Genomic DNA, 134,840 nt, shown 5'->3' with positions numbered 1-134,840 from the left:
CCCAGCTTCAACCCGAGCAGAGGTGAAACCAACCAGAATAAAAAGGAGCGCACCTGTGTGGCCGTGCGAGGCCTTCGAACGGGCAAAGAAAAACAGCGGGAAGGAAATGAAATAAATGAACCTTTATGTAATAATAATCATCCTAATATGCAATTAAGTGGTTTAAATCCACTTTCATGGACTATAATTGGAGTTCAGAATTGATAAATGATAAATGAGTCCTTCACCATGCACTTCTTTAGTCAGCTCTCCCACTCAGACACCAAAGACGGTTTTATTTGCAGTTTCCTGATGAAAAGCAAAAATTATGAATTCCTCTTGAAGGGAAAACATCTGCTACTACAGTACAGAACAAAAACCAGGTCACACTTTTCTTACATAATGGCCGCTTCTTCTGACAAAGCCCTTACAGCCACACACACACACACACACACACACACACATATTATGACCCCTGTGAGCCCTCCCAACCCCTCATGCCCCCCGCCAGCCCTTGCCCTCTGACCTTAGGCTGTATACAGGTGGAAGCTGGGCATGCGGCTGTGGTGACGGGGGGATATTATTCGTTCTAACTAGTTCCGTGGCCTGGAAAAGCCACACTTTGTCCTCAGGTCTTTCAGCTTTGAAAGATGAGTAAAGACAGCTTTGCTGTGCCAAAATATGATTTCATTTAAAATTTGAATGAATAAAATCCAAGACCTTTACTGGCCCCGTGTTACACACAAGGCTATGGATGGTCTCAGTAAATTCACACACCACTGCTTTTTTTTTTTCGTGGTGTAAAACACAGGTTTTTACTCTCTTAAACTAGTCTATGTCTCAGTGAAGTTAGCAAGTATCTAACTGCATTGTAGGGGGGTAGAGGTGAAAGAAAGCAGGGACAAAGACACTGCAGAACTAGTTCAGTGTATTATCTGCTCTGAAAACCACAGTGTTTGTTGTTGCAGCTGCATCTGTTTTTTTACCACAACAACTCTGGTGCAAAAACTGTCCCTCACATTCCTGAATGTGCAGCATCAAACGACTGTTTTGTTGCATAAAGAAGCAAACTTCATAAGTAAAGGAGCAAAATAGAATTTTTTTTGTTGTCACAAACAAATAATTGATATTTTATCCCTGTCTTTTTTTGTTACGTTACCACAATCTCTCCCCCTCCAACCCAGACGCTTGCTAGCACAGATATTGTGACTAAGTTGTTTCATAAAATCATTTTTTAAAAACTTTTATCTGTTGATTTGTTAGAAAATTCTTTGGCCACTTCAGTTATGCTTTTAAAGGAAATTTCTCTTTCAGATGTTTATCAGTTATGCTGTGCTTGGTAATACAAATTTGCAATGAAGCAATAAATCTTGCTAATTTCTTAACAGCAAGAAAAGTATAACAACATGTTGACAACATTTGTATTTTGGGCTCAACTGTTCCTTTAAGAACAGAAGGAGGCACTGAGGTGAGAGACGGAGGAGGAAAAAAGAGGGAGGCAGGGCAGGAGGGTGGAGGATGGATAGAGGGAGGGATGGAGGGCAGTCACCTGTGGTGTGGGAATGGAGCAGTGCTCTCCACAGGGGTTGGTGGTCTCCTGCCCCCCACCACCACCACCACCCACTCCACTTACCTCATCCCCCTTTTCACCTCCTCCTCTCTTTTGGATACAGCTGCAGGAGGGGAGGGGAAGGGAGGGGAGGGGAGGTGTACGGGGCAAAGTGGAAGGGTGCACAGTGAGGGTGGCAGGAAAGTGACAAGAGACAGAAAAGACAGATCAGACTGGGTGGATGGATCAGAGGTGAAGCAGGTGGGCACACTGCTTCACCTCTGCCTGGACTGTGTGTATGTGCTCAGTGTCGTCTCATTGTCTCCTGACACATGGAGACATGTTTTTGCTGCACAGAAAAATCAAGCAGTTACACACACAGTTAATAATGTTTGTGCTTGTAAAACATCTCCAAAGACATATTCAAATCAGAAAGTGTGATTTATTTTAGGTTGAAAACAAATCAGTGTGTTTAAAGCTGTACAGCAGAACATGTATTTGCTCATGTGTTAGTGAGTAAATATGTTTTCTGTCACTGAGAATTTGCAGCAAATCTAATCTATAGAAATGTTTGTGACAACACACCAAACTATACATGATGACGTACTTACCAGTGTGTGTGTGTGTGTGTGTGTGTGTGTGTGTGTGTGTGTGTTGCCCTCTGTCCCCTAGGCAGCTGCTTCCAGATGACCCCCAGCAGCGAGCTGTCACTGGACATCTACATCACACACACACACACACACACAAGTTTGTGTGCCTGTGCGTGTACATACGAGTGTGGTGGCCTCTTTTCTGCTTGGTTGGGACTCTGTCACAAGTATTTGAAGCGTCTCGCAGCCACACACACTGACGACCACCGACACTAACCACAGGAGATGGACAGACAGATGTAAGTGTGTAAGTGTGTGCGATTTGCTGATGTTAACGCTGAGAGAAACAGTCGTGTTACTACAGCGCAGATGAAATCACGGCCCATGACCTGTTATCAGCAGACACATGCACGCACACACACACAAATGTAATAACATAATTAAATACATATATTTTTCTTTTATATTTTCATCATATATTATATTTGCATCAGCTGATCAAACCTCAAGCACCCAAACTTGGCTTGATCAGATTCAGCTCTTGTTCCAGTCTCTGTTCTCTTTAGGAACCACTGCAGACTCAATCTGAGCTACTGCCTGTGTCCAGAGGTGCAAAAACGCCAGATGTTTACCTGTTAACATGGTTTATTCCATCTTGTGCTGGTTAAGGTGTAACACAGCAGACAGACAGGAAAAACACACATTTTAACTTTTAAGTGGTCATATGAGAGTTGGATAAACTATGATCTCTAGTTAAAGTAATTAGTCATTATAAGACAAACAACCAAAACAACTGAAAAAGAGATTCACTCTTTATATAATTTACTAGAAGTCACATAAAATAGTAATATCACTGGCACTGCTCACTAATCATGTATTTGTTTGACACTCATTCTAATCAACTAATCCTGGTTACAAGTGAGAAAGAGGAAGTGGCTTGTGAACAATGTGGATTATAATTTTCATGTATGAGGTTGAGAAGTCTATGATGTAGCCTGTTAACCTGACAGGTAAACACACTACATTTGCCACAATTGGAGCCATATGATGTTTTTAGTCTCTTGTGTTGTTCAGCCATTAAATTTCAGACTGCTGCAATTTCAACATGATACAAAAGAGGTTTTGGTGGATAAGGAAATAAACAATTACAGTGGTCAAAAGTCAAGTAGACAAGTCAATATCTCCCTCTGCTTGTCATTTATTAAGAGTGAATATGTTATTATTGATTGTGAATGACTGTATTTGTCAGTGTGTTGATTTGTTTAAATGATATATCTTTGTCACTGCTTCTTCAGTCATGGTTGATAATGAACCAAGTTCTTCTTCTTCTGCTCTTCTATTGTATTATTACTTTACTTTAGGAAAACAGAATGAACTCTTATAATTTATTTATCCATCCGTTTTTTATTACAGTAAATGAGAGGATGAGAAAGAAGTCAGCAGTGACAAAAACAAAAAAAAAGACAGACAGACAAAAAGGACAGACAGGAAGTGAGAACGTTTCTTCCCTGACTCGTTCTGCCGTGCTCACAAGCTGCATGTCTGACAGAGTTTTCCGGCAATCTCCTCTAATCTGTTGAAACAATGTGCTGAGGTGTGTGTGTGTGTGTGTGTGTGTGTGTGTGTGTGTGTGTGTGTGTCTGAGAGAGTCTGTGTGAGTAGGGTAAAGTAGGGTAGGGTCCCACACCACCATGATTGGGGTCAAAGGTCGTCAGGGAACCAGGGAGCTGTCATGCTCCATTACACTGTGCTCTGGGACAGAACTAAAACCTGAGTGAGGCACACTGAAAACTTTTTTTAGTCCACTTAGCAGCCCCATTTTACACTCATCTGGACACTTACAGGTTCTGCATGACCACACATGCGCAGACATACACACACATGCACAGTACTGTATATGCAGGGTTCATTAAGCTGTATAGAGTATGTTCTATCGCGCCAAACAAACAAGAGCATGTCGGGCGTACACAGTCAGACACAGACACACAGCATCTCTTATGACTCTTTCATCTTTCCAAGGATGAAAACTCCTCTTTTTGTCTGGACCGTGACAGCATTGCCAGCCCTATAAAGAGAAATGTCTGTCGCTGATTGGATGACTGACTGATGAAGTTACACCATTGGTCAGCTGAATGCCGTGTGACTGAGTGATAAGGTTACAGCACTTGTTGACCAGCTGTGTGTTGGAGTTTTCCCATTAGTCGTTGCTCTTTCAAAATTATTCGGCGCAAACGAGCAGTCGCTAGATGGACCATCTTTTCAGCAGAAGCTAGAGGCAGTTCATGCTTTTCACATTGATCCAGACATATGTTGACTAAAGACTCATTCTTACAATATCTGGTAAAACTGCACCAATCTCATCCACACTCTACCTGCCATTTTTCTGTCTCTATTTTTCATGATCATGGAAAATGACATCTCCATTGCTAATACTGCCAACTATACTCTGAGGGTATAGTCAGAGATAGCAGACCTAAACCAGGTTGGTAAGCAGGCTACATGTCACCCTACTCTGTTGGATATGCCTCATATAAAAAAAAAATCATAACTTAAGGTTTGCTTTGTGCAACAGGCCCCGTCACCAGTTTAACGGATGTTCTCGCTGATGAAACTGATCATTCTGACAACAGCTGCTGGTTTCAGTTGAACATTGTTGCTATAGCAACCACTACTGACACAGGTCTATAGCAGTTACGGTTGAGCTGCACAATAACGCACCTCATCTTCATCATCCTGCGTCATTGCTGCATTATTACCTATAACTGTCTTTACCAGCTATCACTGACGCAGCTGCATAGTGGCTGTTTCGGTGAGATAAAAATCTATCCACTTTTTTTTTTTTTCCACCGAAGGAATCGACTGCACTGCAGATGAAGTCTGAATCCACCAACCAAGAATTTCTGACTTCCTGTCTGCAACATCCAGCCTTGAACCACTGGACGTGGAAAATGACCACTGAAGAATGTTGATTTGAAAAGGTTGTAATGGGTTTGTCCTTTCTATTCTGAGGCAACTTTCCACCATCTACGCACAGACTGTTTCCTTGACAGAAGGTGCTCTCAGCTGTCCGCAGCCTATTCATCACTCCAACAGGCCGGCTGACTTAATGTCTGCCACCTCTGCAGAGAGACACGCATGTGATGATGGAGCACACAGTTGGCCGGGGGAGCAGGTGTGTGCGAGTGTATGTGGACAGAGACAGAGAGAGGTAGTCTTTTATCTTTCATCCCGTCTGGTTGAGTCAAGATATGATCGATTGTTTGGATGATTGAAATTACTATTAGTGGGAACTAGGAGTGGTGGATTTTGCAGGTATGACTGGTAAGACTGCTTCTCCTCACTGCTTCACCAAATTTTGATGAGATAAACTTGCCCTGCCCTGAACTTCCCCATCACAACCAAACAAACTAATAATCTAGCTTTTCAAATTAAGGGTCTGATTGAGAAGTATAAGCTTCCACAGGGGTCGAGCGAGGGGGCCACAGTGCAGTGCATCCCGATTAATGATTTTGTTCTTGATAAACAAGGTGGCGTGGAGTTCTGGATAGCGAAAGTCGTTCAAAACATTGCATCAAGGAAGCTTCACATCTGGATCTGTCCACAGCCAGCAGCAAAATAGCTTATCTTAGCATAAAGCAGAGTTCACTAACAGGCAGGCTGCAGTCCAGATCCAGACCCAGATGCCCTCCTATCTGGAGCCAGACCTATAACCTATAAATTGTTGAGAATTATAAAATTTTGACAGAGCGTTTCTATCCTTTTCTAGCCTTTACGGTAAATGTCACGTGATGCTACTTGGCCAATCCTTGTGAGTTGAGTCAATGAGTGAGACACACACACACACACACACACACACACACACACACACACACAGGAGAGAGACAAGACAATTAACAACAACAGGGGAATAAGTGGCTAAAGTGGGCTATTAAAAGAGAAAGAAAAAGAAAAGGAGGAGTTAAAATTGTTCAACTGTAAAGATGTGTTGGGGCTGTTTAGTATAAAAATGAATGAAAAATTATGGAAAATGGAAAATGAAGCTACACTTTTTAGGATTTTATTTCAAAATGCACGTTTACAAGCTCTATGTTCTGTACTTATTACAACCCCTATTTTCTTTGAAATGAGAAAAGACCAGATAAGGTCCAAGCAAAGATCCAGACATTTGCTTGAGGAAATTTTGTCCAACTAGACCTCTCTGAATTTTAATCGAGTACCTCTGGCATAAAGACCGGAAACAGCTAGCCTTGCTCTGTGTGACAAAAACTTTCCACCAGCACATGTAAACCTCCCTGATGAACACCTCACATCCTGTTACCATTTCTTGGCTCTGTGCAGTCACCAGGTAACAAATCTACTACGCTACTCATACTGACCTAAAATTGGCCTCTGAAGACCTAAACCTGCCTTCAGGACTTCAGATTTTACTTTTCCTTATAGACTTAAACCCATCTCAGCATCATCTAATGGCCTTGAATTTTTAGTTCGTAATGCGGTGTGATTCTATCTGTGCATAATTGCAGCCAAAATTACAGTGAGTCTCTTTCCACCTCTGTGACACTTCCACCACTTCACTTGCAACATTCACATACCTTCATACTCTTGAACTACATTGCCCTGTTGAGCAACTTCAGCTCGCCGATAAGAGGACACAAAGGTGAGCTGTGAGAGCTGCTGGCGCTGAGATGTTGGGATTTGCAGCAGGTCTGTGTGAACTGGGTGGTGATGGTGTAAGCTGCTCCTAAGCAAGCAGCTCATGTTTAGTCCCAGTCTAGTGGAAAAAAACCTGCCTAACCTGTCCCACACTCTCCCTCTCCTATGTCGATGTGTGTGTGTGTGTGTGTGTGTGTGTGTGTGTGTGTGTGTGTGGGCTACTTACCTCACTGGGTGCTGTAGGAAAAACATCCGAACATTCATCAAAACAGCAAAACACAGATGAAGATAAGACCGTTCTGTTTTTGTATGACAAGTCTGTTTTTGAGCGTGTCCCCCTCAGAGTTCAGAGACAGAGGGTTTCCGTGTTTGGGTGTGTGTGTGTGTGTGTGTGTGTGTGTGTGTGTGTGTGTGTGTGTGTGTGTGTGTGTGTGTGTGTGTGTGTGTGTGTGTGTGTTACAGAGAGAGAGAGAGGGAAACTCTGTGTCTGGGAAAGACACAGGATAGGACACAGAGACAAAGAGCAGGCTACAACTAGTTTTAAGGCCACATGCTGCCACCAAGTTAAATATGTGTCTCTGATTGGAGCTCTCCTGTAGCCCAGATAAGAAAAGCCTCAGCCGTGTTGTGTGTACGTGGTTTTCAAGCTGCAGCTTTCAAGGCATCTAATTTTCCCCTGAAGTCCGATAATGCACTTTAAAGACGGGTGCAGCCTGAGCTGCTTTCTGCAAAGTGTAGGTGGACAAAGCAACATCACAACAGGGACCAATATGAGGCAAGAAGTCATTAAAACTAAATGTCAACATAAGACTTTTTCAAAATGAGCATTTTTTGATCTGCCACCTCAGAGATTAAAAATACTGTACATGCTTCATGTCCCAATGAAAACCTTTGCAGCAGAACAACAACATCAAAACCACTTATGCCTTTGCTACTTATTTGCACAACCACAACAGGCTGCTGGCCAGGGAACATTCACGTGTTTAAACAAACAACCAATACTTTTTCTTCCTGGTGAGAACAGCCTGAAATAAACTGTGCATCTACACAATGTGCAACTTCTTGTTTAGCCAGTTGTTGTCTGGATTTAAACAAAGGGATGTATGTGATCCAGTGCAAATATATGCTTGATAAACTGACAGAAAGGATGATGGGTAATTTTACTTTACACTCTGTGACTGAGAACTGAAAGGGGTTATCAAGTAGAGCCGTAATAAATCTCAGAAATAATAGTTTTTTTGTAAAAGGAAAAATAAGGATCATGACAGTTGTCTGATTTTTAAACTGTTTTTTTAACTTGCGCCCAGAAGTGAGTGATTTATACCCTCTAATTAATAATCAATACCCAGACATGGACAGAATGTGAACTGTTATCTTGTACAATATATTTAGAGGAAGTCACAGTCTTGTCTTAAAAAAAGTATAATTCCGCTCTGTATTTCACACAGACACATATGCACCGACCTGACAACAGCCAGTCACGTAATGATTATAAACAATAACCTAATGAATTCACCATTTCCCAGCATGTTATGGCCTTAACACTCACAGAACTGCAGCTTCTCAACAATCAAGTGAATCTACAGCACTTTCATATGTTTGCAGCACATTTCCAGCTAAGGAGAAATATTTAGTGAAGTGTGAGTGGGATTTTAAATATCCACTTGAAGCCTTCTGTTCTTTTGATTTAAGAAAGCTAAACTTAAAAGTGAGAGTGTTAAAATGTTTGATGAGGGATGGGCCCGCGACTTTAAAGTGTCTAAAGTTGTTTTTTTTTTTTTTAAGTCTTTCATCTCTCCCTCCCGGAGACATTTTAATATGTTACACATTAACTGTACAGATGGTGTCGGAGGCGACAGACCAACGTGTGCGAGGCAGAGGCGTGTAATTGTGCCGTCGCTCGGCTCGGCGGTTTGTTTTCGAAGCTGCGAGATGATTGGAGCAGATAAGACGAACCTCTAAATATAAAGTTGTGGAATCATTAAAACCATGTAAATATTCCCCTCCAATCCCTTTACACTAATCCTCACCATGGCCAATGAAACTATTCATTAGAAAATCATCAGCTTTGCAACATTCCAGGATTTTTGACTTTATGCATGTGTGAGTGTGTGTTATGTAGCGTTGCTGCAATTGTGCATCCATTTCTGTGTGTGCACGCGTGCATCGCCTTGATGTGAACTGCTTATTTATGCAAATTACTGTCATTTTTATTTAGGTATAACTGACAACATTAGGTCTAATCCTGAGTAGAAAATATCAGACATTGTTCCAGGTTTATGTTGCAGATTGGTAAGATGTGAACGGGAGTCGTTACCTGACGAAGCCCTCACATTTTCACTTTTATAGCCCAGCTTCAAGGTCAAGAAACTATTACATTTTAAAAATCCAACAATCAGATTTTCTATATACCTGATTGAGGTTTGGGTATGAGGTCTCCAGTTGTATCAAGGTTAGGGTTTCTAATTAACTTTGAGGCGAAAGATACAAAAGCTTTGTGTTGGGCAGTTTGTCTGCGAGGTACATCTCAACTACACAGGTGATGTAAGAACCAACACACAGCATGTGCACTGCATGCTGGGTAATTGAAGGCAACTGGCTTGAAATGAAATATGAAACAACTAATGAATATTTTTATCATTGAATTTTTTATCTTTTTATTTTTTCTCTTTGTCAGAACATGAGTTCAAAACCTATAATTTACTACAATGCAAGACAAAGACAATCAGCAAATTCTCAACTTCCAGAGATAAAATTGTGATAAAATGTGGACTTAAACAGGAAGTAAGTTTAATTTGAAGGGGTCTTTACATTGAAGTACCACTGATTTTGAGGCAGAACATTTTGAAGAGGAAACGTTTTACAGATTGAATTTTTTTCATGAGGACAGTTTAAAGCAGAGCAGAGTTGACTGTTGTGTGGTGTGGTGCAGCAACAAACACAAACACAGAAACACACCTTCCTGCCACCAAGATGGAGGAGAGGCCTCCATTTCAGGGCCCGCGGTGGGTATCGGTGAACCTTCCCCCAGGTGTGTGTGTGTGTGTGTGTGTGTGTGTGTGTGTGTGTGTGTGTGTGTGAGTGTGTGAGAGAGAGAGAGAGAGAGAGAGAGAGAGCTGAGGCTCCGTCCTTGGCAGCCGGTTTGAGGAAAGATTATCTTGACAAATTGGATAAACATCTTGTGTGTGACAGGATGCTGATGGAGGGTCTGTCTGCCCACACACACACACACACACACACACAGTTACACACACCTGGGGTAGTCGGTCTGTTTAGCCACAGACCGTGTGTGTATTTGCGTGTATGTGTGTGTGAGCCCAGCCTAAAGGCAGGTAACAACAGGTCTCCCTCCTCAAACAGAGCATGCAGGTTCTCAGGTGTGTCTACCGGCTCTGCTTCAAATACTCCACCTCTTTACTCTGTGCATGTTTGCACGCGTGTGTGTGTGTGTGTGTATGTGTGTGTGTGCGCAGAATGGTACTCAACAGAGAGTTTGAAGTGACCTCATTGTTGTTTTCATCATCTTACGTAAGTTTACTGTAATTTTCATGACATGTCCACAGTGCGTTGAGTGTGTTGGAGTAAAATCGCAACATAGCATCGTGTGGATTTGAAAGATTTTTGTCTCCAGTGTAATATTGTGTGTCTGAAGGTTTATTTCTAGTTTTCAAACTGTGGACGTTATGTTCATGCATCCTAACCAGTAAATAACCAGGACGCATCAACAGATTCTTAACTATAAGCCTGAGTTACACACTGGGACATGGAGTGTGAAGGATGGGTGAATAATAAAATGCTATTGAGCTGCATTATGGGAAATGTAGGACCCAGTCAGGACATCTCAGCCTTTGCTGGAGTAGCCCTTTAGGTTCAGTGCTACATTGCAGTTTTCCATTTTTATTGTGTAGCACAGTGCAGGTAAGAAGGGTAAACACCAAGGTTACAGCCTTCAGCCGTGATTTAATGTTCGTTTTTATATTACTAACTGTTGCTCTGATCAACCACTGAGGGAGGGTTGAATGATCTTAGTCTGGTAAAGTCTTTTAAGGCCTCAAAGCCTAAAGTTAAGACTTGTTTTATGATTGTACCCGTGACTCTTATTATAATAGTTATAAAGTTTATTTTTAAAAGGATTGTTGTTGACTCTCTTCTTTCCTTTAGTGATTCTTGGTGGTTTATTTCTGGACTGAAGGCAAGTAAGTCAAACCAGTGAGACTTGTCCCTTAAAAGTTAAATCCCTTAAAATCCCACCTACACACACACACATGCACATACAGTATGTAACCACAGACACTGGAGTCATGGAGAGGTTAATATATCCACTCCCACCCTCTTTTAGTCCTACTTTGATGGGTCCATCTCTTTTTAAATCCAGGATTTGGCGATTCGTTATCGCCGTCCCTCTCTTCTTCTATCTTTGCCTGGTTCTATTTCCTCTCTGCTCCACAGGGGGTTTTCAGCTCTCACATTTGGAGGATTTTCAGGGCCACTTTTGTCTTAATTACACCAACAGCCTGGCTCTGAGCTGCACCAGAAGAACAGAGAGATGACTGTGCTACACAGAGGGACACTGAAAACACTTCTGTGCATATGTGTGTGTTGTTTGTGTGTGTGTGTGTGTGTGTGTGTGCGTGTGCATGTGTGTGTGTGTGTGGATGGGTGGCACAGAGAGGTCACAGGCTTTACTGGTAGCATAGCAGTGTCATCTCTGATGCCTACACACTCAGCCAACACTCTTATCTAGAGTGACATGAAATAAGTGAAAGCCAACATTATGATAATAAGTATTAAAATACCACAAATCACAACATGAGCAGTGAAAGCAGCAGGATGGTGGTTTTAACTGGGCCACACTGTGAAATAATCATCTGCAACATTTTCTTTTTATAAATAAACATCACTTTTTCTTGATCATGAAAGCTTTTACGTTTTAACAATCGATTCTTAACGTAGCGCTTCAAATTAGCTTTATTGGCATAAAACACAACAGTGTTTGTCACCGACAGAAAACACAACAATACACAAGGAGTATCAGTAGCAACTGTTGGGACTTCATTTAACAAATATCTGCGCACCAATGAAAATTAAATCAATAGCAACAAACAGCAGTGATTTAAACCTGGTGTTTGTTGTTAAGAGACAACCATTAGCAGCTGCTTGGCACACACACTCTTTGAGACACAAACACACACACACACACTCTTTGAGACACAAACACACACACACTCTTTGAGACACAAACACACACACACACTCTTTGACACACTCTGAAGTAACATTAGGAGAAGCTGGTGAACCAGTCTGTGCTCTGTTTCCTTCCACTCTACCACCTGGTCAAAGTTACGATTTGAAAGTGAAGCAACAGCAACAGTCGATTTGGCTGAGAGGCTACATGCTAATGAAGTCGAGTCCAGTAACAAACAACGAGCCAAGGACGAAATAAACCAGATAACATTGTACAACAGTAATTTGTTTATGAGTCAGTGTGCACCTGTGTGGTTTTGGACAGAGAAGCATCACTTCAGCGGAAGGAGGCAGCCTCCTCCTGGCCTTCAGCTCAGGTGGTGGTGCACTGTCTGTGATTTTCTTTTCTTGGAGGATGAGGAGGAGCAGGAGGCTGAAAACAGTTCGACCTTCAGTGAAAGTGTGAGTGTGAGGAGTGTGGGTCACCTGTCACACTGCAGCAGGCAGCCTGTGAGGAAGAAGACCGGTATCTACTTCTTACAATTTGTGGATGGCAGTCAGTTGCTCTGTCTGAGGCTACGTCCACACTAATAGGTTTGAGTTTGGAAACACGTCCCTGTTTTTACTCTTAAGTATTTTGGAAACTCTGCTGGCCCCGTTTTAGTTTGAAAGCTCCAGGGTGGAGTTGTCCTTCCCCTTCTCTCTGTCCCATTTCCCGTCTCTCTCCATTTGTCCTATCAAATAACAAAGGGATAAAATGGCAAAAAAAAAAAAGAACAAAAAACTTTGCATCTGCAGCTCCAGGTTTGTCTTTTATCAGCAGCAGCAACAGCAGTTTGTTGGATTAGACACATTAAGAACTGGGAAGTTAGCATTAATCGTAACAGTCAGCGTGACTCAAAAGACAAAGAACGCCCTATACATGCACTCGATCTTTATCAGCACAACCTGCAAATAAGATGTGACGTTGCTGTTATGATGAGGCTTTTAATTTGGTAAACCAGGGTGTGTGTAGGAACAGGTCTTGCCTGTTAGCCACTCATGCAACACAGCAGAGAGAAGCCAGGAGGAGCAACTGTGACAATCCCACACAGATGCATTGTTTAATTTTGTTTTTTTTTGGATTGTGCAACAAACTGGAGACATAAACCAAAACCAAACTGCCTCCATTAAAAGAATAAACAGCCACAAGGAAGGATGTTGTTTTGCATGCATGATACAAATCCAAACCAGGGACAAACACAGGAACAAAGGAAGATCAACAGTAGACTAATATTTCACCATATAACAACACATTCTGATTGGATGGTTCTTTTTTGGGGGATTTTGCAAATGAATATTAAAATATTCCTTGAATATTTAGCATTAATTAGATGGAGGTTAAGTTGTTTGGATCGCACTGGGTTGTGTGTTAATGTGAGTGCAACTTGGGGAAGTTACAGAGTGGTGGTGACAGAATTCAGCTTCACTAAAATACAGAGCCCGCTGTTCTGGATTTGGAAAGCAATGGTGAATGTAGACCCTCAACACACATATTTAGAAGTAATGTCTCACACACACACACACACACACACACACACTTACTCTCACTGTTTCACTCACACACACACACTTACACACTCTAAATACAACCACTGTTGTCAAAACCTACTCAATACAATGTTGCCAGTCTCTGCTTTGCTAAAAATACTCCAAGCAAACAACTTAGACTGTCTGGTGTTTGTGTGTGTGTGTGTGTGTGTGTGTGTGTGTGAAAGAGGCCACTAATCAACTAACAAAGAGCTTGTGGAAGAGAGAGGAGAGGAGAAAAGGGAGCAGAGAAGAGATAAATGGTGACAAAGCGCTGCACAGAGAGGTCAAAGAGAGACAAAGAAGGTAAATGAATAGATAACAGTTTGGAGCTGCAGAGAGCAGAGTCATTCTGTACCGAAGCACAACTTTTTCGCTGCATTTGAATGGGAACAGTCTGTGGTTGTATTAAACAAGTAGCGATAAATCAATGTGTGGATGGATGATTTCCTGGTGGGTATCATGCAGCGCAGTCGTTTGTTCAAATGATTTTGCTTCCTGGCCAGAACGCAACTAATAACTTTAATTGTATTTTATCTCATCTGAGTGAGGTCCTCCATTTTCTTTTGTTTTCTTTTGTTTATCAAGTCAAGAATAATGAAATTGAAAGATTTAGTTGAATTGAAAACCGTGTTTGTTATGTTTAGAGCTCAAGTCAGATTATTGCCTGAAAACCTGCAGCTATTGTTTGTGTTAATATCAGGTAATGATGGAAGGAGGTTTGATTTTAAAACTCAGTAAGAATGTATTGTATGACCCTTTTGATACCAAACCGATCATCTTTGAGTGAGATCTGCCGATGCACAGCTGATGCCATCACTTTTTTGTGGTTTGTTATAGCAGCTGGTTTAGCGGTCGGGACCTCCAACAGGCGGAAGCGTAAGCTGATAAAAAGACCACAAAAAGACGTCCTTATTGAGTCAACAGGCTTCAACTTTGTTCAACAGAGCGGCACAAAAAACTCCCAAGGAGCAAATCTTTCATCCGACAAGAGAACGTAATTATCACACTACTGCACAATTCAAATAAGACTCACACATTTTAAACTGCACAACTTACAACTACATCAATTACATCATCCTATGAAATCTGCCCAGCAACTGAATGGTTAATGTACTGATCGTGTACACAGGTAAAAGTGTGCTGTTTGATAGATTGCCCTGCTCCAGTGGGGAGACCTGTGGTCACACTACCCCCCCTGCCCCCCTCTACATCTCCCACCACCTCTGAGAGTGAGAGAGGAGACCAGCAGAAACCTGCACAAACTGCAAAATGATAACAATGATATCATTTGTAAAAGTTCCACAGAGCCCACATGTTGTTCTGTCGTGGTGGCCTGTCCCTGTTGCAGGTTGGCACAGTGAACAAGGTGGGCGGTGGGACCACACTACAGGGCGCACAGTGCGTCTCTCAGCTGCAGACACCAGGGTATGAACCACAGGCGATTGGTGACTAGAAGCATTAATACCGATCAACATATTTTTAATGAAAATCGGTCGATCGATCAGGGCATCCCTAGTGTACTGTTGTGTCTCCTGGTCCTACTCTTTGATTCTGACAGACTGAGACCAAAACCAGATGTTCTCCATTCATGAAACTTTTTCTGGCCTCAGTCCAGGGATAACAACAATATGACCCCAGATGTGTACAACACCAACAGCTGTATTTCAGATTGACATTAGGTACATTGGGTACTGAGCCACCGAGCCACTGAGCCCATCTTGCGCCTGACGCTGGCCGATGACATGGTTGTGTAGGTTGACTTCAGCAGGACCGTGGTGCTGGCTCTGTTTTTCCCCTGTGGTACTGCAGGGCTAATTTACAGCTTACACACAGGAAATGACCTTAATCCCCTGAGCTTCCCTTAATCTGCAAACTCTTTCTGTTCTTCATGCTCCAAAAGATCGAACAACACACACATCCTCATACACACACACACACAGACACACACACACCTACACACACAGTCCTGAGCTGCTCAGTGGTCAATGGTAAAGGAGATCCCGTTCAAGGTGATTACGCCTCATCTTCAGGACAAAGAAATAATCCAAAACACTTTGACTTTAACCCCACTGGGACTGTAATATCTCAGTGGCTGCTGCTGTTTACCCACAGAGCTTAAAGTGAAGCAGGAGGACATTAAATATGTATCTTCACATCACTCTGAGGGGGCATCTCCAGAAAGCTCTGCAGGTTCAGCTCCCGTCTGCGTCTGAGCGACAGCGGTTTTGTATTTGTGTTGTTTTCTGAGAGCAGAGACGTCTCTGTGTTTATCAGGCTGCACTGGAGCCATCTGTGTAAAATAATGTTTGACTTGTAGCTGCATCTCTGTGAATCCAACCCGTGAGTCCGTGCCAGCTGATTTTTCGGACGTGGGCCGTCTCACCTTGGTGATGATATGGAGGATGATGTCCCGGGGGGGGGCAACATCACTTAGCTCTGAGCGCTGCCAAGGTACTCGGTGTCCTCCTGTGAAATGCCTTTTTCGACCCGTTTCTAAGTGGTTAATGTGGTCTTTGTTGCCAGGGCAACACAGCACCCACCAAAATGATGTTTTAGATTTTTGGCAGCGTCTAACATCCATTTTGACAAAATTAAAGCATAAACACCCTCACAAATATTTGCAGTGAAGCAGATTGATTTTTCGCATGTCCCCCCACCCCACCTCATCCACACCCCCACAGAGACATGAAAACCATAACACACACACACCTCACTAGTCTGTGTGGTCATGTGATACCAGCACTCGTCTCGGGTATTATGGACATTACAGCATTTTCACACATCAGCTAATATTTTTTATATTTTTTTAATGGACAAATGTGCTTTTAAATTACAATGAATTCCTCTCGTCTGGCACAATATAAAGACACATTTGTGAAAACCTGCTTTTTTTTGTGTAACACCACTCAAGCACTTGGCCGTGCTCCCAGCATCCTGTGGGCTGTCCTGTGATGGAGGGTTAGACAGGCAGAGACTGTATGATTTGAAAACTAGACACCAGTGGAGAGACGGGTGCCACTCAGCCATAATCATTTTATCTTCTTCTTTTTATCTTTATATCTCGTTATGATTTCACCACAGAGAGGCCAAAGAGATTTCACTTCTTCTTAGGAGGTTTGGACTAAACATGTGTGTACGTATATAATTTCTCACTTATAGTTTTAGATTTGCTGGAGCAGGATCTTTCAGTCAGATGTTTCAGATTGAAAAGATAAAATCAATTTGATGAATTTTCACTAAGAATACATCAACCAGTGTTCCTCCAGATTTGACTCAACAACTCAGAAGTTATCATTGGTTTAGGTGCTGCAATGACACTGATCGACACAGTTTATTCTATGAGGATCTGGTCACAGAAGAGCATAAATGAGCTGCATTAATGCACCAGATTTCCTCAAAGTTAGTGACTAAAATAGAATGAAAAGAGTTGAACTACTACAAAGTGTCCAAATGGCGTTTGCACATGGATGTGATGACAAAAAGGGAAAATGCAAAGCCTTACATACTGTATGTCTCTGCATCTGAGGGGGAAATAGATGGTGACTGTGACAAAGGGCATCAGAGGAAAAGGCCAGAGGCTGGAGATGGAGGGAGACGGGAGGAGAGACAGACAGAAAGACAGACATGTCTGTGAGTTCTTTCCTGTTGTGACGAGGAGAAAAGAGTCTTGTCTGCTGTTGTCTCTCACACTGAGCCTGTATTGTGTTTTGTGCGTGTGGTAATCAATGCCATCAACTCCAGTCACTGCCTGCACTTCATCAGGACTCGGTGCTATTGCTCATTCAGCAAAGGAGTGAGGATGAAATGACATGACACAGTTTGATATGACATGATGTGGAACTGCATTAGTTTACGTTTCATTATAAAAAGAAGATATGAGCAGAAATGACATGAGGTTATTCAGAGGGGATGGAACAAATGATAAAATACAGTAATGAAAATGGGATGAAGCAGCAGGAGATGGAAGGAGATTAAGGGACGAGAGGATATCAGATTAGGGGAGGAGGGAAAACAAGATACAACACATAAACAATATGTCAGCTATACCTGCGTCAGCTTCCCGGTGTAACAGACACCAGCATTTACAACACACACCTTTCACTTTGGTCACAATACGTCTATGTTTAAGGGGGCTGGGAGGAACCGTCGTTCTATTAGGGATCAACAGATTATCAGATCCAATATCAAGCATTTTTCTAATTATGAGATTTTTTTAAAATATATATCAAATAAATTAATAAAATAAATAGTTGAAGGTAAGGACATGAAGTTGTAATAAACATCACAGCTCTCTATGGTGAACTTACAAAAAAAGTTCATTTGTTGGTCTGAGACACAAGAGCAAGCGAAAGAGAGAGAGAGAGAGAGACAGAGGGAGCGAGAGAGAGAAGCCATTGCTAACTGCTAAGCTAAAGTAACTAGCAGACCTGAATAGCATGTAAACAACTGCTGAATTAGCGAGAAAGACGCTAAAAGGAGCAGAGAACTACGAGTGCTTGAGCAAAACCAGTGTACATTTAAACGTGCAGCAGATAGTTCGCTGCCAAATCAAAATGACCTGGCTTAGACAGAGCGACAAACACTAGCAGTTACTCCAGGAACTGGCAACGAGACACTGCACTCAAAGTAAAATGACTTGTGTCAAAATGTTCTCAGATAAAGGTACAAAGTCAGCGAATATACTAATATACTCTGAGCAAACGTGTTACTGCGTTACAGTTTAAAAGGGGGAAGAGGAAAAACATGTTATGTGGAAATAATAAATGATAAAATGATTATTATTAAAAAAGCATCTTCAGGCTACCAGGCATATGTGTTGGTTCATATGAATTGGTATTTAAATACATATATTTCCAGGTGAGAACAGGCACTTTGCAGTCTCTGATAATTACAACTGATAATTACTAATATACACTCAGTTGGCAATTTATTTGCTTATCGGTTCCAAATATTGGTTATCGGTCTCCTTGTTAACTAATAATCGTGTCAAAATCAGCCCTGAAAAATGTATTTCTTAATTAATTTTTTAATTTCTCAAACACACACACGATCACACACACAAACGGTGTCAACCCAGTGATACTTAAAAATATAAGGAAATTACACTGGAAATCCAATAAAAAATAATGCACAGTGCCTCAAATGTAGACAGTGAAGTGACGATATGTGGACCAAATAAAAGTTTATGCTGAAAAACGGGTGTGTGTGTGTGTGTGTGTGTGTGTGTGTGTGTGTGTGTGTCATCATTGTCTACAGACACAGTTATGCCGTTTGGAGAGCTGGAGGCTGAGTGTGTGGCACCAATTCACTCTCTGTCTGTTGAGGCTATTCAGCTTTTTTCAAAGGAGAAGCTGATGACTTACACACACTCTCACACATTCATCAGCCAAGTGAGGAGGCACATTTGTCTGAGCCTGAGGAGGCTGTAGTGGAGATCTGCTCAGTGTTGTATTTATTAAGTGTGTACGTTAAATCATTGTAGTGAAAAAGTCAAGGCATTGTTTCCCATATTTAACATTACCATGAGACATCATGAGGTGCTGGCACTCCCCAGTATCTGCTAGTTTCAAAGCCTTGAGGCCAAATATCAGCTCTACACATGCTCTGCATTTACAAACACAGCCTTTCCCTGTGCTCTGCTGACCTGAACCACAGAGGTTAACCTGGTTGTGTTGTATTGTTAGGTGACCTCTAACGACCGTAGCAGTTATGACGGGAGCACAGGAGGAAGTCAGGTGACGTAGGATAAAGAGGAACAAAGTTGATGTTCAGAAGAGGAGGTTGTGTCGAGAAAACACAGCAGACCACTGTGGCCACCATGTTTGTTTCAACCTTTAACCGTGAGTTTATTATTGTAACCATGACGACAAAGTTTCTCTGACCTTATTTTAAACCAAACCACCACATTTTCCCAAACCTGGCCAAACCATGACTGTTCCACAATCTGTGTTTACAATTGTTACTATGACAATGAAGGCCCGACACACACCAATGAGTCGTACCTGAGGGGAGGGACAAATCGTCTATAAGGTCGTTTAGGTTGGACAGACCTGTGTTTTATCTTATAGTGAGATCAATGTACAAAACGCAGGGATCTGAAGGGGCAGAGAATCCCTTCATGAAGACCTCAGACCCCCTGAAAACAAACGCAAACGTCAGACTGAAGGTTTGTGCCGCATAAACGTTGTAATGTTAAATCATCACAGAAAATGTAAAAGGCAGAGAATAGGCAGCTGATTCAAACTATAACAAATATGCTAATTAATACATTTAATTTTATTTACACACACACATATATATATATATATACATATATATATACATATATATATATATATATATATATATATATATATATATATATATATACATATACATATATATATATATATATATATATATATATATATATATATATATATATATATATATATATATATATATATATATATATATATATATATACATATACATATACATATACATATATATATATATATATATATAGGAACATATGAAGAGATGAATTATAAAGACAGCCGAGTTTGGTGCAGACGGGTTTAGTGTCTCACTGTGTCTTCAGAGAAGAGACTGTTTCTGTCTGTTACTCTAACCTGAACGTCTGCCTGCTCGTCTTCCTCCTCCCAATCTAACAGATAATTAGCAGAAGTCTCCTCCAAGGGTGAAATCAAATTTCAAATTTTATGCTTTAGCAGCAAGACAGAGAGAGACACAGAGAGAGAAACAGACAGAGAGCAGTGAGGAGCGAGAAAGACAGCTGCCTTCTCACTGACCCTATAGCTGAACTGCAATGATGTGAAACCATTTTTCTCCCACTTTCTCATTCTACTCTGTGAGAGAGAGAGAGAGAGAGAGAGAGAGAGAGAGAGAGAGAGAGAGAGAGAGAGAGAGAATTCCAGAGGGCTTAAGGGCATTTCACAAAAGGGTAGGTTTTCAATTACAATTTGTGTGCATGCTTGCGTGTGTGTGTGTGTGTGTGTGTGTGTGTGCTCTGACACACCTACACCTCTCAGCCACTAGCTACCAGGGAACAGTAACACACACTTTTTATGATGCCATAACTGACAGGATAATACACCACTGTTTGTTTTTTCTTTCTCTGAGAAGTGAGGAGTCTGAGACATCAGAGTGATCACATTAAATACAGGAGATCAGCAGGAAGCTGGCAGCCTCTCCTGTCCTCTACACTGTTTTACATTCGGTGTCACCAGGTCAGACATGGTGGAAAAACAACAGCACTGTTTTGTTAAATGCCTAAAATAATCTGCATTTACCTGGCGAGGATCTCACGTGTCACTGTGTGTAATGACGGTTGTCTCTCAAGCGAAGGGAGAAGTCGTGTCACGTTGTCATTAGTTAGTCAGGGATGTGAGCTGGATGATACTGAACTGTTCGACTTCGACCTGTCAGCAGCTGCTACGTGAAGCATTTTTGTAACGGTCACTTAAAACTGTTTCAAACGACTGTTAAGTAGTTTTTTTTAACTGTGTCATACTGACGGCAGCAGCTCAGAGCAGAGAGCACTGAACTGATTTTGATTTTGGAGGATTTGTTTTTTTTAATGGCACAAAAACAGGAAGAATTTGCTGTTTTCCAGTTACAACCTAAATCTAATCTAAAAGGTTAATCAACCTGTCAGCTGATGGAGGCAGAGAAACCTTAAGCAGAGGTCTTCATGGGTCCATGCAGTACTGATGAACCAAGACCTGACCTGGGCCTCGGGTTGGGGTTGGGTCAAATCCTGCTCAGTCTAATTGGGTCAGGTTGGGTGTTGTTTTACTGCCGGGACTGTGGATCAATACATCTAATACCTGGGTGGAGCTGAGCATACAAGGTATCAGGTGCGTTTTGAGGCAAGAAGAAAATGACAGCTGTGACCTTCACATATAACTGGACCTTTATTCTGAAGAGGGAAGTGAAGCAGAGCTTAGTTTAGGAAAATCAGGAACCTACAAGATTCATGCTATGACATATGAATCACATTTTTTTTTAGGTTAGAAAATGAAGCCACACAATGTTTGGTTGTTGGCGCAGTTTTAGTGTTTGCTTGTTTTTGATTTATTTTATCATTGCATCACTTCTTTTAAAGTAGTGTTCTACATGTTTTGATTTAATGCAATCTTGGTATGATCTAATTCAATATTTTTATTTATTCAAACTTGTTTTGAAATACTATTGTAATGTCATGTCATTGTTCTATTTCAATGTATTTCCATGCCTCTGTAAAGCACTGTGAATTGCCTTGTGTCTGAATGGTGCTATGTAAATAAACAGGCCTTGCTTTACATTAATGATATGAAGTTGCCTTTGAAGTGAATTATTCAGATTTGTATGTGACTTTTACATTAATTCTCAGGGTATTATTATCATTATTATTATTATTATTATTATTATATTGCAGATCTTTTCCAGTGTTGCTGCTTGTCAGCTGACTGAATTAACTGATAGACCATCATGCTGCTGCCAGTCTCTGTTCTCCCTCCCTGTTTGGGTCAGGTCTAACCCTCCTTGGGTCTGGTTGACTTGGGTCTGGCTGTTCTCGGGCCCCCCCTCTGATCTGGTCTATATGAGAAACTTCATTTATGCATGTCAGGATCAGGTTGGTTTTCCACAAGTGAAGACACCGCTAAGACAAACCTTTTGTGCAAGCAGGTTATAAAGACCTCTTAAAACTCACTGGGCCACCAGGGACCCGTTCACGAACATGCAACGTTTTTATTAATTGTAAACTTCAGTCAATACTGACAAACAGCACCTGGTTAGCTCAGTTAGAGTCTCCACAATTCAACCATTCACTTCATTTTGCAGCAACAATGAACACATGACTGTAATTCATTCATAATTACCAGCATCTTAAACCAGCAAAACCAGCAAAAACAAGCAAAACTAGCAACACCAGCAAAAACCAGCAAAACCAGCAAAACCAGCAAAACCAGCAAAAACCAGCAAAACCAGCAAAAACCAGCAAAAACCAGCAAAACCAGCAAAAACAGCAACACCAGCAAAAACCAGCAAAACCAGCAAAAGCAACAAAACCAGCAAAACAGCAAAAACCAGCAAAACCTAGCAAAACCAGCAAAACCAGCAAAACCAGCAAAAACAAGCAAAACCAGCAAAAACTAGCAAAACCAGCAAAACCAGCAAAAACTAGCAAAACCAGCAAAAACTAGCAAAACCAGCAAAACCAGCCAAACCAGCATAAACAGCAAAACAAGCAAAAACAGCAAAACCAGCAAAACCAGCAAAAACAGCAAAAACAGCAAAACAAGCAAAAACCAGCAAAACCAGCAAAGCACTCCTTACCTTTCACTGCAGTTGTCTGTCTGTCGCTGGGTTGCTGCTCCACTGCTCACAAAGTGTTTCTCATGAACTAATCCAAGTTATGAAGATTTCTTGTGAAGTTCACTGACTGTTCGCGTCACTTCCCTCCATGTTTCAGACGTTTCCTCTCCTCCCCGCCGCCTGGCAGAGGGTGCGCTTGTTCTCCTGACTGACCGGCTACAGAATGAAGGTCCCGCCGCAAAGATCCGCTCAGGTTTCTGTCCTGGAGGCCTGGGTGAGGACAGCGAGCGCACCTAAGCTAAAACCCAAAGACGTAGTTCTGTCAATCAGGGAATGCGCTGTTATTGGTTATTGCCTGTGTCAATCATATCACCTGGAAGACAGTCATGTGAAAAGGTTTTTTGGGCATCGAGATGTTTCGGTATGTTTTCTGTTTTTTCACATTAAATTTTTCATTTGCAGACCTGTTAGGGATGTTCAAGGACACCAGTGAACTAAAACGTTCAAAGCACCTATGAGGCTGGGCCCAGAGGCCTGACATTTTACACAGTTTTTGATTAGGTGTAGAGGGGGGGTGAACATTTTCATAGTTCTTGCATGAAGTACATTCTAGGTTTTGTTATTAAATAGGACCCTATTTTAGGCGAGAAAAAAAAAAAAAAAAAAATCATCATGTATGAACTGACTTTTTGTGCAATGCTAAACAAACAAATAAAACAAAACAAAACAAAAAAAACTACCTTTCAAATGATCCCTCATTGATGCGTTTTGGCCTCACAGTTTAACTGCTAAAAGGTATTTCATTTGAATATGCAAATATATACAAATTGCATTCACAAAAGGGTGGAGCTTAATGTTAAGCAGCATCTAGCTGTCATGTGAGACAGGTCAGCTTTAAGACTAGTGGCTGCAGAAATTATTTGCAGCCACTACTTTATTTTAAAGTATTTCATCATACTCTGTCCACCCCGTTTGTATCGGTGCAGGGAGGTGAACTGAAGCACTGCAAATTACATCCAACAGCTTCAACAAAAACTGATTACAGCCTTCATGAAAGGAGGACTTCTTGCAGGACTGAATTACTTTTAGCGAGGATCTACCTAATAACCTGCCACATATGTTCCCTTTTTTACACATCACTGATATTGTCGTCAGAATTTTCTATTAGATTGTAAAATGTTTGATATTACTATAGTTTGGGATTAATATCCCATCAATGATCAAATTGTAGCCCACTGAATAAAACAGATCAGCTGGAGATGTCCAAAAACCAGTGTTGTGCAAAAATTAGGAGGGTGAGCATATTGAGATCAACAGGTGGTGGCACTACTTCATCAGCTGGGTGCTATTAAACCTGTGATGATGCAATTAAAAGAGCATCAGCCAAACCTCAAACAAATGTGGAAAACATGATGGGAAAACGGTGAGGATCTCTACAGTCTCCTCATGGCTCCACGCAGATCTGATGGTTTTATCTGCTCCTGACCATCATGGTTTATTCATTAAGCTCAGTTGCACTTTGTTTTTATCACTAAACCTCAGTCAAATATAAAAAACATTTTGCAGTATTTCCACTTTTTCGTGTGGAGTCGCATTATAAATTGTGGCTAATCTTGCGCTGGTGTGAAAGAGGCCAAACGTATTGTTCGATTTTCAGGGCTGACTGTGTCAAGTTCCAATACTTTAATAAAATCCAATACTGTGAGACAAAATTAGTATTAAAATGCTACAAACCTGTTGTGATAGTAAATGTTAGTGTGAGCTTTAGTGTGAAATATGTCGTTAACTTAGCACTGATCTAAATGAAATTCAGCTGCTGTTTTACATTTTTATTGGGATAATTGCAGGTTCGTCAAAATCGCCCATCAAAAGCAGTAGATGGGATCCAGAGTAAGCGTTTGTGTTTTTCCATCAGGAACAATGATTTTGCTCATGTTTGCTACAGCTTGACCTCCCTCTGTGTCACAGTCACACACACACACACGCACACAGGGGATGGTTCCTGAATGGGGTTGGAGGTTAGCAGTCGGTTACACGTGACAAGTCATGGTTATTTCCAGCAACACAAAGGGTGCTCTGGATGCCAGCAAACACACAGCATGTCACCAAACCTCAGATCATCCCATCAGTCCACTGGTCCACAGACTGAAGTGAAGACAATGAAATGCAGGAAAGCTCAGATTTCTGTCCTCTTCCGTCCTCTCATTAAGACACAACAAGCATCACATGCAGACAAAAACAAAAACTGTTCAGATTTCCTTGTTTTTTAAACATTATACAAACCAGGATAGAGAAACACACATAAATGGTTGGATTTCTGCTGGAGAAACCACCATGTACGGCCTGCATTACATTTAGCCAGGCTTCTGTTGGTGCAGTGGCATGAGAGATAAAATCATTAGTTGAATTAGCTGAATCCAAACTAGAAAGATTCAAACTAAAACTAAACCTGAAGCTGATGTGTGTAAAAAGTGGTTTTTGACAGTGGCTGAAGCTGGTGTAAAGTGGCTTATCCACTGATCACAGGACAAAAAGAAACTGAGCACCAAACTGCTCCCAGTGGTCAGACCTGCACCCTGCACTGTGCTCACTGTGCTAAAAGAGAGTTTGTGTAAATGAGAGGTGATGGAAAAAAAGCTGTTTATGAATGCAGCCGTTCAGCTGTGTTTATAGACACTACAGATGCTTCCCTGTCACTTACCTGTTGCCCATGAAACAGTCAACAGATCTACTGCATATACAGCATGTATAATAGTTAACGAGGCTACGCTGAGCATAACACCTGTTGAACTAATATAACAACTGTCCAGAATCCACTGAACTGACACAGTGTTGGAGTTGTTGTCATTTAGTCCAGTTTTACATAAGAGTGAAGTCCTTCTGTTTTTCTTCTTCTGCTTCTTTATTTCTGGCAGACGCTGCATCATTGGTTACAGTTCTATACCATGTGTCTGAAGTCTCTTTAACTCCCAAACCTTCCTTATTATATTGATACTGTTCATGTCCAGTAAAGTACTCTGAGGCTTTTATACTGTACGTGTTCAGACAAGTGTTGTATACCAAACTGTTGCCTTAGTGGCTCCATCCATCTGCATGTCTGCCATCTTTAATGGTTATCAGGCTGCTCTCTGCGTCTGTATACAAACATTATACTGTACATACATCAGTAGAGTTAGAGGTTCAATCTTCATCAGTCAGAAACACACATATTTTAATTAGAAACAATATTTATTTAAAATCTATTGTTTACTTTTTTCTTTACTACAATGAGGATTTTAAGTCTAGGACTGGGAAATTCATGCTGCATTGCTTGCATGAACAGTGTCACATACAATAAATCAGTGATTGATTGATTGATTGATTGATTAATTAGCAGCAGCCCCAGCAGCAGGTGTCGGCCAACAAAGACCTCTAAAGGACTTCTGAAGGTCAATGTGAGCGAAACCTTTTTTTTTTTTTGTAATAATTTGAGTGTAATCATTCATGTGTTAGCACTCTGTTAACAATAGTTATTATTACTACACATAGATATGGCATTGTATGTGCAACAACTGTCCAGATTTTTTCCCTACCTTTAATTCACCTGTGCAGATTGTTAATGTCATGTCTCACCAGGGTGTGAATGTGTTTATCTGATGAGATCCATGTAATTCTTCCTTCTTATTGTACAGTCATGCACCATCACAGCATTAACAGTCTGTTTTTTTTTATCAGTACCCCACAATGAAAATAAAGCCATTGTCACTGTGTGTGTCTCTTCACTTCACCATGTTTACTGATGAATCTGTCATCCATCACTATCAATTCATCTCCGCCCTGCAAACAGAGATATCAGTGATGGATCACTCTGATCTGTATCAATAGACAGGACCTAATCAATAAGGTTAAACATACTAATGTGGGTCTAGAGTGTGGGCAAACAAGAGTGTGTGTGTAGATGGGTGGAGGAAGAAGTTGGGCAGGGGGGTGTTGGTCTGATGTAACAGAGTCAGTTTCATCACCCGAGGCATCGAAGAGGAGGAGGAGGAGGAGGAGGAGGAGGAAGTCGAGAAGAGACAGAAGGGAAGGGAAGCGACATGAAGAGTCTAAAATGACACACACACACACTAGGTGTCAGCTTTATCAGTAGCCTGTAAGGCTGTGAGTTATGACCACAACTATGCGATCATTTACACTCACTGCTGCTGATAGCCAGAGGCTATCGTTCTGTGTGTGTGTGTGTGTGTGTGTGCTGAGATTACACACTTGCTTGAGTGTACTGGTGTGTGTGAATCACCTCGCTGAAGATGAACAGAAACAGAAACTTTCATTCAATGTTTTCACATTCCACACATACAGAAGTAAAGACACATGACTGCAGATGTTCAGTCTTTATTAAATGTGTGTGAAATAACAAGATGCTTTATTTGTTTCAGCTTTAAAAAGAAACAAAACATGCTTCAGCTCTTCAGACAGACACATGGGAACCTTATGTGAGAAATGTTAATGTAGCGTTTGACTTTTTAACATAATTTAATTCATGTTGAAATATTTGTGCACATTGGATGTAAATACTCCAAATATGCTCAAATATTAATATCACAGTATCTCAAACTGTAACCCTCTCATGACCTATGATAACTAAGCTTTGCATTCTTCAGATGAAATGGGTTTGGAAAGGATTTTGAAAGTAAAAGTATAAAATAATTTTTTGCTTTTAATCCTTCAACTTAACTGAAAATGTAAAAATGAATACAGTTGAAGATGTTTGTGTTTTACTCAAAAGCAGAGCTGTGCTAGTTTCTCATTTAATGCTAATAAACAGCATCAAATCCTGATTCTCTGTAAATGTAGCTGAGTGTGAAATTTGTGACAAAATGAAAACTGAGCATCATTAAAAAAAAAAAAATTACATTTAAGAGACAAAGTGTAATATTTGATTTCCCTAAACTTCTATTAAAATTCTCTAAAAACTGGAGCTAACGTTAGCATTCTTCTAACCATGGGTAAAGAGACTATAGTGCCAGTGTGTTTAGACTTTTATTTTTGTAACAGTTTTAGTCTATGATGACCCCTCAAACAGGTACGTGGATAAAGTTACACATAAAAAATAAAGAGAAGGGAAGAAAATAAACTGGGTGGACACCAGCACAGCAGATTCCTTTTATGTTTATGATTCATCAAGAAAATAAGCACTGTGGAAAACATAGATATGCACACAAGAGACAGAGTCAAAATCTATTATATATAAACAATATAAATGTGAATAAACAGCATATATTGAAATTAAAGCGTATGAAGTGTAGCAGAGGAAGCCCCCAAAACAACAGGTATGAATGACAGCAGGTTTTCATCTGTGTTATTTCTCTGCCTTGAATTTTCCTCCAGGAACCTCAGAGCGCAGAGTGTGTGTCCTGTCCAGCTGGAACCTTCTTTTCAGTGCAGGTCAGGTCGTTCCAGTTCACATCAGTTCAGCTTGATTCACTTTGATTCAGTTTGCTTCACCTGGAAATGGCTCACACTACTGACAGCAAGCTCCCATTTACTGCCCTGTGTGTGTGTGTGTGTGTGTGTGTGTGTGTGTGTGTGTGAAATGTCAGCATCTTCTCCATCTCTTGTACTCCTTCTGGTTTGATGTTGTACCGTCAGCATAACCTGTAGAGACACAGAGACAGAAGCAGGGTTATTGTATGTGAAGAGGAGACAGAGGGACCATCGAGACTCAGGTGTGTGTTCGTGTGTTAGCTCTTCCTTCCTCTCGTGTGATCAGACTGCTGTAATTTGAAAACCACACACCTCCAGGACGTCTGCTTTTGAGGAATAAAAGGAAGACAGAGGTTTTTCTTTAGTGTCTCTGTAAAACAAACATGAATTTATAAAAATATGAAACGTTTTTTTCAGTAGCTTGTGGTCATATTTCGCTCACAGCAAACTAATGAGCGCTTAATTCAGCCAATGACAGAAAAATACAGACAGGTGGAGGTGCAGCAGACGGTTGAGGTGTCTTCAGTTGTGTCAAACCCACACACACTCACTGACACACACACACACACACACACACACACACACACACACACACACAAAATTCAATCATCTCTCTGCTGCTGCCTGAGGGAAACACGCTGTGGAAACCTCACTATGCTGGAAAATCATCTTTTCCATGTTATTTTACACAGCAGCACCTACAGTACACACACACACACACACACACACAGTCTGACTGCATTTACACAAGGAACCAAAAGATCTGATTTTGGAACTCTTCATGGTGCAGATCTCACGCCGTCACGCCTGTCCCCAGCAGACGAGTCGGTGACTGATGTGATTTTTATACGACCGTGAACAAAATGACGTCTGTGCCTCAAAGAGCTAATTTGATCTAGTGACAGTAGAGGGTTTGGTCTGTGTCACCTGATCTGACTGCCAACAGTGGCCTTCAAAAGAGTATGACTGACTCCTAATGCAGGCTTTAATACCCACATCTGAATCTTTCGGCACTTACCTCTGTGTTATAATGAGTGTTACATCGGGTGGAATGATACACAAGCACAGTCAGACCACATGAATCAAATCACGGTGTAAAAAGATGGAGGTGAGTAGACAGGAGGTAGGAAAAAAAAGGATGTTAACTCAGACTTAATTAATGTGGGCCATGATTAGATTGTATCCTAATGAGCATTAACCCGCTTGTTTACTGTATGTGAGGTTTCAAAGCAACAGGAGACAAATCAAGCTGCTGTTCGTAAGGTTATTAAAACACACAAAGAGCAGACGTCCCGTACATGATGACTGTTTCCACCTACACAGGCTGTTTAATCAAAGAGGAAACACACTGAAGCACATATTGAACAGCGAGTAAACACTGTCTCCTAGAAATGACGTTCATACAACTACTACACCTGTTTCTCAGTTACGTTGTGGTGGCTGGATTATGTTCAGAGGCAACGTTTTTCTTCATATGAATGAAGCTCTACATTTATTCGGAGGATGGGCGGAGGGCGTACAAAGCACGTGACAGTCACATCAGGGACTGGGTTCATATCCACAGTCAGGTCAGGCAAAGATGATGGTTTTGCTAAAATGTAAATAAATATGTTGTGTCTGGGGTCACTTTAAACTTTTCCTGTAGTAAACCAGACCAGGATTTTTCCCTCACCTTAACCTGAAGGGCTGTGAGAGTCTAAACAGAACCATGAAACTGTCTCTACTTCTCACTCGATTTATTACCTCAGTAAAAAGTAAAAGTTTATGGTCTCAATAGCTACTTTCAAGTCTTCTTCAATACAATATGATGTTCATTTTTTAAATTATGGCCCCATTTACAGGGAAATACACGATAAAGCTGAGTATACATTAGGGCGTGGCTACCATGTGATTGAGACTGTACCACACACAGCGACCTGCCTGACAATCGAGCAGAGCACAGAGCAGGTCAGATCCACCCCTCACTGCTCCTCAGCTCCGCCTTCTTGTCCAAATATGGTTTCTCCTGGTTTCAAAAGCAAGAGATGGCGACGGCCAAAATTACAAACTGACCGTACATCAAAGTGAATCAGTTGGTCAGTCTTCAAAAACTGTTATTGGTACAAAGGGAGTTCAGTGGAACAGGAAACAGGACTGAGGAGATCTGAACCAGCAGTGAGTGGAGATCTGCTAATGTTACAACCATTTCACAGTGATTCAAAGAGTCAAAGAGGAGAAGAGAAAAAACGTGTTGAGCATCTCGTCAAATCGCCCCGGCTCAAACGGCCTCTCTCCAGAGTGTGTTTAGGAAATTAAAGGCCAGGGATTTTTTCATAATTGTCTGTTTTATCATTTTATTACAACTAGCTTTCCTCTGATGGGCTCCCTTCATGATTTATCAAATACAATTACTGCGTGACTTATTTCAGGAGCCTCTCCATGGCTGAGGACCATTAACGTGTGTGTGTGTGTGTGTGTGTGTGTGTGTGTGTGTCAGCTCTGGTGTATTTAAATAGCATTAAGTAATTGGAAAAACAGGAAAAGAGGCTGGAAAAGCTGAATTGTCTTTGCGGATTTATACCCCCTCCCCCCGATTTAGTCTTTCTCTTTTTCTCTGTTGCCTGTCAGTGAATATTCCAGGAGCCTCAATATTGATGTTGAAATAAGAGCAAATTGTGTTTTAACTGATACGGAGAAAGCAGTTTGGACTAATTTCATTTTTCCTGCTGCTGAGATTTTTCTCGGGAAAGCAGAGAGAGAGGATTTAGAGAGATAGAGAAAAGGAAAGAAACAGAGGCAAAGAGGTTAAATCCATACCTTCCTCACCCTGTTAATGAAGTGTAGGTGGCGTCCCGGTCAGTGCCGCTAATTGAACAGTGGAGATTACAGCAGTCGCTGCTCCTCTGTGAAAAGAAGGCCGTGTTCATTAGTCGCTGCCATTTAATATTCATTCTGAGAAATGTGTAGATAGTAATCTATGCAAAGAGCCGCTGGGATGATTGTACTGTGGTAGCAATAACTCAAACAATCATCATTTGAAGTATATTGCGTCTGTTGGGCTCAGTTCTACTCATCATCTCTTCACTTTCCCGCTGAATGACGATGAGTTGATCATGAATTTATCCTATAGTTTTACTGATAGTGAGATTGGTGTGTTTATTCTTTTATTCTAAGTTAATTTATTCTCAATATTTTAAACACCTAGACCACTTCTGCTGAACCAAAACATAGTCCTCAGTCATGTATGAAAGGGACTTCAGATCAAATTCATATCACACTTTAATCTGTAGCGATCATGCACCTTAAAAAAAAAAAAAGAAAAAAAGAATAAGGCATTTATGAACAGGCCCTGTAAAAGGGCATTTCAATATTATTATATGAATTATTTTACATAGACATTATTGTTAAGTATCTGTTTTGTGAATATTTTAATGCACTTACTGGCAGAAACGATCAGATCAGAGACTAATGGTGCCTTTACACAAGACCAGCAAGTCACATTGTGTGAGATGGTTTTCATAAAATCTTGGCTGTGTTATATTAATTTTGAGGCATGTCAATGAACGACATGAACGCCTTGTGAACTGTGGCTCTATGTTAGAACAGAAACAAGTGCAAAGCAAGGACATGAAATTAACATTTTTCAAAACATGAAAGTCCTGAGAACAAGATTTGGCCAACGTGCTGACACTTGTGCGCAAGAAAATAAATCTCATAAGAGAAGGAGGAAGCGGTGAAGGTGTTGAGGTCAGGGAAAAGGGCACAGCGAGATCGTACAGTGTTCAAGGCGCTTTAAACATTTGGTGCATTCATCCAGGGAGCAGAACCCATGAAGAACTGTGTGTCAACGTCTTGTCAAACTGTTTATATTGTAGAATAAAAAATGACTGTGTCTATTTACTGCACACTGACTCAGTGATGAGTTAACACACACACACACACACACATATATATATATATGTGTGTGTAAAGAGAGAGAGAGAGAGAGAGGGGTTTTTGGTTCTTAAAACCACCAATATATCTTCCTATGGATCAAAACTGCAAATAAAACACTGGAAAAGTATAAAATATGGGACCTTTAAACTAATAAACTGATATATATGAATCATAAGGAACAGACGGGTGAGGAATTAAAGGAAAATACAACATTAAGTGTCTTAGTAGAGGGTTCAGCCACCATAAGCCACCAGAACAGCTTTCTTTCAACATATATTCCCTCATCTGGCGTTTTGATGATGGTGGTGGAGAGCGCTGTCTAACACGTCGCCCACCAAACCCTTCAGTGATGCCCTGGCACTGTGGGTGGGGGCATTAACATCCTGTTAATTTTTCAGCTTTTTCCTTTAATTTGCCCTCCGTCTGTATGTTTCTGTCTAAGTACTGTGCAGATTTCTTTGCTGCCTCTGGCATTTCATGACATTTTCATGAATTTAATTTACCCTCACACCATGTGATGTTTGTGTCTGCTGCCCTATTCTTCTTCTTCTTTTTTTAAAATTCTGGGTGGTTTGTGGTGAAGCGCAGGCTTGTAATAATAGCAACATGTTGAATCCTTTCCTGCGCTGCCAGACATACGAAGAAGAAGTCGAAGCAGGCACATCAACATCTTCTCTCCAAATAAACTCCATCCATCAACCTTAACTGCATCTTCCCCGTGTTGGTTCATCATATTTTCTGACTCAGCTGAGCTTTTTTTTAATGCCTGAGGTTTAGAAATTATAAATTTAAAATGTGCTGGAGAACAGGTGGATCGGCCCCTGGATGGGACGGGGAACAAGCAGCCGTGATGGTGACCCATTCATCTGGTTTCCTGACGCTGCAGCAGAGCTCGGTAGAGACCCAGCATGTCTTTATCAAGACAAAAACAAAACTCCTCTCTGCTTCTGTCACTTTTCTAACCCCAGCGAACCCCCTCCTCGCCCCTCCTACCCTCCCCCCTTCAGTTGCCTGTCCAGCTCAGTGGGACACTCTCTCTCCCCCTGTCCCTCACTGTCTCTCTACCTCTCTCGCCCCCTCCCTTGGGGCAGAAGTAAACCACGCCTTGAGGCCCTGCTCCCATTGTGTGTCCTCTGCTACTTCTGTTTGGGGCCTTTGTGTGCCGCTAATCAGCCGTGGGGCCGTGCTCAGCCCCGAGTGTGTGTGTCTGTGTGTGCGTGCGTGAGTGTGTGTGTGTGTCTATGTCCCTTGCCCTCATTACGTAGCCACACTGGGAGGCCAGCATGGGAAGTTTCTGCTGCACTATACACCTCCCTCCATCCCTCCATCCCCCTTCTCTCTTTCCCTCCCTCTAGCTGTCCATCACTCCCTTCCTCCCCACTCTCATCTCACCATCCCAGAACTGAAAGCTACACGGGCCATTATTTTTAAATTACCCCGAACATCCTTCCTCCACAGTAAGGTTTTTATAGTCTGTGATATTTGCTCAAATTATTACCAGTATTATTTTAGTGTTGGTTTGGTCGCTGGCTTCAACCGCTGTAATTTTTAAAAGTCTAATTTTAAAAGTCTCCAAAAGAGAATTTAGCAAGAACACTGAAAGCTGGGCTCCTCCAGCCCGACACACAATAAGAAGGTAGTGACCTTACAGGATTTCTGCTTATTGGAATTCTCAAAAGTAAAAGTTCTCACGGCCTTGGCTGCCGATGTGCACTTGGCTCGCACAGAAATCTGTTCACCTTGTTTTCACTTCTTCCTTCTTTGTGATTGAGGAGCAGTTGTTATCATCCACCTTCAGCTGTTTAAAGTAAAGTAATCAAATTATTTCTCTACATAATAGTGACTTTTATGTCCTGGATTCAGCAAGTACAAGTTTACAGCTGAATCATTTTTGCCTACACATAAGAAAAAAAACAGTTGCAGCCAGTTACAGAGGACTATCCTACACCGTGAGGACACACATAGCAACTGAGCACACTAACTGCGGTCGAAGGTCATCAAATCTGGCTGAAAGCCTTTGAAAACCTTGAGTAAGTGGACCTTTGAGTGACTAAGATCAATCTTATAGTGTTTTAAATATCATGACCCATTTAAAAGTCAATTTAGCATTCACCTAAATCAATATGAATCACTGCTGTGAACAAAAATTGTCATTTGAATTTTTATATTTATTGCTAAGACAAGACAATATGAATAGTATTTACAAAGTTTCAATTATTTACTACAGCCAACAACTAAAGTAATCACAGGGAATGAAATAAGTGGGGAATTTGAGGGCAAGAATGAGCCATTGAAATGGATGATTAATAATTTGAGCATCTTCATCCTCTGTGTGGAGAGTTTGAGCTTCAGAGCATGACGGGACACGTCCGACATGGTGAGAAATTATTTGTCTCTCATGCCATCAAGCTTTCACATGCTTAGGATGAGTCAAATGATGGTGAGTTTTAGTCACAGATGTTAATGTTGTTAGGCTGTCACTGATGTACTTTGTTTTAACTGAGCTTGTGTGGAAGATTTGAACTTGTTTTACATATTTTTATTGTATGTTTTATGTGTTTTGTTGTGTTTTTATTGTGTTTTTCTGTCTTGGGATCAATAAAGTTGAGTTGAAAACGTTTCCTCCTTGACCTTTACCAGGAACAGGATCAACAGAAAGCTGAAGGAAACGTCATGACTGAACAGGACACACTGTTTGATTGGCAGGTGACGTACAGTGAAGAAACTCAACAGTCTCAGCATCATCATGGAGAACTGAGAGATCATCTCTTCAATAATCAGTTTCACTGTTACCTCCATACATGAAGAAGCTGGAGGCACTAAACTGTCTGTTGCTCTTTATTGCTCCCCTCTGTCACCCGCTGCGTGCCCCCTCACCCTCCTGCTCCCTCCAACTCCTCCTCCACTTCACCTCCTTCTCATCTGTCCATCCCTTCTTTTCACTCCCTCTCTCCCCCAACTCTCCCCTCCTCCTTCTCACATCCATGATGTATCACCTGTCCGTGTGTGTGTGTGTGTGTGTGTGTGTGTGTGTGTGTGTGTGTGTGTGTGTGTGTCTCATGCCCGATGGGGTTTTAGCCACTGGAGCTCTTTGACTTGAGGACAAGCGTTGTCTGTTCATCGCTCATCTGAACACACACACACACACACACACACACACACACACACACTCTCTCTCTCTCTCTCTCTCTCTCTCTCCTCAGTCAACAGCTACACCACTATCTCAAATTTCACTGTGGGACCGAGAACATCTCTCTCTCTCTCTCTCTCTCTCTCTCCTTCCTCTCTTCCTTCACAGATCATTTCTTCCTTCACCTGAATTATCACAGTCTACCTGTCCTCTCTTGGCTCCAGGTCACCAGGTATGGTCAACTTAGTATGGTCAACTACATTTTCACCTCCCGTCTACACTACAGAGTTTTCAAGCCCCTAAAACAGAACATTTTGGAAACGCTATCGGCCCCAGTTTGGTTTGAAAACTCAGGGGTTGCGTTGTGTCGTCTATACGGGCAAAAACAGAGGACGTGGTCACACCTGATGGCTCCCTGATTGGGTCTTATCAGCCTCGACCTCCAGTGGTGAAAGCAACATGGATAATGAATTACCCCCAAGGGACGTGGTCATGGGTTTTCTTTACGGCCAAAAGCAAATGTAGAGTACAATGACCATTTTCACAACAGCGAGTTTCCCAGGGGACCAAGAACCTTTTGAGGAACTCAGGAATTTCACCTGTGTCTCAACACAGAGGAACCAGAGGAACGAGAAACTAAATTCAGTTCCTCTACTGAAGTTCAAGGCTGCTCTGGGTGTAGTGAGGAACCATCATGACTTACCATCGTTCTCTGATCAAACACTGACTTCACAAGTTTCTAAAAAACTTTCCTAGTTTAGTTCTTCAGTGAATCTCTCAATGATCTCACCGGTGTCTCTTAAGAATTAAAGACCTGGTCCACTGTACAGCGGCCAGACGTCACCATAAGTTTTCCAGATAAAGCTAGATAGTGTAGCAAAGCAAACAAAGCCAATATGACCTTAAAATATCAATTAAATCTCTTGAGTTTGGTGAAGAGGGAAATATGGGAACTGTGTGTGTGTGTGTGTGTGTGTGTGTGTGAGAGAGAGAGAGAGAGAGAGAGAGAGAGAGAGAGAGAAATAGATGATAATTAGTGGTGACTCAGGGCTTCCCTGACCATAATCCCCTGAACAATCTACACTCATACAGGTGTTCACTAAATCCAATTACCAAAAGAAAGGAAGAGAAAGTAGAGCACTAAATTATTATTTTAGGTATGAAACTGTTCCTTTTTTGGTTGGTAAATAATACAATTGTCCAATTGTGGATAGAAAGTGTTGTGAAAATTGTATTTTTCATTAACACAGGAAAGTAGTGAAGAAAGAAAAATGTTAGCAGGACATCTGCACTTCAGTCAGACCTGGAATTGATAGTGTCTTTCACATTAACACGTGCTTTAGAGATGTTTTGTAGAATAAGGTCAACAGCTCTACCAACATGTAGTGTATGCATAAGAATAAATGATAATGAGGTGGACTTACTGCTCTCATATGACAGCGTCTCCATGTTTACAGGCCACACACAAAAACAAGACATTATATTTCAAAAGCTGTGTATTCATGTCTGGAGAGCTTGTGCTCTTAGAAATGGTAATTGAGCTTTGGTTGGGTGCATGGCTAATTACCCCTGTAAGACTGTCTCTGCTATGTCTTTTGTATTCCTACATGTATCAGTTTCAATATGTAAGTCCAGATATTGTGTACAGTAGATCCAGTTTGTGTCACTGTGGTATTGTGCAGACCTCATCCTCTGATCCCCTGTATGGTTAGCAGACCACAGAGCTCTGAAGGGGCTTTCGCAGCTTATTCAAATCAGAGCACTATTCCATGGGAGCTTGTGTTAGTTTAGCTTATAGTGGCTTGTAACTGAAGATCAAGTCTGAAATTAGACAAGAGAAGAATCAAAAGCTCTTGTTTAAATGGGATGATTCTCTGCTAAAACGTAGTAGATAAATGGCCTCACAATTCTGGTTCTGGTGCTAGAAATTATGATCCATGATCCCCAGACGATGAGTCATGATGATTTTGTGGACCATCAGACCTCCAGAGCCACCACCACAGCAGAGTTTTACCTTAGTTCCAACATTCACGCTCCCCAGAGGACAAACACTTCCTGTTTCCAGCTCTCCTTTTTTTTGTACATAAGATATCTAATATCCTAATTGACAGGTTTTCATTAAATTTGTTTAGCATCCAAGTGGCGCACATACGTCCTTAAATGCTTTGCATGTGCTGGAGAACATGAAAACAAAAAGGGAAAATGTCTGTCGCTGCTTTCTTGTGCTTGTATTTCAGACGGACATTCAGACAGCAGAAAAACAAGAAAGTAATGTACAGATGTTTTTCTTTTTGGGTGCCAAAGAGGAAAAACTGCAGATTTTAATGATCCTGTTGCCTTTTTCTGTAGGGCAACAGCAGTAAGGCCAACACTTTGGTGTCGGACCACCAGAGGGGCCTTAAAGGCTTTCAGCCATGTTGGATTCTAAACATTTAAAAGTTGTGTTTGAATGTTTGATGTGTCCATTTTGATGTGACACCAGATGTCACATTTCAAACTAAAAAAAAGTTATGTTTCCTTCTTGGAGTTCTGTTTTTCAGAGTGATTCTTGCACATTTTGGTTGTGACCTGCAGCCAGTATATATTTCATGGCACCCTCCGAAACGCCCTGTACAATTTTCATGCATCCATCAAGTTGTTCAAACGTATACTTGGATAATTCAAAAAATTGCTGGACTTGTTGCTGCAAAGTGACATCATGGCGAGCACTGTTAAAACCTTCTGATCCATACTGTCAAATCACGCTTGGTGTCAGTGTTTTATATTAGATCAAAGGGTGGGGTCATAAAAAATATTCTGGCTTCTTGTAGTTTTATAATTTTAAATGATATTGATCGGCTTTGTTTGTGAAATTCTGGCATTACATGCCACCATGCTGCTGAAATACTTCCTGAATATTACACACAGCTCAAAAGTTAAGAGACTTTTGGAGAAGATGAAGGAGCAGGAGGAAGGTGAAGGAGACACACTGAAGTTAGTAGAAAGAGGAAAGAAGAAGAAGACTCGAGACTCTTGCTTCATTCCCTCCAAACTTGTAATGGAGGTTTGATTAGCAAGCATGTAATGTACTTTACCCCCACGGCTGGAGACAGAAGGGAGGAAGAGGAGGAGGGTGAACAGAGGCGAGAGATGGAGGGAGAGGTATAGCAGGAAGGAGGAGGAGTGTATATAGGCTGCCCTCTCAGCAGGTCTCCTCACCCCCCCCCCCCCCTCCCCGGACTCTAAAAACTTAACATCACCTCCTCTGCCTACATACACACACATACAAACGCCATCTCCTCACCACTGCCACTACCTCCCCCTCTGAAGCTGAACCATGCTGTGTATGTGGTGGGTGTGGGTGGGGTAGATGGGATGGGGTTGGAGGTCAAAAGCAGGAAGAGATTTAGTTTTCCTTTTTTTTTGTTTGCTTGCCCCTGTTAACAAGCTGCATGCAGGAAGTTGTTTGTGCACAGACACAATGCAAGTTTATTTGAATCCAGCAGGGAAAAGTCGGCCGTGTTATTTCTGGGCTGGTTTAAAGAAAATGTTGAGGTAGCAACCATCAGTGTGTTTCTTTCATTAGCTAAAAAGTCATTCGAGAGGAAAAGGGCCTTTTATCTCAGTCATAGAAATGTACATATCATAACTTCCACCTGTTTCAACAAACATTTGCTCCTGAGAATTAGCTTGAAATGTTTTTCTGCCTTTTCACCAATTTTTAAAACCAGCAATTGTCATAAGTTTCAAACACTAAAAATCTACTTCTCCTGTAAAATCCCAGTTAGTTTATTAAGAGGAAAATCAAATTTGTGATCATTTTTGTGTGCAAAGCCTTTTACAACATGAGACTTTGAATTATGGAGGCAAGACACAATCAAAATTAAAGTTTTCCTGCATAAGTTTGACTCCAAGACACTGTCACTAGTGGTTTAAGCTTTTAATTTGAAGGACTCTCCGAAAACAAAACAAAACCTTTTTTTAAAGCTTATTTAATACATGAACAATACAATTAAACATGGAGTTTCCTTCGCCCTTCTGTGCCTCCCACCATGCCAGATCAGCATTTCTCTCCCCCCCCTCTGCCTCGCTGTGCTGTCAGCTCAGGGTGTGAGCAGAACAACGTTAATGTGTGGAGACACCTGACAAGCCCGCTGGCCTTTAGGGCACAGCCTAATCACTCTGGACCCAAACCCATCGGGAATTAAACCTGCAAAACCAAACAGTCACTGTGGGAGCTGGCTGGCATCTGCTGCAGCCATTCGAGAGGCTGCTGAGGCAGAGAACGCAACAGACGGCATGTCAGTAAAAAAGTGCGTTTTGTTTTTTTTTCTAAAGAGAACTAAATCCAAGCCCCAGATATATTCATACACAAACCTGTAGTGCCATCAGTTGCCTAGGAGACTTTATTATAAGCATGCCGCCATTGCAGTTTAAAGAATAATTGTTTGAAAGTTTTACTGAAGCAAAATGCACATGAAGAGATTCTATTTCTTCTCCTGTAGCCGTCTCTGCAGGACAGAACTATGACAGTGAATCTGACAGCATTAAGGTCTCAGGGTTGAATCCTGCACGCATGCACAGACATAGTCAGATGCCATTGTATTAAAAAAAAATGTCCAGAAAATTATAATTCTGCATGAGCAGGCAGAGTCTGATAAATGCTGGCATTTTAACAACATAAAGGAGGTTTGACAGAGAGAGGCCAAGAGTCAGTCTGAAGATGTCCCTGTCATGTGTTTGAACTAACATTAAAGCTCTTTTCCACCATTCAGAGTACAGTAGTGCGTTAACTTTAAAATTAATGGGGATTTTCCAGTGTTTAAAGTACAGTAGCTTGTTAACTCCGGTATCTGTTAAGCCACGCAGGGCCCCTCTCCACTCCCTCTCTCTCTCCAGATGCCCTCATTAATTTTAGATTGGCTCTAAATGAGTCTCCTTCATCGTGGCCGAGGTTTTCTAAATTAGATTCATTTATATTTAAATTGTGAAACAGGCATGGTTAATGAGAGAATCGTTATTTTTGGGGTTATTTCAGATGGGCTGATAGAAGGGCAGCTCAGTGCTGTGTGAACTGAAGCCACCAGAGGCGGCACACACATGATGTGAGGTGCACAGTATTTGGGCTTTTCTCTTTTTCTCTCTAACATTATAAATCGCCTTTTGACAGCATTTCAAAATAAAGGCTTTCTCAATGGTGACAGGAGAACAAATAAAAGACTAATTAATTTTTTAAACCTTTTGGATACACACATCTCAAATCTTTTCTGTGTGAAACAAACATAAAATTGAGTAAAAGGGAATTTCTTAAGGATTTAAATGTTGTTTCTTGAAAGATAAATTCAAAACTGGTTAGAAGATTTTTTTTATGTTTTCTGCATCATTTATTAGAAGGGAGAATATGTAAAAGTGGACTAAACATGACATATCCTTGTTTGTTCTCTTTGTTGGTGCCTAATTTAACACTCTTAAAACTAACGTGTCACTTTCAACACATCTGCGTAGTTTTCAGCACCACATGTGCCAAAAACGAATTACAAGACACACATGTTGACTTAACAGGTGCCTCCATCGACACGACACCCCGACAAAGCAGCAGGACGCCTCTCAACCTAAACTGCTAAAATTGAAGTGTTCAAAATGTCACATCTGAGGAAACAGAACGTGAGGCTGAACAACAGAGCTTCGCCCCGTTCCCCCTCAACCTATCCATCCCTCTCATAAAAACACAAATCACACAGCGCTTTACAGGCTCCTTACACGGCGTCTTACAGCTCACAGCGTCCTATAGCAACCCCCAGCTTCTCCCCGCCAGGAATTTGACTGTTAGGAATCTAAGTGCCAGGCGTTTAAAACCTGAGGAATGCTATTGTTCTGGTCACAGCTGCACTAGCACTGGCCTGGCTACTGCTGCCACTGTGTGTGTGTATGTGTGTGGAAGAAGAGGGGAGGAGGAGGGGGGGGGGGGGGGGGGGGGGGGGGGGGGGTGGAGGAGTCGAAGGTGTGAAAAAGGCAACTTTACGCGTTTCCAGTGCTCTGTGGTCTCATGACAAAGCAGCACATAGCTGACAGCAAGTTGACACATTCCTCGGCCCTGGGCGGCTGCAAAGCTCTCTCCACCTCCCACTCTCTCTCTCTCTCTCTCTCTTCCTCTATCACCCTCCAGCATCATATGTCCCACTTCATGTCTATCGCTCTCTTTTTTTTCCATCAGATAAATGTATACAACATACATGCTCAGCGTCACAAAACACACCTAGGTATGTCTGCAGAGATGAAGAGGAGGATTAAACTCACTGAAAGTTCAGCTGCTGTATGTACGTTCATAGTGAATGTGGATGACAAAACATGTCAGTATCAACAACAGATCATTTTGTTTTTTCATGTTATTTTTACATAATTTAAGTTTTTGAACATACGACGTGGTTGAAATCCTCACAAAAAGCCAGTAAGTGATTGATGACGTACAATTTTATTTTTCTTTTTTTTATCAAACCTCATTTAACTGCTTTAGTTGTTTGTTTTTATATCATTATTTTCTTATGAAGCCTATTGAAATGTACTGTAAATGAAGTTTTACTTGACTGCTGTTGCTTTACATTATTTAGTTTAAGGCTTTTATTCATTATCTCTGCACAATATACGGATGATATTTTTATGTTTATGGTTTTAACTTGAGGAAAAAAACCTCATTGTCCTGTATTATGACAACTTCTGACTGGAGCCATAGTTTCATCACCTTTTGATGAACCATGACACCCATGACCCTGTACAGGAGAGTACTCTCTGTTGTCTGACTCCCAGCTGGTTTTTACCATATAAATCAGTTTCCGATATGATACGTGCATCAGGAGAAGAAGCTGAAGCAACAGTAGTGAGGTGGCAGCCCCTCTCTCTCTCTCTCTCTCTCTCTCTCTCTCTCTCTCTCTTTCTTTCTAGTAATTACCATCCAGCTGCTTGGAGGAACAATGCTTGGCTCTCTTCCAGACGGCTGACTTCATACACTCTGTGCCACGCTCAATTTGGAGCGCAGCGGAAGCTGGGCATGACTGGCACCCTCCAGGGCATTGCTGTGTCTCTCTATGGGACTCACTGTGTATTTGTGTGTGTGTGTCTTCCCCCAAACCTACCGGTCCCCATTTGCCATCCGGTTCATGCAATGTCCTGGTCTCTTGACTGCGGCCTCACTCTCCTGTTACATCACTGAAAAAAGAAAACAAAAAGAAATGAAGAAGCTTCAAACTTCAACTCCCAACAGTGCTGTGTTGTGGGTTTTTACTCAGGGAAGCCTCATTCACCAATGAAATAGTGCCTTTAATTTTTCTCATCTGTTTGCAGTATTGAGGTGAAGATCTGAGTGGAAGCAGCACGTGCAGCCGTGGAGGACTGCCACATATAGAAGCCCTGACATCTGTGACGGCCGATCAGCACTTTATGTCACAAACACAGAAATAACCACAACATTATCTATTCAATGTATTTTTAGTCCAACTGGTTCGGCTGAATTCATAGGGAGCAGATTAATAAAACACTCAGCCTTGGTGAAAAGCAGCTGAGGCTAAAAGGTCATAGTTCACAGTGAATCCTTGCACACCCACAATAACCCAATGCTGCCAGATGCAAAAATGTGTTACCAGGCAACAAGTAGCTACATTTCAATGCAATTAAGTTTAGTTGCAGAAAGTTTGAGCTTCCTCTGTGCTGTTGTGTTAAACTGATGTGAGGTTTGGCTAAAGCTAATGCAGCAGCAAATGTACCAGCAGCCATCTGAATATGAAGAACTCCCTCATTATACGGGTCAAAGGAAGCTATTGTTGCCCCCCACCATCCTCCAACACACACACACACACACACACACACACACACACACACACACAGGATTTAGAGGAGGGATGAGGGTAGAACTCAGATAAAATCCATCCCCCTAAACACAAATAGTGGATGTATGCATCCAAAGTTCCCAGCAGTCATTGTAGACTACTGTACACACACACACACACACACACACACACACACACGAAAACATACAAAAACATGCATAGAAAACAAACACACATAGTCCCCCCCTCCCCTTCACTCAGTCCAAACTTAGCTGAATAGGGTGCAGTACGACCCAGCTCTTCCTTCTCCAGCACAATGAGGACCTGTTTGGGTACAGTATGCCCAGTTACCCCGATCTCACTGCCCAAAAAAAGCAACACAAACAAACACACACGCACACACACACACACACACACACACACACACACACACAACCAGCCATAGTCTGGTCCCTTGCCGTTTTGAACAGAAGGGCATTTAAAGAGCAGAAAAAAACACCAACAGTTGATAATTGTTGTGTAACACTTTGACGAGGAGATAGCAGCAGTAGACTGGTCTTCTTTCAGATCGTCACACCATCCAGCTGACATGGTGCGATCTGACTCCGATTTATGACAAGACACTGTGAATCTATGACAGAAAGCTGTTTAGACAACTTTCCTCTTTCCCCAGATTTCCATTGCAGGCCATCTCCTTTAATTCTTCCTTTTTGTTTTAGAAATGAAGGCTCTGACCACTTTAACACATTTTCATTTTAAAACTAAAATGATCTCCATTCAGACGAGTGTTTTAGCTGAAAACGCATAACACATCACAATTCACTCACGCTGGGCAAGCACGTGCAGGAGTAAACAGGAAGCAGATCGTCTACTCGGCAGCTGGTTGCTTAGTTCAAGAAAATACCATGAACGAGGAACAACAGTGGGAAAAAATAAGACCAGAGATTTCTTCACTTGGACCAACGATGAGGTGGAACTGTTACTGAGCAGAACAGTAACATATGAGTATAAGGTGATCATGGTGACGGAAAAGGGTGTGACGAATCAAGGAATGATACATAGCAACTTAAGTGATGTGATATATTGTTGGTTTAATACAGGACACAAAGTACACCTTTCTGCATTTGAACTGAAAGCTGGAAATTAATGCAAACTGAATTTCCATGTAGTTAATGGACACAGTGAGGTGATATCACTTGACTACATAATGTATAGGGTACAGTTACATCATAATACTACCACAAATAATAATAATAAACTTTATTATATGACCCTTATTTATTCACAGGCTGCAGCTCAAAGTGCTTTGACAAAAATAAAAGAGAAGGGGAGTTAAAACAGGGAAATCATTAAAAAAGAGGGTTAACATTTAAGAAAAAAAAAGTGTAAATACATAAATAAATAAATAAATAATGGCGGGACATAAAACGACAGACAATCAGTGATGTAAGAGGGCGCCAAACCATTAAGAGCTTTGTAAACAAGTAAAATCAATTCTTTTGGAATTGAGGCTGATTCATTTAAGTTTCAAATCAGAGTCTAAAATTACACTCAGACTTGTTACCTCCTTTTTATTCTGCTGGTTTAGTTTTCCAAGCCTCGTAGAAAGTGTAGCTCTTTTGGTTTTGGGGCCAATCAAAAAAAAAAAAAAAAAATTATTGTTGCCAGTGTTTTGTTGTTGCATCTCTCAGTACACTGTCGTCATTCTGACCTTAAGATAACACCCTATGTTACGTCATCAAAGCACATTGTCATGACGATATTAACGTCTGCCTCAGTACAGTCACAGTGTATTCATATGAACTCCACCACAAATACAATGACAGTAATGTCATTCCCCATTTGCAAGGCATGTGGCCGAGGCTGGTGCAGCGTGGCAGAGGGCCAGGCCAAAGCAAACAGAGGTGTGTTTCTGATTTGACTGTTCACTCGCACACAGAGCAGCGTCGAACCAACGGTCGTACTTTTTAACACTGTGGGAACTGGCTGAATGTCTTTATGACTTATTCCAAAGTTTGTGTCAGTTTTGCTTTTTTTCCCCCAAAACAGTACTGAATGCTTGGTTTTGAAATAGGACGTGAAAGTTGGTTTTATTTTTCTTAACAATATTTCTCTTTAAAGTTTCGTTTCCAGATGCATTTTACAGTTGGGTTAATTTTTTTTTCTTTAAACATATTTTACAGTTGGAATTAAGTTTCCAAAAAAGTGCTTTTACCTTCCTAAAACATACCTCCCTATAGAGCTGGTATATCTTTTTTGTATTTTACAGTTGGGTTTACTTTCCAGTGTAATTTACAGTTGTTTTAGTTTAGTTAAAGTACTTTATAGCTCATTTATCTCTCCTAAAAAACACTTTACTTTACTGATTTGGTTTCAATGGTTTTACTTTCTAAAATGAGGCATATGTATAAACCAAATAATCCGGGTTTAATCCAGTTTGAATCAGCATCAGGGGAGATTTATGCACATACAGTACATATGGTGGCTACAGGGGTAGAAATATACTGCTTGAGTGATACTGTTATAGATCTGAGTGGATGTGAATGTGTAACTGAGCACGTGTATGTACAGCAGAAGTGAGGAAGCTGTTCTACATATATGTATGTATATATAGTACATATGTATTACATCACACACACACACAGAAATTAACACATGCACTTATGTGCAAAACTGAGAGAGAGCTTGTGTTAACATGGATGTGTGTGTGTGTGTTAATAGCAGAGGGCCCCCAGGCAGGGCCCCCCACCGTGTCCAGGGGGATTGTGGGTAGTTGGGAGAGGGTTTGGATTCTGGCTTTGTTTGTCTCTGTGTGCTGACATCACTGTGCTGATGGCACCAAATCCCCCATTCTACTGCACACAGCACTTTCTATACAAAACACCAACACACATATGCACAACCTAACACACACACACACACATAGTGCAAGTTATGCCAACTTGGCCAAAAAAAAAAAAAGCTTTCTCTTTTTTTAGCTCACATGCAGACATCCAAGTTTGCATGTAGGCACACACACCTAACAAGGGATGATGTGCGATCATCGTATTTGTGGCCATATTCGACCTCCTGCAGCAACTTCATCTGTCAAATGCGCTTTTTCAAATACACATTTGACATTGTCTTCCACCTGCCGATAAAGTTTTATGACCCGATGACGCCTTCTCATATCAACAGCCACAACTAGGAGCTCAATTAATCACTAAATTACATTTTGATGATGGTTCAGAGATTAGTTGAGCTTTTTTAGGTAACTCCCAAAGACCCGTCTGCTGTTCGTTTATGTTTAGGCATGATATATAGTATAACTGATTCTTCTAAAGTACATTTAGAACATCATACAAGCATGGTCACATCTACACAGAGAACAGTTCAGGCTCTTTAGTCACATGATTATTTTACATGTATTTGTACATATTGAGTATTTCACTACTGCCTCTTCCGAGCTGCAGTTTTTCCATACGTCAGCCATTAAACTTATTGTTGTCCCACACACTTATTAAGTCTATTTGCTAATAAGCTCAGCTATCTGACTCTGTCTTTACATAACCTGGTTAAACATTAACCAGGAGCCTTTCTCTTCCCTCCAGTGCAGTCTTTGGTATGTATGGAGTTCAGAGAAGGGGTGGGAGGAGTCGGGTAATCGGGTTGACGGCACTTCCCCTCAAGCCTAGAGGAAACGGGCGGTCATTATTTCTCATCACTGAATTGTTTGTTGGTTGCATTTGTTTGTTATGTTATCTGGGTCATCCTTTTTTTTTTTTTTTTTACTGATGAACCTTTGCACTGTTAGTCTTACAGCAATGGTGCTTACAGGGAAAGTTTTCAGAGGAGGTAAATATGACACTCAACAGCATGAAGGGGCCAAGCTGTACAAATAAGCATTAGCTCTATGATGACGTGGGGTTATGATATCCCAGGGACTCCTGTGTGGGGATAGGGATTCAGTGTCTTGCTCAAAGACACTTCAGTGGGGCAGTTGCTTGCTGACACAGTCTCAACCTCTGTTCTCTGTCTGAACTGCAGTCGCTAAAACCACTCAGCCTCCCTGATGCCCTGGTGTGGTTCTGTAGTCTGTAGGACATACAGTGACTTAATATGGTCATACAGACACATACCTGCACACAGAAATCCCCAGAGACACGCACACAAAGAAGGTACTGAGGTACACAAAGGACATGGGCGACACACACACACACACACACACACACACAACCCACTGCTCCTAAGGACCCAGGAAAGCTGATGGGATGGACCCAGCACTCAGAGCCACTCAAAGCCAATCAAAGCTGATGATAGCTCAGACATTTACACCATCCATCCGCTGCATCTCTGCCTCTCTCACTCTCACACTCACACAAACATTTTAAAATATGTCCTCAGGTGATCGCCGCCGGTATCGTTACCATACCACTCACACAAGGAGGGAAAGAAAAAAAAAGAGAGGGAATGGATGGAGACATAAAGGGGAGGGGTGGTAAAAATGGAGAGGATGTGAACACTGAGCCCAGTAAAGATTTGAACGTGGTACTAGTGGGGGCCCATATCTGAAACATTGATGAGGAAAGGGAATAATTCACAGTAAATCAGTGAAACAATCATTTATGAGCTGTTTAAATTGAATTCAGAATTAAAAGGTCACATCGGAGCTGTACATGTGCAGCTCTTCCTTCTGATTTGCAGGAAGCCAATTTAATAATCCAGTCAGTCAAACACAAATTATTCCCAATAAGGTAAAAAATATTTTTAAAAATGTTTTCACTTGTTATTTGACAGAAACTTATTCCCCTGCATACTGCAGACAGTACAGATGACGACCTGTTCCTTAAGCTTCACCGCTAAGTGGAAGTAAAGCAGCGAATTGGCAGTTGTCTCTCATTTTTAAAGACGTATATTATCAGTGTTTCATATAAACAGATACATCCACTACATTTGTTGTATGTGGCTGCCCATACAAAGTTCTGTAAGTATTGTATCTACACTAAAATAAGATACATTTCTGTATTATTATAATTTCAGGTTAACAACTTTGATGTGCAGTGACTCCTGCGCCCAAAAAAAAAAAAAAAACAGACTCATCAATGTCTTCCAACAGTAAACTCTTTACTATAGTTCTGTGGGTTCAGTTGACACTTTATTTAAATTACTCTCAGGCACAAAAAGGCAAGTTTAGTGAAATGAATGACAGTAAACACAAGTGTCATTAATCAACTTGACTCAAATTACCTCTAAGTAGCTGTTTTGTGCCGCCTGATAATTTCACTCTCTTGTTCTTAAGGAAAACGTGTTTTTTTAATATCTGTTAATAACGCCTGTGGATTCAAGGTCTTTGCTCACAGGTTAGAGAAGATTAGTGAGTCAGATGAACAAATAAGATCATAGTGTTGTAAGTTTTTGAAGAAGTCAGGCATGTTTTCAGTTTATCTGAGTCAAACTGAACCATGAGCTCTCTTCTGAGTTCTTTCAAAAAGTAATTATTGTCGTGTTTGAGCAACAAAACAGTTAATTGGTTAATATAGAGAAGACTTATCAGGCTAAAAACTGTTTCCTAGAATCTACTGCATAGTTAGTTATTGGAAATAGACAGATTGGAAATGACCTTAATGATGATTCATGGGATTTTTAACAATGCTAATATTACTAACATATTACAATTACTGAATATTGACGAAATGTGAGAACATCCAGAATGAGATCCATAGGAAAAGAAAAAAAAAGTAAAGAAAAATAAAGAAGAATCTGATGCAAAATGGTTGACAAATGCACAATCCTATTACAGACTCATCATAATCATCACTTGACAGTTATTGTTATTATAAAAACAGTTATTACTATATTATTAGATAGTTCCAGGTGGTTATAATAAAGTGAAAATTACTTTTATTAGCACCTGCTTTTCCTCAAAGTGCATAATCTACTATCTCAGGGAGTGACTTACTACATTTCCCAGAATGCATCTCAATAAACTGCAGACAATAAGCCATAAATGTTTGATTTTAGCAGCTAAAAAAAGCAACAGTAATAGACCATAAATGATAACATGACAACACGTTTTTCCAAAAACAGTGAGGAACAGATTATTGTTTCTGAGGTGTAAGAAAGCTGTAGCAGTGAGCTAACATACACACACACACACACACACACACACGCACGCACACACACACAGTACACAATTGCTTCCATGCTCACTGATACTCAGACCCATTTTCCCAACGGTTGAAAAGTTTTTAATAAACTTTTAATGACCACTCCAAGTACACGCCCTGTCCTCTGAGTACTGCCTCTCAAATGCTTTACTCTCTCTCTCTCTCACTGTTACTCTGTCTCTCAGACACACACACACACACACACACACACACACACACACACACACACACTCACACACACACACGCACACACAGAGGGTCCTGTCAGGGCTAACTAAGCGGAGTGGCGGGTAGGGCAGCGTTTGGATTGGCTGGACAGGGGTTGCCGGGGGTTACGGTGGATTTGGTGGACCACCTGCTGAGACTCAGCCGCCAACTGACTGAAAACATTTACATCAGAAACCACCCAGGATAGAGACAGAGAGAGAGAGAGTGAGAGAGAGAAACTATGACAGAGAGGAAGTGAAGAAAAGAAAGAAAGTTTGAACTAATTATTGAAAATCTGCTCAGAATCATCGCTGCGGTAAACTGCTCAGATATCAGACCTGATTTCCTCTTCCTGTTGCTTAGGAACCTCGGCAGCACTGATGCAGCCTTAGTGGCCTTTAAACACAAATAATTCATGTTCATCAGTGGTGCGAGATGAGTAGAAACTTCTTTAGGGCTCAGTTGCCTCCAGAACCGCACAGAAAACGCCTCAAATCTTTTAAGTTTAGCTCTTTTGCAGGACAGAGGAAGGATGCAGTAGCCTGTTGTTTCACAGACTTCAGTCCAGTTTTACAGTTGTGCTCTACAACGTGTTGGGATGAGTGGGCTGCACCTGCAGTGGCAGTGTGGTGGCAGTGGAGGACTTCTGTGTTTGCTCGTGGTGCAGCAGTTGTCTGGGACTGATGAGCTGAAACTACTTCCCAAAGCCAGGAGTGTTGTTGAAGGTGTCCGTGTGAGTCTACACACAGCCCGAGCTGTTTATGTGCACAGAGAGTGTTTGGCCCACAGTCAAGGCAACAACAAAGTTTCATTGACAACAACACAAAAGCTTTGGTGACCGTTGGACCTTGGCTGGGCCAGAATTAATGTTTTTGTTTTTTGGGGTGTCTGTGCAGCGCTGGTCCTGGACCAGCTTCTGTGTCGTTCACTTCCGGAAAACATAACTGTACTCGCCGGTTTGAACTGTCAGCTCATAGCCAGAGGGATCCGGGTTCACTCTCCAGCTGACGCATTTACTCACGTATTTTTATTTTATGTAACGTTACTCTCGTATACTTGTACACCACTTCATTTCAGAGGCAAAAATAAAACTTTTACCACACAACATCTATGTGACAGCTCCTAAGCAGTCGCTAGTTATTTCCCATTATAGGTTTGATATGATCAGCTTGTCTGATAAAACTACCCAATAGACTGGATACTCCGAAACAGCATGAATATGAGCATAAAGGCAGCAGCCACTGAGGTTTCAGTTTGCTGATCATCACACTGAAAGGATGGAAATGAACACCAGAGTAACTGAGCTGAAAAAAATCCAATTATAACAAAGAGTAAATCCAAGTCAGATATCGCTCATAATCAGCTTAATTTCAATCCCAGAAATTGAAAAAAGTTCTGGTACCACAACTGTTTTAGATGCAGGGCTTTGCAGTGGCCCTTGCCCCTCCAAAAAACATCCATTCCCCCTCCTCATCCCCTCATGTATAAGGGCCCTGGCCCATATGGGGGTCCCCTCAACACCCCTACTCTCTCGAAGGCCTGTGTGTGTGTGTGTGTGTGTGTGTGTGTGTGTGTGTGTGTGTGTGTGTGTGTTTGGGGGGGGGGGGGTTATTCTGACCCGCAAACTGACCTCCTCAAACTTCAAACTGAATACTTCTGGCAGTTACCACGACGACAGAGCTCTCCAAGCCTTATCCTACTTACTGAGACGAGACGAGGAGCGAGGAGGAGGAGGGTGAAGAGGAGGAGGAGAGGAGGAACGAGAAAGTAAAGAAGAGAGGGAGCGAGAACGGTGTGGACAGAGAGAGAGAGAAAGAGAGACTGGTAGAGAGACAGAGAGAGAGAGAGAGAGAGGAGGGGGGGCAGAGGGAGGGCAGCCAGGCAGAAAGCGAGAGTTGCTGCTGTTGCATCTCTGTGTTTTTCATGAGTAGACAGTTTACTGGGAGATTATTCACAGTCTGGTATTTAGCCTTATTAGGCCGCTGCTCCCAATACAGACTTCCCCTCCCATCATCCACGGCCACACTGAGGCTTTTTGTGCTCATTTGTTTGTTTGTAGATGATATATTTCACAGTTTCCCTCAACATCGTACAGTATACATTAAACTTTTATTCAATACACATTGTGTCCTGTCTGCTGCTGGCTTAAAAAAAATAAGAGTGGGACAAAGTGGGAAAAGTTATTCTGGGGGAATCCAGGCATCCAGAAGTAAAAGCCCTGTTCATTTTCTGCAGAGACAATGTTAAGTGACAGGCGCTTGGAGCACATCCAAAGTTTGGATGGACGTAAAACTCTTCTGTTGTATAATCACTAGAAAAGTGTGTGTGAGCTGTGTTAGAAAATATCTGATAAAGGGATAACCCTTTGTACATGTGTATAAAAACATAAGGGTGGAAGTCATCCATGACTGTAACTACCCAAGATGCACCTCAGTGGGTTAAAATAACTACTTGGTTAATGTGGGGGAAACATTGTGGTTTGGGTCTTTTTTTAACCCGGGGGGGTTGGGGTGGTTTTGTACTCCTGGTTAAAACAATAACTGCTTGGTTGAGGTTGGGGAGAGATCGTGCTTGTGGTTAAAAGATCTCAACTTTCACTGTGAGTGTTGATGAGGAAGGTGAACAACCAATCCTGTCACCTATACACTCACACTCATAGTGGTGGTTCAGAGACAACGCTGATCTCACTAAATGAAGCACTAGATTTATTAATGACAACAGATTCTCCAGGCGGTGGTTGGCATGGATGGCAAGTCACATGTAACACCAGATTCCTGGGTTCACGTCCAGAGTCCCATCTGTGGTTAGATGGTTTTGGTCACATGTAAATTGTGTTGTTTTGTGTCACTGTCAACTTTTTCTGCATTAAGACCGCAGTCTTCCACTAATCTTAACCAAGTGCCTAAAAATAACCAGGAAAAAGATGTAGTCATTACAAGTGGATGTTGTGCTGCAAGAAAACAAATGTTTGATATATTTTTGCCAAACTTGCCAAACACTTCCTCACTAACAAAGACAATAATTCAGTTGCACTTAAAGCACATTTGCTGTTGTAAATCAGCTGTATATAAAGTGAATTTCTAGCAGACAAGGTTACAACATCACACTGATTCCCTTTTTCTCCTGCTTGAAAAGAGTCACAATTGTTACATCTGCTCAAGGTCTTTGTCATTTCACCACAAACATCTGTTGTTATTGGTCGTTTTCCTGAAATGACTGATTCTCTCATTTCGGAAGAATCTGGAGAACTGTATGCTGCGGTTTATGATTGTAATGACAATTTTATTTTGGATTTGCTACAGCTGTGATTGACACCTTTGACCTTTGTCTTTTTCTCCATAGCAACCATGTCCCAGTCAGTGCAGCCCATACTGCAGTATTTATCCACCACACTAAACCGACAGACCAACAATTTATCAGAAACACAAAACACAAATATTTACAGCCGATGACCAGAGCATAAACCTGTTGCAACGCTGTTATCTAGAGGACACTTTGAGGAAACTTTGAATTGAGAGTTTGCAGAAAAGGTTTACTACACATGATGAGTTGGAGCTTTGTGTTACAATTTTCCTTGAGTGCACATTTTGCCATTTATGGCAAGGCTGCACTTTTTCACAAGCTGTAAACTACTTAGTACATGACATTTTATGGTTAACAGCTTCCTTCAAGTGCCATAGAAACCTCCTTCCTTGCTGCTAAATATCCTGTAGGCCTGTTAGAAAACGTGGCCCGGGGGTCATTACTGCTCACAGAGATTCACACACAGCAAGAGTCCTGTCTCCAAGACCGAGTGAGACATGAACAGTGACAGAAACAAAGACGGACAGAGTTAAAGACAGGGTCTGCCATCATTGTGTGTGTTTATGCAGTTGTGAATATTTGACAGCGTCGACTTGAGAAGAGCAATTAAGAGATAGAAGGTGACTCAGGATCAATAGTCTCCATGTTTGTGTCCCCGGGCTAACTGTCACTCACCAGCCCTGAAGACTGAAGCGACTGATCAATCTCCGCTTTAATCTGTGTTCAACAGCTTCACCTGGCCTGTTCCCAAGGCCACGCCCCCTACGTACGCAGAGAGAGCGGAAACTAGCAGTACTGGGACAGTTGGCAGCAGTTAAAGTTGCCAAACGTCCCGCTTGTCCCAGCACCGCCACACATAGACACATAATGCAGCATGTCCTGTCCTTTTATGCAGTGACCTACACAGGCCTGGACTGTCCCAACATTCATCTCCTGTCAAATAATGTCCTGGTTTTATAGTTCTGGCCTATATTTGCATTTTGTCCTATTTTGCAGTGTCCTGATGTGTCTTAACTACATCCATCTGTCCTTTCTTCATCTTTCACCTTCTGTTCTGTCCTTTTCTGAAATGTCCCATCTCATCCTGCTTGTTCTTTTCCTGTCCTTCCCAATCCAGTCCTGTCTTGTCCTGTCCTTTTCCGCCCTGTCCTATCATAACCAGCCCTCCCATGCCCTAAAGTGTCACTCTGTCTCTTTTCTTGCAATGTCCACCTAAGTAAAGTTTTATCTCATCCTGTTCTGTCCTTCATTTTCTGTCTTGTCCAATTCTACCGTCTTTATCTGTCACAAAGTCCTGCCATGTCTTGTCCTCACATGTCATGTCCTATTCTGTAAAGTCAAGTTCTGACTTGTCCAGCTTGTATTCTTTGTGCCATGTCTTTTCCTGTTGAGTCCAGTTCACATCTCTCTTGTCCTGTCCCTCTCGTGTTCTGTCTTGTCTGATCTTGATCCATCCTGTACTGTCTTTATGTGTCAGATACTGTCCTGCCATGTCTTGTCCTGCTCTTGTCCTGTCCTTTCATGTCCTGTAATCTCATGATCTTACTCGTCCTATTCTGTAAAGTCATGTCCTGACGTGTCCAGCTTGTACTCTTTGTGCCACGTCCTTTCATGTCGAGGCCAGACCACTTCTCAGTTATCCTGTGATGATCATTAATGCATTAATAGTCCTGTGCTGTATTTGTGCACTGACGATGTACAAACCAACTCAATTTCAACAGAATAAAAATTGTGCTTTCAAAATGAAGGATGTTAATAGAATCTTTTATAAATATTCACCTCCATTAATAATAAACAGAGACCCAAAAAGGCTGCTCCTGGGTGGGCTAAAAACCTCCAAATCAAATTTCCTAATGTCTTGTTTCCAAACGTACCTTCTTATCACCTCATTCAAATACATCAAAAGTTAGCATGTGCAGTTTTTATTATGTGGAGCTCCGCATTTTTCAACAGCACGTCCTCATAAAAAGACATTTTGAACATAATTTCCTGCGTTGAATTTGCTGAATGAAATCCTTTATGAGAGTAGGAATCATTGACCTCCTGTTCTTGTTCTTGCATATTTTTGCTGCTGCATTCAGTCCAGTTTCTTATATTTTGATGTTTCTTTTTATGTCCATTTCATTCTATTCACACAAATTTTGTCACATTTCATCCGGTTTTGTTTTAACCTATTTTTTCCCTCTCATATTCTCCTTTCCTTGGCATCATTTTTTGCTCAGTTCTGAACTATTCGAATGTATTTTTTCTGCTGTGCTTTGAGCTGTCATATTCTCCACTGTGGTACGTTGATATTTTGTTAAACATACAATTTAATTCTGCTGTTGTGCTGGTAGCCTCCCAAAGCCTCTGTATAGGTTATAAATGTACAAGTCTTCAGCTGTTTTAACAACCTGGGTCTTATTAAGTAGCTTCGTTATGATATAGTTTGCCTAATTTCTCATTTATTTGGTTCACAAACATGGGGACTAATACCTGTTTAAATCCAAATATCATTCCTACTACACTGTGTATCATGACGACTTAATCTGTTGTAAGCTTTTGTATGGAAATTCTTGTATTGATTGTCCTGACATCAAAAATGAACACAGTAATCGAGTGTGCGTCCTGCGGGGTCGCAGTGGGATAGAGATGATGTTCACATTAAAGCGGCGGCGGTGAACATAAACTGCAGGCTGTCCAGGCTAACAGGCCTAAACCCTCCCTCAGGGCTGCGTCGCATGCTTGAGCTGCGTCAGTCGGTAAATCGGTAAGTGATCCTGGCTGTCATTTAATCAATATGAACAGGCAGCAGCTGTCACACATCATCGTCTCCCCTGGGGGTCATTGTCAAGACGCAACATAAAAACATATGTAGGCGTGTGTGTGTGTGTGTGTGTGTGTGTGTGTGTGTGTGTGTGTGTGTGTGTGTGTGTGTGTGTATGTGTGTGTGTGTCTGTCTTCTTGCATGTTTTATTTCATCCACTTTTAATAGGCCTTTATTGTTACAACCAGGCTATTGAAGGGCACTCTCTGTCTACTTATAGTGTTATGGTCAAACTGAATGGGGGTATTAGTTGTGTGAATTAATTCATGATGTATTAAAAGAAGCACTTTTTTCATTTGGTGCTAAAATGATTTGTAGATTAATTGTTAATGATTTAAGTCTCCTATCAGGTAAAAAAGCAAAACATTTCCTCTTTTATATCATTTTACACTGAATATACTTGAGGTTTCTTGTACTCTTTGGAAATTGTGATGTTAATTTTACGGTTTTCTGACATTTCACAAACTAAACAATAAATTAAAAGACGACATTAATCAACAGTGAAAATAAAAGAGCAGACCCATTTCCCCTGCTGTTAAAGGTAAGACTAAAGCTTTAAGATAAATTAGACCCTTGAGTCTTGACAGTTGACTTAAATAGAGTTGTGCACAATTGTTTAACCTTGAGAACAGTATAGGATTCAATAGAATATAGAATTCACTCATGGCAGTGAAACTTGTGAATAAAAATATTGGAATTTTTTTATCCCAAAGAAAAAATGATTGAAAAGCATCTGTTTATTTTGCGTTTTTTGCATTGACTCTGGCAGACAACAGAGCCAATGACAGGACGGGTCTCAGGATGTTACAGCACTGCGGGGGCTATTCCTCTCCTCTTTCCTCCCGTCCTCTCCTTTCCTTACTTTCCTCTCCTCTCCTAACGTGAGACAGTGAAATCTCATCCAGCCACTCTGCCTGCCCTTATAGCCAGCAGGGAGGGACATGTCATTTCACTTGTGTGCATGGGTGTATGTGTGTGTGTGTGTGTGTGTGTGTGCGTGTCCCTTACTGCGCAACACACAATGACGAGAGCAGAGGGGGGAGGAGGCAGGTGGGGAGCGGGGGGTGACAGGGCTCTGATCTCTCAGATAGGGAGATAGCCACCTGATTCAAATGGCTCGCTTGTTCCCGGCAGTCACTTGATCGGCGTGTGAACTGACTCCTCTCTTATTTACAATCAAATGCTGCTGCACTGACCTGCCCAACCCAGCCCAGGCCAGACCTGTCTCCTTCTCCTCTCCCCCTCTTGCTGGCCTATATTTTATATTGCCATGTCCCTCTCTCTCTCCCTCCCTCCCTCCCTCCCTCCCTCCCTCACTCTCATACACACACACACACACCCACACAGGCATAGTCAGAAATGCTGTGATGGAAACTTCCAGAGATGAAGCTTGGTATGATCACGCAATCTCTTGAAATCCAAGACTGAAGCGGTGATAAAATAGATTTTTTTTTTCAAGGTGTAAAATCCCTGTTTTAATTCTCTTTATCAACATTTGATATCACATGATAATAATTCAGTCTATAGACACTTTATCACAGCTGTGGGGTAGGTCTTCCCTCGGGAATATCCTCTGTTATAAGGGAAGTGATGCTTTATGATTCACACTGTAGTAAAAGAAGCTTGTTCAGCGTAAACTGAGGAAAAAGTGAGAAGTTAAAATGACAACAAGAGAAATTAAACTATATTTTAAAAAGGGATCTGAGAGGTTCTATATGAAGAGCTACAGTGTAGAGCTAAATATCAGTAATCTGTGTGTGCACAGTTACACTCAGGTACATCACCACTGGTTTGCAGAGAAAGACGACTTTGACATGTGATTTACGTGAGATTGAAGACAAAGTTAAAACATTTTCTCATTATTAAAAGATTGTTTTTGAAGATTATGATAAACTATATATGTGTTTTGTTTGAGTCTTAATTTTGGCAGGTTTTATCTGAGGGGATTCGGACCAAGAAACAAGGTTCTCTCTTAAGTTAATGTAAGAAGTTTTGTTCATGTCTGACATGTTTCACCACTGCAGCGGTGGTGTCTTATAAATACATGTAGGACGGACGCTTATGTGCATGAAAACTGAATACCGATAACCCTTTCAAATTACAGTCTGAGGGTTTCAGTGATTCTAAAACTTTTCATAATGGGCAGATACAGTATTCTTACTTGTGTCTAGAACTGATTTACAGTAATAGTTTTTTAGATTTAACATTATAGAAAATTTGCTCCTATTTAATGTACTGCATGTTTCCTCATAGGAACCTTCAAGACTCTTTGTAATCTAATCTAATCTGATCTGATCTAAAAGGTGCTTTAATGGTTTATGTCAACTCTCAAGATGATAATAAAGCTTTTGCAAAGAATGTGCTGCTCTGATTAAACTGCAGACAGGATTTACAACCTTAACGGTCGACTTTAAAGGGGGAAAGAAGAAGAGGAGAAAAAATGTTTAACCGTCAAAAATTTAAAAATTAAAAGGTTGTTACTTTTAAAAAAAAAAGTTTCTGGGGGAAAATTACAAATGCCCATTTAAAATTCTTCCAAATGTGTCTTGGTCTGAGTCAGGGAGAAACAACTTGCATCTGCCTGCCTGCCTGTCTGTCTGTCTGTAACTGTCCTGTCTGATTATCTCTCCCAGTTGGCCCCGAGGGGACACCCACACTGAAAGAGGCCACTCTTCCATTCAACAACAGCTTCTGTCAGAGAGACTGGAGAGGGAGAGGGAGAGGGAGACCTCAGAGTCACCAGCTCCAGAATAGCCTGATAGTGACTGATGCAATCAATCGAAATCTACACTACAGTCCACCCGATCGACTGGGAACGAGGTTTCTTTTTTTTTCCTTTCTTTTACGCATGATAAAAGAAAATTGCTCCTCATCCAGTCGGATCTGAACAAATGCAGGAATGTTAAGATGGAAGGGTCCGCACAGTGTTTTCATTTTTTAGCAGATAATATTTAAACCAAACACGGCTCAGCTGTGAACATCCTGTAACCGCATCTCGGGAACGCAGCCGATGGATGAGGAGCAGATTATATATTAACACACGATTACATCACTTAGCAGAAGTGTTTGACTCGTATCAGTCACAGCACAGCCTGAACCAGTCAAAACAAACTGATGTATAGATATTTAGTGTTAAATGAGCTCCGTGCCAGAGACGCAGTATAATCTGTAAGATGACAAGCTGTGTGATTCCATTATAGTGTTAATTATTATGACGTTATTATTGTCTTAAAGATTAACAGTGCCACTAAACAGAATGTGTACGAGCCGTAATGTTAAATGGTTAATAAGAAGCAGAAATTCCTTCTTGATGGCTGCTACTGATATCAGTGTCAATTTCAACTCAGCTGTACATATGTATATGAAAAGAGTTCACTCATATTAAGCTGAATTTATTTTTGCTCTTGTGAACAAGGGTGAATTAAAGAGGGGGTTGAATCTGATGGTTGCACAGTTGTATTTCTTTTCCAATTTTGTGGTGAAGACACATCAAGCACATTATGTCTGAAGACGCCTTCGATCCACGCTGTGAAAATGTTTTAAAAAGCTTGTTAGAAAGGGCAGTTCATTTAGCCAACAAGGAGAATACAATGTAAGCAAACCAGCAAAGGTTGACGGGTGAGATGAATAATTCACCACTGAAAGAGATATGGCATTTCCACTTGGAGAAATGTAATCTGGCCTGATGTTCTGTGTGTCAACATGATTTGTTGTAACAGCCCAGTATCTCTGTACTGAAGGGTCTAAATTCATCAGCATGTGTCTGTTGCTGAGGCCCGTGACACAAAAACATTTGGCAAATGACATTTAGAGGATGCTTTCATCCAGCGAGCACGGAGGCATTTATCTGATGTGCTGATTCCTGAGCAGAGGAGGAAACAAGTGGAGAAAACACAAGTGGGGAGTGTTGTCTGAAAGAGGAGCTTGGCCTATATACTGTATATGTATAGCTTCTGTCTCTGTCTGTGTGTGTGTGTGTGTGTGTGTGTGTGTGTGTGTGTGTGTGTGTGTCTGTGAAGCTGGAAGTGCTGTCATATTGATGTCAGTGACAAAGCCTTTGAACAATCTCGTACGTTGTAACGTAAGCCCATCCTTAAAACACATTAACACCTTTCCCGGAAATCTGCTAAAACACACACACACACACACACACACACACACACACACACACACACACACACTGTATCATCTAAGTTTTAATGGCCTTAATTGTTTAATTAACATATCAGCATCATTAGTTCAAAGTCTGTATATAGTTTGTAAAGTATATTCTTAAATCCTGTTATGAAGATGACAGTGAAGTTACATAACAGTTTAAACTTTTTAAAGTATTCTACAAGTGTTTTAATTTTGGTAACAGTCCATAAAGAGACCACCTCTATGAGAACATATTGATGTTATCCAGGTTTTTGGTCAAACCCTAACAATCTGTTCTGGCTCCTGAGACCTCCGGCCCTCTTTAACAGCTCAAACAACATACTTTATATTGTTTTATCCATTTGAAATTTCATTACTTTTTCTAATTTTGTGAAAATTGCTCATAAACATAATTTTGAACCGATGAATCTTTTATGTGAATTTTCTTACTTTCCAACCTTTATCAAAACTTCCGAAGCTCAGTTTGATACAAAGGAAAGGACTGGGCTATTATTTCTATAGTTTTCTGTATACTGAGTTTTAATAAGGTCAGAGGGGAAAAAAATGGGTTGATGTTGCAACTATTATTAATATTATTATTTTAAAAATACAGCAATCGGCAGAGTTGAGTAAAGCCAATGTTAACCAAACACAAAGGTCAACATACAACCCCTCACTACTGTTTAGTTTAACAATCCCACAGTCTCCTTAATCTCATTTGTAGCAGATTCATGAGCATCACAGTATATGACCTTTTTAATTTTAATATGTTTCAATTCAAAATATTAGATAGATAGATAGATAGATAGATAGATAGATAGATAGATAGATAGATAGATAGATAGATAGATAGATAGATAGATAGATAGATAGACACTCTCACAAACACACTTCCAGTTTCTCAAGCATCCATTCAGAAGGCTTATCCCCGAGGGCTGGAAAGGCACGCTGGCTGTGGATACCCCCCCCCCCCCCCCACACACACACACACACTCACACCCCACACACACCATTTTTTTCCACTGCTGCACACCATTTCTAAAGCTTTTATTCTGAAAAGCAGCGCACACAGCACAGGCTGCTGCTTCAGTGTTCACCCACTGTTATCAGCCACTGTCGCCACAGGCCTGTTGAAAATCGCTGTTTTTATTTACTCCCTTGACATAGCCAACTTGTTGCTCTATATTTTATTTCAAATTTAATATTTTGTCTCGAATTATTCATTTTAAATCGATTTCAGATCTTTAAACATGTGAACTGTGAGATTTTTTTTCCCCTGTGGTCGAATAAAATGCTGAGAGCCACACCTCTGAACCCGCTTTTTTTTTCTCAGTAACGCATTTCTGGATGTGTCATATTCTAAAATAGGACAACCCCCCGCCTTCCCCCCTCCCCGTTTAATGTGCGAGTGGAGTTGTTGGTCAACAGTTGGGTCGGGGGGCCAGGCAGAGGGAGGGAGGCCCGCGAACAATGGACTGTGCTGTTGTGCGCTGGAGTCGGTGGAGGGAGAGAGAGAGAGAGAGAGAGAGAGAGAGAGAGAGGGAGAGAGAGTCAGGCTGATGACAGAGTGAAAGAGGTTAGTGTCTATGCTGGGAAATGAGACCAGAGGAGGGGGGTTCCTGTGTCTGTTGGCTTGTTAATGATGATTCAGTCCCATCAGCTCAACAGCCTTCTCTATCAAGGAATCTCTGAATGCCTACAAACTGCCTCCAGTTCAGCCGTGCCACCACAAATACGCACATTCAATCACACCTTTATTATCGCAAAGGGCGTAGACAAGCAGCATGTGTGCAGAAAATACAATCGAGGGATGAAAAAGAGAAATCTGAATTCTTCCGACATATATTTCCCGTGAAATCGATCAGCTGTTTCATTTTCAACAGCTCATAAAAAGAAAACTCTCACAGCTCTGCTTCAGTATCAGTGTTTCCTCCACATGTAAGACAGTAAACGCTCAGCAACAAGAAACGCTGATTCCACACACAAAGACACGGAGACCTCAGTTTTCAGATCACCCTGATTCAACAAGTGACGCTGCCGAAACAAATCGAAGCTGTGGGCCAGAGCCGGCTGCCGGGCCTCAGCCAACGGGTCCAAATCTGCAACCGACGTGTGTGTGTGCGTGTGCGTGTGTGTGTGTGTGCGTGTGTTAGTGGGGAAAACCCAGTTACTGCAACATTTTAGACAGCGTAGCAATGATCGCCTCTTTCTGTGCCTCTACCAGGCATCCCCCCCCCCCGGTCTGCCAGGCTGCTGGAGCCGGCCATGGGTGGCAGTCAGCCGGAGAACCCGCTGATATTGTTCCAGACCAGCGACGTGCTGCATGGAGGGGGGGGGGGATTGTTGCTTCGAAGTGTAAAGAAAAAACTCAGGAATATTCTGTTCTCGTCTCTGTGGTCTGGGTTTTCCGACCAAAAATATTATAAACAAGTCATTTTTATTTTCTGTGTTATTGCGGTGTCAAATTTGCAATGATTTCAGACAGATTCCTGCTATTTTCAGGCCTTATTTTTATCCAAAAGTTGCACTGATTTTCCTGAAAATCTACATCAGGAAGGTGATGGATTTGATCCTGCTCATTTTGCTTGCACTGGATCTCCAGATTATAGCTACCCCCGCCTTTGCCCCCCCCCCCCCCCCATCCGCCCTTTTACCCTCCTCTCCAGGCCTGAGGAGGGGCATCGGTAAACACAGTCTCCAAATTTCCGGACAACAAAAGACCAGCAGACCATGCAGCAGCACTTTCACTTGTAGCTGCGTGACGGGCCGGTCCCACACAGTCACCTGTTGCTTCAAGCTGCCGGAACGGGCTGAGCAGCAGAAAATATCATACAGGACACAAGAAAACGAAATAATCAATAAAAATGCTTAGGTTGTTGAAAACTGCCTTTACTTTTGATTTAATCTAAAGTCGGTTTATTTAAACCTGATAAAAAAGGCCCCTCGGTGCTTTTTCACACTCAATCTGTTCGCATTTCTGGCAGCTCCATAAAAAGCCTGTGTCCCTCTCCTGCCTCTGACCATATAGCTCATGAGTGAATCCCGTGAATTGGAGCCGCATTGTCCTCTTCCCAACAGCAGCCAGCAGGCTCAGCAGCCAGCACAGCCAGCCAAGCGTTTGACGTTATTAAATAATAAAGAGATGCTGATCTGGTCGCATTGTTGTGAAGGAAAAAAGGCCAATTAGCGCGCCGTTATACTGTCATTATGGCTGTATTAACTCGAATTAGTTATAAGACAATGTGCATATTGACACTTTCATTTTCCTTTTTTTTTTTTTTTTTTGACTAGGCCTATAGGGAAAATTAATCTGTACGTTGAAATAACACTGTGCCATTGTAGCAGTGACTTTAATTGCCCTAATAAACGTAATGGTTTTCAATCTCAATATTTAGGATAAACACTCAGATACTGGCAGACACATAACAAAACAAAAACAACAACAAAAATGAAATAAACAGCCTATAATTAGACTTTTTTTATATGAATGAAAAAATATGATATGGGGTCTCAGATTGAAATTTATTATGAAAAACTGAACTTTTGGCGTTTATAATTCAATAAGAAGCAAACTAAGTGGTCTAAATGAGAAATAATATAGGTAAAAAAAATTAGCAGATTTTGAATAATGAGCTTGTCTGATTTATTAACGACCCCGTTCTTGTTATGGCACAGCTCAGATCAGTTTTAGTGCACAGCAGAAGGATTTCCCTGGCAGACTACAGTACAAAAGGTCTTATATTGTTGTTTATTGGCTCTTCTGGGAGAAAAATCCCCCTTTACACCCCCCACCCTCCCTCTCCATCCCTCTGTCTCTCCTCCTTCTCCCCTGATTTGCACTTTCTCCTGGCCTGTGCTAATCTCCTCTAGAAGCAGAGCAGACATATGTTATTAGAGAAGGGAAAACTCTGCCTTCATCCATAACCTCTAATAGAATCTATACTCAGGCTAAAAGTCATCTTTATCTCAGGACACCTGAGAAGCACCGATCATCACACCACACAGACCAGCTATGACCTTATGAAACTACAATGTTGTCTAAAAGACATTTTTATTTTTTACTTTAATCAGCAGTTGTTTGGGAACCAAAACAGTGAACACGCTACAGGAAGTGCAGGAGTTTCATACAGCCACATCTAGTGTGAAACACACATTTCTATGGGTATTTTATAATAATAAAAGCCAAGGACCACAGTTATCAGACATGACACAAAGCTACAGTCAGTAATGATGCGTGAATCCACAAAAAAGTTAGATAAAAGCATGGAGGTAGCTAAACAGGCTAAAAATTGTTCTAACCTGCACTTTCATGTTGTAGCTGCTGCAGGGGGAGATGAGTCTACTTATGTTGCATTTCATTTCGAGCCTATAGGCCTGGCCGTCACAAATTTATATATCATGGTAACATGGTAAACTTACAGCCACAGTGTGTGAGTAAGCTGAATGTATTTTATTATACCCCCCGTGTCCGTCAGTGAGCTACAGTTATATTAAAAACAAAGAGTAACAAAACTGTTGGTTGGTTTTGGTTTGTCCAGAGTTGTGATCTGCTGCATTCCTTTAATGATGGTGCTCTATAAAGCTGTCAGCATCAATGAGCAGAGATGATAAACGAAGGCCGAGCTGCTGGTGACGTGGTGGGGGGAGGAGGAGGGAGGAGGAGGGACGAGGTGGAGGGTGGTGGTGGTGGTGGTGGTGGTGGTCCGGGAGGTGGGGGGTGTCGCAGAGGCCTCGAGCCTCTGAGAATGCAAGCAAAGAGCAGCGCGAGGCTGATGGCATGCTGGTCTGTGTCAGTGTGTGGTCCTATTCAATGGAAGTGAGTGTGTGTGTGCGTGTTAGTGTGTGTGTGCGTGTGTGTGAGAGAGAGAGAGAGAGAGAGAGGGAGAGAGGGAGAGAGAGAAACCCCCTCCACACACACACACACCGCCCGCTTCCCTTCTCTGCACCTGCGCTAGATCAGCAGGCTACTGGCTGCCATTCAGTCCCTCTAGGCTCCACACACACACACACACACACACACATTGAAACACACATACACACACACACACACACTACAACACACACACACACAGCCGAAACACACGACAGCTCTCAGCTCTGACAGTTTTGCTATTCAACCATTCTTGCAGTCTTTCTGTGTGATGGAGGCAGAGATGTCGGGGAGCCTTAAAAAAACTTCTGGGCAGCAGAATAATAACGACACAAGAAGAGAAGAAGAGCATAAACACTGAGGGTGATTATTTGTAGAAGTTTTCACATTTTAAAAAAATTCAGCACCATTTCTACAACAACATTCACCTTACTAACTTTTTCACCTTTAACTTACAGCCCACTCTCATGAGTCCACATCCATCAGGCACATTATAGTAACTTACATAGGCCACTTTACAATCAGAAATGGCCTTTAGGCACATAATGGAAAAATGTGCAAAACAACATGAAAGAAATTGTTTGCCATATTTATGCCAATGGGCCTAAAACACAGACCTAACTCACAGGTTAAATAAATAAATAAACTGTAACTGCTTCAGAGAAATTATTAAATGATTTATTGTCATCAGTCTTTCTGTTTAAAGAGCCATCAGTCAATAAGGGACATGAAAGGCTACAATCCTGTGTTTTAAACTTTGGCAGTGGAGATTGGAAACAAGGATTGAACGGAATTGAAAAAGCTGAATTAAAAGTTTTGAAAATATAAAAGTTTATAGGCTACGTGATGTTATTATAATGGAGGTAAATAAATAGGCCAAACTCATTTCACCCAACAGGCCTATCAGAGATCAGCAGACTAGAGCAAAACATCTGCGTCTTTATGTTTGGAGCTGTATAAGCCTACTTCATGGCTATAAAAAAATAATAATATATAGTTTACTGAAGTTTAGTATCCAGCGGAAACACATATAAGGACCAGCGCTTCATCTGTGGGTGACGTCATGCCCCCTCCTCCTCATTATCCGCAACGTGGTGAAAAAGGAAAGTGGCTCTCGTAGGATTACAGGGCCACTAAGCTCGTTTTGTTTGGTGTGTGTGTGTGTGTGTGTGTGTGTGTGTGTGTGTGTGTGTGTGTGTGCGTGGGTGAGGGGGGTCATTTGACCTAATTTTAAAAATCATATAATCTCAACAACAAACACAAGATCTGGAAAGCGGCCAGTACAGGCCGTGGACCGACACACCTCAGCATGTCCTCACACTGTGGACCGAGAGTTTCATTCCTATTCATTTAAATCATCGATTTTATTGATTTTTGTTTTTTATTTCTTTACTTCCTCACTTTTTATCTGAGGCCCTGGTGAACTCTGTGAACCTTGTTTCTTGAATGGCGACTCAAATCAAACGGTACATATTTAACTGTGATATAACATGTGGAACACCAGCCTCACTTTTTCTCACCTACAATTTCAATCATTTTCACACACACACACACACACACACACGTAATGAGACACTTCAATATTGTGATAAAGGCCACTTGAAAGCTAGAGGCCCGGGCTGTAGACACACACACACACACACACACACACGCCAGGTTATCATAGATAACATCTGGGAGCTTTTCTCTCTCTCTCTCTCTTTTTTTTTTAACCGGGGGCAAAAAAAAAAAAAAAAAAAAAAAAAGCAGAGGCGCGCGCTTACCACCTGTTGCAGTCCAAATATCCTCGAGCTGCGACAGCCAGACTCTGCACGCGAGCAGCAGAAGGGGAGATGGATGGATGGATGGATGGATGGATGGATGGATGGATGGATGGAGGGATGGATGGAGGGATGGAGGGATGGATGGATGGATGGAGGGATGGAGGGATGGATGGAGGGATGGATGGAGGGATGGAGGGATGGAGGGATGGATGGAGGGATGGAGGGATGGAGGGATGGGTGGAGGGATGGATGGAGGGATGGAGGGATGGAGGGATGGAGGGATGGGAACACCTTCACCGCGCCTCCCAGCTTCTACCTGCCTCGCACAGAACACACCTGGTGGTCGGCGCTGCACACTCACAGATGCAGCACCTCCCGATGCAACAATCACAACTTCCAGCTCTTTCTCCTTTCAAACCGACGAGCTCCACAGAAAGTGTCACTTCCGTGGATTCAGTCCCCGTCCACGCATTATCACCGTGTGAGGCGGAGCCTTTCGGACACGCCGGGCCCCTGTGCGCGGAGCAGCGCCGGTCGTCTCAAAGCGCCTGAGATTAAATGGCGTTTAGGAAAAGCGCAGGGGCTAATATTTCTCTACTGATAGCGCGATATCAGTGTTTTCTGAGTGAACATTTACCGTGTCCTAGTTTGCGGCTGGGCCACTCGGCCTCACTCACATGTGAAGGGACTGATTTTTATTTGTAAGAGAGAAAATACGAAAAATGCGGAGCGTGGGCTACGATTTTAAGCTCCTCTTTCAATGGAAATAGAAATGTAATGTCCCGAGAAAAGGCGTCAGTATCAAACACAGGAGATGACGGTGTGAAGTGCTTTGGTTTTGTTTTTTAAAAGCAGCCTGGGCCTTCAGTGAAGCGTCCTCTCCCGTCTTCACAGGCGTTACAAATAAGCCTCCGCTTTTTATGATCCTCCACAGAAAATATAACTTGATCTTCAAATACATCATTTTATTCTCTGCATCCACTCAATAACCTTTCCCACCACATCAAAGCTGCAGCGCGCAGTCGGGAAAAAATAATAATTTCGCGGGGCCTCCGGGGCCTGCAGGGGCCCGGTGTTCATGGGAAGAGAGAGAGAGAGACTTCAATGCGCCTATACTCGTCCGACCTTTTAAAAACAATTTGTTTATCACCGGAGTTCTCGGCTATTACAACCAATTCAGACTCTCGGATCAATAATTAATGGAGCAACCAACGATCCCTTGACCTCCTGAATGTCCGGCTGAGGGGGGGAGGGGGGAGAGAGAGAGAGAGAGAGAGAGAGAGAGAGAGAGAGAACGGATAAATACCGAGGGGCCTCTTCAAATATTCATCCACCGGTTAATGTGAGCTCCGCTCCCCCGGGACCCAGCCTGCAAGACACAACGGCCCTAATCTATCTCTCTGTACACACACACACACACACACACACACACACACACACACACTCCCCCCAGATTTAAAACCGTTAGTTAAATTCAGAGCGAGCTGTTAGCTCATCATAAGGATTATTATTATAAGAGGGGGGTGGGGGTGGGGTGGGGGGGGCGGCCTGGCTGGCAGAGAGATGCATGGGAACATTTTTGGAACCGGTCCTGTGTTGTTCAAAGGCAGGAGAGCGAGCACCGAGAGACACCGGGGAGCTTGAACCGTGAGAACCGGGGTTAACGGGAAGCAGCGGGGCCCGTCTGATGAAACATGAAATTAAAACGGCCACACTCCAGACTCTGCGTGGAGTTATTACATCGCGGGAGAAAAAGCATCCCCGACTGGTCCCCGCACGCCTGGCTCCTTTCAAGAGGGCTCACCTTCAATTTAGACCTAATTGAACATTGAGGCTGATAAACCAGCGCCCGTGATTTGGCGGAGCAGATAGCAGAGAAAAAAAAAACACAACTTATTAGATAAAACCAAACAACAGGAGGAAATGTTAGAGCAAGGAGAGAGGCCTGAGCTCATCGTGTTAGGCTGCTGTAAATACTCAGAAACATCCACATGCACTGCTGTCACAGTCAAGTGTCATTAGAAAATAAAAACCCACCGATGTCATTAATTCTCCCGTCAGTGTTCACAAATCTGAAATAACTGAATGAGGTAATGAATCTGTTTGTTCCTCCCTCTGTCCCCGTCCCATTCAAAAGCAGGCCCAAAATACTAACAGTAAGACTGCTAATAATATATAATGCATTTTTAATTAGGTAAAAAGGAAAACTGATTTTTAAAAATGTAATCTGGGCCACAACAGCAATGTTGCTTTTTTAATTGATTATAGAAGAGGAGAAATGTCAGTCTATACCTGGGGATGTTGGACATTTTGATGGAAAAATCTTCCCCCTTTTTAGGAAACAGGCAACAAACTTTGGCTTGATGGGGCCATCCGCAGGCACTAGAAAATAGAAACGTGGTTAACCACGACGCACAAGCTGAAGGATTTGATCAGGAAAGTTTAAAGAGACAAATTCCCCCAAATGTATAATTGTATAAAAGTCTGAAACTTTGCATTAATATTTAAAAAAAATTGTAAAGAGTCAGTGTTGAATTAAAGAATGAACACAGGTGCAGACAGACAGATGACAACTCAACATGTGATGACTGCCTGTACACACAACATGACTTGAGAGAAATAAAATCAAAACTCATACAATTTCAAGTATCCAAATTTCCAAAATTTATTCATTTCAAACTGCATATTGAAAAAAAATATACTCAGCTGAAACTGTAACTGTTATAAGGATGGTATTAGTTCCGGTATATATATACATGGAGTGGTTGGCTTCTGCGTACAGGCCACAATTTTTAAAATACAACTACGGGAATGAATTTTGAAATAAAAACTTAAAATATCACAGTAAATATACAGAAATTGTACAAATCAATTAGAAAATAAAGAGCACAAGCGTCATACCTCTAACAGATGAAAAGTGGGAGACGGAAATATAAATTAACAACCTAGATTTTAAGCTGTATGAGAGAAAAAGTGTCTTATCTTTTTTTTTTTTTTAAGAAATTAAAATGTTTAGTAACATTGACCTTAAATGAAAAAAAAAACAAACAGTATTACCTGCTTCGTTTTATGTCCCTTTTCTTTCCACTGTTTGCAGTAATAAAGGAGCATAACTGATCGCTCCCATATAATCCAGTTCTGCCATTTTTCACGTTTAATATTTTCTGCAGAACTGGCGTTGCTTTGTATAAAAAAAAAGAAAAGAAAAATGCAACCTCTTGCAGTTTAACAAACAATTTCATCTGATTGTAATGTTTCTTTGATAAATACTGTACAAAAGGTGATTGCAATAATAAAACATTTGATTGCGACTCCCACTTTCTAGTCTTCCAAACTTCATCCACCAGTGAAGAGGGGATCTCCTACCGTTTCCTCTAGAGCTTCCTTAGAATAAAATGAAAGAAAAAAAGAGTCGTGTGTCCTTTTCCTGGAGACTTCTATACAACTTTTCCCACCCCGAAATTTTTCTGTACAAAAATAGTCCAACGTTAAGTAGTCCACAGTTTCTCTTATAAAAGTTCTTTTCTCTCTCTTTGCTTTGTGTCTCTTACATGTGTGTTAACGGCAGCGTGCCGTTGATCGTAGTCCCGGGCACGGTGCTCTGGTAGTGCCCGGACATGTGTAGCCTGGTCTGGGCGGTCTGCTCACTCACCTCCGCCCCGGGCAGGTACATGCTGATCATGTCCCTCAGGTCTCCGCTTTGGCAGCCCGGGGCGGCCCGGTGGGACGACGAGGTGACGACGGGCGGGCTGGAGCTGCTGGACTCGGACTTCACCACCGAGGAGGGCCCCATGGAGCCCAGGGCGGTCATCCCCGGCGTGGTTTGCTGGGAGTAGGACATGGAGTATGTCGGGGAGCCGTTCATGTAACTCTGGGAGCTGGTCATGGTGTTGTACTGCAGGGCGCTCATGTCGTAGCGGTGCATGGACTGCATCTGGCTCGGGTTGTGCGCGTTCAGCCCGGGGTGCTGGTAGCTCAGCTGGTCCTGCATCATACCGTAGCCGCCGTTGGTCCAGCCGTTCATGTGCGCGGCGTAGCTGTCCATCCGCTGGTTCACCCCACCGCCCAGCCCGGCGCCCACCCCGACACCGACCCCAGCTCCCATCCCGTTTCCTCCCGGAGCCAGCAGCCCGCCGGGCAAGGTGTACTTGTCCTTCTTCATGAGGGTCTTGGTTTTCCGCCGGGGCCGGTATTTGTAATCCGGATGCTCCTTCATGTGCAGGGCCCGCAGCCTCTTGGCTTCGTCGATGAAAGGTCTCTTCTCGCTCTCCGACAGAAGTTTCCACTCCGCGCCCAGCCTCTTGCTAATCTCCGAGTTGTGCATTTTGGGATTTTCTTGGGCCATCTTCCGCCTCTGGCCCCGGGACCACACCATGAACGCGTTCATGGGTCTCTTGACCCGCTCCGGACTGTTTTTCTGGTTGGCGCCGGTGCCGGACGTGTTGGTGTTGCCCGTGCCCCCCGTGTTGGTCTGGGGAGCTGGGGGCTTCAGTTCAGTCTCCATCATGTTATACATCAGGAACAGCTTTTTAGTTGGAGCTCCCGAGCAGAGGAAAAAACACGGAGACAAACTCCACAAGCCAGAGGCAGGACAGTGAGGAGCGCAGGGCAGCTGCGAAAAGTTACCTGTCGATTTTTCTCTGCAACTTTTTCACTGGACAAAAAAAAAAAAACAACAACGAGCACCAAGCCGCGTCTCCACACACTCTCACCCTCTCTCTCTCTCCCTCTCTCTCTCCCTCTCAGTGGGTGTGTGTCAGAGCGTGTGTGTGAGTGTGTGTGAGACAGAGAGCCTTCTCCCAATAGGTCCCTGCTATGTTGTGTCCACAAAACTTCTCCCGTCGCTTCTCCGAAAAAGCATTAACAAACTGTACTTTTTCGCCTCTGTCCGTCTGAGCCTTGACAACTCCAGATAGTTTTTGAACAAGTTAATAGACAACCATTCATGTGACGGGGCTGTCAGCGAATAAATGGCTTCGACCTGGCCAATCAGAGCCGGCCTGCTCCCCTGACACACCAATGGGAGACCTTAATTAGCATAAAGGGGCGGGGTCTGCCCTGCCCCGAAACACACACGCATACACGCACAACCTGCCCATATGAGCCAATACAGAGTACATATTTACTATTTCCAGGCTTATGGAGACATTTCTCTGGGAACATTGTGGCACTTGATGAACATTTTCTAGCATTAAACAGAGGAAAGGGGCTGACAAAAGCTTGCTGGCTGTCACATTAGTCTGTGTTGTCTTGCAAACTCTGTGCCTAAAATGAGACCAAAAAAAAAGTTTCCCAATAAATGCAAATATATATATATATATATATATATATATATATATATGTAGCCTACCTAAGAATTTCTAATAAGTGAGTCAATTCATTCATGTTTTGCTCAGTGTTTTTGTTAAAAATTCGGAGCCTGATTTCTAGAAAAAAAAAGAAAGAAAAATCAAAGTGCAACATGTTTAAAATCAAATCAAAGTTGTTAAAATGTTAAATAAATGAGACAACTCAACTGGTGGCGTTAAGTCTTATTCTGAAGGTGCAAACAGCCTCATTCTGACACGAAGTCACGGCCCACGACGCCTCTGTTGTTCAAAATCAAAAAGTCACTAATTCCTCCACTTACGGCCCCAATAACATAACAACACTTCAATAAACTTTGTTAGTTAACTCAAAGCACTGAATGGCGGTGGTGTGTGTGTGAATGTGTGTGAGTGAGTGGGGAGGGGTGGGGGTGTGTGTGTGTGGGGGGGGAAGCCACGGCTGGTTTTTAGCGTTGAAAAGAGGAAAGGTAATCCAAGATGTTTCCCCTAGTCCTTTTGTTTAGTGAAGTTGAATGCCAACACACAGAAGGCAGACGGGCTCATCTCAGCACAAATAAGCGGTTTTTGTTTGGGATGTTGTCGCTACATCTGTCCGGACAAAGACCCAACTCCACTCCACTTCCACCGCCACAGTGCTGCTGTTGTTGTTAGGGCTTTGTAGTTAAGGGGAGGGTGGTGTGGTGGTGGTGGTGGTGGTGGGGGGGTACGACGGCCTACCGAGGACACGGGGAGGAGGAGGAGAAATAAAGGTGAGGAATATTTTAAGATAAAGTGTGTTTGCACAAAAGGCGCAGCTCATTCATATAAGCCTGAACAAGCGTGTCAGCCAATTAGTGTGAATGGAAAGCGGCCTCCACCTGCTTCACTTTATTATGGATCAAACCCACCAGACTGCGATTATTCTGATATGACACCGGCATCACACACTTTACAGCCATATAATTCACTCATACCGCTTTAATGTCAGAAACTGCTAAAGTTTTTTTTTTCTTCTTCATTTTTTTTTTTTTTTTTTTGGAGGTTGGGAGTGTGGGTGCCACTTGTTTTGCTTTTTTCCCTGAAATCTCCATCTGAGGGCAAGACGTCCTGCTGCGTGACACCAGCGCCGCCTACTGGACAGAGGAGGAACTACAAGCAACTCCACAAGCCAAAGACAGGGGGTTTCTCAAAGTGAAGGCCTAGAGCAGGAACAGGGGGGGTGGTGGTGGTGGTGGTGGCTGTTTTTAGAAATTCTAGCACAGATATGAGAAATGCTAAAAATATTCTTTAAAATATATTTATTACCAAACAACAGGAAGTCGGCTCAAAAGATCTGAAATAAACTGAGGTTTTCAGTCACAACAGCCCCAGACCTGCCTGTCTGGATCTTCAAACCAGACAAGCCCAATAATTAAAGATAGATCAAGTACATACACCTGAAATAATTTAATTTAAATGCCTGTCTCTAGATTAAATCATAATTGAAAGTGAATAGATCAAGCCTTATTATTTTGTTTTAGTCATTTGATAATAAATGGAGGAGCGGAGCCCCTGTGCTCTCATTATGCCGGCCCCGGCAACCTTACATAAGATTCATCTTGTGCGTAATGGGCTGCGAGAGGCGACACATGCAGCTCGGTCCATTATAATGCAAGGTTGAAATGGGCCGCTCGGCTGTTATCTGCATCTGAGTGTGTTCCCCGCTACCTCTAATCTGCTTATGATAATAAAGGAACAGCGGGGCCCTGCAGCTCTCTGAAAGCAGGCCCCAGCCAGCCGGGAATGGCCCTGCATCCACAATCATCCTGAATTAAAGCCGTTGTTTGACAAAAACCAGGAGAAACTAGCGGGGCGGCTCCCTCGGACCACTTGTAAGCCCCCCGCTACACCAGGTTTGGATGGATACAGCAAATATAGAGTGCAGCATGCTGTGATATCAAAATAATGTTTTGTGTGGTTACACAATTTTGGGTGACAGTCTGATACTCTGCAAAAAAAACCAAAAACACAAGCGACCAAATTAAAGAGAAAAAAGAGAGAGCAACAATAAAAGTGAGATATTTTCCAACAACAGCCGCGCAGGGAAGATTTCCTCTCTGAGCTCTTACAAAGAGTGAAACTATCTAAAATACAATTAAAAAAAATCGGAGCCAATGGCGATGATACTGGCACACGTCAATTAATCCAAATTAAATCTTTAATTCACACCTGACAAAAACTACAAAACGATAAATCCTGTCAAAGCGGCGCAAAATGATGACTGTGTATGGCACTGAGAGACAGACTTCAGGTGAAATGGGGGAAAAAACTTGTCTGTTCTTGCCACTAGGGGCCGTTCCAGGGGCTGGAGACGCAGCCAAGAAAATAGTTCATCAACACATGAATAAGTCCTGCCTGGAAATAATTATGGAAAACATATGGAAGGATATTTTTTCAGATACATGGAGAAATAAAATTGCTCTTAATTTTGATGATTTTAAGCAGATATTTAACTTTTGGTTTGTTATAATGGGACCACATATTTTTGTGTTTTGTTTTTTTTTTTTCTTTTATTTTGTTTTTTTCAAAAACAGATTTGGACAATATTTGTTTGGTTTAATGCGATAATAAACTAAAATAAATGTGCATTATAACAAAGCACAGATGTTATAGCATAAAGCACAGACTTCTACCAGGCTGTAAAACTGACAAGATGTCCAGCGATATATTAGGCTATCATGGATTCAAATAGGGAGTAAAATAGTTAAATTTAAACTAAGGATGTAATTTAAATCACCATATTCGCTGGAGTGTAATAAAAATGTTTTTATTAATTATCTAATAAAAGCGCAGCAAAGTAAAAATAATCCAGGGCGTCCTGTTTGATTTGGAATTTAAACGTTATAATTTAACGTTTTGGAAAATATTTACTTGAAGACTAAAATAATTCAGCAGCATTAAATTACGCCGAGAAAACAAACGTCAGATTTGATGATGATAAATGGCACAAGTGATGCCTGTGTGTGTTGAGAAGAAAACCAAACCGGCCAGCAACAACTCAGGCAGTCAGTCAAGCTCATGATGCCATGCGCTGTCATTCCACAACACTGCATGTTTTACACACACACACACACACACACACACACACATACACACTGACACAAACACACACACACACACACACACTCACACACACACACTCACACACACTCACACACACACACACTCACACACACACACACAGGGCTTCTCTCCACCGCACTCCAACTTACTGCCAGTTTGGGAGTTGTCTTCCTCTTGTGTTGAAATAAAACAAGAAGCCGTTTCGCTCAGCCTCCTCCACATCCTCCTCTCGGTTCCACACCGGCGAGGCAGCCTCAGCCTGTCCGGGGGCAGAGCTCCGTGCGCCGGCCGTCAAACAGCCCGACATGCACCCTCCACATGTTGTTCTTCCCCCCACGGTAGTCCGCGCTGTTTCGATCCGGCTGCCGGCGCGCTTTGGCCGCCGTGCAGCCCCGCGGTTGTCCCGCTGCCTGTCTGGAGCTCCGCTGTCTTCTCTCCGCTAGCCCTGCAACAAGAAAAGCCGTTTATGGCGACACACAATGTGAAAAGGGGGCCGATTTAAAAAGGAGAAGAATGCAAGCAAGAACAACAAAAGTCAGTTATAGCAAAGTCTATGCCTCTCCTCTCCTATCTTCCACCCCCTAGCTTAGCCCACATAATGAGCAGGAAAAAGCTTTATATTTTGTTCACTGGGTATTCACAGATAATTTGAAGCCATTGTTTCTGCCACAGATGGTTCTTTTTAATACAATAACGGTGCTCTTTGTGAATAGCGAGCCCACAATAAAAATCTAAAGCGTCCTCCTGAATAACCATTTTGTTCTCTCTTGTATAGGCCGAACAAAAGCGCCAGTGAGGTAATGGCCTGCCTTATTGAAAGCCTCAGAATGGGGATTTGATAAAGATTTTTTTTCGCTCCTTTTTCCTTTTGCACAAAGTACATGGCAATGTCAAAGAGAAACTGACACGGTATGAAAAGGAAGGCTCAAAAAGTGCTTGCTGTTAAAAGTTGCGTTGAGTACTATTATTATTATTATTATTATTATTATTATTATTATTATTATTATTATTATTATTATTATTATTATTATTATCATTATTATTATTATCCTAGTATTTACATTTCATAACTTTGTGCTAAAGTCAGAGGTGTTAGGTTGTTTTTTTGAGGCTGCAGCAGGCAGAGCAGGTCAGGTGCAGGCGTGTTATGGGTTTTTACAATGGAGCTTAAATCCAGAATACATTAGCCTCCAAAGGTCTGCTGTGGATTTGGCACAGTCTCATAATTTTGCATAGGGTGAGTCAAGTTGTGCTTGATAAAATTAAGTATTCGGGGCATATCCTTGGTGTCTTGCAGAAACCTCCTGTTTCTAATTCTACCCTTTTCACTACAATTGCCCAGAAAATATTGCATGGCCCTAAAGCGTTGATAAGGGACTGTAAAATGTCATAAATGCATGGGTGTTAATAGAGGGAGGGACGGCAGGGGGGGTCAGGTAGACTAATGTAACCTGCTAAGGTTGAGATGCATGCCTGCAGGTGTGTGCAGTCAACATGTATTAGCTCCTCCAGGATGAATCCTGCAGCCATGTACCAGCCACCTTAGTCTGCCCACGGTTGATGTAATTTGTAATTAACTCATGGCTAATCAATAAAGCGTTTAACAGAAAGCACAATGGACACACAGGGGATGATCCCAAGCCAAACATATTGGATGTCAGAGATCGTTACAAGGTGAGGACATCCTGTCTATCACAGGGGTGGGGGGTGGGTTGGGGTGGGGGGTGAGGGTGAGGGTGGGGAAGATGTGAATCAGTAGAAGACAGGGGGCATTAGATGAGGGGGATGACGGGTGAGGAAAAGAGAGGGGTGAATGCATGGAAGGAGAGAAGGGCAAAGAGAGAGGGGGGATAAAAGAGGGGAATAAAGGAGGACAGAAAAGATGAGGGGAAGGAGAGCATTTCAACTCATCTGGCATAGTTCACAGAGCTGCACACACGCAGAATCAGTTTCCCTCTGTAACCATTATCCTTCAGCCTTTTACCAAACACATGTATGTGCAGCACATCAACACACACACATATCACACACACTGGATTAAGAACAAAGCCGCACATCTTACAACAGCCTACATCACACAGGAAGCACAAAGGAGGAAATCAGTCACAGATATTTGGCAGGATTGTGTACTACATCGGTTCATATGACAAGAAAAATGTCCACAAACTGACAAAAAAAAAATACACTAGGTTCTTCTTATGCAAAAAATTTTTTTTTAAAAATCACATTGTTACATGTGCAATAGTAATAACGTGAGAATTTTTTTTAAAGTTTTGGTTTTCGCATTATTGTTTCATCAAGTTTTTTTGTGTGGGACTGTTTGCTACAAGCGCAACCTCTTGAAAGATTCAAGAGCACTAGCACTTTCACATTTGATTTGATTTGAACTAAATCAGTCTCTCTGTGTCCTTGCAAAGATTAAATACAATATAAATAGAGTTTAAATAGTTATTACTGAGCTTCAAATGAGGAATGTTTTTAAAACAGATTTTTAAGACAAATAGCCTACATCATTTTCATTTCAACACGTGCCTATTTTACTGAATTTCCATCAGGTCACGATATTTTTTAAATTTGCTGCAAATTACTCATTGCAGAGCAGCGTTTCTTCGCAGCACCGTGACAGAAAATTGAAAGAGCGCCACCTACAGAAACACTAGAAAACACACCATAATCAATGCCTGCCCATCATCGTCATTTACAAAGACACAGAGCCGTTGACAGGTGATTTCTGGAAGTGCAGAAGCACAGCAACGACCACGTAGGACCACAAGTCAGGGGAGGAAAAATAACAGGGAAAGAAAAAGCAGCAGAAGAGGAGCGCTTGAGGAAGATTTAAAGAGTCAGAGACAAACACAGAAGCAGAGAACGAGGGGGAGGATGACAGAGAGACAGGCAGAGAGAGAGGATCAGTGCTCTCACTGTGAATAGGCTTAGCAGCAAAGAAATATGACTTTGGCTCAGTATCTGATCAATCTGTGCCATATAGTCTAAACCACAGTCATACCACTCATATTAGAGAGCTGGAGCACTTTTAATTATAAACCCATCCACAGAGGCCGGAGAATGTGATGATAGCATGTTGAAAAAATGTGGGGAGGGAGGGAGGGAGGGATGGAGGGGGAGGGAGGGGGAGAGAGAGGGAGAGACAGAGAGAGGGAGTCCGGTGGCACCATGAGAGCCTTTAGAAAGACCAGCATCATCATTGAATGCTAATGCATTTTACATTGAAGTTGTCCATTGACTGACACACACACACACACACACACACACACACACACACACACACACACACACACACACAGCAAACTTCCACACATATTTATATTATACACACATGTTAGCATTACCATATGCATGAGAGTGGACACATTTGCTACGTCTGTTTTGTGTGTTTTCTCGCAGCTCAGCCTGATGGGAGATCCACAGTGGGCATCATCCCCCCCCCCCCTCCGTTTTGTATCCGCATAGCATTGTGTGTGCAAAGTGTGAATGTGTGTGTGTGTGTGAATCAGGCACACTGACACAGTAATCAGTGAAAAGGGGGGCCCTGCTGAAGGAGACACGGCCAGCCAACTGTCAATCATGTCAAACATTAACACACACACACACACACAGACACACACACACACACAAAATATTCATTTATTAACACTGCTTTACTTTCCTTTGACTACAAACAGCAACACTGTCTGATGGCTGTTTTGAGGCTCATGCTGGGGCAGCGCCATGGATCACAACACAACACACCTAAATGTTCAACGCAGTCAGTTCAAGTCTGCTTTTCAGACCACGTTTCCTCACTCTCTCACATCCCTCCTGTCCTTAAATGTTTCATCTTTAAGCTCTGTCAGTGTTTGTTTTGCTGAGGGACATTCCAAGTTGATCTGCAGGCAAGATATTGGCAGATGCTCAGTATCTAGATTTGGCAAATGAAAATGTTTTGGAGGATTGTTTGTTTTGCTTCTCCTTATCTCTGGTTGCTGTTATGCTATTGTAGCAGCAGCAGCACGCTGGTGAGTTACAATGCCTTTGTAAAAGCACTGAGTCTGATGCAAAACAAATCTTCAAAAGGCGGTGACTTCAAAAGTTTTACTGCCGTCTATTGGTCACAACAACATCAATAGAAATAAAGTAGCATGTCAAAAATGGCAACACATTAACTCCCACAACATTAACATTAATTTAGTAATATATGTTCCTGAAAACACAATAATATCACTTTCAATAAGAACGATGAATTTCAAACATCTATGTTATTACAAAGTCTCTTACAACAGTAGTAATGCATGTTAATATCTGTTCATGAAAGTTTTAAACCTTGATAAAATATTGCACCAACCATTACAACCAATACAATTCAATTGTATTTTTCTCATCAATAACAGAGTTTTTTGGGCAGAACTCTCCAGAAAAGATGGTCTCATATTTTACTGCAGACAGGATAAATGAACACGTGTACCTGCAGAGACAAGATAGAAAAACTGGAACAGGAAGCAGACTTTGTTACTGACGATCAAAACCTTGACAATCATACAGCTGTTCATTTATAACATCGGATGAATTTGCAGTATAAAAAAGTGATTTTGTTTTAGTGCAGCACTACAGGACTGACTGTGCTGCTCATCTGTGTGAGGAGCCTGCGTTTATAAACTACATTCACATCCCTGTATAGAACAGTAGGTGACAAAGTGAAGGTTTCTCCTTGCTCAGACTCAGTTGAGCAACTGGCCTGCCACTGTCCCACTCCACCAGATGATGTAACGCACGGCTTTGATGTTGCTGTTCGAGTTTCGGTGTGGACGAACTTTTCAATAAAGACTTGAAAGTGCTAGTGTGGACAGAAATTTCCATATGTAAACAGCATTTTCAAATCTATCTGCTGCAGTGTGGACATGGTCAGATTCTGAAAAGTGCAGGACAGACACTGTAGAGTTGAGGATTAGAGCTTTAAGAGATATTAAAGTGCTGACCACCACCACCACCACCACCACCACCAGGAGGGAGGTGGTTGGTCAGTCCTGCAGCTGTTTGTTCAGGAGGCAGGCAGGAAGAAAGACGCACAGACACAGCTGTCAGATATTTACACAACACCACTCTTCAATGGCATCTCATTAACCAAGAATGCAACATACACAGTTTAAACAGAGCAGATAGAGAAAGTTTCCACTGGCTGCCTCTGGTCAGCCACCAAGCTTATGGCTCGTGTTGACAGTGGACTGTGTTTAACCAGCCTGGAGTTCTAGGTTAAAGATAAATAAGTTGAGGCAAATAGAAACAGATTTCACTTTGTACAGCTATTCATGGCCCCCAGAGGATGAATCCCAAATGATTTGTATCCACATTAGCATTTCTGGTTGTTTTTGTAGAGAGCTCTGTCCACAGAGAAACACCCAAACAACATTAAAACACTGAATCTGTCCTGTTTCCTCCACTTTTCACTTGACAAACAACAAAAGTGCATGACAACCAACATGGAGGGGGTCACACAGCATGACCAAATCATTACTTTTTTGGACAAAATCAGCATAAATACAGGTTCATGACAGCAACTGTGCTGTATCATTGGCTATCTCCACATTTAAATGTGTGACTGTAGAAAAAGTTAGAGACTACAGGAAGTGATCTTCTAAGCTACAGGCACAGCTGGTTACTCTGCTGAGTGACAGCCCGTTCAGCCTCCTCCTGATCTCTCTGGTCATCTATACCGTGTGTTAAAGCATCTGAATTCATGATATACTGGTTTTCATTCATGTGGCTGTCATCAGGTTGATCACAGCCACATTAAGCTGCAGCTCGTGATCCCGAAAAAGCAGATCCAGAAAAAAGATCTCTCCTGCTGGAGTTGAGCTTTTATTATTTAGATGTGTCTGTCCTTCGTGAGAGTGGTATCAACCTTTTTTTCCCCCGTGGTTAAGCAGTCATCCTCAGGTGTGAGGGGAGGCACTGACTTACAATAACCAGCTACACACAACAGGCACGTTTCATCAGACAATACGATGGTACCTTCCATCTTTAGCACAAACACCAGTCTGAACGGAGGAGAGGATATGTGTGCAGTGTTGTCTACATACAGAGTTCAGATACACAAAACACTAATCAAAGAACCAGTTTAACATCACTGTGTAATGACTCACTAATCCAAACATTTAGAGGAAACGTTAGATTTAAGATTAAATGTGAAATGAGGCAGGGAGGATGAATGAATGCAGTCACTGCTACTGAATCAGACGATGATGAAAATGTCATTTTTGTAGATGTTGTAGTTATGTGTAGTTATAACATGTAAATACTCTATCTCAGGCTAACTTGTGCTATTTAAAGCCCACTGCATGACAACCAGATCATTATCTTTGACTGATGTTTACTCATGCTCAACTTAAATTATTCGACCAACTACATGACAGACAAACATATAACCATCATCTTTGGACTGATATCAAATATTTGATAAAAAAACTGAAGCCTGATCATCAGATCATCTAAATATTCAGCTGACATCATATTAAAATGATGGTTTATATAATAACTCACTAAGTTTATTTGCTTGACAGCTAATAATGATCAAAACCAATAACAACTGATTACTTAAAAGATCGACGAGCATCAGGAAATGTGATTGGCGGCTACTGCGCCAGAACAGCTGGTGGCATTTTAAGGCAAAATAAAGTGAGGAATAAAAATCGAATCGAAACATCAGATCCTTAGATCAGCCGACAATAAAATAACTTATTCGCTGAGCTGACTGATGGTTGTTAATGATCAAGTCAGATTAGCCGACGGACTGAAAGGACGACTCTCATCATTTGAGTGACTGTAGGAAGTGAACTGCAGAGCCCGTAACAGCGGCAGCGTCCGCCACGCTGAAGAGAGAGGGACGTGAAAATGACTGAATGTGTTTTTGAGCCATCTGTCAAAGGAGACGAAGAACCAAACAGACTGACATTTGCACACACTACATCACAATGCAGGAAGCACAGCAAAGTTGTGCAGGTAAGGACAAATGCTTAAGAGGTTGGTGCAGCCAAATTAAATAAAAAGAGAGTGTATTTTCTCTTTTATTTGCACAGGTTTCGAGTTGTATGTCTGTGAAACACATGCCTTCACCCCAGTACAAAGGAGGCAAATTGCGTTTCACTTGTGGAGCTCAAAGCTTTTATAAATTACATTTGAAAATATTCAGCATCTATTTCCCGAGACAATGTCCTGGTTACTCTAAATCAGTGCTTTCCAAACATGGCCACAGGGAAAATGTTGAGTGAAGCTCGAGTCTATTTGACATTTTACACAGCAGCCACTTTGACCTGTATTGTACTGCAATGAAACAGACCAACTGTTGTTAGCTCCAGCCAAAGCTGCTCCTGCTGTGACAGGTCACATTTCCTGCTGTGAAAAAAAATGTCTTTGAATACAATCATTTGAATATGCAAAAATTTTCAAAAAGCCTAATTTGTTCTGTAAATAAATCTTAAAAATATCTTTTCGGCTTCCAAAGCGACGTGTGACTGAATCAGTGGGGACCCACTGCTCTGGATAATCCACTCATCTCACTGCTGCAGTCTTCACAGGAAACACTGTTTACTGAAAACATCTTCCCTATAGAACTGACTGTCCAGAATAACTGGGACAGTGACAGTGACATGTTGTTGATGAACTTTCAAAATAAAAATAATAATAACAATGCACATGATTCCAGTGAATGATGCTTACGAGTGCAACAAAATTATTGCACTTGGTATAAAAGACTTTCTGTAAACGTTCTTGGATGCTTCTGCGGCTCTGTAGCGTCTTCCTGAGGACAGTTTTGTGAATTCTTTAAAAAGGGGATGAAAAGGATCTGTGGAGTTTTGTTTCACCTGCATTCTGTATGTACACTCCAGCTATTTCTGCTCCTCCACAGTAATTTTACACTTTGTAATATTGTGAAAGAGAAGGTTGAATTCCTGCGCACTAGCACAGAGTTTATTAGAGTTGCAAAAAAATTCAGTCATGGGTTTTGCCAGGTATCAAATTCACAATAACAGTTGACAACTAGAACAGGAGACAATTCTCAAACACCTAAGACAATTATTACACAAAAGCTGATAAAAACATCTGTGCAGAATATAGGATTTTATTTTCCTAAGCTCCTGTGCATTAGTCAACAACAAACTTGAAAGTCCATTGACCTCCATTGTGTTGGGGAGGTGCCAGAAGTCTAAGGGCCAGTTATCTCAAAAGCTGAACAGATAAAACAAAACTAACATGGCTAAATACCACAAGTATGTGAGGAAACATGCTTTTTTTCATAATGTAAAATATACTGTAGGCTCAAATTCAAACTCTCCCCATTGCTATTCCTCTTTCACACACGTACTCTTTGATTCTGAAGCATCTTCCCTGTACGCACACACACACACACGTCAAACTGCAGCTATATTACACATGTATACATATAAGATGCTTCACACTCCGCTCCATCATCACACTCTCATCTCTCCCCTCTCTCATCTGTCTCCCGGCCACCGCTGGTTTTGTTTACAGGCCAATTTGAATGAGAATGAATCTCTCTCGGATGTTTCTAGAAAGCGGTCTAATCCGCGCAGGCTGCTGCGAGGCCCCGGCCCTTTGTTTGGGATTACTGCAGCTTAGCGCTTGCTAACAATGAGGAGATGAGCAGCTCACCTCGTCGCCGCTAATGAAGTGTGGAGAGTCATTTAGCTGCTAGCTAGCTGCTACCGAGCCGGGATGATACCTTCACACACGCCTGCACACACACAGATACACACACACACACACACACACACACACACACACACACACACACACACACAGACAGACACACACACACACACACACAAACAGATGCATACGCACATGTTTGTATTACTATACATGTGAGGGCACTGACTGGTGACATTTATTTCTACACTATTTATCCCTCACTGTTACACACTTGAACTCAAGTGTTGCCCTTAAATTTCCTCTTAAGTAGCTTCAAAGTTAGAAAAAGTTTATAATTGCATCCTGTGTGTTTAAGTCCCATTGATAGTGAGTATCACTTATTTGTTTAAAAACTATCACGGGTGTATTAAATTCAAATCTAAGATGCCAGTTTTAATGGCTGCACCATTCCTTCAGTTATGTTTTGCATCATTTTGCTCTGTTATTCAGCCTGAATCCACCTCTTGACTACACTTGAATACACTACGCTAACAAAAGTTCTGAACTTGTATTCACGATGACAGACGTGCCAAAGTGTTTGCGAGACTGCAGCGGTTAGCACCTTATTTCTAATAGAAATCTGATCATTATCTTTACCATAAACCAAAGTCTCAATGCTACAGTCTTTGTATTTGGCTCTTGAGTGGTAAACCTTTTGGACTTTAAGCTCATTCAGTGCTTGAACTGTGAACCTTTGGCACTTTAAGATACATTTTGTCTTTAGCTTACATGTTGGATAAAAGGTATTTTAATGTTTTATTTATGTCGTGGTTTTACTGTTCTGCATAATGAAGTCACCAAGGCAAGCTCCTGAGTTTGTTGTCATATAAACTGAGTTACCTGAACTCAACACATAAGACAGATACGTATGAACTCTGTGCTCTCTAAAAGTGCAAAGATGAGCCTGTTCTTCAAGGTGGTGCTGCTGCTACGATAAGCACCCATTCAAAAAATGCCTCCTCGTTCGTTTAAATGAGGTTGCTGTGTTTTCACAGTGCCGCCTGACAAAAAAAGTTGAACTAGACTTTTGCCAAAGTACAATGCAACATCACTGCATTGGCCAATCAATGCATGCATACAGTGTAGTGTGTACATCTTGCGATCGCTGCGACAGTGGATGAAATTGTTACTGTGTTAACAGAACTGCAAAATCTCATAGGCCTTCAAAATCATGCATGCATTACTCAAACTGGACATCCTGGGTCATGTTCAGCTTCTACTGTACCCTGTAACCATGCATTACACTCAGTCTGAATGGGAATCTGAGTTAAGTGCAGCACTTATGAAAAAACCTGAAAAACAAATTTCAAACACAAGTATCTGAGCCAAGCAAATTGGAAACAAATACACACGTCCATGTTCATGTTTACGAGTTTGCGTGTGTGGGGGAGGATATAAGCCATGGTCACCAGGGTGAAGAGGCACAGAGGCAACAGGAGAAGCAGGAAGATTTAAGCTTGGCAGAAACACACACACAGATAGCAGTGGTCCACACTGAGAGCATGTTGGCTTGTGTTCTGACAAAGTGACTGAGCCTGGCGTCTGATTACTGAGGACTGAGGAGAGGAGAGGAGAGGAGAGGAGAGGAGAGGAGAGGAGAGGAGAGTTTGATATTTATCCAGGTCTGTAGATCATCATGGCAGGATCAGACCTCTGTGATGGACTTGGATGGTTAGCAAGGGAATGGCCCTGCTTTGGTAACATACCAGGACATTCCCCTGACTTTTACATACACAGCCTGATACACACACATACACACACACATGTAGGTACACACTACATACAAGGGCAGACAAAGGACAACGAAGAGAACTATCAGTTTTAAGGGCTGTGTCTTGTTGTTGTCTGACAAACAGTCAAAGATCCAAATTTTCTTTGATTTACTGATATGTAAAGATAAGAAAAAGCAGCAGATTCCATCAAATGTTAGGCATTTTCCCTCAAAAAAGGCTTAAACCATTAATCAATCACCAAAACAGTTGCCAATTAATTTTCTGTCAATCAACTAATTCATGAATTGACTAATCACTGCAGCTGTAAGTCTGTAAGTCACTGTAATGTACACACAAAAAAACAGGAGAAATTTACACAAGGAAAAAAAAACAGCAGACAACAAAACAGGAAGAAGGAGAAAGACACGACCTGGAGACGACAGTTCACCTTTACCACCGGTCATCTTGTCTATTTACTGTCACAGTATGGTGTAATATTTACTGCAGGACATCAGCTTGAGAAACTAACACTCCCTACGTACACGTAAATATTTGAGGTTTGCTCTGTTCCACCGTTTTCTTGTCTGTTTAGCAGCTGGTTACAAAACAGGTCAAACAGGGAAAGAAATTCCTCCAAGAATTCAACGGGAGATATTATGCAGATAAACGTAAAACACTGCCACAGTTTTACTGAACTCTACTAGTTTGTCTTGATACGGTGTTTCTATCTCTCAATATTTATCTTTTCACTTCTGTCTTATCATATAATGAAGGTAAAAGGGTGTTTGTTTTCAGTCTGATACAAGACCTGCAGTCATGATGGGCCAATAACATCTAAAATTCACCTCCAATCAGGCCATAAAATACCTTCTATTAATGAGCAAGACACAAGACACTACATGAACTGTCAGAGCCTCATATTTCCTTGATCCAAGTGGAAAACGTTTTAAAACTGGACCCAACAGAGCCAATTTCTGTCTCTAATAACAATAAAGAGCGTAGTGCCTTTGTAAACCTTCAGGTTCATAACTCTGACTGATACTCAGACCCAGCTTGTAGATAGATGACAAATCTTTCCTTTAATGACTCAATACACTTATGTAAAACCAAAGGTTCCAACACACTCAAGTTACTGATCAAGTGGGCAGAGCTGCTTTTTTGCAACACCTAACTTCATGTAGTCACACACATGCACACACACACACACACACACACACACACACACACATCCTTGGGGAGGCCCGCAGAAAGTCTAACAGTGAGAATCACAGAGTCAACAAGCCATAAAGTGAAGTAGCCATAAACCTAGCACCTCACTGATAATGTGTGTGTGTGTGTGTGTGTGTGTGTGTGTGTGTGTTTCATGACGGTCTCAAACACTGTGGTCAGAGCAAGTCGTGACTTAACTCCCTGAACACAGACACACACACACAGACACAGACACACACACTCCTGTCTCCAGCCTATTTAAACAGCACCTGTTGAATTTCACGACCAGCTCATAAAGGACGCAGAAACACGTTGAGATCCTCGAGAAAATAAATCAAGGCTATTTGCTGTGCACACACACACACACACACACACACACACACACACAAATGCATGTTTGATGGTCGCTACACTGTGTGTCTGGAAACTCTGTCTTGCACAACTCTCGCTGACCAAATGAACACACAAATTCTTACAGCTATGCAAAGGAGGAAGTGAAGTTAGTATAAGTATAGTTCACCATCATTCACTGTTTACAGGTGAATACATCAATATTTAATCAGTCTGACAGGAGCCAAGCTCTTATTCTTAGATACTTGAGTGTTTCTTGCAGTTCAAACCTCTGTAGTCTTACCTCAGTATAAATGAAAGGATTATGATGATTTGAGTGTTTCTTCAACCACTGATACAAACACAGTACATGAAACAGATGGCAACATGTCTCTGTGCTGTGTAAATGAGTGTGTACGCAGAACGTGATTCACCAGTGGCTACACACACTGTTATAACAACACAATATGTTCATACTTCTGTGTTTGCTTGTTTTACTCCATGACTGCATTCCACTGATTGTCATCATGTATGGCTGTGACAGTGTGTGTGTGTGTGTGTGTGTGTGTGTGGCTCCAAGCTGTCATGTTTTAGCCTCCTATGGTTAACATCTGCTGCATTTAGTGCTGCCATGTCGCCCCGTGATACACACACTGCCTAATAGAATCAAACGTTCACACGCTGCCGTGATTTATCAACACACACTCACACACACACACACAGAAGCTCATTATTCTGTCAGCCAGTGTCCCAACCACTTGCTAGATATATTTTTTAACCACTGAAACCTGTCACGAACAGAATATGAAACATTAAAGGACTGTAGACATTACAGCTTATTCTTCACATTCACTGTGCAATGAACCATGTTTACATATTCTAATTACATTAAAAACACAAGTGAATATTGATACCAAGAATTCCAGACATTGTCCATGTTTATTATTTTCTAATTTATCTTTATTTGGTATTACATGTTTGGACATTGATGGTCTCATTTGCCTGAATGTGTTTATCTGGACTCTAATCACATCCAGTTACCGAGGCTCCACAAACAGTGAAATAGCTTTTGGATGACTTTGGCGTTTCTTTGTGGTCAATTTAAGGGTTTCAGGCTCCAACATAGCTGGACTCTTTTGGGCTGGAAACTTCAATAATTTCAAAGTACCTAAAATCATTCTGCTCTCTCTCTTTCAAACGCACAGACGACCAAAGAATCCAATCTTCATAACAGCTTTACACCTATTAGCTCTGATGTGGAAAACTAGATGACGCCACTGATGTTCACATCGTCAGCCCCAATACCAAATATTTCTGGGCTCCCGAACCCAAACAATGCCAACATCTACTGCCAGACCAATCCTTTAATGGAAAACTCTCTCTCTCTCTTCCTCTCTCTGTGTCTGTGTCCTTCGCTCGCCCATCCGGGCACTAATGTAAATGAAAAGCAGTGGGGACAGGGTGTGTTGTTAATGAGCGGACAGGGACAAAAAGCCAGGGTCCAGGGGTATTGTATTGACCCTGTGACACACATCCCAACCTCAACACACACACTCACACTCTCTCCTCCTCCTCCTTCTTTTCTTCCTCCTCCTCCTCCCTTCTCTTCTATTGACGGCTCCTCAAAATCAATAAAAATGATCTTGGAGTCCATCCACCATTTGGCTGCATCATCTTGGAAGTGCCTTCTTTTGAATATAGCGGCCATACTGTACAATGGGCCAGCCGAGCGCGTGTAATTTGCCATTGATTTCCCCCCCCCTCCCTCTCTCTTCCTGACTCCTTAGCCCCTAGTCACTGCACACAACACAAAAAAAACTAACTTCATCATACACCCTGTTAATGCACAAGCACAATAACCCTCTTTTCTCCTGCCCTCTGGTAATTTCACTCTTTCTTTATCTTTTTCGCTGTCTCTGTCTTTCCTCCTTTATCTCCATCGGTCCTCCCCTTGCTTCGTGCTCTGGCCCTATTCCTGAAATCTCTTCACAGGTCACTGTCCTTTCTCTGCAGTAATGGACGACCTGTGCAAATGTTGTGGGGTTTTTTTCCCATCTCTCTACTTCTTTTCTTTTTCTGAAGAGAATATCCCACATACTGATGTTGCCAACCTTCTGTTTCTCAACATATTTACATTTTTATGAGTGTTATCTTATTTATCTTACTTTTTATGATCACTGATATCATTGACTTTTAACAAGCTACTGTTCTATGTAGTTAAGTTTTTATCTCAGATTTATTCATCTTGATTAATCATTTGAAGATTTATATCTGATAATGTTTGTGTTCTTCTCTTCCTGTGACAGTTTAACATTATGTCAATGTGAAAATGTGAAGTTTACATTATATGAGTGATGAAAGTTGAAGCATTAACCAAATGCCAGAGCAAAAGCATTTTCACCAAACTGGCAATTTGAAAAACTCTTAGTGATTCACTTAGCAATGATGAAAATGTGGATCATTCAGGGAAATAAAAAGCAGCAGTTCTTGTCCTCAACACTTTTTTAATGGACACATACATGGGGCGCCCCGGTGGCTTTCCTAATAGAGCGCGAACCTTTTAGGCTTAGTCCTTGCCACAGCAGTTCAAGACCGGCTCTTCCTAACTTTCCTGTCTCTCTCTCACTGTGACTATAATAAAGGCAAAAAAAAAGCCTTAAATTGAAACATACATCTCACTTAATGAATGAAGCTAGTTAGCAGATTAATTTCATATGATACAACCTGTAATCAAAATTATTTTATCCTGTTTAACCAAATAAATCCAGTTTTTTTTTTGTTAGTTTTTTTTATAACAAACCCAAAACTTAAACTTAGACTTAAATCTGTCATAGCTAAACCAAACAGCCACTGCAGTAGCTTGTATTTAGTTCATGATTATTAGTCTTTATTGAATCCAGCGAGAATCAAATTAGAGAAGCTTCCTCATAGATCTGAGTGACTCACTGTGGTGTCCTAGCCTGAACAGTCATCAACACCATCACTGCAGATGGATGGTTACACAGTATAACTGATAGCTCACACAGGTGTGGTCAGGTAGAGTTACGCTGATCGTTCACTGAGCTTTATGTCATCAAAACAAAGTGAACAATAATTATTTCTGAGGACAAAAGATAAAACAGCCTTTATGTGATCCTTGGTCAGTTCTCAGACTACAACTAACAATTATTTTCATCATTTTCTGCCAATTATTTTCTCAATTAATCATTTAGAAAGCTGTGAAAAATGGCCATCACTATATCCTCCAATATCCGTATCATCAAATGTCTTCTTTTGTTCAACCAACAATGAAAAAAGAAAAGCAACCAAACGTCACTTTTGAGAAGGTAGAACTGTCAGAAAATAGTTGCCGATTAATTTTCTTTCCGCTGAAAAACAATCGTTGCCGTACAGTAGATTTGGTGTGTCCAAAAATACAAGTGCTAAAGGTGGAAAACTGCTCAAACAATAATTTTATGAAAGCAGAACTCAGATCTCAGGGTTCTAACCAGGTAAAAGAGTGAAAATACAGAGGGGCTGCATTTACAATTTACTCTTGAAAACTGGTCTGAACAGCAAACGTTTGTGATTGTGACGCTGCATTTACATTTTTGTCGTTACTGATGTTGTTTCCAGTCATGGCGGTGACATTTCCGTCCCGGTGATGATGCCTCTGCTTACGGTGATGACCTTTCTAAACAGGGTGATGATGTTTCTCACCGGAGTGATGAAACTTCCACTCACAGCGATGACATTCCTGCGCTCTGTCACGATGCCTCTGCAGTAATTGCTCCACACTTGATTAAAACACTTTGAGCCTGCAGTTTTAAACGTGCCTGGTGATGGCCTCTCTCTTTTGGGGTGATGACACTTTGAACCTTTAGCGAGGGGACGTTTCAAATATCAGTGACGATGTTTGGACAGATCTGGATCTGGTTGTAAAACCTGTTGTATACTGGGACAAAGCTGTGCACCCACACGTGTTCAACTTGGACCTGAATCTGAAGCAACATTCATGTACACACACACACACACACAGACAGCTGTCAGTCAGTCTTTGAGAGCAGCGTGTTGTTTGTTAAGTCTGATACTCTGCCTCTGCTGCTCTAAGCCTATTACTGTATTCTTTCTCTGCTGTTCACAACACAAACACACACACACACAAACACACACACACAGTGGTGCTATCAGTAAGACCTTATTCAATAAGCCGAGCATATCCTCCAGCCATATCACACATCATTTTCCCTATAAACACACCCTCTGTCACACACACTCACACAGACACACACACACACGGTATCTGAATCTCTTTTTTCCTGAGTGGTGTTGTCGTCCCTGTTTGTTGAGAGTATCATTTACAGCCAAGGTGTTTGAAGAAAGACACCTCTCCCGTGGCGTGATGTGTGTGTGTGTGTGTGTGTGTGTGTGTATGTGTCTCTTTAGAGTGGGGCTTTGCTGCTCCCGACACTGTTATCAGCTCTAGTCGAATGTATTTCTTATCGAGGTGGAGGTGTGGAGGGAGCTGGGGAGTGTGTGTGTGTCTGTGTGTGTGTGTTTGGGGGGGGACCGACGACCGACAATACAAGCTTATCAAACGTCCTCAGCCACGATTCGGCCTGTCACTCAAGACCAACGTGCACAATCACATGCACGTGCGCACACACGCACACACACACACACACACACACACACAGATATACAAAAACACACAGACAGCAGGCCCTTCTTTGATTGATAGATGGCTTTCCCAACAAATAGAAAGCTGGGATCAACATCCTCGTGGCCCCTTTTTACCTTACACACACTCATGTGGTGGTATAACCTATGTATGGATGTGTGTGTGTGTGTGTGTGTGTGTGTGTGTGTGTGTGTGTGTGTGTGTGTGTGTGTGTGTGTGTGTGAGAGACAGAACATTCCAGAGTAACAAAGGTGGGATTAGGGATGCATTAGTTGGCCGTGGAGCGAGAGGCCTGTCAATAACAGCAGCCAGAATAAACCCTGAAACCTCGATAAGAAGACAAAGGCAGAGCCAGATAGCAGCAAGCTGAGAGAGAGAGAGAGGGAGGGAGGGAGAGAGAGAGGGATCAATAGCCGGAGAGGGGAGGGGTGAGAGAGAAATGGATGGATGGAGAGGGAGAGGGAGGATCAATATCAAGAGAGACGGGAGGAGAGAAAGTTTTCACAAAGACAAACTGAAAGGGTGAGGCTGGGTGAGGGTGTGAGGGAGGATGCTGGGAGCTGGGACGTAGGTAAGAAGAAGGTTTTGACTGAAACGGGTCGATGGTGAGAGCAGTGATGCTGCATTACATCCTGCTGCAGCCAAACGTTATCCAGAGCGTTTTTACTGACGCATTTCTCAAAAATAATGTGACCAAACCAGAAGCTGTTCAACAGTCTCTATGAGCGGCCTCATGAGGGACCAGCTCCCACACGTTTCCCCTCACTGAACGGCAAAACAGAGAACCAGCAAACTACACCACAAGGCTGCTGCGACCTGTGCAAACCTTCATCTGCACTGGAACCAAACACAGGGAGCCACTAGCACCAATATTACAGTGGGCGTAACGGTGGAGGTTTATTGTAGAGACCGACTTGACTCGTCAAACATCAAGGTGAAAGTAGAGAGTTTGTAAAAGAGAACAAAATTAAACAAATTAAAGTTATAATTGATTAAATTTAGCTGAAGCAGAAAATAAACACCAATAACACAGAGAAAGGTCGTCTCTACTTTGAGACAGGTGTGTTTTATCTCTACTTTTCACTGCCTTTTCAATAAGGGTGTCGCACAACAGTAACCTGCACAGAACTCAATGGTTGTGTGCAGTGGTTTTGTTATGTGTGAAAACTAAACTGGTCTAAAGCACTTTCTGGTTCCTAACATTTTTTTTTTCAGACCGGCCGACCTTGGGAAAAAAAGCACCACAATCGTGTAGCAGATGATTTGCACCATTTTGCTGAACCTATCTTTGTTTTTAGCTGAGCCTACCAGTCCGGGTCTTCACCAGGGAGGAGCTGGCATGACTGTTAGTTTGTGTACTTTGCTTTCCACCTGCCTATTTATGAGAAGGAAATGTCTGGTGGGTATGCAAAACGTCACATTAGTATTTTTAATGAACAATCTGCAGTACTTTTGTATTTTGTGTCCAACTGTCTTGAAGTTAATTTTAATAACAATGATGATGCACAGTTTCCTTCTCCATTTTCACCAATACCATGCAGGTGGCCTGACACAGACCTGAGGTAACATTATAATCTAGGCTAAAATCAAACAAAACATCCAGAGCGAGCAAAGCAAGGCTTCTCTAGGCTGCGTGTGGTGAAATAGCAGATTGGGATTCTTCCGTAAAAGCCTCCTCTCTCCATTAACTCACCAGACCTCCTTCAAGGACAGCACAGAGTCACAGACGTCTCTGTCTGACAAAGGACAGACGCACAAAAGTTTTTATTATTTGTACCTGAGACTCAAATCAAAGCGCTGAGAGTTTGAAGCAAGGTCTGTAACTGTAGCTATTGTTGAAAAATCATCAGTCTGATCTTGTCTAATAATCGTGTTTAAATGTCAAATCTCAAACACACAATCAGTGAATTCACAGCTCACCTCTCGGGTTCACATTAATAAGGCTGTATATTCAATATTTCATTTCCATTCATTATGACATGTTAGAAAGGCCCTGAAAACAGCAACCACACCATTTCACAATTAAGCTTTTCCAGTCAAATCAGCACCAATTCAAATCTTACAGTACAATATTGTTACTCTATTCTTATCTTTTTCTTATGTTTGTCTGTTTGTTTTTGTTCTATTTTTTACTTCCGACAAGAAGGTTATGTTTTCACCAGTATCTGTTTATTTATCAGCAGGATTATGAAAAAGCACCGAACCGATTTCCACCAAATTTGCTCAAGAGATGGGACGTGGACCAAGGAAGAACCCATAAAATTTTGGTGCCGATCCAGTTTCAGATGCAGATCCAAGGATTTTTCTTAACATTGCAAGAAAGGGATTTTTTTTCATCAGTTTCTAAAGAAATAATGTTTGGATCGTGATGTGAAAAAGTCAGACACAGTTATGGTTTTGAAATGTATGAGTTTGTACAATTTGGTTCACACCGGGACGTGTTGGCTGCATGTCCTGTAAAGTTCTTTGGATCAGCTCCATGAGTAAAGCTGAGCTCAGGTGATCGAGATCAAGGATGCAGATTGTTCAGGTCTGACAATAGCACATGTTTCTTATAATAAATACTGACTAAGAGATTGAAGACACAACCATGAAGGAAGATAAATTATTGTTATACACAGGATTTGAAATTTTTTGTTCTTAAAGTTGAGAAATCAGTTAATGGGGTGATATGACATCACTTCATTTAAATGCAGTTTAATCGAGGCAATAATTTGGCTTTCATGAAACTGTGACATTTATGCAATAAAGTAGTTTTTTTTTTAAGTAGAAACAATGAAACACAGAAGATTCCACTTCAAGTCAAACCAGAACAAAGTGGACGTGCAGCCGAGGCCCTGATGAGCTGTGTTTTGATGGAAAAGGAGCTAAATAACTCGCCTGTATGCTATTTATCATCCTGCCAACGACGTGCCATCTTGAATTGGCCGTTAAAGAGTGGCGGGCTCTTAGTCACAACAATCCTACAGAGGCTTGAACCAATGACAGCAGGGCGGTGGGCAAGTGGCGGGTGGGGAGGGGCGTGTAATTGTTTCACCGGCTCTCATTAATTAATTTCCCTCCTTCATTTATACTGGAAACACTACATAGGTCTGGGAGGTATAGGTAATGATACAGAGGGAGAGACATGAATACAGAAAGAGAGCGAAAGACATAGAGAAAGCAGAGAGAGAGAGAGAGAGCATCTTGTTCCCGTCAGTGTGGCAGCGAGCAGCTAGCTGTCACACAAAGACACAATGAGGCCCCGCAACAAACAGCCACTTAAAAAACAGCCTGGCAACAGAGAGCAAATTCAATTAGAGAAGTAATTAGTAGATACAGGGCCAGGCAGCAGGCTGCAGCGACGCCACAACACAGGAATTAATAGGCGCGGATAGGAGGAGGACGCTGTCATAATTAAGAGGCAATCACCTATGTCAATGAATGCCTAAAAAAAAACACAGCCCCCCAACGCAAAACTATTAATTCAGTGATCAAAAAATATTTCAGGAGATGATTAATACAGCAAATTCATTTTAAAAGACTAATTTCTGGAAAGATAGCAAGACAATTGCACATAATGTACCCCGCCTGGCATTTATATTGCTAATTAAATTTTTTTCTTTCTGATAATTTGTGGAAGGATTGCTCTTCCCTCTCTGCCTGCCTCTCCTCCTGTGTGTGTGTCTGTGTGTGTGTGTGTGTGTGTGTGTGTGTGTGTTTGCTTGTTCTAGAGTTACAAACCAATGGAGGCAGCGTTGTAGCAGTAAACACACTCATATACACTGCAGAACAGAGCTCTGCCTCGAAAAAAAACCGCCGCCACACATGGACGAAAGCAATGGCATGAAACAACAGCAACAACACAAAAAACTCCTCCTTCAACTCTGCAACATGCCTCCACCCTCGCCTTATTTACCCCACCACCACCACCACCTCAACACCACCGCATCCTCCCCCACGACTCCGCAGATACAAAAGACCCAGCAATTAAATTAGAGGATAAGTACGTGAAATAAATCAGCAGGTTATTGATTGATTTGTGTCTCTCTCTCAGGGGTGGGGGTGGAGGGCGGTGGCAGCCATATTTTCACATCAACGGCTCCTCTATCACTAATTACTCTGTTTCTAAAATCCCTCAGATGAGACACCAAGGTTTCATACAACAGACAGAAAACACACACACACACACACACACATACATGAAGGGGGATCTGAAGGATTAAGAGACTCATCAGAGAGTGTAAACAACAGGAGAAATGCAGCCTTAGTATCGAAAACAGGCGGTAAGTGACAGGATGTGGCCTGATGTCGCCGTCAGTGCAGAAGAACCCGGAGCTGTTCATCTAAACGATCACCAGCAGCAGCCTTGAGAAGCTGCAGGGTCGGGGTCCAAGGTTCCTACAGTGAGTCTCACTACAAACACAAAGAGCTCAGGTTTACAGGCCTAACGACTGCTGACAGAGACACAGTGGCTCAACACTGGAACACTGGTAACATCTGTAACATCTGTAACTTTATGTATCGTCATAATGCAGAAAAATATGATGGAAACGATTAGTGGTGGTCGCTGCACATGACTGCATTACACTGACCCTTCAAAGAAAACGACCTCAAAAAGCAACCATCAAAGGAACAAACCGAAAACCTGAACTAAAAAGTGTGATGTAATGGCACAGTACAATAACACAATGTTGTTTCTTTTCAATAATCCAGCCACATCTTCTTGCAGATAAAACATTATTTCTCTTTTTAATCTTGATTTAAATCAAACTGGCTGGACAGTGGACTTCGTAAGATTCCCAGTGGAGGAATGACAGATGCACCGGCTGGAATCAAAGCTCTGAAAGAAGCTTGCAAGTTGAAGTTAAGATTTTTATCTTTGGTTTCCAAGGTCAGGAATAAACTTTCTCTCTCAATGAAAGCGACAGCACAAAGGAACTTCAGGATCTTTTGCTTTTATTCAGGACTTTAGCTCAAGCCTTTTTTAAAGAGAACATTTTGAATTGAGACGCCTTAAAATGAAGCAGTTATGACTTGCTGCATTGTCCTTCGGTTGTTACTACTTCTCCTCTAAACGTCCGAGATAGTTTAATTAGAATATTTCTATTGACTAGAAAAAGGTACAAAAAAATCCTATTAGTCATCAATAAGACCTCGGTTTGTGACGCAAGTGTTGATCAAATTGTAAACTAATTTTAGGACCTTCAAACCATTTTGCAACAAAATCATCTAAAGGTTTTCAACCAACCTTTAAAGGCTTGAAATTCAATTATGAAATTATTCAGAAATCAATCAGGATGCAGTTGTGGATTCTCCTCTAATTCATGCATACTCATGAAATACAGTACATAAACAAAAACCAAAACTAAACTTAAAGATACAAAAATCATAACCAGAGCAATGTTTAACATTTGTGTTAAATGCATTTTAATGCAGGATTTTGCACTTTGGGCCTCCTGAGAGAACAGGAAGCTGATAAAGATATGAAAACTATTTGCTGTTTCTTCAACAGTCTCAATTTCCACACTAGAGAGAAATACCTTCACATTTTATTTTATCTTCTATCCGGAAATGAAAAGCAAGGCCTGCGTTGAGGAGGGGGACGATGATGAGCTGAATTTCCACATCCACATCTTCTAAAAACAGATTTAGTTTCTCGGACTCGGTTTAAAAAATGGAGGGAGATCTCCATACGCAGAATTTACATATTCATCTGTGACAGTTGGGGGTTATTTGGAGCCCTATTTTGGAGTGATGTGAGAAAAAAATATCCACTTAGCCATATCATCTCCAACGATCGGGGCTCATAAGCCTGGCAATAGGCTGAGAGGGGAGGATAACACTAATATGGCCTCAGATTTCTATGCAGGACTAGTTAATGCTATTTACTGAGGAAGGTAGATGATCGACTGGAGAGCAGAGAGGAGAAGGGAGGGAAAGAGATGGACATTAAGTGGCCTTCGGAGTCTGTGGCCGCTGCTTTAAGAGCCAATTACCAGGCTAATGGAGTTAATGCCAGAGATGAGATGGGCTTGGGAGATGAGAGAAGAGAGAGGAGAGAGGATAGCGGGGAAGCCTGACACGGAGACAAACTGCAGCAGAGAGAACGATTAGTGTTTGTTAATCTGATGGGCAGATCATGAAGCATCAAACATACTGTAACAAACAAGGAGGGAAACCAGAAACGGGATGGAGGGGCAAGGAAACGCGCCGCGCAACACACACGGACGAGTATCTGTCTCGGCTTCATGATCCGTCATGTTAGGCTGCAGATTAAAAGTGTGATCTCCGGGCTTATAAACGATTTAGCCAATTACCAACGTTATCTAAAAATGCTTTAATTTGCCATTCAGAGCTGCAACAGGGGCCCTTGGAGCCGTCAATGAGGGTGATTAGAGCCCAGATTGCAGCTTCGAAAGGCCCCAAACATCTGCCGTCAGAGTGACTTGGAGACGTCAACGCAGAGAGAGAGAAAAAAAAAAAACTCCTCTTCAGTGCCTGGCATCTGATTAGTGAGGAGAGGGAGAAGACCGGAGGAGAGGAGAGGAGAGGAGAGGAGAGAGAGGAGAGAGAGGAGAGGAGGGTGAGATTAGAAAAGAGAGGAAAGAAGAGGTGCAAAGACCTGAGTTGGTCGGCTGCCAGATAGCTCAGTGTGACAGGGAAGGCCCATCTGCGCTCCCCGACACTCAAGATGGCAGATGTAGAAGCAGATTGATTTTCATTCAGCTGTCATGATACACAAGTGGAAAAAAAAAACACTCGTACACACTCTCTCCCTCTCTCTCTCTCTCTCACTCACACACACACACACACACACACACAATCATGGTGTTTGAGAGCTCTGTCAAGTGCCCGGGCTGCTGTTGGCTGTCGGTCTGCCAAGCTATTTCTCTCCTTCCTGTCATTTCCTCATTCTCTTCCCCTCCCTTCTCTCTCCCTCTCTCTTCCTCCCTCCGTCTCTCTCAACGAGCACGAGCAGAATCTAAACGCCACATCTGGCGCTCAAATTAAATCATTTACAGTCCATAGAGAGAAGCGGCATTTAGTGACAATACAGCCGGTGGGGAATCAGTGTGTTTTCTCTAAGCTCTGACACCAAGCGTCTCCTCTGGCATCTGATTAGATGTCATCGCGGTGCTGTTCAGATGCGCGAGACGTGTTTTCTTGCTGCACGCTACAAAATCGGGAGGGTTGAAAATGTCATGGAGGGAGCTGATCATCTGGTGGCGTCGCCTCTGACACCTGCACTCCTTTCTCTCCGTGTCACGGCTGCTTCCATCTGCGGGCCTCTTGACTTCAGCAGATTTTGTTTTGTTTGGGAACGCATAACTGTGCGAATGAAGGTTACCAGAGGAAGAATAATGAGGTCGTTTTTTTTCTTTGACTTCCATAAATGTTTACAAGGTCACTGAGGTGGTGGCTTGAAATGATGAGACATCGAATGTGAGGAGTAATTCAAAGTGATCTGAACAAAACGCTGACAATCACGCTGCAGGTGGAGGTGGCGGCTGCACCGGTCACCTCCTATTTTGAATGTGTGCAACTCTAAAGCAGAGTGTTTACTGCCTATGGAAAATCTGCCTACACCCAAAGTGCATAAATATTTTGAATATTCTTTCACAATACTTAAAAAAGAGGTCCAAACCGAGAGGGATCTGAGGACTGTCCTAACAGATGTGAGGATATTTAGGTCCGATGTCAGTTACAGTCAACCCAAACAGATCCCCACAGAGACAGAGGACAGCGTGATGCTCCCCAGTTCACAAGCTGTCAAAAAGAGCAGCAGCACATGTCATTATTCCTCCAAATCTGAGCAGGCCAGTCATCATGTGCCACTCGATCAGACCTGATAACTGTTCCACTCAGATATTAGACTTAATAATACAAAGACCCAAGACGCACCGCAATGAAAAGGGACTCTGCCCAACCTGACTGAAAACTGGTCTCAGGTTGGAGCTTGAATGCTAAGAACTCGTGGACTCGTGAGGACCTGAGGCTTCGACATGCTTCCTTCATGTGATCATTAAAAAATGGCTGAAGTTAGCAAGAGTTCAGCAGAGACAGAGAGCAGCAGAGAGCAACAGGAAGAGACTGTCCTCCTGTAAAAAATGAGCCCATAGGTCGTTTGTGCAGCAGGTTATTATGACCCAGACTTAGATTTTGTTGCTAGGCGACATCTAGTAGCCGTAGTAATTATATAAGGAGCAAAGGGAGAAGTGCGGTGACGTAGTTTATAGAGCGACAACGTCCACGTCAGGAGGAGGTTGTGGTAGATGGACGTATCAACAAAACCCATGAATGTGACACAGAAGAGCGGTGTTCGATTCCCATGTGGAGCTAGCAGTTTATGTTCCATTCAATAAAATTAACCACGTTGTTATTACTGTAACCATGACAACAAAGCTCATCTAATGTTGAGGAAGTACTCATTTTAAGCTAAAGCGCAATCTTTTCTTTAAAGTAACCGAGCCATGATCTTCGTTGGTAGCCACACCACTCTTGGTACAGTCGCGCATGTTTATTATTGTAACCACGACAACCAAGGTCCAATATGCTTGCCTCTGTGGGGACGCCATTCCGGGAGACAATCCTATGGGTCGTATCAGAGGGTTGAAAAAAAAAAAACAAAAACGCCCTAGATGGTTGTTCAGGTTGGAGGCCTGGTTGGAGAGGCAGGATGTAGATTCGCCACAAACACTGTACAAGTTCTGCAACTAACTATGACTCTATGAATTCTGGATGAAAACCGGAGACAGGACCTGGATTTCTATCATCTGTCGTGGTCTGTCCACATCACCAAGACTTGATTTCAGCTTTTATCATCTCAGTATCCTCCATCCATGGCCGAACTCGAAAAACACGGACATTTCCATTACATGATCAGAGAATCTAGAAAATGCCTCAGATATGTTGATTTGAGCTAAAGTTTAACAATACCACCCTATTGGCAGCTTTTTTTTTTGCTTGTCTTAAGAAAACAAGATTGGCTCAATGACAAGCTGAATGACTTGTAAAGACAGAGATTTACTCTCTAAAAAGGTATTGTGGTAATGCAGTCTCACTAAAAGCACGAAACACACTCTCACATGACAACTGCTGTGCATAATATGTCCACACATTCACAAAAATGAACAATAATGACCACTGGGGTTCTGTCAATCAGCTAATACTGACACTAATAAAACATTCCTCTCCCTGCTAATCACATTCAGTTGTCATTAGCTGATGCTGTATCAATGGCTGATTCAAGCCCTAATAAAATCATAAAACATTTCTCTTCTTTTTTTTCCCAAGAATTCGGAAACATGTCGTTTTAGGGGTTTTGGGAGCCCTGATAGACGGCTATTGACTTGTAGCTCAGCCTGGGAACAGACTGACTCCTGTGAAATCCCTATAAAATATGAGACTGGAGGTCATCCATCATTATAGTCAGACGGCACAGGCCTTTGTTTGTCCGGCGCTGGCCTGCACTGGACTGGCCTGGCTACTGGAGAGACTGTAATGTGTGTGTGTGAGAGAGAGAGAGGCAGCTGAAACAGAAAGCAGTGTGTGTGTGTGTGTGTGTGTAAGAGTGTGTGAGTGTGAGAGAGTGAGGCAGTTGACCTAGTGTCAATTAGGAGCCCATATCGTTCCATTCCCCTGGGGGCGAGGCCGACTCTGAAACATTAAATCATTTCATTCACTTCAAACTGATCCTGCTGTTTCCCCCTTCACACTGCCTGTGTGTGAAAGCTCCTGCTGCCTGCTGCTCTGACGACATTTTCACTAAGCTGCAGATCAACGTAGCTTCAGTCTCAGAGGCTATGACACAGCAGCAAGGCCTCCTTCAGCAGGACGAGAGGCAAAACAACGATATACTTCAGATACACAAAATGTTAGTTATTTGATCAACTGATGTTATTTGGTTCGTTGAGAGGACAACAGGAAAGCAACTCAGGTTTACACACATTTCTCTGCAGAGTAATTCACCCATGTGATATTACTGACTCCTCTTTAAGTCTGACATGAAACAGATCAAGTGTAAAATAGTAAGGGGTTTCTTTAAGTTGCAAAAGCATGAAGGATTCTGTTAAGTAATATACCATTAAATCTGCTCGACTAACTAGAAAAAGCTCTTAAAAACTTGTGGACAGGTTTCAATGAGATAGGACGAAGTTCAGTCGTGGGCTCAGGAACAAGTGGATTCTGTTTGGTGTGGATCTGCATGTATCATTTGTTTTAATCATTTCAATTACGATGCAGATTTTTTCTGTTTTTAAAATAACAAATTTAGAAAACAGTCTGTAAACAGTATGTATAAACTCTCACTGCTTTCAGTTCTTCAAACTGGTTTTATTTGCCTTATTATGATTATCAGATGGCCGATTAAGTTCTGTAGTTTACTGCCCAAGTGATGCAGCATTTCTGAGGTTGATATATTTATTGATATTTCAGAGTTTAAAAAAACAGATAATGATGTTTCAGCCAATATTCATTTTCTTTAGATGACCTATAATATAAGCTAACATTTTTGACGAGGTTCACTTAAACTTTTTTTTAACAACTGTGACATTTCGCAGTTAAAAAATAAACTTGTCACTACTTTATCATGGAAACTATAGAAACACTCTGTTTTAAAACATATCTTTGGCATATCAATATATCTGCATGAGCCAATATCTGAATATATTGGCCTGAAAGTTTATCGGTCGGGCTCCAGCGTAGTTGGCAAGTTTTCATTCCTGTTGGGTGATATATGCTAAGCTGTGTGTTTCCAGAATCACAAAAACCACCAGAAGATGTGGATTCAAAAGCCATTTGATATAACAAATATCAGACGAGTCTATAATGCATGATTTAAAAAAGGAAACAACAAAATAAAAGCTCAGAACATTTTTTACATCCATCGTGATCGATAAAAGCTGGAAAACTGAAAAGACACAAGACTCCAGATACTAACGTTGTGCTGTGTGGATTCACATGTTGAGCTTGTGTGCGTCCTGTTCAGCAGCTGCTTTTGACAGAAATGTGTCATTTCCAGCGCCCGCAGTGTGAGGGGCAACACATGTTGCTGTGTTGTGTTAATTGAAACCCATGTTTACACAGCACGGTACGTCAATACTGTAATGTACTAACGCTACATTAACCACACACTAACAGTAGTTAGTGCAAACTAATTGATATAGTATCTGCATAGAAGAAACAGTGGCACAGTGCTCATGCATCCAAACTGAAATAACTTCTATCACATTACTATTGAAATTCTGTCAAGATGTTGGTGGAGTTTGCATGAACACGCACACATGCACATTTAGAAAGTGTCACACACACTTAGGCGTTGTTAAACTTCATGCAAATTCTCAAACTGATTTAGTAATAAATCCCATATTTCCGATCGTTGTTTGTTGGTGGCAGACTCCAAATCAGCTTTTCTATAAAATCCTCTCTGACAAAATGTGACAAACTATTGTTGTTCTTTGTCTCCATATCACTCTAATCCTCTTTCTCTCTCTCTCTGCCTCTCCATCCCTCCATCCGCACTCCCCAACCGCAGGGAAAGGCCTCAGTACTGACCGCCATGAGCACACACACACACACAGCTACAGCTGGCTCTGTAGGTCTTACTGGGAGGCTAAGCTGTGTGGTCACATTTTACATATGTGTGTGTCCGTGTTAAATGGGTAGTTGGCCTGGGTGTCACTGGGTTTTGGCTGTCGGGCACTATGTGTGTGTGTATGTGTGTGAGCGTGTGTGTGTGTGTGGCGACAGTAGATGGCCTTGGCTGGACTTGGGAGGGCGCTAGCCGGATTTGGCCATTCTGTCTGTCTGTGTGTGTGTGTGTGTATAACGTGTTGGCACGTACTCAGGTTGATTGGGGTTGCTGTATGCATACATGTGCATGCCTGCATCCGTGTGTGTGTGTATTTGGCCGTTGTTGTAGGTATGCTGCAGATCAGTTTAAGCCTTATAAACCTATTGTGCCATAAACCCATCCTCTCTCATCTCTTATAACCTCTTTGTCTGACAGTCTATCCATGCTCCTGCTAATATGCACATACACTGAGGTCTAATACTCTACAATACATCACTGCAGGCAGATCAGTGCTCTGCCTCTATGACCAGGTTCCAAATCAAGATATTCAGAACAAAAACAAATAAAACTTACTCACAAGCTTCTTCGTTTTATTTCGGTTTTACTTTGGTTTCAGTGATGTCGGGTCATGAAGTTGACTTTACAAAGGAGCAGCAACGAGCTCGGGGCTCAGTGACTGAGCGTTACTTGAAAAGGTGAGTGGCTTTCTTTTGTGCTGTTAAAGCAATACTTCTGAAATATTTCATAAGGATCCTCTCTGTGATACTACTCTCACACATAAACCCGCAGGTTGGACGTAGGTTAAAAACTTGTGTTCTTCACATGAGACTGGTGTCACCTCTCACACGAGACCCAGGACGGCATCTGTAGTTCAACACTTTCTTAATAAACTACAGAATTAATAGCAGAAGCTTGAATATACATTTATTTGCTAAACAAACCATCGACATGGTCGACAGAGCAGATGAGGTGCTATACATTTTTGTATACCTTTGTCTTTATGTAGTGTAATGTTTAAGTAACTCTATGGCAAACCTTTTGCCCTACCTATGCATGTAAGTGCACAGCTATGCAGGGAGCCAAACATAGCATAAATGCTGCAGAAAGGAGCTGGTCTTTGAACATTTTACTGGAAACAGTGGTGAAACCATAAAAACAGTTCACAACAAATTCACATGTGGATCATATTAATAATAAAAATACTGTATAAAAGAAATACAGATCCAGAAATGTCAGCTTCACTGTAGCACCCCCTGAATATGTGTTCTGCTGCCTCCAAGTTCTCATTAAGTCTTGTGTACCCAAACATTCGATGCTTAATACTTAATATGTCTTAGTTTGAGATAATTTTATTTAAGACATTTAGGAATATGCTCCATTTGAGGACAATATCACATTAAACCAAAATAATGAAGGTCTTAAAACTGAAGTTTGTCATAGTGATACTCATAACTAGCTAGGACTTGCCTCAGTGAAATTTTCTTTAGTGGTGAAAATAACTTAACACATTTGTAATTAATCAAATTACCAAAACTGCTGGAGATGGATGAACCTGTAACTTTTGAGGCCTCTCTTGATCTGGGACCTGTGGGCAGTTGCTCACTGGCTGGTTGGTAATCAAGCCTCGGTGATAACAAAGTATCACCAGATAAATTAAAACTAAATTAACAATTACCCAGAGTGTTGTCCGATTAGCAGCGCATTAGCCTCAGAGAGCTAGTATGCTTGCTAGCTTGGTTATCATTGCAGTGATTGCAGAAAAACTAACATCACAGTCACAATAGCACAGCTATAAAAACTGCAGTACCTACAGATGGTGGTGCAACAAGTTCAGTAGTTGCATAGTCAAAGAACTGACAATGGGCTCAACAACAATGTCAGTTAAACTGCTATAGAAGTTTCTCAGGTCCAGGCATGGGCTCCAACAGCCAGTCCTATTTCATATCTGGTCCCAAGTTGGTGAAAAATCCAGATTTGTTAAGTTTCACAGCCAATGAGTGTTTTATCTAATACTTTATTCACATTCTCTGTTTACTTAGTCTGTTTCGACTCCCTCTCTGACACTACAGGTGTCTGCAAAGACAATGGCGATTTCAAATGCAGGAAAATGCAGTTGTTAGCAACACTCACAGTGAACCGGCTTCAACTTTCTAAAATCTACAAAATATCTGCAAAATGTAATATTTGTAGGAGGGTATTCACAAGGAAGGGGGAATAACGAGTCCTTTGTTTAAGTGTTGAGCTATGAACATAATGAGGATATGTGGTTAATTAGCATATTTGGCAAGTCACAAACATGTTGATACTGAATATATGAGTAAAATGTTCACACACAATGTCTTTGTTATGCACCAAATTATCCAATCTTCCAGCACGATATCCACTAATAGTGACTACACCATGATTTAACTTTTTTTTTGCAGCTGCTTTTAGGAACTTACAGCTCTTTGTTCAGATCAGGGAAAGACTGTGGTCTGGTTTAATGTAGAAAGAAGTTCAGTGAGCTCAGACACAACACGTTTATTTACGTTTAACCAAAATCACCATCTTTCTGGGACCTTAAAGAAATTAAGGCTGATGAAAATGTTGAGACTGAACACAAACAGTAAGTTTGGAAATAAAACCAAAACAATTAGTAAAAAGACCCTAAAAAGTTCAAACTGAGGGGAGCAACAGAGTTTGAGCCTATAGCATACACCTAATCATTTTTAATAATATCATTATTAGGCTCAACTCAGATGTAAATTTATTCTAAATTATAGCAAAAGGGTTTGATCTAAGTCACTGTGTTGTGTGTGTGTGTATGTGTATCTGTGTAAATCTAGTTTTTCTCTCCATGCAAAGATTTTTTTAAGGTGACAATCAACAACAATTTTAAAGACAAGAACACGAGCATAGCACCAATAACAGACCAAAACAATGAACAGGATCTTTGAGATAAATGAATAGTTGAAGACGTTTACTTTAACCTAAAGCAGAACTGTATGACATCTAACAATTCAGTGATGGTTACTGCTTGTTTATTGAGCTCTCACAGCATTGTCATTCAAACCCTTTTATCCAGATTACAACCCTGATCTCCAAAATTGTTTCTAGAGCAACTTTAGCTCCTTCATTAAAGTTTTTTTTTTTCTTTTTTTCGGGGCACAAACACAAAAGTGTCAATAAGTCTGTGTTTTATTCCCCCGACATCTCAGAAACGTCCCTGAGCTGTTGGTTGTGAAGTCTCCTCGTCGATAAAATAATGCTGCGCTGATTAAAGCGGATTTAAAGCTTGTTGCATTTGATCAGAGTCCAGCTGATATCACAATCGCAGACCGGCTAAGCTCTCGGAGCCAAATCCATAATAATACTCCTACACCACCAACAACAAAGAGACAGCCGATGCAAGTAAATAAACGCAGAAAGAAAATATCATTTGAAGACCCCTCACATCTGAGTGAAGTAATACCACCGAATATTTACTATTGAGGCTTTTGAAGAAAAGTGCTGTCTGTCCTTGATGGTGTGTCACAAAGATTAGTGTCACAAAGAATTATGGATTTGTAAAATCATTGTATTTTTTATTGATCTCTTAACTGCAAGACAAAGTCAACAAAGTAAAAAACTTTATGTTTCCGACTGAAAAATGCCATTGTGATAACAAGATACAAGTTTGATGGTGTTTGCATATTTGTGTTGCAGGGTAGTGAGTTTATTAGCTGAGCTGCAGCTTGAAAAACTGTTTTGTAAAAAACCTGTAAGCAGCACTTTCAGCTCCGCATTCAACTTCACTGTCAATATTTTCTCCCTTAACATTAACCCTGACAACAGCCGCACAGCAGGACCGGCGAAACACTAATGTGTAATGTCTTAATGTACAATAAAAGAGAGGCAACCGCTGAAAGAAGTGCACACACACACACACACACACACACACACACTCTCCTCTATCTGATCCACGTGTTTGCCTCTCTTCCTCTTAGAGAGCAGAAAAGTTTTCTCCATCAGCCTCTTAAGTGTCTGGCCTTCAGCTATATTACCCTCTTTTCCACCTCCCTCCATCTATCCCTCCATCACATCTTAATGTGTTTGATAAAACATCAGGCGTAGCGGGAAGGGCACAAGGCGGATGATGTGCTTTTTTGGCCAAAACAGGCATCGGCTAAAGGACGAGGATAAAGAGCTGAGTCTGCTCTGTCTGTCTATCCAAGTCTGTCTGTCCACTCGCTGCATTAAGAAGCCGTCCAGCTTCTTTTCAAAGCCAGCCACTCTCGTCGAACCTCTGCATCTCAGGGCTTTTGTCCCCCCCTCAATCTCCCCATCCCACCACCGCAGCCACCCACCCCCGCCTCTCAACCCGCCGTTGAGTGTCTGTAATGGCCCAGACGTGGAGGAAGGAGGGTGGGGTGGGTGGGGTGGGGGGGAATTAAGAAAGTGAGAGAAATGGAGGAATGGAGCGAGAAAAAGAGAGCAAGCGGGAGGAACTGGAGGGTGAAGGAGGGAAGGGACAAAAGGAGGAGAGAGGAAAGTGAAGGAGAGAGTGGTGGTGGAGGAGAGAGAGGAGACGCAGGAGCGCGGTGCGTGGGGGGAAAAGGAGGCCGAGTCTTTAGGAGGAAGCCAGGCGGCACTAAGCGTCTCTGTCGCTGCCCAGTCAGGCCTGCCTTCCCCCTGGCCACGAAAACCTTCCCTCCTCCCCCGCACCACATCCCACCCTGACCACGCTGCACTCCTCTCCTTCCTTCACTTCATCGAAGCAGCACACACTCACACTTTCATTTGGATTTGCTATTCTTATAGGGACTTTCCATTGGATTACTTTAAACCTATTGAGTCTCAGGCTGTCATTCACTCTATTTACAGACTTATGGTATGGTCACCACATGTCCCAGCGACGCAGCTCAGATGTTGCTATAACAGGACAAGTTATGCTGCTCATACATGTGAATGGTTCTATACATGTTCTGGAGTATTTAAGTCATAAAAGTATTTTTATGTAAAAAGTGTCCTTAAAGTATATCTACTTTTTCTGAAAGTACTTTGATGCAGTTTTACATCAAGAATGTTCAAGGGTTAAAGTCAAAGTGTCACATTTCACTTTAATTTACATTGTACAATTTGAGATTTAGCTCAAAATCTCTTCATTGCTTTACAGCACAAAACACTGTGAATATGGCGCCTGTTTTCCACTGTCAGTGTAGATTAACAAATGGATAGTTAATAGTAATTTACAAATAATAATAAAAAAAATAATAATGATAATAATATTTTTTTAAAAATCTAAAAGCCAGAGTGATGCAAGCGGCAACATCTTTGATTCACAAGGTGACAGGTCATGACAACTGCATATTAATTTGTAGTTTACATTAATTTTAACATAATTCACAGGTATCTCTAACAAAGACCAATTACAGCAAGTTAATAACAGTAACTGAACATATATATCGATGTTCAAAAATTCTACTTATAAGAGGAAGGAACAAAATCAGCATCAGTCTTTTTGCTTTGCTTTATGGCACAAAAATCAGACAAAGGTGCTGTTCTTCAAGTGTAAATTGATCCACACTTTCTGATCATTGAGAATATATCTTCCAAACTTTTCATCCTCTTCCGCAATTCCAGACTAACCAACGAAGAAGAAGAAGAAGAAGGAGAGCTGCAAGGCTTCAGTATCCTCTTAAGAGGCTCTGGATATATGCATCTTAAATTTGAGAAATACTATCAGGGGTGTGAGGTCAACAATCATCTCCACCATGGACTCATTTGTTTACAAAAATTAGAAAAAGGTAAAAATATCAATTTGAAAATGACAAATTGACGTCTGAGAAACATAAGTGAAGAAAATCACCAACTTCACTCTTCCTGTTTGTTCCTCACAAGAATTGGAACACAAAGAGCATATACATACACACATGCATGCACACAAACACACACATGCACACAGCCAGTGGCCTCGGGACTAATTGCTAGATTGGAGCAGATTTTCTAGTTCAGTTCAGGGCTGTAATTGTGAGGAGAGCAGGGAGGAATGACAGGGCTTCAAGCTGAGAGGACAAATCACCAGGGGCCGCCGATTAGACTGCACTGATGTTCACATGTCCGTGTGTGTGTGTGTGTGTGTGTGTGTGTATTGGGGGTGAAGGGTTAAGCCAACCATCTCTCAATTCCAGGTTTCCGTGGCACTGACCCCAAACTGCCACACGCATACACCACGCTGACCCCTATAGACCCCACGGTGCCTCACACAAGCCATGTCAGAAACTACTTGTGTTACGCTCACTGCAGAGGAGAAAACTCCCACTCCACTGTGAGTGTTTATCTCTCTGAAAGAAAATGAGAAGTATGACGACAAGACTCCATAAATGCCAAACATTTGTTTCTATGTTCACCTCGTGAAAATCACAAAAATTATATTTACAGTTGCTGCTAAACTTTAAAATGTTTTAACAACTTAATGTTTGACAATTAAAGTCAAATAACTCTTAATTTCCACAGAACTGCAGTCTGCAGATCCCAGAAGCCATCAGACTTGAAATAGTCAGTTCACTTTGTGTATAAACTGATAAATTCACAACACTTTTGATTTCTGCTTTTTAAACATGACATGTGCCTGTGGTGTCAGACATTGTTGGAAAGCTATGGACTATGGATCCTTGTATATTTAAATTCTTTCATCAAGAATTGTTTCTTTAGATTGTTGTTTTTAGATTTGTTGTGTGTAAAATGAATTTATGTGGTTTAATGGTTTAAGCAAAACTGAAAAAAAGAGACCAAAAATGTGTCCTGAAATCACACGACATACCACTCCTGCTCAGATTTGCAGTGTGTTCACACTTGAAAATTGGCTGCTCCACGTCTTATTGTAGCAGTTTCAGAATAATCAGTATGCATATTAAAAAACATGATTTTTAAGTGTGCTGTTAATATACACTGTTCTCTAATAGTGCAATGGAAAGTGAGGAAAAATGAACCTAATCATATGTAGATGGTGGTGAAACACCTCCAACATCACCTAAGACTTTTGGAAACACATTTATTATGTGTAAATGGAGAAGTCGCTCTAAAGGTTTAGTTTGATAGACATACAATGGTGCAGGTATTGTATCTTTGTACCTGTTAGAATAAAATGATAAAAAAAAGTAACTGCAAACCACTATTATAGTGTATTGGGTATGTAGTATGGAACTGAGATACAATAAATGACTTTGTCCTCTTTCAACAGTCAGTGTTGCTGTGGCCTTGAATAAGATGTGTTCATGCTGGTCAGCTGTTTGCAGGATAATTGTGAAGTTTGCTCCACACTAGCTCTACATGGATAAATAGGATAAAATGCATTTCTAAAAACAAAAGCTGCTTTAAACATGAACAAAATTAACATATTGTCACTGCCCGATGTCTCCAGGATGAACGTGTTATCTGACAGCAGCGAACTTCAAACACAGGATGAAAAACCGGCATTGACCTCCATCCCATCTTTCTTTCTCCCCCTCTCCCTCCTTCTATCTGCAGGAGCCTCATCAGACGCAGCAGGACAGGAAGGAGACGCACAGAGAGACGCCACCGAGATGGCAACGCACACAGAGACAGAAACCTCACTCTGAGCTGCACCGCAGGCATTTTGCTACGAGATACATCTGCACGATCACACCAGAGCAGCCAGGAAGGCCTGTGTGGGGACACTTCAGTTATTCCTCACACTCTCCACATCTGCACCCACACCTGGACTCTTTCATGTGATAGTTTGCTTCAAGAAGGATGAAGGAGAAAAAGAGAGGATGAGATGATCAAACTGTTCTCTGTCACTCAGTCAGTCGGTCAGACTGTCAGTCAATCATTCAGCCAATCTCTTAGTCAGCTTACCTTGCAGTGATGTCATGGTTGTCATTATGACAAGGCCTGCAGTCCTGTTGTCTGATTGGACGTTACCCACTGTCCAAACCAGCATTACATCCATGGCAGGAAAAGGAATACAGACTCCCCAACAGATTCCTACAGCTGGAATAATCATTCTCTGAGCTTTTTCTGCTTCTGTTTGGTGTCTTGTTTGTCTCTGTCCCTGTTGAGTCTAGTTTCTATTCCTAAACCGGTTTAAGACTTCTTCTTCAGATTAAATGCTGTCTATTCCTAGACTTAACCAGCATTTCTACACAGGGATAGTAATGCATGTCTATTTCAACCCTGACATCCTGGTCTCAGTTATCTCTTTCTCTCAGTTCCCAGTTTGTCTTTGCTGTCACCTTTTCTTCCCCACCTCTACCTGGCCTTCTCCTCCTCTATCTTCTTCATCCCTCCTCTCCCAGCTATGGTATCTTCATCGTGGCCTTTGCTTAGTCTCCATCTCCCTCACCTTTCTCCCACCCCACTATCCCACCTTCACACTTTCCCCCCCAGCCTCCCCAGGCCTGTCATCCCCCTAACCCCCCGGCCTCGGAGCTTCTACCCGGTCCCCGGCTCTCCCTCTCCCTGCCTCTCCTCCAGCCTGCCTTTCCCTCTCCTCTGCCTCCTTCAGCCCCAGCCTTCTGCTCAGTGTTCAAGGGGAGAGCCAGCTAGGAATGCTGTGGCTCTAGACGTTTTGTCCAAGCCCTAGGTCTCTTTCACTGAGGCAAGATTAGTTCATACAAAAACTCAACAATACACCACTGAAAGCCATTGTTGATATTCAACATTTTTCACATAGCGGAGCAGAATAGACAATGCGGCAGCCGGGAAAGCCCGAAGCGGACTAGCAGGGTTGATGGCTGATGGTATCTCAGGCAAGCGAGGGCCTTAATCCCTTTTATACACACACACTCACACCAGTACACACACTCTCAAGAGCCTGGAGACAACAAAATCAATACTGCTCTCTCTCTCTATGTCTGTGTGTAGATCAGTGGGTGGGTGAGTGTGATAGGGAGAAAAAAGAGAATAGTACTGTTTGTACTCCTGTGTGTGTCCGTGTGTCCGTGTGTGTGTGTGTGTGTGTGTGTGTGTAGTGCTGGCACATAAGCATTCTTAGATCTCTGTGTATAAATGATATCTCAAGGTTCTCTATCACAGGAGCTGATTAAAGCAGCTTTACTTCAAATGATTTGAGTGAAATTATGAATTTTAGCTCCTGTGAAAAACAAACACACACTGGTCTCCATGATTAAGGCTCAAGTCCAGGTTACTGAAGTAACCTCCTAACCCTAACAAAGGGTCATAGCATATTAACATTTTACAAAACAACAAAAACTTAACAAAAACATATTCATATTTAAAAAACCGAACAAAATTAATTTATTTGTGATTTTACCAATAACAGCCTTTTTATTATAAGCCACCAGAAGCAATGAAAGATTGGATTGGACAAGATGATCATTATCTTGTTCACATACAATAAAAAAATACCATCTCTAAACTTTGAGCGATCTGTAACATTGTAAAAAACTGAGTGTGATTATAATTCTGGCCAAATCTCCCTGTCCAAATCCATTTATGCTAAGGTTAAAGTTTTGGTGGGTTTTTTTCCCAAAAAAATATATTGCAAATGTACTGAAGCAAACTTTCCGGACCCTAAAACATCACATATAAATAAAGTTAGCTTTGTACAATTGATTAAAAACACACAAAGACACATAAACAACATCCTTCAGTAAAAGCTTTCATTAAACAGTGTAAAAATACTCAATTCCAAGAAAATGTCATGTATTCAAAGTATTACTTAAGTAAAGCTACACAGGTGTTACCCTTAACATATAGTTAATGTTACGCAGCAGAACAGCCCCTGTTACATTCGAGTTACATTATGACATATAATATAATTGTGTTATTACGACCGGTGCATTAACATGTAAATTAAAATGATTTTAATATTGAATCTGATCAAGCTGGAGCTAATTTTAACTAACTCATATACTGTTCAGCAAAGTGATCACATGTCATTCTGCTATGTAACAGCTGCCAGAGTCAGTGTCAGAGTCTCTACCAACTCAGCTCAGAGTGAAAACCAGGACTTTACTCCAACGGTCTGAAATCAACTTAGTAATTATATACTATAAGACTAAAAGGCAGCTGAAATCTGACACACCTCAACTCGCCTATTATCGTGAAGGATTTTTCCAACAGTCTTGTACACTGTAATCTTTTCAGCTTTAGAAAAATTCAGCTTGACACTGGAACATGCTGCAGAATGTAAACTGAATCCCTGGAAGATTAACAGCTAAAGAAGCTATGAAATGACAAATATACTGATGGGAGGGAGGGAAAAAAAATATCATTTTAAATAAACTGCTTACTAATTTTCCGTCACAGGGACAGAGCGGGATTGTGACACTGGGCCTGGAAGGAGTCTGCAGCAGCCTTTATGATTACAGCTGGTTAATGTAATGAAAGCCATGTCATGTAAAACTCATAAATCATGTCACGCCGGCGGAAACATTTCATAAAACATGATTAAAAGTGTCGTGTAACATTGGGAGCGACGGTGTCAGAGTGAGACATGTTAATTGTGCACTAATGATATGTAATGAATGTCATCAGCCCTGAGGCTTCAGCTAACGAGCTAAATGAACTGGCACTAATGGGCCTGTTAGCTTATCTTAGCGCTAACATTAGCTAGCATAATAAAGGGTTCGTTCTCTGCTGACAGCGGCCAGCGTTTCCAAAAGTGTCATATTACAATTAGATGCTTCCTTTAAAATGCTTTTTGACAACAACAACAACAACAACAAGAAAACAAAGACTCTGACGGCTTCTTGTCAAACACACACAGCTAATCATGAAGACACAACAACAGACCTATTTTCATGCTTTCTCACAACACTTTGCCCCAAATCTTCCTCCTGCCCTCCACCTGGGCTCCAGATCCTGTTCCAGATCCAGCTTCCAGGCTTTCCCAGGACCCCCAAGTCCGCTAGGTAGCAGAGAAGAAGAAGAGGAGGACGAGGAGGGAGGGAACAGGGGCCCTCTCGTTCGCTCCCTATCCCTTTTTTTCTTCCAATTGACCAATTGACAGCTGATTGATGGCTATCTCCTCAGCCCGACAAAGAGCAGCATTAGCATAACTAAAGCAATGTACAGTAGAGTGGGGCAAACAGTAAATTACATGTTACCCCCCACTCCTCTCTCTCTCACTCTTTTCTCCTTACTGCTCTCTCTCTCTCTCTCTCTCTCTCTCTCTCTCTCTCCTCCACTCCACTCACTCACTCCCTCATTCAGACAAACACTACGGCAGGCAAACAAAACAAAACAAAGTATGCTTTTTGTCCCTCGTGTGAGCCCTTAAACAGTACAGCTTGACAGCTTCTTTAGAAGGAGACACACAAAAGGCCTGACAGAGAGAGAGAGGGAGAGAGAGAGAGAGAGAGAGAGAGAGAGATGGAAAACACACAGAGTATCATTTGAATAAAGTATTGACCTTGAGGAGGGTTTCTGTGGTGTTGGTTAGGATGGATATGTCGTGTATGCATGCGTGTGTGTGTGTATGTGTGTGCGTGTGTGTGTGCGTGTGTGTGTGTGTGTGTGTTGGGGACAACAGGGATTACAGAGGAAGAGCGAACACATGAGAGGTGTATAGAGGGAAATATGTGAGAAGTCAGGATATTGTCAGTGAAGTGTGTTGACAAACCAGAATATTCGCACTTTACTCACTGAAGAAACCAACACTTCGCTACTGTCAGTAGCAAACAAAGAGCGACAGAGTGACACTTGATGGCAGACCACACTCTGGACCATGACCACCTCATAGCTGATTGTGTTTCCTGACTTGCACATATGTCCAAATTCTGCATCCACTGTCTTCCTGCATGGGATGAAACTATTAACTGCCTTACACCTGTCTGTCAGGTTGGGCCGTCGTTGCTCTGATATAGAGGAGTCTGATCCCAGCTTTGATCATGGATGCAGTTATGTTGAATGAGCCTGCCCTGTAATTTTTCCATTTAATGGCACCTGAGGATCGAAACCATGATCAGCACCCACGAGCACAGCTTTAATGCAGATGGACACGGCTGCTTCTGATTGCAAATGAGCAGGTTTTAATTTAATGCTGCAAATAAGCCTGAACAGCTCAAGATAAAATAACAACAAAAATCAGTATTAAAGCAGGTCAACGTCAGTACATTGACTACTTTCTTCTTCGCCCACATACACACAAATGACAGAACTTGTCCAACTTTAATGTATTTAACAGTTTTCTTTAAAACCTTTAACATTTTCACCTGTTTTATATTTTCTATCACCTGTATTTTATAATGTATGTTCACACTGGTGTTGAATATTCATTGTTTTTGTTTAGATTTTTTTCCTTAGAACCATTTGTACTGATGTCTATGTACTTTATTTTATTACCTTTCAATATTTCTGATTACTGATCTGTCCTTGAATTACAATTTCTCTTTTAATCAATAATGATAATTATCTATTTTTAAAGCAACACACAGAGCATCCCTGGATGGACGGATGGACGGATGGACAGAGTTGGGACCATGTACTGGCCTCGTCTCCTCTCTCCTTCTGTCTTTTCCTGTCTCTCCCCCACTCAGGCCGGCAATCTGTTCTCTAATTGTTCATTCATGGTGTGAATCTTTAAATAGGAGGCCCTAGCCTGGCGCTAAGATAATGAATCGCTCTGTGTCGTTAGCTAGCGAGGCTAAATTACCGCTCGGTGCAGAGTTACCATGGAAATAGGCTACAATGAGAGTGATTAGTCTTGTGTCTTTTACACACTGAGACACTTTGCAGTTCAGCGGGAAACACTGAAACCCTCCTTCGTTTCCTCTCTCTGCCTCTTTATCTATAGAAAACAGTATTTTAAGAGTCGGCCACTGTGATAGCAAGGTGAACACACTCAGGTTGCCTCTTAGAATGAATAAACATTGGCACAAACTGTACAAAAGTGCAACAGTGCTTATGAATATTTGCAACAAGATGTTTTTTTCTTTCTTTTTTTTCAGCTGTTGCCCGTTTGACTGGGTTTTATCTTTTCCTTATCTGATTGGTCAGGGACGCCTCTCAAATACACATCAGATAAGGAGACAGTTGAGGCTTTATATAAAGATATCAGTTTCATCTTCAATTTTGTTTTGTTTGCTGTGTCAACAGACACTTTCAGATGCTTCTTTCTTTCCAGGAGTTTCTATGACAACCTTTTTCAATTACCAAGTCACAGTGTCTGATCCTTTGTTGAAGGTTTTCCTTTTCCTTTACTGAGGCGAGGACTTCTACTAGATATAAGTGTCTTTTGTGGAGATATGTAGCAGCCAACTGTGATATTTATTTCCATTTTTTTATTATATACTTTATAACATAACTGCGGAATGGGAATCTTTGTTTTTTATGTGTATAAAGTTGTGTATTTGCAATTTTTCCTCTGACTTGTTTGTTTCTCTCCTTCATCGTCTCCTCTGCTCTATTCCTCTGTTGCTCAACATACATCTCTGTACAGGTGTGTTTGTATAAATGTGTGCGTGTGTGTGTACTTGCTCATCCACATGTGAGGATCCTCATGTTGAGTGTGAGTGGCACGCTGCTGACACACAACAGGAGAGTATTCTGCCCACTTTCTATGGGCCTTTCTCTTGGGGAGGGGGGAGGGGGAGGAGAGGAGAGGAGAGAAGTTATACGAATAAAGCTGGGTTTTCTCTTCTCACAATATTATTCCAGTTAAACGTCACAATAGATTTCCATTAGGGCTCCAAAATGAATCCAAATATTATCAAAATCACAAAGCAGCCAAGTGCAATATCCAAATCACTGGAGATGCATTTTTTTTGAAATAGATAAAATGTGTGACATCGTTGTGCACTGTTAGCACCATGAGCATTTCGGTGGTACAGAGTTGCACTGGCCTACAATTATTCTCCAGACATAAGGGAACAAGCCTGTTTGGTACAAGCTCCTACAAAAATCATATTAACATCATTTTTTTGTCCAGTGAAAATGAAAAGCGCTATCATATCATATCGCAATTGCAACATCTTTCAAAATAATCGCAGTATGATTTTTTTTTTTTCCATGTCGTGCAGCTGTAATTTCCAGCAGTCTGCCTCTCGGTTGGAACTGGCTCCCTGGCTGCGGATACGGCAGGCGCCACGACTTTAATGCGAAAAAAAATGCTTCCATTTCAATATTTTGAATTTTTTTTTTTTATTTGAGAGTTTTTCTGAAATTAATGCATTTCCATTACACTTTTTTTTAGTTTGCATTTTCAAATTGTGCATTGAGGAGGTTAATGGGAATGCTCCTAGTGTGAGGTTGCCAGTGAATGTGAACATCAGGAATAAAGACACTGTAACAGCCATCATTATCTGGTCTGGTTGGTGTACAGGTGGTTTTAAAATATTCTGAAATATATCAAAGTGACTCAAGGCTGCACCACCACCCTGAGTTTGAAAGCTTTTCTTTTTCCCATTGAAAAATTAAAATCAAACAGATGCTGTGATGATGTTTTATTGGAAAATGTGATTTCTGCATGGATTATGTTCAGTAGCAACGTTTCATGTTCCATACGAAATTCATAGGGAGGTAGATTATGTTCCTGTCAAAATGTATTTGCTGTTTGAAATTAGTAGTATACAGTATTCATGTCTATATCACAGCGTTGTCATAAGGCAGCTGAAGCAGTCTTTAAAAATATGACATTTTATCCAAAGTACAAACAGTTAAAGCAAAAAAAACTTAATTCCTTCCCTAATTGTATTGTCTCAATACAATTTGGAAACAAACCTTTTGCACCAATTTTCTCAGTCAGTAAATTATGACAAATTTCATTCAGATTGGTTCTTGGCTGAGAAAAAGTTCACCGCTACAGTGGTTTTATAATTTTTGTTCTCATACCAGAACTCTAGTAAAAGGAGGCGAAAGCACACTAACGGATCTGCAGCCTTTAGCTTATGTTTTCATCAGAGTCGAAATGAAAAAAAAAAGGCCACTACATACATTGTGAACTGTAAATGCTTCAGATAGATTACGTGCATAATTTTGATATAATTAACATCATACAAAAGCAGCTTGATCATTCAAATAATCCGCTGTCTAAACCTGATTTGAATCAGAATGTCAGATATGTGAGAAAAAGTGTCACATTTTCTAACCTTGTATCCACATTCACAGATATTTCCTGTAGCTTTTTTCACACCAATGAAGACCTAAATGTCAGTCTGGGTTATTCAAGATTAAATTCCCCATTATTTTCATTAAAATTTTGCACCAATGAAAATCAGTTTCTTGTTTGTCAGGATGCCATTGATGGCATCTTGTAAAGGTAAGTGAATTTCAGCTTAATTTTTCAGTGGCTGAAAACCAAGGTGATGCACAACTTTGTCATTCACACAGCAGTTTAAAGAAGTATATCCACAGTCTTTAGATGACCTTCCTCTGTACAATGGAAGAGGTGTAAGTATATGAACAGCACATGCATGTGCAAGGCTTTTAAAAAGTCACCACTGATAAAAAAAAGAAAAAAAAAAGTTAATTCTCCCACACTAACTCCAAGCCAAAAAACCTTGTCTTTGTGAATCAGTTTTGTGGCTTGGAGTCAGTGTGCAGGCGTCATTGTATTCATAGATGCTTCCTCTGTACAATCTCATGTCTCTTATGTGGTCAAACGAAGAGTAAGGGGCCTTCAAAGTGGAGTATTTAGCCATCAGTTAAAACGAACAGCTTCCTATCAATCTACTGAGTGCAAACATGCATGGATAGACATCATTTTCAAAACGGATGAAACTCGTGTTGGAGCAGCACGTGTCCACGTTTTGAAAGAGAAACAATAGTCATCAAAATCTCAGCTGAGTCTGTTATGATCATCTGTTTCCGGATTTTGGCTAAGCTGATAAAAGTCCACTTTCCTCTGCTGTTTCACTGCATCAGACTGTAACACTCAAACATATATGTAACATGCATGTGTCATTCTCAGACAAACTTTCCTCGACAAACATGAGTTTTATTAAGCAAACTTTTTTTTTTGCCTTTTTCTTTTTTCTTACTGCCAATTTTATTCAATTAAGGCAGCTCCTGGTTATTGTCTGTTGCTTTCTAACAATCTATTACCCACCAAGGCTCGAGCTAATGCTCTTAACACACATTACTAGGAGTAATCCTCATCTCCAAGCTAAAGCCGTTGTGTCTGGACAAGTGAGTGGGACTGTAGCAGTGACAGCAGGTGCTAAAGCCTCCGCTAACTCTGGCTAACACCGCCTGAGCTCCATAAGACAGGAAATGCTGGGAGGGATACTTACCTACTTACTGAATTACATACACACATGCATCACACACACTCACTGACTCACTCTCTCTCTCTGTCTCACACACATGTACACAAAGGATGGGGACTTAAAACAAAGGGGCCATGCTGAATGGAGGAGATGATCGTTGGGTCACATCTACATGACAGTGATGCACTGCAGGAAAACAACAGGCCTTCCTAAAGGAAGGGCCCCTGTTAGCCCTCAGGCCAGTATCCTCACAGTGTGAGTGTGTTAGCTAAAGAATAACACATTTAAATTTCTAATACCTTCACTGTTAAGATTAATGCTGCATAAATCAATGATATTAGCACCTGGTCAAACTTTAACATCTGTGAAAGAGGTGCTATTAACTGCTCAAGCTGTTAAACCTCTACGGTCAAGAGTCAAAGAGGCAAAATAATTAGTTATTTAGGTCAACTAACTAATGATTAGTTTCATTAGCCATTAATGTGTAAAATCATGTTAAGTCCACCATGACATCTTGAAATGTCTTGTTTTGTTTGTCAGAAAATCCTCACATCTGCGTGGCAGACAGGGAACAGACAGATAATATTTGCATCCTTTCACTATTTTTGTTTGAAAAATGACTTGAGAAAGAGACAATCAATCGATAACCAAAATAGTTGCTGATTATTTTTCTATTTGTTGAATAACCTACTTGACTAATCCTTACAGCTCTAGTTTTATCTATTTAGTAGGTCAGTGTGACTGACATACAGACTGATTATATATATATAATATATATATATATATATTATTTCTGTGCAAATATGCGTTAAAATTGGGTTTAAATAAAGTTGAGGGAGGAACATCTGCTCTTAGTTTGAGTTAAACAAGCCTGCTTGTCCCTGATTGTCTCTGTATTGTTCTAGAAACTCCTGAAAGTCATAGTAACATAATAATAATAAAACCCAGTTGTTAAAAACCCCAGTTATGTCAATTAGAGTGCTCCCACTGTATTGATTTGCTCTGTCAGAAATGCTGGAGAAGGTGAAATTATCTGAGTTTGGAACAAAAAAGTCAAATGATAACCTGTCAACATGACAGGAAAATCCATGTGACACTAATATAGAGAGAGCTGAACCCAAATACGCAAATAGCAAAGAAAAAGAAAGAGTAAATACTATTCTGCTAACCCTGTCTGACACAAATCTTCATCATGAGAAAACAACAGGACACCTAATAAATCTTAGTTATGGTTAGGGAAAGAAAAAAAGTCAAACTGACTTAAAGCACATGACAGACTGTGTCTAGTTTCTTTATTCTGGTGATGAGGACAAGTTGTCCAACTCCTGTTCAAACCTGAGCAGGGGAGACAATGGAGTATAAAAAAAATCAATTTATATATGATAAGGTTGTTGTGCTCTATATAATACTAGAATAAAAAGAATAGGAATGCTATGTATACCTCTGTATTGTTTGTGCAAATCATTTTCCGTGTCCTAATACTGTTTATATTGTATTGCACTGTTTATATTGCTACATACAGCCTTCAAGAACAAGGCAGGGAACTCAAGCACGGCCTAAGAGATGGTACCCAGAGCAGAAAACCCCCAAGTCACTCACTGTACCACTTACTACTGCAAGGACATGGTGATAACTGAAGGCAACTCTGATGAGCATATCAACATTTTCATCAGCTCAGATCAGGTCCAGTGGCTGGACAGTAACAATGGTCAGGGAAAATTCAGTAAGAAAATCAACTGGGAATTACAAAAGTGCTACTTTATCTAATGTTTTGTTACTATTAACTTCTATATTTATTACTAATGCTATGTTTAATGTATTGCTTGAGTGAAATGTACTGCATATAGGCAATAAAGTATTGAGTTACTATAGAATGACTTGGATCCAGGGAGAAAAATAGACTGCACACAATTACATTATCCTTCAAAAAGGAAAGATAAGGTGCAATAATAGAAAGAAAACATTTAGGATAACCTCTTTAATGTATTTAGGCTTTGCAGTGATCACCAAATTAACACCAGGATCTCTGTCTCTGTTTCAAACACCAATGGGGAATAAGCAGTTTTGACTCCCTTTAAAATATAGCTCTGACATAGATCACTTGTTTCCTCTTGAGACTCTGATCATGTCATCATTGATCCAGTGTCACTTTGATTATGCCTGTTCTGCTTGGTATAGTGGTTTGACAACTATAATTTTTACATTATTTTTTGTTTCTTATTGGAAAGGACAGTGAAGAGAGAAAGGAAGTGCAAGGATAGAGAATAGGGCAATGACCTGCAGCAAAGGGTTGGCCCAGCCAGGAGTCAAAGTGGGGACTCACTGCTCAGGACATCTGTGCCTATGTGGTGATGCAAAAAAAAACATTATTCAATATTTATTAAATGCCTCCCCTTGAAATCATCTTGGTAGTGCTAACAAGTGAAGGAATGATGCTAGAACATTATCTGCATCAAATTTACAATATTATTAATGGGTGTGCTCCTCACTATCTGTGTTCATACTCAGTATAGCCGGGGCACTGGGGCCATGTTGTGGAACAGCCTCCCACTACACATCCAGTGGTTAAAACTGGTAATGACTTTTCATACATACAATAGGGTCCCAGATTTATAATGACATTTTTAATGACCGCTTAATTCAGTCAACAAACTGTCCTTGTTGCACTTAAATGTTTTGATGAGGCTGTTTTTTATATTTATTTAGTGGTGGTGTAATATTTCAGGATTTTATTGTTGTTGTCTTGTGCTTTGTCTTTTATCTTGGGACCATGATGAAAATAAGCGTCTTTGTATTAACATGCTATCCATTGTGGTTTTTATGTCTGCAATCCATAAAAAAACAGAGTATTATACCACATGTCTGGATAAGGGAAAGGGAATATTGTCTTGTAAATGTGTCTTCTGGGGGAGCTATACTCTGTACAAGAGTTTTATATTGGTGAAACATGTCATGACTGCAGCTATATTCTTGCTGCTGGAGGACTGGAAAGGCCATGAGTTAAATCATCACCACTGTGAGAGGAAATGTCACCACAGCTGACAGAAGCAACAACATGAGCTCTTCACTGGCCCCACTGGAATAAAAAACAAAAACAATGCATAATCATGGAACCTAGAGCAAAGCAAATACTGAACCTGGTGTCCAGGTAAAATTGGACAAATGTTATTACACCAGTACAACATAAAAACGTCACAGCGCAGGAAGAGACAGTCCCGCCACCTGTGTGTGTGTGTGTGTGTGTGTGTGTGTGTGTGTGTGTGTGTGTGTGTGTGTGTGTAAAGAAAATAAGATGTGATCAGAAAGAGGGATGAGCCATTTTCAGATTATTGCTAGTTATTGTCTGGATTTCACTGATAAAAACGTGACAGATCAGTCTCCTCTTCCTCCTCTTCCTCCTCCTCCTCATGACACGCAGAATTTCAGACTTTTGGGAGAGGATGTCTTGACCTCTCTTTGTTGGAGGTCGGACAATATCTTTGAGGTGAAACTATCAATCAACATATTGATCAGCACTAATTAGGATCAATCCCACAGTGTTTAGCTCAGCGGGTGAAGTCTGCCGTGTGTGTGTGTTTGGCCAGTCATGCATGTATGTGACTCCATATGTGGGTGTATGTGTGTGTGTAGGTTTGCCCCTGTATACATTCTTCTGTGTGTGTGTGTGTGTGTGTGTGTGTGTGTGTGTGTGTGTGTGTGTGTGTGTGTGTGTGTGTGTCTTTGTCTAGGCTGTCACCCTGAAGGTTATCTCCGTGGTGGCAGCATCGTCAGGTGACAGCCATATCCCATGATGCCAAGCGGGACGTCAAACTGTCCTTCCAAACGGGGTTCCCTTGACGACGGGAGTAACACACACACACACACACACACACACACACACACACACACAGGCACACACAGAAACACAGGGAAGACACAAACACACACTCCTCTAGTAGTAGGTGGAAAGTATGTGTTTTTGTGTGTGTGTGTGTGTGTGTGTCAGTGAGGCTGAGGGGCTGCTCAGACTTTGATAAGCTATCACATGTCCCAGGTGATGGTCTCTAACAGCACATCAGTCCAAAGGCACTGCCTGACAACCGAATCAAACGCACCCAGACCAGACATCCTGGCAACCCAAAGCAAACAAACCCAAACTGACAATATATATTATACATACATTTCCCTGAAACACACTCGAAAAAAAAGGACAAGCCTTTATATGTGACTGGTTACCCCAAAAAAGGAGACATCGCTGATAAGGAAGTGTGTTTTCAGGACAGGCTCATGGTCCAGTTTACTGATGTGTTCACATTGTTGGCCAGGAGAGCCACAGGAGGGCCGCACAAGGCAGGGCGCCACGCCGATCCTAAACTTTCGCTGCTGCAAAGAATCTGCACTGCACTTTGTAAAGATCACTTGTCAGTCAGACAGTATCCAACATTTTGACAGTTTTTATTCCTTTCTTTGGTTGGTTTTTTTTTAATTTTTTTTTTTTACTTCTATATACAACCATCTTCTTTTTTGTACAAAGGGCACAACAGGGGCAGATTTCAGTTTAGATGCGAGAAATGGTCAAAAAAAAAAAAAGAAGGTTGGAGGCCAGTGCGAAGTTTATGCTAGGAAAGTTGTTAGGCCCAGGAGCTGACGCTGGAATCAGGCCAGGCTGGACCGGAGGCTAGACAGCCATTCTGACTGTGGCTGTCCTTGCACTAACTGTGTTACGTTATAAGGTTCTCGCCAGCTACACCTAATCGACCCCCCAGCCTTGCGTCGATTAAGCATTTTAACCAATACAGAGTGTCAGCAGAGGTGGTTTTGAGAATTCTGGTGGGTGCTTATATGTCTGTGGACATTTTGGCAGCGTGATAGCGTCACAACCGTTCAAGATACAGTCACGAAACCCTACAGGCGTGTAGCTGAGATAAAAATGGCCAAGTTCAAAGATGGTTCTGGTCCAACCCATGACTACTGAGTCAGAACATCAACATGCAGGCGTCGTGGCTGGCGCAATCCCATTGCAAGATGCCTGCTACTTACAAATTATTTTTGTAGCTTGGGTCACCAGCTCAAAAACGGTTCATCTCTAAACACGGTGGATAAACGCCCTAATTCCGAGGACGTACGGGTCATTCTCACATACTGATTCAAAAAGCTGCGACATTGTGAATGTGACCTGGCTTTGCAGCTCTGTGTCCCCCGCTGATCTAAACAGATTCAAAAAGCATCCATCCACATGAGAGAGGAAAGTTGAGGAAGGCTCAACTTCATGAAAATACCTGCTGACACAGTGCAAGAGACAACCAGGTGAGAGCTGTCACAACCAGGCAAGGACTCTGGACGCAGGTGCAGGATAGCTTCACAAAAAAATTTTTATTTCTAAATCAAGCTCGAGCAAACAAAAAACACTCCTGAAAACTGGAGGGACAAAACTATGAGATCAATAACAAAAAAATCACTCAACGAGGAACTAGAAATAAAACCAAAAGGAACAAGGTACCGATTAGATTCGAGGCTGTGGAAGGCTAGATAGGTCGTGTACAGACGTCGACATAAACGACACACTGGCACCAGACAAGGGGAGACACAGACTCTTAAACACATGGTAACAGGGGACAGGTGGAAACAATCAAACAATCAAACCAAGACACACGAGGGAGGGCAAGTGACCTGAAACGAGAGGAGAGTTACGCTTTCAAAATAAAACAGGAAATGACAAGACAAGACATGGAGACAGGACAAAAAACCCAACATGACCTCACCGCGGTGTGACAAGAGCCAATCATGATTATCTTGACTGCAGCTGAAATGGAAGTACAGAGTTGTTTACAACTAAAAACTATGTTCTGAAAGCTTTGCAAAGTATTTACATTATGTTGAGGAAAAATGTGGTCATGCACTGCATTACTGGTTGTCCTTATAGCCACTACACAGGTACATGTTCCCTTGTTGATTCAGGTATTTTTACAGATGTGGAGGTATGAAAGAGGAAGGGGACCTGCTGAGGCTGTGCAAGACCCAGATTTTTGTGCTGCACCGCTGTGAAGACCCGTATCCGATATCTCCTTTAAGTTCAACACTTATTTGTTTTTCAGTGCTACATAATCAAGGGACACTGCACAGAATAATTCACACCTAAAAGTACACACACTGACACAAACGCACACATACAACTACACACACACACCCTCAGCATGCCTTGTACAATTACAGAATTACAGCATCTTGGAAATGAGACATGACAGAGAAAGCATGCTAGCACTGAAGAGAGCTGTTTTCTTTCTCACACACACACACACACACACACACACACACACACACACACACACACCACAGAGCAATCCCATAATGAAGTGTGATGTCAGTGACACAGGTTCCATTACCTGGCCTGTCACCATGTCGCCGTGGTGATGGACTGTCAGATACTGTTTGGTTGCCATGGCGAGAGACATTGAAATCCACATGATTCAATAATGCAAGGCTTTGATTGGTTTGGCTGTTGAAAATTGTGCAGCATAATGTGGTGTGTGTGTGTGTGTGTGTGTGTGTGTGTGTGTGTGTGTGTGTAAATGTATTCTTGCTACATGAGTTTGGTCAATATTACAATTAAGGTTAAGTCTGAACAAGTATCTCAACTTGTCTGATTCACACTCAATAAATAAATAAAATCCACTCTACTTGTGCTTGATGAGAACTAACGATCTGATAAAAATGAAAAATCCCAGATTACAAGATTCCTGCAGCTCTATATGGAGGATCTAGGACATGAAACCATAGAAACACTGATTCCTGTGAACTGTTTTATTCTACTGTAGACACTGACTTAAGTCAAATGTGAAGTCAAACCAGCGACAAACACAACCGACCTGTTGTATAATCGGGTTAGAGGAAGATTTTTTTTTGTACGGCATCTTTTTTTCTTCTGTTTTGACATTTTAATATATTTTAATGCATTTTAATGCCAGTTGTACGATTCATCTGAAAAGTAGATTGTATGTAATAAGTAAGATCTTCCATGATATTAGACCATCAGATCACTCACTCCTACTTCAGGCTGTTTTCTGTTTCACAGATGGAGCAAGTCACTGCTTACGCTGTGAAAGTCAAACTTCTTTTCAGCCGTGCAGCGTGAATCTGTAGGATGTTGGTCGTTCATACCCTTGGTCCAGACTGAAATATCTCAACAACTATTGGGTGGATAAAGGTGAAATGTTGACATTCATGGTCCCCAGAGGATGAAGACTACTGACTTTGACGATCCCCTGACTTCTCCTATAGCACCACCACAAGGTTCACATTTTCTTGATAACTATTGGATGGACTGCAGTTTGGTGCAGATGTCTGTGTCCCTCTAAGGATGAATTATAATAACTTTGGTGATTTCTTCACTTTTCATCTAGTACAGGTGTATCCAGTCCTTTTTGATCAAATCTGGATGCCTCAGATCGATCAGTGAATGGCTTGGCAAAAGTTGGAGAAATTCTTTTCCATTTTGAAAATCTGCAGCTCTGCAGTAAATCTCAACAAATACACATGAATGTACAGCATGTTTTTATTTCTGTTTATCACTTTGATTCTGACAAGTATAAATGTGTTGAAAGGCCAAATGTGACAAGGAACACTGATTTCATTCTCTCTCTCTCTCACACACACACACACACACACACACACACACACATACAGACACACACACAGTATGGAGGGTAATGAGCTCTAGATAAGTGAGGAGGAGGAGTTTTGGTTCCATTCAGTTGAGCTCTACAGTGGCTCTTGTTCTTGTGTGTTTTTTCCCCACCGGAGGGAGAAAATAAGAATAATTGATTTCACTGTTTTCGACTGGTGTCAGATCTGCTGCCGTTTATCATCATCAAATCTATCCCTCTGTCCTTCTTCTCCCTTTCTCCATCCCTCTCTCTCTCCCCTTGTTTGTTCTGCTAATTAACTTTATTACCCTGATAGCTCCCCACTGCCTCTGACGAAAACAATTACCATCTCTCCCGCCTCCACCTCTCACTCCCTCTCTCTTCTCCCTCATCATCCTTCGTTCTTTCTCTTCTGGCAGAGAGCAGTAATTAGTCCTGAGGCTTTGCTGCTGTTATGTTTACTATCAGTCTTTCTCTCGCTGCCATTTTCTTTCAACTATCAGGAGAATTTTTGGAAACTTCTCATATGAGAAAAAGTTAAAAGCAAAGTAGGCTTGTTTGGTTAAAGCAAATATATTTCTTGATCAAAATATAAGGTAAGGCTTTATTTTTTGGCTTCATATTTTTCTGTTTCCTGGACATAATGAGTTGTGTTCAAAGTTGCCAGATAAATTTCCTGGAACAAACTGTTCCATTTAATCTAGAGCTGTCAGCATTAACGCCTTAATCGCAATGAGATTAAGGACTGAGCATAATGCATTTTTTTTCTTAATCATGTTAATCACGTGCCGCCAAAGATTCTTTATTTTACACCATCACTGCTGCTGTTCTAGAGCGCTACCTTCTAGAATCTTTGGCTGCTACTATTTTGACCCTTTGACCCACCCTTACTTGTTGTCAAGCAGCCACAGACACTTCCTTCAAATATTTTACATGGCGGAGCAGGATACTTCAAAGCAAGTCATGTCTATGTGAAGCAAAAGGGGGACGGTTCTGGTCTTCACAAAGGGGCGTGTCGGGAGGCCTAAAGTGTTTAAATCCAATGCCTGAGTCATCGTTGGTGAAGATCGAATGAGTTGGAAAATAAAAATATAACTTACCCAGAGGTCGTCTGCAGATAAATAAATTATCAGACATCTTCATAATTACACGTCATACATGATAACGTTAGCTTCTAGTTCAGGCAGACTGATGGCTATGTGTTTTCAGGCAAGAGAAAACAGTTCTGAAATGCAAAATATTGGAATTTTAATAATGTGATAAAACATGCGATTAATCGCGATTAACTACTGAAATTCAGCAATTAATCACGATTAAAAATCATCGTTTGACAGCCCGAATTAAAACCCAAATACAACATTATTCTCTATATTTGTGTGACTGTGGGCTTGCCTGTAGGCAAATTCCCCACTTTTGCAGCCTGAGCACAGCATGACCTGCTGTGCTCTGACTAAAATACACTAGCGCTTTAATTGGAATTAATTAATTGGAAGAGTACAATTTTCCCTATAATTAGTACCAAATCACATGGTCCTTTCCAAGAACCTTCTGATAAATTTAAAATTACACATCAGTTCATTTCTAGGAAATGATGTGAAACTATGGGACCCAAAAAATAAAGTGAATAAAATATTTTTACTAAGGACGGATGAAGAATAATTTAATAATTAATTAAGGTATAATCTAGAAACCAAAACAGAAAATCTCTTTTGTTAATACAAGAGACTATATCACCTCAAACAACCACAACATTGACTTCAACTATAGGAAATAAAGCAGTTTATAAGCCACTTCCCAAATTCTGTCCAATGAGATCTGTTCTACCAATGATCCCATTTAGACCTAATAGTAATATGTGATCTGTATCTTGCCATCTTAACTGGAAGAGAAAAACCACATGTTAATGTGACAGTGTACACAGAGGGCACTGTAAGAGAAAAGGTGGACTCTGAGCTTCTTGAAAGGTCACCTATCTCCACCTCCCAGGACTGCGGGTCCAAAAGCTACACACGACCCTTTGCTTAGCCAAGAAAACAAATAAGTAAGACTTATACAGCAACATCACTTTGCAAAAGGCCTAGTTAGCAAGGCTACTAAAAACTAGCCTAGAGAAGCCAGCAAATTCAACTTTGGTCGTCTCTGGCCTCGTAGAGGTTCAAGGTAGAATCCGATCACAATGCAGACAGAATCTAAGTAACAAGAAACCTTTTTAACACTAGGTATGAATGATAATGTCCATAATCAGATGTCACTATCCAGATGGATACATATCGCATGTTAATCCCAGGTGTAAACGGGTTCCTGATCATAGCACTGTTGCTGTGAGGGCTCTACTGATTCTCCCTTTACTTAAGCTGCATGTCTGTAGCTGTTGTCACATTTATTCTGACCAATTCAAAATCTTTCCTATTGCATGGCGTCTTGTGTGCAATTACACCTTCTCTTTATCCATATGATGCATCCAGACAGAAAGCATGTTAATACCAAGTGGAAATGAGGTCAATGTGTCAACATAATTCATTGCATAATCTTTTAGCATCTATTTAAAGAATATATTTTTTAACTTTTTTTCTAATGTTGAAGAAATTTCCACATTTTCCATTACGGTTTCCATTAAACTAAATCAATGCATCATAATTTGCATGAAAATAATAATTTGCATGAAACCAAACTACTTTCTGTGTCGCTCACTGTCTGTTACTCCCTCTCTCTCTCTTTCTTTCTCTGTCATGTCCTGGCAATCTCTCTCTCTCTCCCTCTCTCTGGTGGCAGACAGGATAGCATTACATTGTCAGTGGTAATTTACCTCTCATCTGTCTTCACTAATTATTGTCACATTCATCAGATTCATCAAGGCAAGAGGGGCTCTCGCGGGATTGCACCATTTGCCGTTAATACAGCATCAACTGCTATTAGGCCCGAGAAGCTGAGAGGTGAGCGTGTGTGTGTGTGTGTGTGTGTGTGGTGTGTGTGTGTGTGTGTGTGTGTGTGTGTGTCACAAGAGGGACAACGCGTATTCATCTCTAATTAGACCAAGCTGTGTGATTAATTATACAGTCCGCCTTTTTTTACTCCAAGGGCTGAGGATGATGTTGTTGATGGGAGGAAAAATAAATATAGAAGAGGGAGAGAGGGAAAGATGGAGGGAGAGAATATAAGGAACGGGGGAAGGAGAGGAGATGGAGGTGAAGACGTGGGTGATGTGAAGGCGAGGACGCCGGCATCAGAGGGAGGGAACTGAGGCAGAAAGGGAGAGAAAAAGAGGCAAAATCCAAAGGGAGAGAGAAGAAGAGAGGGAACGAAGCAGAGAGGTGAAGTGTTTTGTCATGTGCTCTCAGTGTAATTCCCACCTGACAAAGAGGCCTTGAATCAGGGGGGAAATTGCAACTTGTCACCCAGCAAATAAACTGCCCTGATAACTGATTAATAACGCACACCTGGGACAGCTGCACACACACTCACACACACACACACAGATGTAGGCACATGCTGAGACACTCTTGTAAACACAGAAAGCGCCGCCAACACATCTCTCATACGATTTCTGTGCATTTGTGAGCCAGACACACATACTGATGAGTGCGCTGACTCACACACACACACACAAACACACACAAATATACACATTCAGAGTTTTATATAGAACCATTCACAGGCACATACATCTGGATGCAAATTCAGCAATCTTTCAGATCAAAAAATTAGAGCGGTGAAGTATGTTCAGGCTTTCTCACAGCTCCCCACAAATAACACTTTCATTTTAAACCATTTTAAGTTTTAGGTACTTTGGCTGCTATTAACCAAGAACAGAGTCAGCAGAACGACTGCAGAACATGCAAACTACTTGACAGAAAGACAGAAAACCTGACAGTTTCATGTTGGCGAGGGATGAAAGTGAAAAAGAAAAATATGATGGATAGTTTGATGGATTGAACAAAAGTTGAGGAAACCACTTTCCTTGTTTTGACAGGCAGTAGTGATGGTGGGCAAAGGAAAGGTATTCACAGTTAGAAATCATTTCACAGCACAGAACAGTTGAATAAAACAGACCTTTGATATTAGTTTCACGTTCAGTGGCAACGTTGTATTACAATATCTGCATGGTAGATACTGTGCAATATCATTAAAGTTAAAGAAAGCTGGTTACCATTCAACAAACAACAACATAGAGGTAAACATGTTTCCACTTTCTGTTTCAGTTCTTATAAGCAAGGACTTTTTCATAATTAAGAACAATGGAGAGCACAGAACCAATCACCTTTGACCCACAAGCTAAAAGGTTCAGGTTACATGTCTGCAGCTTCATCCACTTCTGTAAAACCATCTAAGAGAAATAAAGTCCCTAAAAAAGTAAACGCCTAAATGATAGGTCTGAATTTTCCCAGGTTTATTTTTATATGATACTCACAGGTACTATAAATACCTGTGAGAGTTATGGCTCACTGTATTATTATTATTATTATTGCTCTTCTCTCTACTTGCTGTTCTATTGTAGTGTGTCCACACTACACTGTAAGAAATGAGGGACAAAATCATCAGTGCTCATTCTGTTTAGCCAAAGCTAATATGAGACGTCAACAATTTGTATTGGCAAAATCAAATGGTCCTTAATAGCTGAGTGTAGATTTAAAGCTGCGATTTTAACTAACAGCACCTATCCCCAGCTGCAACCTCAAGTGGGAAGAGATGGCTTTGGGACATTATGGTTGAGGTTTTTTTTTTTGGTTTTTTTTTTCGACTGGCTGGCATTCGAAAAACAACGACTGATCAAAAAATAATCAACATGAGAAAGCTGCAGCCCTGATTAATATTTCTGTCTTTAGGCCGAATAAAGATTTCAAGTGCCTGTCATTCTCTTTTTATGCAGCCACTCCTCTCCTCTGTGCTACACTTCAGGATGGCAGGCAGCGCACATCGGACACACAATACTGACAGATGTAGTAGTCCCGGTACAGTAGCTGGGATGTGCCGATCCAGGGGGGGCCAGATTGATGAAACTGCTGCTTTTCTGGAGAATTAAGGACTTGACATAAATGACAACAGGTGTGGGTGTTTTCATCCTGCACTGCCTTGAAAAGCGAAAACTCGCAGCATGCAGAAAATAAATATCACTACAAACTAGGCCATGCACTACTTTTAACTTTTCAATGCTGTTGCTGGGGCACACTACTATCCCCCTCAATTCGGCCAACTCAGACAATGTTAACTTTGCATAACTCATGCATTTTTCAGCAGAACTAGGACTGTATATTTGCTCCCTATTTCTTTTACAGTAGGGGATTTTTTCATGGCAAATATGGAGAGGATGAATGATTACAGCAACTGATCACCATGTTCGACGTCCATGTGAATACGGTGTTAAAACAGACTTAAAAACATATGAATCCACGCTCATGTCAGCATGGACCGTGGGATTTTTTCAGGTCATAGACCGAGCTATTTTTGTAATGCGTCTTTGAGGTAGAAGCTGGATTACAGCCCCACCTGAGGACGGAGGAAAAAAGCGTCTGACCATCCAGTCCCCAGAGACAAAGACAACAATAATGGGAGAGGGAGAGAATTCAATTACAGACGGATAGAGCTTCTGATAGACTCAGAAGATCAGCTCTGTTCCTTCTTTTCCTTTTCGCTCTCCTGAGATGATACACAGGCCTCCACGCACGTGCGCGCACACACACACACACACACACACACACACACACACACACACACACACACACACCCCCCACATGCACACGTCTGTCAATACTGGCACACAGTGACCCACCCAGGAAAAGCCATTTAGAGTGACATCTACTCTTAGTGTTTATTATACCCTTACACCTCTCTCTCTGCCCTCATACCCCCACTGTATTTCTAAATGCTCGCACGTTCCTGACCTCTGATCCTCGCTGTGATTGGACAATAACAGTGGGACCAGGACGGGGCCTGGCCAGGCCACGTTCGGTGCCCCCAAACTCATACGCACCTCGCACTCCCTTCACCACACACACGAGCCTGGGCCATCTCCTCCAAACAAAACCTCTTCATCTACAGCACAATGGAGGCTTTCCTGAAAGCCTATCATTTTCACTGGCACTGGGTCGAACGGTGACGGAGGAGGAGGAGGAGGAGGAGGAGGAGAGGGAGGAGGGGTGGAGGGGTGGAGGACGGGGAGGAAGGGAACAGCGTCGAAAATTGGATCAGAGCCGAGTGTTGTCGTTTGGAGTTTTATCAGCGGAGCCTGACGCCCAAAAGGTCATCTGACATAATGGCTGATGAATTTAAAAACGCGCTGAGCAGGATTTTCATTTGCAATTTTCAATTTAGCCAGGCGGAGCCTCTCGCGGCAGAACCTCTCTGATAACCGTCTCCAGCCTGTCAGCGCTATCGCACTGCCTGTCACAAACATCAAGCAGCTGTTGCAACCAGAGAGGGGCTTATAGAGATATACAGACGGAAAGAGAGAGACAGGGAGGGAGACAGACAGGTGAGGAGGAAAGAGAGACAGCAGAGGATAAAGAGGGAGAAATAATAAATATATAGCTTTATTTGTTGATGAGAAAATAAAGAGACAGAGAGGCCGGTGAGGTCAGAAAGCTCAAGTCATCAGAAGCAACAAGGCTGTTTCAGTCACTCTGTAGCTGCTATTAAACATCTGTTTAAACATCTGTCAGTCTAGTTAAGGCATTTTAGCTATTGACTGAGCTCAAGTAACAAATAAAGCACTGTAAACTGAGTAACTGTGTAGCCTATGAATTTCATTCCATAGGCTACTGTTAATGTTAATTCCATTAGCAGATTGGGTTGAGTCTAGAATTGATTTAGAGAAAATTGGAGGTAATGGGACGATTCCAGTTCTTAGCTTTGCGAGTGACAAGGAGGTATGGGTTTGCAAAACTGGACCCATGAGGAAAACAGCCTGGATTTGAAGTCGCCATTTTGCATTTTTTAGTTACCTAATATGTTTTGAAGGATATTAAAAGTGATGGTGAGGACGTATGCAATCTGACACAATCACAGACAACAGCCCTGTAACTAATCTTAATGATATTGAAAGAATGATGAATAATTATAATCATTTTTGTTGACGCTGGGGCAGAGGGGCACTGAGGAAACTGCAGTTTGTGGTGTTTTCATGTTGAATTTCGTCTTGCTCTTTTCATACAGGAAACTGCATCTCAAAATGGAGAAATCATCCATACATTAGTTATAATAACCTTGTCTACATATGTTTGCACATCCAGCTCTTTGTGATGATAATAATTGAGCTGTATTATTGGACCTCAAGAGTAGTTTTGCCGTAAACCTGCTCTGGTGAGTGACAGACGTGAATTTCATGTTCTGATGTGACGCACATTATCAAGCCCTATTGTGCTTTAATTATACACAGCTAACCGTTTATGTGGAGCCAGATTCTGGGAACAAAACTACTGCTGTTAATAGCTGAAATAATCATGTTTACATTCGTTGGTTCACTTTGCAGGCTTTGCCAAATCACAACATACATAAATCTGATGTTTTTGAAAAATGGGAAAATTACTGGGCCTTTCTTCAAACTGCTTGACGATGTCTTCACTTTCAACAATCTCACAGAGTGTTGTAAACTGAACAAAACACAAGCAGCCCAGGCTGACCACCATCTTCTTCTTGAAGTCTCCACATGGTGTCGTCATGGCTGCCACAGCCCCAACTTGTAGGTGCAATTTTGAAAAGCTCTGTTTGCAGGTGCTTTTGTAAGTATTCATCCTACATTTCTCATATATGATATTAGGTCTTATTTATAATTAAATACTGATGGAGAGGATCTAAAATAGAACTCATTACTCACTGTTATTCTTATTCTTGCTCCATTAATTTTTTTTTCCACTGAAGTGATTCTGCTACAGTATTTTAAAATTCTATTTTTCTGTTCTTATTGGGAACACTTAGTGTCTAATTATTGTTTTATTTTTACAGTTTGTCTGCAATAGAAAACAAGAAGAGGATAATTAGCATGAGCAGTGATGTCATCAGTGAAAGGACAAAATAAATCAATAAATAAAATTAAATCTGCGGTTGACCTGCAGGAGCTCAGTTCATCGGGGACATACATGGTATAAACAACAGGTCAATTAGTTTGATTGACAACTGTTCTGTC

General features: G+C 41.5%; 1 protein-coding gene and 1 long non-coding RNA gene across 3 annotated transcripts; both read right to left on the bottom strand.

Annotated features, from left to right (window-relative positions):
- Window positions 1-27,185: 27,185 nt before the first annotated feature.
- LOC139626150 (uncharacterized) lies at window positions 27,186-111,483 on the bottom strand. 2 transcript variants are annotated; one of them, XR_011692127.1, is made up of 5 exons: window positions 110,785-111,483; window positions 74,927-75,222; window positions 42,448-42,520; window positions 31,090-31,175; window positions 27,186-28,464 (listed from the first exon to the last, which is right to left on the bottom strand). It is a non-coding gene; the product is annotated as an uncharacterized lncRNA (long non-coding RNA). The 2 variants fall into 2 exon arrangements; XR_011692128.1 differs by having other exon boundaries at window positions 31,099-31,175; window positions 110,785-111,305.
- sox2 (SRY-box transcription factor 2) lies at window positions 69,010-71,457 on the bottom strand. The gene has a single exon (XM_071486382.1). It carries the CDS (start codon window positions 70,883-70,885, stop codon window positions 69,917-69,919), a length of 969 nt encoding a protein of 322 aa, XP_071342483.1. The 5' UTR covers window positions 70,886-71,457; the 3' UTR covers window positions 69,010-69,916.
- Window positions 111,484-134,840: the final 23,357 nt, after the last annotated feature.

Source organism: Trachinotus anak, unplaced genomic scaffold (assembly GCF_046630095.1).
Source record: "Trachinotus anak isolate AG129_WGS33_773 ecotype Australia unplaced genomic scaffold, CSIRO_AGI_Tana_v1 ptg000010l, whole genome shotgun sequence".
NCBI lineage: Eukaryota > Metazoa > Chordata > Actinopteri > Carangiformes > Carangidae > Trachinotus > Trachinotus anak.
This window is presented reverse-complemented; position numbering and strand designations above follow the sequence as displayed.

What these genes read in the sequence shown, in the direction of transcription:
- sox2 (XM_071486382.1), bottom strand. Translation starts at nt 70,885, where the DNA reads ATGTATAACATGATGGAGACTGAACTGAAGCCCCCAGCTCCCCAGACC.